The sequence below is a fragment of the Amblyomma americanum genome, chromosome 5 (genome assembly GCF_052857255.1).
Source record: "Amblyomma americanum isolate KBUSLIRL-KWMA chromosome 5, ASM5285725v1, whole genome shotgun sequence".
Taxonomy (NCBI): domain Eukaryota; kingdom Metazoa; phylum Arthropoda; class Arachnida; order Ixodida; family Ixodidae; genus Amblyomma; species Amblyomma americanum.
In genome coordinates, this window is record NC_135501.1 from 119,727,021 (window position 1) to 119,871,199 (window position 144,179).

At 44.5% G+C, this 144,179-nt stretch overlaps 4 protein-coding genes and 2 pseudogenes across 10 annotated transcripts in view; 2 read left to right on the forward strand and 4 right to left on the reverse strand.

Annotated features, from left to right (window-relative positions):
- Positions 1 to 4,895: 4,895 nt before the first annotated feature.
- Positions 4,896 to 11,335, forward strand: LOC144134149 (uncharacterized; annotated as a pseudogene).
- Positions 11,336 to 31,202: 19,867 nt separating this feature from the next.
- Positions 31,203 to 36,181, reverse strand: LOC144134150 (solute carrier family 22 member 7-like). The gene is made up of 3 exons (XM_077667117.1): positions 35,564 to 36,181; positions 33,267 to 34,281; positions 31,203 to 31,684 (listed from the first exon to the last, which is right to left on the reverse strand). The coding sequence occupies exons 1-3, from the start codon at positions 36,179 to 36,181 to the stop codon at positions 31,203 to 31,205; spliced, it is 2,115 nt and encodes a 704-aa protein (XP_077523243.1).
- A 9,315-nt stretch (positions 36,182 to 45,496) lies between these two features.
- LOC144132626 (uncharacterized) lies at positions 45,497 to 109,000 on the reverse strand. Its single transcript, XM_077665157.1, has 10 exons — positions 108,934 to 109,000; positions 104,880 to 104,928; positions 103,701 to 103,771; positions 67,961 to 68,009; positions 66,710 to 66,780; positions 63,838 to 63,886; positions 62,234 to 62,304; positions 55,512 to 55,578; positions 52,698 to 52,757; positions 45,497 to 46,238 (listed from the first exon to the last, which is right to left on the reverse strand). Exons 2-10 carry the CDS (start codon positions 104,914 to 104,916, stop codon positions 46,036 to 46,038), a joined length of 678 nt encoding a protein of 225 aa, XP_077521283.1. The 5' UTR covers positions 104,917 to 104,928; positions 108,934 to 109,000; the 3' UTR covers positions 45,497 to 46,035.
- Positions 86,578 to 93,012, forward strand: LOC144133648 (uncharacterized; annotated as a pseudogene).
- A 2,804-nt stretch (positions 109,001 to 111,804) lies between the features above and the next one.
- Positions 111,805 to 116,781, reverse strand: LOC144134151 (solute carrier family 22 member 7-like). Its single transcript, XM_077667119.1, has 3 exons — positions 116,164 to 116,781; positions 113,873 to 114,803; positions 111,805 to 112,286 (listed from the first exon to the last, which is right to left on the reverse strand). The coding sequence occupies exons 1-3, from the start codon at positions 116,779 to 116,781 to the stop codon at positions 111,805 to 111,807; spliced, it is 2,031 nt and encodes a 676-aa protein (XP_077523245.1).
- Positions 116,782 to 126,600: 9,819 nt separating this feature from the next.
- The window catches only part of LOC144132628 (uncharacterized), a 75,959-nt gene continuing 58,380 nt past the window's right edge, over positions 126,601 to 144,179 (reverse strand). For all 7 annotated transcript variants that reach the window (XM_077665163.1, XM_077665160.1, XM_077665166.1 and 4 more), the window contains 4 exons: positions 143,477 to 143,547; positions 136,760 to 136,826; positions 133,934 to 133,993; positions 126,601 to 127,351 (listed from right to left, as the gene is read on the reverse strand). In XM_077665163.1, the coding sequence (XP_077521289.1) occupies positions 127,149 to 127,351; positions 133,934 to 133,993; positions 136,760 to 136,826; positions 143,477 to 143,547 (401 nt within the window). In that variant the 3' untranslated portion in view covers positions 126,601 to 127,148. The remainder of the gene's footprint in view (positions 127,352 to 133,933; positions 133,994 to 136,759; positions 136,827 to 143,476; positions 143,548 to 144,179) is intronic.

The window sequence follows — 144,179 nt, forward strand, 5'->3', positions numbered from 1 at the left end:
CAAAACTTCTCCAAGCTCGGAGAGCCGCTGACTCGCCTGACAAAATACTCCGAACCCTTTTCTGGGGCCAAGATCAGGAAAAAGCTTTCATAGAGCTTAAGGCCCGCCTCCAATCTACGCCTATCGTTGCCCACTTCGACGAGCAGGCCGACACGGAACTGCACACAAATGCCAGCAATGTGGGCCTCGGTGCGGTGATTGTGCAGTGGCAAGACGGTGTGGAACGCGTGATCGCATACGCAAGTCGCACTTTGTCCCGTTCCGAAGTGAATTATTCCACAACGGAAAAGGAGTGTCTCGCTGTTGTGTGGGCAATCACAAAATTTCGTCCATACCTGTACGGCCGCCCGTTTCGAGTCGTCAGCGATTATCACTCCTTGTGCTGGCTTGCGAACCTCAAAGAACCATCGGGGCGACTTGCACGGTGGAGCCTTCGGTTGCAAGAGTTCGACGTCACCATCGTGTATAAGTCGGGTCGGCAACATAGCGATGCAGACTGTCTCTCCCGAGCTCCTCTTCCGTGCCCACCAGATGAGTCCGACGACGATTCTGCTTTCCTCGGCGCTGTCACCACATCCGACCTTGCCCACCACCAGAGGGCCGACTGCGAACTGCTGCCTCTAATCGAGTACCTCGAAGGAACCGCTCCGTCTCCGCCCAGACTCTTCTCGCGCGGACTTTCGTCGTTTTGCTTAATAGATGGAGTCCTCTACAAGAAAAACTACGGTCCGACCGACACTGCGTATCTCCTCGTTGTCCCAACTGTGCTTCTTAAGGAAGTTCTCGCTGTATGCCACGACGACCTTTCCTCTGGCCACCTCGGTTTTTCCGGAACATTGGGACGCCTCCGCCACAAGTACTACTGGCCACGGCTTGCTGCGGTCGTCCAACGCTACGTTCGAACCTGCCGTGAGTGTCAACGACGGAAGGTACCACCGACAAAACCGGCCGCCCTTCTGAAGCTAATTGATCTACCGCAAATCCCATTCCAACAAGTCGGCATGGACTTACTGGGCCCATTCCCGGTGTCCTCCATGGGAAACCGGTATATTGTTGTTGCCACGGACTACCTAAGCCGCTATTGTGAAACCAAGGCTCTTCCCCGTGGCACCGCGGCTGAAATTGCACAGTTCTTTGTTCACCACATCGTGCTTCGCCACGGCGCCCCCGTGGTTGTATTAACTGACCGGGGAACCGCGTTTACGTCGGCTCTTACACACGAGGTCCTCCGTCTTAGTGGCACCAGTAATAGAAAAACGACTGCTTACCATCCTCAAACGAATGGACTTACTGAGAGGCTGAACAAGACCATCACAGATATGATGTCTATGTATGTCGACGCTGACCATCGCAACTGGGACGAAATACTTCCCTACATCACGTTTGCGTACAACACCGCCCTCCAAGAAACGACGCGCTTCACCCCCTTCCGTTTGGTGTATGGCCGAGATGCCCTGACCATGCTTGACGCCATGCTGCTCCCGTATTGTACCCCCTCGTCTGTCCCAGGCGCTGACCGATTCGTTCGCGATGCAGAAGCCGCTCGCCACCTTGCTCGACAACGCATTCGCCACCAGCAGACAACTGACGCCCGGCGTTACAACCTCCGCCACAGGGAGGTGATTTACCAACCCGGCGAGCACGTCTGGGTATGGAGCCCTATACGTGTGCGCGGTCACTCTGAAAAGCTTCTGCGGCGCTACTTCGGCCCCTACGAGGTGCTACGTCAACTCAGCGATGTGAACTATGAAGTGTACCCGCAAGGAGTTGTCCGGTCTTCTCGCCCGCCCAAGTCTGAAGTCGTCCACATGTCCCGCATGAAACCGTATTACGCCCGTTAGCCCCTCCCGGAGTTCACATTCATTGCTGCCACCACACGCCATCGCACTTTCGGTGTCTCCACACTCTTTATCCCCCTTGCCGGAGGCATCGAGGCGATGCCTCTTGAAAGGAGAGGGGCAATGCCACACTGCTCACATTCTGGAAGCGCCGCCATGCGACTGAGCGGCATTACTGGGCTCGTGTGGGAGCGAAGAGGACGTTCCCGTTTGAAAGCGCGCTGCTGGGTTTCTGGCCTTCGGATTAAAAAAGCCCCTTTTTCGTGCCGCTCTACGTTTGTCGGCGACAATATCACCTTTTCTCGCAGTTCAGAGGAGACATACGACTGTTCATATCGACGTTTAAAACGCCACTTATCATCTTCAACTTTTCATTTCGCTGAAGTTTTCGAAAGCAACATGCCAACTAGGAATTTTCATTGCATAAAGCGTGTGCTCATTCTGTCACAAAGGCTGCAGAAAATGAACAAAAATATGTGGCCAAAATTTACGTAAAAGCAGGCTATCTCTGACTGGCGTTCGGTACATTGACACAAATAAAATAGGTTTGCAAGCATTGCCATAAGGGCTGAGAAACACTGGAAGGACCATCTATTCACAAAATAGGGTGTGTAAAGGCGGTGCCTGGATTTCAACGTTTCCAAGCACGAAGAGGGGCAACAGCCGTAGAAAAAGTACTTGAGGCTTGGAGGGCCACTCCTCGACACAAGCTGTAAGCTTTTGGAGGAACACTTGCATGACACTGCGATTATTGGTACTCGCTGAATCCGCAGAATTCATTGGGTGATGGGAGAGTTTATAGATACCTTTGTTGCGCTTCTACTGGGATATGCACCGTCCGCGCCTTTTATTTGCCCCTCAGTATTTTCGCGTCGTACAAAACAAACGTAAGCGATTCACAGTCAAGAATAAATTGAATGGCAGCAAGTTACTGCTTTTAAATTTCCACAGCAGAGATTTCCACTTTGGTGTGCAAATTTTCCACTTGAACAAGCCATATCGGAGTGCTAAATTAGTTAAGAATTGTAGAGACGCGTGTGTTTAATTTTTTTTGCAAAACTTGAAAATATAGGTGGTACTAAGCTAGCACGAAAGCATTTTTTACTTTTATCATCTCCTTTATATAGGAGCACCACTTTTGCAATGTGCATATCCTGAGCAACAACTGCGCTCAGGAAAGGGTTTTTAAAATTTTGCGACGCGAAATCAGGTAAAGGACATGTTTAACACTGGCAATCTTGGTGTCATCCACGTCTGGTAATAAGGAATCGTTTACTGCTTGTAATCCAGACGACATATGCTTCAAGATTTTGAAAAATACCTTACCGTATACCGTTATATTTGTCCTGGATGCGGGAAGTGGGACTGAACTTGTGGCTGGAAGACTGCTTATGGTGTCAACAATAATAAATTGCACAGTAAGCATACTAGAAAGCTCTTGGCCAGCCACAATGGTATTATCCACATTCAGGCTTAGCAGTGCAGTTTCACTCTAACCTCGCAGAAGATTGTTTAAATGGTTAAAAAATAATGTGTTTTTTGTGTCACTCAAAAGCACAATCAAGTTCTCTTGGTTAGCATGCTTAAGCTTAGCATTATGTGATTCCGGAACGATTTAAACGATTGAAATCTTGACGCATCCTTTGAACCTATGATATTCCAGGGTATCTTATATTGTATCTTTATTTCGAGCGATTTACTGGTTTGTAATTCATGGTTTCCGTGAGTTTTTGTTACTAATGAGCGACATATGTTAAAGAGTTTTCTCTATACTACTATTGTTTGACAAGAAGGCGCCATAAATGGAATCGACATCAGCGAGTGGAGCCTCTAGAAAGCAATTGGCCACTAGAGACGTTTTCGGGAGCCAACAAGTCGAAACACGTGGCCCATACCGACTTACCCATCTCTTGCAACTCCCCAAAGAAAATCAAAGGATATAAATTGCACCGCAGTCGTACACTCTAATCCCGGTAACCCATAAAGCTACCTATATAGGAGTTACACACAATAAATGCGTCTAAAATAAGCGTTACAGCGCGAATGTTTTTGATGTTTTGATTATTCTTGACCGATGCATAGGTTACAACGACTCAAGAGGTGCGTTTTATAAGTTACTGTTGAAGGAGCTGCCTTGTAACCCATAGAAAAAATGCCCATAAGCGGTTTTTCTGGTTTTGTAACCGATAAAACGCACCTCTCAGATTACGGTAACCTATAATCGGCGCGGCGATCCCGTTGAAACGAAAAAAAAACCTTGTTTCTTTTTCGAGGCCACTGCATGCTTTTCCCGCCATGCGACGCATCCCGACAAGACGGAAGGCGGGGAAGCCGGGTCGGCTGTTTTCTCGCTGCCGCCATCTTTTACCACTTGCATTTGCATTGCGGAGCCCGCGAAGCGGGTATTCTTTTGTGCGCACCGCTGCAAAGCAAAAAGCGTGTTAGCATGTGCATCGTATATGCGGAATGAAGTAGAAGCTTATCCTGCGCGTCGTGTTATGGCACGTTTTAAATGATAATTCCAGCGACATAAGCTCGGTGCATGATTTTTAGCAAGGAAGCATAATGTAGTTGTGTTATTGTAAGGTTAAATATCGTCCAATTAGGCCCTTTAACAAGGATTGGAAATGTTGTGATAGGACTTCTTGCATGTCACGTCCATAGAATGCGGAGAGGATTGGATCTCAGTAAAGAAAGGCCCGAGGTAGCGAAAAGATGCCAGCGACACGGATGACATCAATTTCGAGACCATGTGGGCATCTGAGCTGTCAAGCGCGGGGCTATACCGAGCAGGCACGCGCGCACTCAAGAGTCCACGTGACGGCGCAAGAGAGTTCTTTCTCACTTCCCGAGACCGATAGTGTGTACGGAAACTGTGCGTAGCCTCTCCGTGGGAGCTTCGCTACTCTGTCCGCCTTTCGCTTGCGGCAGCACGGTTGGCGCTGGCCGCGTGCGCAGCTCTCAGAGAGAGGAGGAGGAGAAGGAGAATAACTGCGAAGGCGCTCGCCAAAGATGCGCCATCTCGTTTCACGAGTGGACGATGGGATAGAAGTCAAGATGGCTGCCAGCAGCAGGGACGTGTTTGGCGACTTGCGCGGGATGTGCACTGAAGATAACTGTGACTGCCCGCAGTACATGGTTTTGCCGGAATTGAAACTGAAGTGCGAGTACTGCGGACACTGCCCGGCAGCGCAGGGGAAGATAAACGAGATTGGTGAGTACCTTTACGTGGATTTTTACCTCGTGGTTACTTATGTTGCTGTAGCAAGCTTGTTTGCACGTGAACAAAGGGGGGAAATTTAGCGCTTTAGTAGAACTCTGTGTAGCGCATCTCTTGCTTTGCTTGCGTGCATTATTGTGCGCTAAGTGCGACTTCGTGAGTAAACCTTTCGGATGAAACAGGGAGCTCAGCAGCTCGACAGGGAACACATGTGCAGGATTCCTGTTGTTCTGTTTTCACACGTGGCATAGTGACTGCGCCGCCTTTGACTGCGAGTATTGTGTATGTTACGAATGGCGCAATGCTGCCAGCCCAATGTCGACTTAATTGAGCCTCACGTTTCGGAAGCAGCGTGCCTTCTTCTCCAGGTGTCTTTATGATAGGCTGCACTATGGAACACTAATTTGTGTTGGAGGAACAGTCGGTGAAGGGTGGCTGGGTGGCGTTGCACGTGAGCGAAAAATCCTTTTCCTTTGGGCACAAAGTGTCTGCCTCCCTATCAAACCAGAGGTCACCTAAGGACCAAAATCGATGTCCAACCTAACTCGACTATGTGAACACATCTGACCTCGGCCGATTTGGACCAAAGTCGACCTAATTCGACTGCGGCGGACACGGTGTCGACCTCCAAACTTGGCCCAGGCCATTCCCAACTTTGTCTCACCCACCCCTAAAATTTGTTTTCGGCCGATTTGGAACAAAACCGATGTCCTACCTAATTCGAATATGACGAACATGGTGGTGACCTCCAAATTTGGGCCAGGCCACACCGAAATGTGGCCCATCCACCCCCGAAATATGATTTCGGCCCATTTGGACCAAAATCTATGCCCAACCTAATTCAACTACGGAGAACGCGATAGTGACCTCCAAATTTGGCCCAACCACCTCCGAAATTTGACTTCAGCCGATATGGACCAGAATTGATATCCAGCCTATTTCGGCTATGGCGAACACGATGGGGACCTCCAAATTTGGCCTGCCCACCTGCGAAATTTGACCTCGGTTGATTTGAACCAAATTTATGTCCAGCCTAATTCGACTACGGCGAACACAATGGCGACCTCTAAACTTGACATGGGCCGCTCTTAAATTTAGCCACCACAACCCCGAAATTTCGCCTTGGTCGATTAGGACAAAAATTGCTGTCCAGCCCAATTCGACTACGGCGAACACGATGGAGACCTCTAAATATGGCCCGGGCCATCCCAAAAAGGAAGGGTAGGCGCTGTCGCGTCTACTCTTAAAGCGAAGCTTAAGCGTCCTCGTAATTTTTGTAATGTTCAATCTACTATGTGCCTTAAATATATTTAGTTTAACAAAGTACACTGTAGGGCGAGTATATTTAGTAGCTGTATTTATAACAGCATATCGAAATATAGGTAGGGAGCCGGCTGTATAACAGGCTAAGCTTTTTCCGCAATGAATTTCACCCTTGCAGCTGTACTGTTGGCGACGAAAAGGGCAATTTATCTTTCTAGTCCCCAGCGCAGGTTGCAGTGCCATTAGATTGCGGCTAACTCAGTCACAGCAGTTTTGAGAATCCCCGCGATAAGCATTTCTCACGTCATGTCATTTGAGAACTCGTATTTTTGCTTTCATGTGCACTTGCCTGTGAAGCCAGTGTAGTGAATTTGTTAGAACTGCGCGCCGCGTTGTTGGAAACGCATGAAGACATTTTGACTCGGTAAACTGAGCGTCGTCTTTCTCTTTTGTTTGACATCACGAGATTGTGTTGTTTGCCGATTTTTTTTATCTAGTGTACGGTCTAGCTGGCACTGCTTTAATGCAGGTTCAATAGAAGCAACCACCAACGTTGATGTGCCAGACGTCTCCACGCAAGAAACGGTGGGCGAAAATGGTCAGTGTGCCATCTATGCGCGACAAATTTTTGTTTTTTGTGAAGCTAATGTTCAAGGTAGATTAATCACGATAGTTTAGGGGAAAATATTGTGAAAAACGTGAATTCATCAGATGACCTTGTTCTCTAACCTCTCGAAAAGGACCGGCATGTGTCCGAGTACGCCCCCCCCCCCCCCCCGCCTCCGACAAAAAAATAGAATCACCCTCTGAACCACCAAAATGTGAAAATTTTGAACTGGCTTGCGCTAGACCAAAACTGCTGTCGAAGATAATTTGAATACGTTCAATTGTGCGGTGACTTCAAAATTTATCTGGGCCTGCTCCAAAAATTGCCTTTCAGGACCCCCAAGATTTCGCCCTGTCCGAATTTGACCACAATAGGTGTTTACACATTTTGAGTATGGCTAATTCAGTGCTGACTTCCAAATATAGGTGGGCCGCCTCCGAAAGTTGCCTCTCTGGGCCCTAGAAATTTGACCTGTCGAATTTCACCAATATTGGTGTCCAGCCTAATTTCAGTCTGGCCAATTAAGTGGTGGCGTTAAAATTTAGGTGGGCCGCCTCCAAAAGTTGGCCCTCTGGTCTTCAAAAATTTGCCTTCATCCGAATTTGACTGAAATTGGTGTCCTACCTAATTTGACAATGGGCAACTGAGTGGTGACTTCAAAACATAGGTGGGACACCCGCACATTTGGCAGCTTATGCATTCTCTGCGCATGGAAATTATGGAGCCTCATGTAGGAAGAGGCGAAAAGCGTCTTGCAGGAAGCAATCGCTTTGTGCAGTATAAACCACAGCAGAAGACTGCTTGCCCTTGCATAGAAAGCCATGATTATGCTGCCGTTCATGTGCCTATGCGCCAAACCCACTGGGGTCCCTATAAAACAATTTCATCCTTATATCTACTCTTTGAGTATGGGAGAGGCAGTAATTATGTTCCCGACAAGGTCTGCTGTGTTCGGTGTTGCTTGAAAGGCCGAGACTGTTTAGTACGCCTAATGTGCAGCAACGTATTTAGACCGACATCTGCTAGAAAATGCAAAGGCTTTGTCGTGTGTTGACAACACAGTGCAGTCCGTTTTTTTAATTTTGCAGATTTTGTTTTTGTAGGGACCCAACTTCAGCTATAATATCCAATTGGTGGAGAATGCTTGTATATTTATTATTTTCTGAAAGACCTGGAAATTTTGTGTTACTCCTAAGCTAAAGAGATATTACTTTTTTTTGTGATTGCATAGTATGCTGTGGCTTTTCCACGATATTGGGAATTATTTATGAAAATTAGACTGCATGCACAAATTTGGGGGTGTTGCAGCATATCAGCCGTACCAGTTTCTGGTTGTCATGAAATATTTATTTGCATAAACTTTCAGATTGGAGTGATCACGGCACGCAAGGCGATCCACATTTTTCATTTTTGGCGCCGCCTAGCACTTCACAAGGTGCGTCTCATCACCAAACAGGAATGTGGCTTTACCTCATAGCACATGAATAACAGTTTTATTTATGCATATATCGTCTGCTGGACTGAAGGCATTTCCCCTTATGATGGCATAAGGTTCAGACGAACTACACAGTGTCCTGCCCCTTGTTGTGGGCAGCGTATGAAAACAATGATTTGAGTTCTTTATCTAGAAACAACAGCTGGCGGAATGGGCAGGAACGCTTTTTTTAGAATTGCTTTTCCACCTAGGTTGAGCTACAAATTAAAGTAGCTGCAGATAAACATTTACAATCTTTAAGAGTACAGCAATTTTAAATCCTGATCGATCTGATGTGGGACTTTCTGCAGTATACCTGCTTGTGCAATAATTTTGACTTTCATGCAATCAGCACAAATTTTGCAGTATACACTTTTCCTGCACCCTTACCGTACTCTCTCTCCTAGTTTACCACTGATGGAAAATGCACACTTTATGCTGTGCCAGATCTAGCATACAAAATGCATGAAGTCAGATACAGGTATCTCACTTCAGTCATCCTCATGTCTACAGATACAGAAGAGGTGCACCATACCAACTCTGGCATGGAAGACGACAACCGCATCTGCCAGCTCTCAAAACCGCCCACAAAGCCCAAGGTCAGAAGGCACACCTGCACTGCATGCAGGTTCACCACATGATACTTTTATGCATTTTCATGGCACATAAGAGATGTACATATGAATAACGTAAAATTAGTGTGTGTAAAGTGTCACAAATGGTTTCTCCGCATGTCACATTACAAGTTGCACATTGATAATGATTTCTCAAAATCTGATGAAAGTAATGTTTGTGTGTACGTTGATATGAATGACACGCGGATTGGTGGGGCTCAGGCTGGAGGACATGCACCATGTATTACAACTGTTTGGTCTGCGAGTAGCTAAAGTGAGCAGCTGAGCCTTGAAGGTTTTGATACAGAAAGTTGTATAGAGGCTTCCAAAACGTCATCAAATTCACATTTGCTGACTAAGCTGTCATGTCTAGCACGACAACTTGAGGCACAGCACCGTTGCTCGAAAGCAGCTCTAGATGTTGTAGTAAACGGAGTGCAGGATATTCTGATGACCGCTGGTGTAACACTTGATGTTTCTGCTGTTAATAATTCTAAAGCACGCAAGGCAATGTACACTTCTCAAAGAATCTATGTTCCTCCAAAGGAAGTGATATTTCCTTCTGGAGAGAAAGGCTATTTTATTCGTTTAAGAGACCTACTTGAAAATTTGATGCACCACCCAAGCTTTTTGAGCCGCTTTCAATCCAGAGTTGGTTCTTCAGAAAGCCATCTATTGAAAGATTTCACCGATGGCACTAGATTTCAAAACCACCCAGTTGTGCGCTCTCATGAAGAAAACTTGGTTGTAATACTGCTTTATTGTGATGACATTGAATTGGCAAATGTGATTGGTATGAAACGTGGTTTAAGAGGCAAACTGACAGTATTCTATGTCTCATTTGTTAACATCACACCATCTGAGAGGTCTATATTAAGTACCATTTTTCTTCTGGCAGTAGGAAAGTGAAAAGATCTGAAGTCAGCAGAAGCAAAAGGCAGTCTACTTGATGATTTCATTTCTACAGTTAATGATTTAGAAACTGGGTGCAAACTAAAGACATTGCATGGTGAGAACACATTTTTTGGATTTGTGCTTGCTTATGTCGGCGACGCTTTGTCGTGCCATAACATCGGAGGATTCAAAGAAGCATTTAGCAGGAATGTTCGCCTTGCATGCAGATCATGCATGGTGCCAACAACAGAATTTCACCTGTTTCATTATGAGGTAGAGTGCCCACTGCGCACACAGGGCCAGTATGAAAACTGGTTGCTGCAGCTGGATACTGCTGACTCAAAAAAAAAATCGAACTGAACTTTCTGCAAAATGTGGCATCAATTCCAGGTCTGTACTCGAGAAGATCACCCACTTTTCACTCCTGACAGATCTGTTGTATGACCCCATGCATATATTGCTGGAGGGCATTGTTCCCCATGAGTTGTCACTCTTTATCAAGTTTATTGTTAGAGATGCATCATGGGTCACCTTAATCCTTGATCCAGACTGCAGTTTTCCTTATTCAGCTAGTTCTAGCATTGTACTGATGTTGCACTTTCTTTTTATGATAGATAACTTTATGCCAGACTGTGCTGAGGATGAGCTACATTGTGAGTGCTTTCTGTTGCTATGCATCATCTCCCAGTTGTTGCTTTAACCTGTAATATCTTCAGATGCACTTGGGAATGTTGAGGATTTAATTGCACGCCACAGTGAACTTTTTGTGAAACTTTATGGCTCAGATCTATTCGGCCGAAACTGCACATGCTCCTGCATATGACAACACAAATAAGGCACTTTGGTCCTTCTCATCATCACTGGACTATGCGATTCGAAAGCAAAAATAGCCTTCCAAAGTCGAAAAAATTTTGGAATTTTAGAAATATTCTACTATCAGTAGCTGACTATTTTCAGATGAAGATGTCTAGTGACTTGTGGGACGGACCACATCGCCCTAAGGTAGCAAGTGCATACTACAACAGCGGTATACAATTAGGTATGCCTTTCATTTTGACTGCTGCCTTCCTGCGCTGTGGGTTAGAATCAAGTGAAATCGGACAGGCCGCTACATCTGTGCCATTTGCTTTTGTTTCTAATGTGAAATTTTCTGTGTCCAATGTCATAGTATTTTCCAAAGATGGTGAGCAACTATTTGGTGAACTAGAAAGCTTTGTAGTTTGGAAAGACAGCCTTTTCTTGGTTGTGCATATATTGCTTAATGTCGCATACTCAAAGCGTGTGAATGCCTATGTTCTCATGAAAACTACACATTCCTTGGTCATCAATCCTGAATCCCTTTTCTATCCATGGCCACTTTTCACATATGCGAAACGTGGTAAGCTTTACGCCATTACAAGGTGCTTGCACGAGTCCCCACTTTAAGTGATTTTGCAGAAACACTGTTTTTTTTACAATTTGGAGCCTGCAGATGTAGTGTAAATTATTGCAATAAAGTGACTTTCTTCACCCCAGGAATTCTATGATTGGCTTCTTCGAAACGTGCCAGCATTTTCTGAAGGTGTGCAACCAGTCCTGTACGGAAAAATGGTTTCTGAAATCCAGCAGAAAAGGCTCTGCAAGCAGCTCCGTGCAGAAATTGCATTGTTTTTGGAGTAAGTGCAACTTTACTATGTGCAGAATGCAAGTTTATGAATGCTATTGTTTTCATCTATATGCACAGATTTTATTTGCTTATGCTATTGCATGCTTCTGATATTGTCCACATGTCTAGCATGTTTCTTTTCTTTCATCACCTGTAGTGAAAATGATCTTATAATGAGCAACAACACAGCAGAGTGCCGCTGGCTGTACAAGGCTCTTGGAGACGCACTTCTTACAAAGTACCCACTTCTCAAGTGGGATGATCCCCAACCGGGCAGCAATCTTCGTCGAACACGAAACCAGGTTTATGTGAGTCATTTATCTAGGGCGATACTAAATGACCTAAAGGTAGGCATGTTTGGTATCCTGGTAGAAAGGGAGAATAATGCTTGTAATGAAATTAGAAGGCGAGGTTTTAATAGTAACAAACGTTAAATTATTCAACCAGGCATGCTGGCCTATCTGAAGACATGGAATATTCAGCCGTCACGGTGACTTTGTGTTGCAGAGTGTGTTCATAAGCAGGCTGTCAGTTGGAAGAAAAGTTCGGAGGCACAGGGAAAAAAAAGAGATTTTCCATCGTGGCTCAATCCCCCCCCCCCCCCCCCCCAGCCATTACAAAAGAGGATGCTGCTGTGGAGTTGCAGGTTTGCAGTTACACATTTGCTAATTAAAATTTCTCAGCATTTTCACTCCAGCTGTGCATCTGAATTTGTGGTTGTTGTACATTGCTGACATTCATTTCAGGCCTTATCTTCAAGCAGCTTGAATGGTGTTATCTACGACATTGCAAGAATGAGGGTCCTACTTGAGATTACACTTGCAGACCGGCTAAAAACACACATGGACCCCTCCCACAGTACTTCTTGATGGAAGAAATTGTAAGCTCGCAACTGCTCTTGCACTGTGATATGGCACAAGAGTGTGCGATGTAATTCTGTCAGGCTTGAAGTTCCGAAAACAATGTGTAGAGTGACATCTCATGATTGCTTTGCTGAGTGTTGTAACATTATCTGCCAGGGTTGCCTAGAACATCTGGTCGGCCTAAATGATTCAGTAGCTCATAATGTTTTTCGTAGTCTGATGTGTCAAGCCATCAGCATCTCTTTTTCTAATTGCTCTACACCATATATTTGATCCTATAATAGGTTAGCCAAAGGTGTGGAAGAATCACATCTAGTGATTTCTAATATTGCAAAGTAGTCTACAAGAAATGAGTTTGTTTTTGTTAATGAGTTACATATAGTGCCGAATAATGCTCATTTTGATCATTTGGTATTTTTGCAGGTCTGCATTGAAGTGGAACTTCGCTTTCATTCCAGTATTGTGGATCTTGAAAAAAAGCTTGCAACTGCTGCAGAAGTGTTCTCAGAGAAGGAGCAAAGAGAGTCTACCCTATTGGACCTTGTGAAACACTTGCAAGGGAAGGTCACTCACAGTTTGGTAATAGAGGTATGCATATGGAGGCTGTACCGGTATTCGTATCAGTAGCCATCCACTCGATGTTTTGAGAGCCATCCAAATTTTTGTTTCCTCTAATAATGCACATCTTTCAGTAGCAGGTGGATGCATGATGGGAGCACTGCAGTACAGACTTTCCAATATTTTATTTGTTGTGTTGCGTTGCAATAGGAGTTTTGTATGCATTTATAAGGCATTCTGAGGAAGGATCTCGTGTTGACTGGGTCACTGAAGCAATTAACCTTATCATGGCTGGTTGTAGTTTTAAATGACTGCCATAAATATCATTATGGAAATACCTTTTACTGCAGCAAGATGTGCAGTATGGATAACTTGTACCTGAAGGGCTGAAAAGTGCAAAGCATGGTATCATCATAGGCAAGAGTGCAGAAAAGATGTAGCAAAAACCACTACTTGTGTTGCTTCATGGCATGGTGTGGCTAATTTCTTGTGCAGTGTTTTACGCGGTTCAAATCCTTGAATAATTATATTTTATTTAAGGATTGCAAAGCAAGCAATGATATTTGCATGGGAACCTTTTGATAACTTACTAATATTTTTCAAGTTTTCATTTTCATTAAGCAGGGTTTCGTATTTTCTTTACTGACCTCCCCCTGTAATGATGTCAACGACAGCAAGCACGAAACACTGCTACAGCCTATTTCAGAATTACATGATCGAAAAAGAATATATAGTCGCGGTCACAGGTGCGTGCTCTTTCATCTTTATTCAATCTCGCGAAAACAAATGCCTTTCAGCCATCGATACCCTCCCATTCCCTTGAGATGGCGAGGGCCTCTATCACTTTATAATAATGCACTTGAAGCTAGCGGGCTCTTTGTCATAATCCACGAAACACTGCTACAGAATATTTCAGAATTACATGATCGAAAAAAGAATATCCTGTTTTCCACTGCACCTCACGTGCTTCCATTGAAGAGGTTTTCAACATTAATTTGGTGCAGAATAGCACTGCGAACCCGAAGGTAAATCTACGACAAAATCTTCTCAAGAGTAACGGAATTGCTGCATCAGTACCAAATTTTTCTGGGCACTAATTGCGAATTATAAAAATAAAGCGATAGCGCGGGGGCTCCTAAAATACTGATTATGACGAAGAGCCCGCTAGCTTCAAGTGCATTATTATAAAGTGATAGTGGCCGTCGTCATCTCAAGGGAATGGGAGGGTATCGATGGCTGAAAGGCATTTGTTTTCGTGAGATTGAAGAAAGATGAAAGAGCGCGCACCTATGACCGCGACTATATATAGGCAGTCGACCGCTGCCATGTTTAGATATGGGAGAGGGATATGAAAGAGGGAGAGAAAAGGGTACGGTGAAGACGCGAACTTCTGAGCCTGCCCTTCTTTATCTTCCCAGTAATTGGTGAATAGGCCGATCCCGTAGGCAATGTAATGTCGGGCGAACACATGGCGCGAGGCGCTGTTACTATGCCTTACTTGGTCTAGCGCTTTCCATCCATCATGCCGGCCGGCGTACAATGCGTGTTTCCCGTGTCTATTCGCTTGCCGCCGTGATTTCCGTTGCCTCAAGGCGTGAGGGTGCGTCAACAGCCTTGCTAAAGTTTAGATAGCTGAATGAGATTTAAAGATGAATTGTGTAATTGATGGTTTCATTTGATGGGGTTTAACGTCCCAAAGCGACTAAGGCTATGAGAGACGCCGTAGTGGAGGGCTCCGGAAATTTCGACCACCTGGGGTTCTTTAACGTGCACTGACATCGCACAGTACACGGCCCTCTAGAATTTCTCCTCCAAAGAAATTCAACCGCCGCGGCCGGGATCGAACCCGCGTCTTTCGGGTCAGCAGCCGAGTGCCATAACCACTGAGCCACCGCGGCGGCCGAATTGTGTAATTGAGGTGCACCTTGTGCTTCCAATCTCCTTTAAAAATCTGCATAACAGGAGAGATAAAGCAGTGAAACGAGTGTACGATAAATCTTCCTCGCCTGTATGTCGCAACCATGACTCTTAGAGCACTATTAAACTGCTTCGTATGGGAGCAGGTAACTCACTTCTGTGTTAAGTACCTCTTCCTTTTTTTTTTGTAGGCGGCACTGCCGGCAGGCGAAGTACATGTGATGGCGCCTCACATCTACACTTCCACGGACGGAACGTTTGTTTTTGCTGGCAGCCTAAACGAAGTCATCAGAGTGTCCTCAGGTGGCCTGCAGCGTGCAATAATTATTTGTCTTCTCATCTATTATGTCAAGAACTTGGAGTATCCCTCTGCTTTTTCACAAATTCTTTTTCTGGTGCAAAAAATAGTGCTGCCAGGGGAAATTATTCCTAGGGGCCTTGTTTCAGGGCGCCTGAGGAAGTTCCTGACTGTTTTGAATAAGATATTGTAAAGCTGTGGAGCTTGCCGCGAAGGTTTGTTAGTAATCTTTACACAGCCAAAGTCTGGCCCGTTCTCACTATGTATATTATTTTCAAGCAGTGAGGTTCAATAAAACAAATTGTGCCTCATACCATTTGTTCCTTTTTACACGTGCACAACAGCGGCTTAACATTGAAGCGCGCATTTTACTACTGCGCAGTACAGTTATCTTAAACTTGGACGGGTCGAAGACTTATTTGTTTACACATTAACCCGCCATAGTGGTTCGAACCTCCATGGGACCTCGGCTACTGAGCCATATGTCTTATGTTCGAACCGAGCCGAGTTTCGGAGGTGAAACGCAAGGGCGTCAGTATGCATGAATGCATAAATTGAAAGAAGAAAATGAGAGTTAACATGTAACCTGTGAAGTACTAAGATAGGATTAAGGTTGCGACGTAACTTGCAAAATATGCACAGCGGACGGTAAGATTGAGGGTTACCGCTTAACCTTTAAATTTCTCAAAAATGAGAGCAACGCTGAGGGTTACAGCGTAACCTGCATCCAGTTCATGGCAGACACCAAATTCACAGGTACAGTGTAACTGCTAAAACTTATGCGGTACGCTGTAACTCTGAAAATTATCGGTGCACAAATTTGTGAAAGTGTGCACCTATATTAAGGGTTACCGGGATTAGAGTGTAAGGCCCACATTATAGGTTACGTGCCACTTTCAGACATTAAAGACCGCTGAAAATTTAGAAAATAAGCACGTCCTCGTGAAGAAATTACCCACCTCACACTAAGTAAGCATACCCAGCAAATCAGGACAAAAGCTTTTTTGAACTGTAAACCGTTTTCAACGATATTGTTTCGTATAATATAAGATTTCATTGTAACAATCACTTCGTCTGCTGATCACCCTACTGCAAACGTGTATATATTTTTTATTCCTTCTCTTGCTATCGTCAAAAGTGTTCCCTATTGCTTTTCTATGGCAGTCTTAACTGATCGATCAATCGATAGAGACAGTTTAAAAGGAAGATTTTGCTACATATCAGAATATTGGACCATTACGTTGAATATTTCCATAAAAGTGTCGTTCAATTTCCTAATCAAAATTTTTGCACGAGAAAGCTCATATGAGTAGGAAACACTAAGAATTGGCAACGTTCAGTACAGATAAAATATAGATTGTTTGAGTAGGACACCTCTTCCTAAGGAAGTAGGTGCGTCTAGAACGTGATAATTTCAATTTTTTATGGGGTATTTTGGATAGCAGAAATACCTGCGAGGGCGAAATTCAAAAAACGGGCGGTGCCCTCTAGACACATGGTTCCCTAAAACCTGACTGACTTGGCTCTACTAAACGACTTGATTGTAATAGTGTCAGTCTCGTCATAATATTCAGGTAGGTTTCAGCTTTTGGGATCACTAGTAAATTCAAACTTATTTTTGATTTATATTTTGCGAATTGTGTACCCCCAATGCAAATAGCGTGGCACGCTGCATTTAAATCAATGATAGACAAAAGTGGTTCTTTCCTACATTTGTTGTCGGCCCCAGTAGATGGAGCTCTGGCGACCATATTGCTCTGGTTCAGAAGTTTCAGTGAGTTAACAAGAATTTTTAATGAAAAGATAGAATAGATCTACCGGGCTCTCTCACCACTGGGCGTGGGATCGAAAAGTAATTAAAGCCTGATGATGGCATAGTGTTGTGTTCTTCGTGTTTTGTATGTAGTAAATTTAATTGAAAGCATTAATATCTCGCAGTAATATAAGATTACGCGACAGAGTAACAATTCCCTCAAAGTAGTGATGGTAATTAATTGTGTTGTTGTTGGTGTGATCTGTTCAAATGATATTGTAGTGAAACGGGAACAATGCTACAGTCAGACTGAGAGTGACTTTCGAAGTCTGTCTTTTTCGAGTCTTTCGTCTTAAACCATCTTCCAAGCACATGATTCCAAACACGCTAATATAATAGTTCGAAAAATGTTTTTAATGCCATTTGAATTGACATCTTTGCTTTAATTTTCAGAAAAAGCGCCTTGTATTTGAAAGAATGCGAAAACTTCAGGTGTCAAAGATTAAATTTTAACTGCAGGATTCATCTTAACGATGCTCCAGCGATAACAAAAACGTATGAAACCTGAAAGAGGAATCTAAGAAGCTATTTATAATACGCATATTGCTTTTATATGGGCAAATTCCTAATTGAAGAGGGGAGGAGAGGGCACACTTGATTAACCAATCACTCTATACCGAAGGCTCCTCCCAATTTTCTTAATGTCCGTGTGCCGAAGTGGCGCCGAAAACGAAGCCAACGATTACTAGCTGTTCGTGCACGGGACAATCGTTTATTCAGAATGAAATTTGTTCCGCAAACCTTTATGATACGCATAGCTACCTAGATAACAATAAAAGAGGCCTGGCTGATTAACTACGAGGCGTATTGGCGAGGTAATTTCGAAATCGGAGAAGGAAATCGCAGTGCCGAAAACTAGTGGAGATGGGAGGTTAAGGCGACGATGTTTATCATCGTGCCTTCTAAGGTTCCTTTGACTAGACAGTATTGAAGAGCTGTCATTATGTTTATAGCGTCTTTTTAATGAACTTCCTTGAAATGGGCCTTTCTCATAGCGCTAACTTTACGGAGAGAATCAGCGAAAAAGCGAAGCGTGAACTCCTTACCTTCCTCCTGCGGAACGTGACGGATGTTGGCAGACATCAGGATCGATCGCTGTAAGGAATTTTACAGGTAAATTTACATTTGATATCAAGGCCGTAACCTCTCCGGCTTGAAAAGGTGTTAGTGATTCGTGTAAAACATTTGAAAATGCTCTCTGTATTGAAAGCTTTTTATTTATTTAGGAGGTTTAGAAGAGGAATCTTCACCCAGGTCGTTTTGTTCCCACGTGTCCTGTACTGTCTTATTCGCGCAGTCCTGCTTGCTAAGGCAACTGACAAACAAGCCGGTAAGATCGTTCTTCTTTTGGGAAAATTGTCGATGTTTCCCGAGTGACGCCTTCAGTTTGCACACTTCGTGGTCTCGGACCTATCCAGTCAATGCACCGTACTTGTCATGATTGAAGGACATGAATTGGCGTCGGATAATGTACTACCTCGGCACAGACACAGTCTTGCGGCTGATTGAACGTATCACCATTTCTCGCGGCTCAGAGAAGAAATACGACTGTTCCCACTGAGGTCTAAAACGCCGCTTCTCCTCTTCAACTTTTCATTTCGCTGAAGTCTTCGACAGCGTCATTCCAACACGGAACATTCACTGCAAAAAGCGTGTGCTCTTTCTGTCATGAAGGCTGTAGAAAATGTTCAAATAGATGCGGCACAAGTGGAATGCAAAATAAAGGAGGCTATCGCTGAATGGCTTTCGGTACAGTGACACGATTAAAATATGTACTCAAATTTTGCCATAAGGGGTGAGAAAAATAGGAAAGACCTTTCAGCCAGAAAAAAGAGGTTTATAAAGACGGTATGTGGATTTCAACGTTTCCAGGCAACAACAGGTGTATTAGGCATGCAAAAAGTACTTGAGGCTTGGAGGGCCACTCCTCGACGCGAGCTGTAAGCCTTTGCAAGAGAACTTGCAAGGCGCTGCTATTATCGGTACTCGCTGAATCCGTTGAATTCACTGAGTTATGGGAGAGTTTGCAGATACGTTGTTGCATTTGTCCTGGGATATGCACCGTCCGCACCTTTTATTAGCCCCTCATTACTTTCGCCTCGTACAAGAGAAACATAGGTGATTCGCAGTCAAGATTATTCTGAACTGAAAGGCACCAAGTTACTGCTTTTAAAATTCCACCCCAGAGATTTCCACTCTGGTGTGCAAATTGTTTTCTTGAACAAACCATACTGGTGTGCCAACTTGATTAAGAATTGTAAAGGACTTTGCTTTTATTTTTTTGCAAAACTTCTGAAAATATACGTGCTACTAAGTTACGACGAAATTATTTTTTACTTTTATCACCTCGCTAATATAGGAGCACCACTTTTGCAATCTGCATGTTCTGAGCAACAACTGCGCTGCGGAAGTCGTTTTAATAGTTTCGTGAGGCAAAATCAGGTGAAGCACATGTTTAACACTGGCAATTTTCGTGTCATCGACATCTTGTAATTAAGAATTTCTTATTGCCTTCAATGCAGATTTGATATGTTTCGAAGTTTTGATAATTACCATACCGTTTTAATTGCCCTGGATGCGGGAAGTGGAAGGGAAGTTATGGCTGGAAGACTCTTTATGGTGTCAACACCTATAAAATGCTCAGTAAGCATACCAGAAACTCTTGGCCAGCCACAATGGTATTATCCACATTCAGACTTCGCAGTACAGATACACTTTTACCACGCAGAAGGGTGTTTAAACTGGTAAACATATAATGTGTTTATTTGTGTCACTCAAAGGCACCATCAAATTCTGATGCTTAGCATTCTTAAGCTTAGAATTATGCGATTTCCTGAACGAATTATACGCTTGAAATCTTGAATATCCTTTGAACTTGCGCAGTTCCCGTGTATGCTATATTTCATTTCTGTTTTGAGTGATTTGTTGGTTTGTAATTCATGGCTTCCCTGTGTTTTTGTTACAAATGAGCGACATATATGGAATAGGTTTTTGTACACTACTATTGTTTGACAAGAAGGCGCCATACATGGAATCGACATCAGCGAGTGGAGCCTTTAGGAAGCAATTGGCCATTAGAGACGTTCTCGTTAGCCAACAATTCGAAACACGTGGCCCATACTAACCTTTCTCTTGTAACTCGCCAAAGAAAATCAAAAGATCTAACTTGCTCCGTAGTCGTACACTAAGGCCCGCCTTATAGGTTATGTCACATTTTCAACATTAAAGACTGCTAAAATTTTTGAAAATAAGCACCTACTGGTCAAGAAATTACGTACCGCACGTAGGTAAGCATGCCCAATATTTCTGGACAAAAGCATTATTGAGCGCGAAGCCGTTTATAAACGCATTTTTTCGTATAATATAAGATTATATTATAATAATCATTTCGTGTGCAGATCACCCTACGACAGACTTGTATTTTTTTATTCCTTTTTTTGCTATCGTCAAAAGCGTTCCTCATTGCTTTTCTAAGGCAGTCTAAATTTTTAATGAATCGATGGAGACACTATAACAGAAAGATTTTCCTACATATCAGAGTAATGCACCATTACGTTCAATATTTCCTTACAAGTGGATTTCAATATTCTAATTTTCAAAATTTGTGCCCAAGAGAGCTGGACGTGGACAGAAAACACTGAGAAATGCCAACGTTCAGTACAGATGCAATAGCTTCTTTGAGTTGGATAACTGTTCCTATGGAATAACTGCGCTTAGAATGTGATAATTCCCAGTTTCTTTACGGGGTTATCTTGGATAGCAGAAATACCTGCGTGGGCAAAAATCAAAAAGTGGGCTGCGCCCACTAAACACATCGTTCTGAAAACCTTACTGCTTCCGCTCTATTAAACACCTTGATTGTCATAGTATTAATCTCTGAATAATCTTCAGGTAGGTTTCAGCATTCAGGATCGCTAATAAATCCAAACTTATTTTTGATTTTTCTTTTCGAATTCTTTTTTTTTTCAGTCAGCCACTTTTTATTTGCTGTAAAATCACATCATCATGCTGGCGGCAGAGGCTAAAAGCATGGTTGCCTGACGAGGTCTCTGCCCACGTAACAAAACGAGCAACCTACAGCAGTACCGAAGAGAGCTGGTACAAAAGTGAGAAGCATTGTTACAGTTAGTACACGCACACATCCTATACAACATGGCTGCACTTAACCCCTATGGACAGTTTTTTTTTAAACCACATTGAAGATTCGCTCAAATATCACAAAAACACGTAAAAAGAAGTCAACAATTGAAACCAAAATTTACATTTATCATTGTTACTTAACAATCTCAACGGAAAACAAAATTGCCCGCAGTTCACGTTTGAACCTTTTTCTGGGTAGGCAAAAATCTAAAACAGAAGCAGAGTTATTTAACACGTCTATTACCTGGTATTCCAGATCTTGTTTTCCATAATTTGTTTTGACTTTTTCTTTCTGCATTTAGGGTTACGGATATTATATTGAGCCAAAACGTGTCTGAACACTGTGGAGTTTCTTTTTATATATTCGCTGTCCGAGTATCCATAGAAAGAATTTACTTGCTGGTAAAACATCAGATCTGGGAAAAATTGGTAGCGTCGACAACAATCTAATAGGGCCAGTGTGCTTTGGTTTGGTTTGGTTTGGTTTATGTGGTTTAACGTCCCAAAGCGACTCATACTATGAGAGACGCCATAGTGAAGGGCTCCGGAAATTTCGACCGCCTGGGGTTGTTCAACGTGCACTGACATCGCAGAGTACACGGCCCTCTAGAATTTCACCTGGATCGAAATTCGACCGCCGCAGCCGGTTTCGATCCCGCGTCTTCCGAGCCAGCAGACCAGCGCTATAACGACTTAGCCACCGCGGCGGCCAGGGCCGGTGTGGTTAAGAAAAATTCGGAGGACACGTTTTTGCTGCAGTTGTAGCCTGTCATAGTACCCTTTTGTCATAGTACCCCCCATGCAAATTACGTTACGCGCTGCATTTGAATCACTGATAGAAAAAAGTGGTTCTTTCCTACCTTTGTTGTGGTTCCAGGTCGACCCCAGTAGATGGAGCTCTGGCGACCATAATGCTCCGGTTCAGGTGTGTCTGCGAAAGAGGCGCATTTTGAGTTATCTAAGAAGAATTTTTAATGAAAAGATACAATAGATCTACCGCGGTCTCCTACCACTGGGCGTGGGATTGGTAAAATAATTAAAGCCTGATGATGGCCTAGAGTTGTGTTCACGGGTTTGGTATAAGGTAAATTTAAATGAAAGCGTTAATAACTCGCAGTAATATAAGATTGCGCGACAGAGTAACAATTGCTCAATGTAGTGATGGGAATTATGTGTGCTGTTGTTGGTGTGATCTGTTCAAAGGATGATTTGGTCAAACGGGAACAATGCTACAGTCAGACTGAGGGTGACTTTCGTAGCCACAGTCTTTTTCGTGTCTTACGTCCTAAACCATCTCCCAAGCCTATGATTGCAAACCGACGAATATTAATAGTTCGAAAAATGTTTTTAAACCTATATGATTTGACATCAATGCTATTTTTTCAGAAACAGCGCTTTGTGTTTCAAGGATTTCGAAAATTTCAGGTGTCAAGGATGAACTTTATACTGCAGGATTCATCATAACGATGCTCCCGCAAAATAAGAACATCTGAAACCTGGGAGAGGAATCAAAGAAGCTAATTATAATACACATATGACATTAAAATGGGCAAATGCCTATCAGAGAGGGGAGTAGAGGGCGCACTTAATTGGCGAATCACTGTATTCCGAACGCTCCTCTAAATGTTTTTAATATCCGGATGTGTCGAAGTGAAACCTAAAGCGAAGCGAACGACTACTAGATGTTCGTACACGGCACAATAATTTCTTCAGAATGAAATTTGTTCCGCAAACCTATACCATCCGCTTACCTAACTGAAAATGAATAAAAGATGCCTGGCTGATTAATTACGAGGAGTATGGGCGAGGTAATTTCGAAATCGAAAAAAAAATCGCAGCACCGAAAACTTGCGGAGATGGGACGTAAAGGCGACGATTTTCATCATCGCACCTTCTAAGGTTCCCTTGACTGGACTGTTTTGAGGAGCAGTCAGTATGTTTATAGCGACATTTTTATAAACGCCCTAGAAATAGGCCTTTCTCAAAGCGCTAACTTTACGGACAGGATCAGCGAAAAAGCGAAGCGGGAACAGCTTACCTTCCTCCTGCGGAACGTGACGGACGTTGGCAGACATCAGGTTCGATCACTGCACAGAATTTTACTGGTAGAATTACATTTGATATCAAAGCCGTAACATTTCCGGTTTGAAAAGGTGTCCGCGATTCGTGTAAAACTTTTGAAAATGCTCTTTGTATTGATAACTTTCTATTTGTTTAGGAGATTTAGGATAGGCAACGACACCAAGGTCTATTTGTTCCTATGTATACTTTACTGTATTATTTGCGAAGTGCCGATTTCTAAGGCAATTGACAAACCAGCCAGTTAGATCGTTCAACTTTCGGGAAAATTGTCGATCTTTTCCGAGTGACGCCTTGAATTTGCCCACTTCGTCGTCCCGGACATTTCCAGTCAATGCACCGTACTTGTCATGATGGCACGAGATGAACCGGCGTCGCATAATGTACTACGTCGGCACAGACACAGTCTTGTGGCTGATTGAACATATCACCTTCTCTGGCAGCTCACTGAAGATGTACGACGGTTCCCATCAAGGTTTCAAACGCCGCTTCTCATCTTCAACTTTGCATTTCGCTGAAGTTTTCGGCAGCGACATTCGAACACGGAACTTTCATTGCAAAGAGCATATGCTCTTTCTGTCACAAAGGATGTAGAAGTTGTTTAAATAGATGTGGCAGAAGTGAAATACAAGTTAAACCAGGCTACCGCTGAGAGACGTTTGGTACAGTGACACAAATAAAATAGTAGTAGTAGTAGTAAAAACATTTATTTTCACAGAAGGAAGAGTAAGGGAGTAGGGTGTTGGGGATAGATAGAAGTGGAGCTGCAGTGGTCGGTATTCCCTAGTCCAGGATCCCGTTGGCCTCCGCCGCTGCCTTGGCCCTCGTCACCAGCATAAGCTGTGTGCTCGGGTCGGAGTCAGCCAGGAGGGCCTCCCACTGCTCTAGACTAGGGCTATTTATCTTTGGTAGTAAAGGGCTTTTTTCACAGCCCCAGGTGGCGTGGTACGTTGTGGTGTAGCCCCCACACCACACGCACTCTTTCGCATATCTGTTCGGCCACATTTTATGATACATGGCTCTGCTTGGGTAGGTGTCTGTTTGTAGTCTTCTGAGCGTGGTCTTCTGAGTGTAGTCTTCTGAGCTCACTGAATATATACACTCTTCCCATTGCGATTTAAAACGCCGCTCCCATCTTCAACTTTTCATTTCGCTGAAGTCTTCAACAGCGACGTTCCAACAAGGAAATTTCATTGCAAAAAGCATGTGCTCTTTCTGTCAAAAAGGCTGTAGAAAATGTTTAAATAGATGTGGCAGAAGTGAAATACTAGTTAAACCAGGCTACCGCTGAGAGGCGTTTGGTACAGTGACACAAATAAAATAGGTTCCCATATATTGCCATAAGGGGGAGGAAAACAGGAAAGACCCTCCATCCACAAAAGAAGGTGTATAAAGGCGGTATGTTCACCTCAACGTTTCCAAGCAACAAGAGGAGTAGGACGTATGCAAGAAGTACTTGAGGCATGGAGGGCCACTCCTCGACGCAATCTGTAAGCCTTTGCAGAAGAACTTGCATGGCACTGCTATTATCGATATAGGCTGAATCCGCTGAATTCACTGGGTATTGGGAGAGTTTATCGATACCTTTGGCGCGTTTCTACTGGGATATGCACTGTCCGCGCCTTTATTTAACAATCAGTATTTTCCTCGTGTAAAAAGTTTACGTAAGCGATTCGCAGTCAAGAATAAATTGAAAGGCAAGAAGTTATTGCTTTTAAATTTCCCCTCTAGAGATTTCCACTCTTGTGTGGAAATTGTCCGCTTGAACAGATCGTATTGGTGTGCTAACTTGGTGAAGAATAGGAAAGGCGCGTGTGTTTAATTTTCTGCTAAGCTTTAGAAAATATAGGTCGTACTAAGATAGCACGAAAGTGCTTTTTATTTTTATCACCTCCTTTATCTAGGAGCAACACATTTGCAATCTGCATATTCTGAGCAGCAACAGAGCTAAGGAAGTAGGTTTTACTCTCTTGTCAGGCGAAATCAGGTCAAGGACACGTTTCACACTCGCAGTGCTCGTGTGATCCTCATCTCGTAATTAATAATTGTATATTGCCTGTAATGCTGATTTGATATGCTTCGCAGTTTTGAAAAATACCTTACTGTATATCGTTATAGTTGTCCCGGATGCGGGAAGTGGGAAGAAAGGTATGGCCGCAGACTGCTTATGGTGTCAACACCAATAAAATGCTCAGTAAGCATACCAGAAAGCTCTTGGCCAGCCACAATGGTAATATCCACACTCAGGCTTCGCAGTACAGTTTCACTTATACATCGCAGAAGAGTGTTTGAACGGTTAAAAATATAATGTGTTTATTCGTGTCAATCAAATTCACCATCAAGTTATGCCGCTTGTTATTCTTAAGCTTAGCATTATGTGACTCCTGAACGAATTAAACGCATCCTTTCCACTTAGGGGATTCTACTCTATGTATATCTGATTCTAAGCGATTTGTTGGTTTGTAATTCATGGCTTCCCTCAGTTTTTGTTAATAATGAGCGACCTGCGCGAAAGGTGTTTTTTGCATAGTGAAATTATCTGACAAGAAGGCGCCATACATGTAATCGACATCAGGGAGCCGAGCATTTAGAATTCAATCTGTTCACTAGGGACGTTTTCGGGGGCCAACAAGTCGAAATACGTGGCCCATACAGACTTACCCATCACTTGCAGCATACCGAAAATAAAAAAAAATCTAAATTGCTTCATAGGCGTACACCACGGAGCACCTCGTAGGTTTTGTGCCACATTCAAACATTAAAGAATGCCGAGAATTTTGAAAATAAGCACCTACTATTCAAGAAATTACGTACCGCACACTAGGTAGGCATACCCAACAATTCTGGACAAAAGCATCCTTGAGCTGGAAACGGTTTATAAACGCATTTCTTTTTCGTATAAGATAAGATTCCATTGCAACAATAATTTCGTCAGCAGATCACCCTGCGGTAGACTTGTATTTTTTTATTCCTGTTCTTACTGCCGTCACAAGCGTTGTCCATTGATTTTCTACGGCAGTCTTAACTGTTTTATCGATCGATAGAGATACTTTGAAAGAAACATTTTGCAACATATCAAAATAATCGATCTTTACGTTTAATATTTTCAAAAAAGTGTCTTGAAATCGTCTAATATTCAAAATTTGGGCCCGAGAAAGCTGGGCATGTATAGCAAACACTAAGAAATGCCAACGTTCAGTACAGATGTCATATAGATTCTTTGCGTTGGATAACAGTTCCTAAGGAATTAGCGGTGCTTAGAAGGAGATAATTCCCATTTTCTTTAGGGGGTTATTCTGGATAGAAGAATTACCTGCGTGATCAAAATTCAAAAAGCGGGCCGTGGCCACTAGACACATGGCTCTGTACACCTTACTGCTTTGGCTCTACTAAACGACTAAATTAGCATAGTATCAGTCTTTGAATAAACTTCAGGAATCAATCAATCAATCAATCAATCAATCAATCAATCAATGCATTTATTTCAACTCGAGGTTGAAGGCCACCAGGAGTAAAAGCTGTTCTACGACAGCTTGAAAGGTGCCTGGGGGCCCATACAAGGCAGCAGTGGTTACAAACTAAATTACAGTGTAAGTACATATCTTCAAACAATCATTCGAACAACTATACAGTACAATTATTAACAAAACAATCGTTGTTAATGAGAATTTCAGGTGATCGGCGTTCGGCCTCAATTCTTCCTGAACATCAGAAAACATAGCGGAATTGACATTGTGGGGACCTGCCCTGCAGCCCCCTGAGTTTGCTTTCCCGCGAGGCACCGTGCAGCAGCAGTCACCCCGAGGATGAGCGCGTTCCCTTGTCAGTTACATTAACTGGCAAGAGAGGGCGCCAGCGTCGCTGCGCGGGAGACTGCTGAAGCCTGCCCGCGGGAGATGGGGTCTCTTGGGCCGGGATAATCGCCGCGAGCGGACGCGTCGCTCGGGTCTCCGCTCTTCGCCGACGGGGCGAAGAAGCGACGGGGAGACATGCTCCCGTACTCGTCCCGTCCGGCCTGCGGAGTTTATATCCCTTGCCCTAGCACGGGCGAACATTCGCTCGGAACCTTGCTGGTGAGTCGGACGTCCTTGATTCATTAGCGTACCTTGTTGCTAGCTGGCGTTATTGTTTCTGTAGCAATAAATGCCTGTTTGTGTCAGCCATTGTGTCGTTCCTTTGTTCCCTCAGAGCAAGGCCCGCCGTGGTCGGCGAGCGCTCGGTAGCGTACGCGATCACGGGGTGGGGTCCGGGCGGCTTTGAACCGTGTCAGCCGCGATTGAGTGGGGAGAAAGTACCTATCTCCCCAATTCAACCCCACAACATACAATACAAAGTTAGCATGATTATTGTAGACAGGTTGTTTAGTGGGTTACAAAATACTGTCGCAGTTAATTTTTACTGTAGGTCTCGAAATATACATCCCTCTTTTCATAATCGTTCAGAAGAAATGGAAGTAGGTACTGTAGGGACTGACAGAGATAATCGGTACGGCGGTGTGGTACAAACCATCTGTCACAACTGCGAGTACGACCATCGCTTTTTTGGGTACGTAAACTTGCGGTGTTCTTTAAAAACGTTTGAAGGGCATTATTTGCGTAAAAGAAAGTGTGCAGTAAACGAAATTCTAGATATTGTTTTGCTTTTATTATTTTATACCTCACAAACAATTCTTCTGTCGGATGGTAGTACGATACATTAGCAATAATACGAAGAGTTTTTTTCTGTAGAAGAAAAATTGCGTTAATGTTACTAATCGTTGTTGTTCCCCAAACAAGCGAGCAATAGTTTAAATGTGACGTGAATAATGCGTGGTAGATGTGAACCTTTATTTTTTCCGGGAGATAATGTCGGCATCTGGCAAGTGCTCCGCAGCCGATGATAGTGATTTGCGCAAGAAATCGATGTGGTGTGTCCATTTCATATCAGACGGGAATGTCCCTCCTAAAATCCTATGTTGGTTGACAACTTCAATAGTAGCAGTACCGAGTGTTAAAAGATGGTGCATTATAGCCTGTTTGCCACTCGGTTTAAAAATTATGGCTTTTGATTTTTCTGCGTTAATCTTAAGACCATTGGCAGTGGACCAGTTGATTATCTTTGTCATCTCAGGAAGCTAGGTTTCAGCATTCGGGATCACTTTTAAATCTAAACTTATTTTTGATTTATGTTTTGCGAACACTGTACCCCTAATGCCAATAGCGTGACGCGCTGCATTTGAATCACTGATAGAAAAAGGTGGTTCGTTCCTACCTTTGTTGTGGTTCCAGGTCGACCCAGTAGATGGAGCTCTGGCGACCATAATGCTCCGGTTCAGATGTTTCTGCGATAGCGGCTGAGTTTCAGGGAGTCAACAAGAATCGTTAATTCAAAGATAGAATGAAATCTTCGACGTTCTCGTACCACTGATCGTGGGATCGGAAAACTAATAACTGGCAGTAATATAATATTGAGCGACAGATTAATAATTCCCTGAAAGTAGTGATGCAAATTAAGTGTGCTGTTGTTGGCGTAATCTGTTCAAAGGATGATTTCGTCACCGGGAACTATCCTGCAGTCAGACTGAGGGTAATTTTTGAAGGCACAGTGTTTTTAGAGTCCTTCGTCCTAACCCATCTTCCAAGCCCATAATTCTTAACCCACGAGTAACAAAAATAGCCATAATGTTTTGTTGCGTAAGCAACACTGGCCAATGTTGAGCAGTTTCGCCGGCTGCGCATGCGCGAGGAACAGTGACGTCGCACAGAGCAGAGCTGGCGCGCCGGAGCCAGCTTGTCTATAGCTTTAAATGGATATACTAGTCTATAGCCATCTAAACAGAATCAGATGGCTACCAGTCTTTAGCCTCATATACATACATTACTCTACAGCTATCCAAAGAGGTTTTGACGGCAGCTAGTATATAGCTTTAAGTGAACATAGTAGTCTATAGCCATCTAAAGAGAACAAGACGGCTACCAGTCTTTAGCCTCATAGACGTACATTAGTATACAGCTAGTTAAAGAGGATTTTATGGCAGCTCGTCTATAGCTTTAAATGGATATACTAGTCTATAGCCATCTAAACAGAATCAGATGGCTACCAGTCTTTAGCCTCATAGACGTACATTAGTCTACAGCTAGATAAAGAGGATTTGATGGCAGCTTGTCTATAGCTTTAAATAGATATACTACTCTATAGCCATCTAAACAGAATTAGATGGCTACCAGTCTTTAGCCTCATAGACGTACATTAGACTACAGTTAGCTAAAGAGGATTTGATGGCAGCTTGGCTATAGCTTTAAATGAATATACTAGTCTATAGCCATCTAAACAGAATCAGATGGCTACCAGTCTTTAGCCTCATAGGCGTACATTAGTCTACAGCTAGCCAAAGAGGATTTGATGGCAGCTTGTCTATAGCTTTAAATGGATATGCTAGACTATAGCCATCTAAAGAGAATACGACGGTTCCTAATCTGTAGGCTTGTGCACATACTTTTTTTTGTAGCCGGCTGTATGGAATTCATTAGTATCATGTCTTTAGCTGCGCTGGCATTAGGATCGTCAATAGCCGGCTACAGGTACTCCTGTCGTCCTTTATAGCCGATAATAAACGGCCATAAAAGGTGATAGCTCACCATAGGCTTTTCTATAGACGGCCATAAGCTACTTTTGTATGGGACTAGGGTGCGTTTGATTACATCAAAATGGGTTGTACAGTCATAGACAAGTTTGCAGTTTGCTGAGTCATGGAATTTTTTTCTGCGCTGTCTTCTCAATCAGGAAGCTAGCATTTGTTCCAGAGGATGGAGTATGCTTGCAACATAATGCTGTTATGCATTTCATTCACCTGCTTTGTGCGTCAGCACACGAGTAACTTTTTTGTTCACGACTACATAGACACATTTCAAGCAGCACTCAAAGGACAAGTCTCAAAATCCAAGCTTTTTAACAAGCATTAACATGCATTTTTAACAAGAATTTCTTTACAAGCAATGATGAGAAGCCCATGTAAACCCTTTCCTACGAAGGTTATGGCTATTCTGTTCCGTGTTTCCATATGTCATTCTCCAAATTTTCTACTGTACCCGCGGAACTATGCATAAAAGTCTGTGACGGTCGTCTTATGACGCCACCTGGTGTGAAGCCGCTGCTGAGAACTTCCCGCACTTTAATGGGAACCGATTTTCCAAAGAGACGTTCGCAAAAAGTTCAGCCGGTGTCGTTGCTTACGTGCTTCCCGGAAGTATTCGGTACAAAGATTTCACATCATGATTTCTCCCGAAGTTTGCAAAATGCTACAGCAAAAATTCACAACGAAGCAGTCTTTTCCAGCGCTGTCGTTAGAGCTCTGCGCATTGAATTGCCCAAAACGACCTTTCGAAAGTGCCCACCACAATCCTTGAAGCCAGTTCAGTGCATACACAGCGCAACGGAAAGTCCCAAACATAGCAAAACATTACAAGCACGTATTCGCTGTGCAATGAGTTTCCCCATACCTTAAGCCGAATTCTGTGGACAGGAGATGTCGTGATTTCTACATAGTGCGCAAAGGGTCACCATCCAGCTACAGTTACTCTCAACCATCTCGTCGTTAGGTAATCTCAAATTTACAGCCACACAATAGCCACTGCAGGATAAAAAAACTTGTACATACTTGTAAAAATACAAATAAATCTCGAATTGCCAAATGTGCGATAGCATGAAGGGCATAAGCACACGAGACACAATATATCACTGGACATAGGATTCGGTGTCTGATTAAATCAAGAATATTATCGTAACGGAGCCTTCAATCCGGACGCAGATTAACGACATCACTTAGATTTTCAGAGTGAATAAATAAGCAACTATGGCATTTTGGCTGCATGTTATACGAAATTAAAAAAATCGGAGTTGAGAAGGCTCTATAGAAAAAAAATAAATAGAAAATAAAAACGCGCGCACTGTGCGGTGGCACTTATTGTCACAGCTTGCGCTCCTCTAACGGCACCAGCGCGTCACTGGCTGGCTCTGGAAAGCCTCGAACACCTCGACAACCTCGATTCCGAGCAGCTCGAGCTCCGGCGACGCTCATGTATAGACCTGGCGCGGCTATGTCGGCGAGCTATCTTGAGCGGAGTCTTGAGCATCCACTTGTCCGCATCTTCATCGACCCGGTCGCGAAAGGTGTTCATTGCGTGGACCTTGGTTGTCTCCGGCAGCACAACCCACGCCAGCGCACCAAAGGCCACCAACAAGAGGGACGCCACGGCGAGCACGGTGCCTCGGACGCTGCTCGACTCGATGGTTTCGACGAACGGAGCCATGGTGGCTCCGAGCCGGCCGCACATGTAGCCTAAGGATATGCCGCAGCCTCTGAGAACGGTCGGGTACATCTCGACTGTGATGACATAGAGGCTTATGACGGCCAAGTCCACGGCTAGCAGCTCTGCGACGAGAACCGCCGTCATCAGGCGAGAGCTCAAGATGTCGCCGCTTCCTGCGGGATACGTGTTGTCGAACAATTGCTCCCAAGGTGGTAGCATAGTAAAAAAAAAAAAAACGTTCCTTGTGTCTCGAATTCTCAGAGTTGGCATACCAGTAGTCAACAATTTCGTTTCCTCTAAAGCCACAATAACTGTTTTGGAAAGAGACAGCCTTCGCTGGCGATAAACGAAACAACGTTAAAGTCTCGAAGAGCTCATGGGCCCAAACTCGGAGGGCTTCCTGGCGTTCTTCTAATTACCCGCCGTGGTGCCTCAGTGGTTAGGTCACTTGGCTACTGACCAGGAGTATCCGGGTTCGAACCCGACCGTGGCGGCTGCGTTTCGATGGAGGCGAAACGCTAAGGCCGCACGAATGTCAGTGCTGTGCTGCTGTGCGATGTCAGTGCACGTTTAAGATCTCCAGGTGGTCAAAATTATCCTGGAGAACTCCACTACAGCACCTCTTTCTTCCTTTCTTGTATAAGTACCTCCTTTATCCCTTTCCTTAGGGCGCGGTTCAGGTGTCAGCCGTATGTGAGACAGATACTGCGCCTTTTCCTTTCCTCAAAAACCAATTTTCAATTTTTCATTCTTGTAATTAGTGTTCTGAATCTTCGTCAGGCATAAAATTCTAGCAAACATTACGGCTTTAAATGTCCTAGGTTTATGGAATTCAGTATGTTGCGGAAACAGCAGGACGTAGAAGCGATACATACAAAGATAAGAACCGGCTCAGAGCTGATTTCAAAAGGCCTTGAATTTTATTCCAGCGTCGCCATTTTCAAGCATTCCTAATAATTTTGGACAAATTAACTTTTACACGGGAAACCGTTTACGAGCGGAATTTTTTGATATAATGTAAGATTTCACTATAACAACCAACGTATCAGTAGCTCATCTGACGATAGTCTTGTTTTTTTTTTTTGCTGTTCACGTTTTTGTTATCATCAAAAGGGCTCCCCATTGGTTTTTTATGGCAGTCAGTTAACTGTTCGATGCGATCACTGGAAACACTTTAAAAGAAAAATTTTGCTATATTTGACATTACCGTCGATATTCCCATAACCGTATCTTACAATTTTGAATTTTTCAAAATTATTGCTCGAAAAAGCTGTACTTGTGCGCACGCAAGTGAAAACGTCTCATGCTCAGAATATCAGGTGAGTACAACGGCATTAGAAACTATGTCGTCATGTTCACTTTCGTGTCATGCTTTCGATAAAGGTAAGAGAAGCTTCTTCACTTAAACATTGCTTCGACCTTAAGTTGAGGGCGTTCGGACACTCGCTGCTACATTGTTCATTTTGGGCGCCCTTACAGACACCAATTAGGAAGGCAGGAAAGGAGTTCTGTTTTCTGCCTGTGTGCGCAATCGTGCGCACAAAAGATGAAACTGAGCGCTGTACTCCATCAACCACGTAAAACAAAACAGATCTTCCTTTCCAGAACTTTTCCGGAGTAAACGCGATGCTGAGGACAGAACTTTAGTTGTTTAAAGCACCTGCTGATAAGTGTGTCGTGTAAGCCTAATACTAAGCCTGTGCCTAAGGGGCGAAACGTTCCTTTTTTTTCCAACTAAAAAATTAAGCCCCTTACCAGGCACGAAGAAGGAAACTCCCGCCAAGCTGGCCATCACGCTGCCAAGAAGGACCAAGCTGAGCGCAGTTGACAGGCGCCGCCCCTTGGTGCTAAGCAGGAAGACATTGGCTGCCACAGTTGGGATCGCGAGAGCGACGAGTGCGCGGTAGACGACGCGGTCCTCGCGGCTTGCCCTGAGCCGGTAGGAGAAGCTGTTCGCCAGGAACCAGCAGCCGTATATCACCAACGTCTCGTTGCGCAGCGCCCGGTTCGTGAACAGCTCTGCCGGTGACGCCTCCAGCATTCCCTCACCCGTGGTCATGGTGGCTTCGGCTCTCGCCTTTCTGGCTTCCTGCCTGATGACTTCCAGCCGTTTGCCGACAAGCAGCATGTCGGCGCCGTTCATCCGGGCAGCCGACATCACCACCTCCGCGGCTCTCTTGATCCGGAACGTCGCCAGGAGCCAGCAAGGCGACTCCTCCACAAAGTACACGGCTCCAATTAGCAGCCCAGTGGGGACCATGCAGAAGAGCTGGATCAGAGACCAGTCATAGACCCAGTCGTAGACCAGTTCGCCGTAGACGTGGGCCGCTGAGAAGCCTCCGGTGACGGCAATGCTGCAGTAGAGCACGCGTCGGGAAGAGTCGGTGACTTCGAAGAGCAGGACGATGGAAATGACGACCAGGCAACCGGCGGACGCGGAGATAAAGAACCTCAGTGACGCAAACATGAACAGCGTGCTGGAGAAGGCGAGCAGGATGCCGGACACGATGAGGATAGATAGCGAAAAGCCGAGGACTGGACGCCGGCCAAGACGGTCGGCAGCTGTGCCGACGAAGGGCATGATGAGCAGGGACCCGGCCATGTAGCAGGCAGTCAGCACTGACATCAGCCAGCGTCGGTCGCAGACCAGGTTCCACTCGCCCACGATCGAGACGCGGGTCGACGCCTGTGTACAACGCGACGCAGGAGGCTTACCAGAAGACGCAGCTTGGTACTTTTCCAAGAGTGCACTGATCTCGTGAATTTCACGCTGGTAAAAAAGTTTTGGACTTCAGCCGCAGCCATTTTACCTGCTGATGTCACCGGCTTTAGTGGGCGGAAGGGCCGTGAGAAGTATACCCAATGAATTTTCAAGAACTCTGCCAGGTTCCTGCCATTTTGAGAAGCATAACTTCACTCTTTTAGCAGTTAAGAGACAACTGTTGTTAGGAGCACCGAAGTTATCACGCTTTGACTTGGTTCGTCCTTCGGAGGCATGGTGCTGCGAATGCTGATCTACTATGCTCTGGTAGGATGATGTAGGATTCCTGCGAAGACTAACACGAAATGACGACAGGACACATTTCTGGCAGGACATGTTGGCTCCATGATTACGTGTTACGTCATAAGTCACTGTGGTTAGACCTTGGGTACTGGCTCCCCGACAAGGAACTTGTACCGGCAACGTATTCGGGCTCGAGAAAAGTGGCTCATGAGGTGATGCTGCTCCTTACAGCAGACACCTTAAGTTTTTCAGCTCAGCCACCAAGTCTCTTCGGTTTCGAATTGGAAGTTGAAATTCAGAGAAAAAAAAGTGAACTAGTAGAATGACGTTGAAGGAGTGAACAATCATTTTTTACCAAGCAGTGATTTTTACTGCGTCAGCTTTCTTTGGTGGGTGGCAAATGACGTCAGTCCAGAACGTACATTATCCCATGCAAAACTTCTTGTTGAGTCTCAAGGCATAATACTGCGATAAGCAGTATTCGGGTTCAGTTGAATGCTGCTTCGTGCAGTATTGACTCGAAGCGCGGTGTTCCGTAAAACGTTGCGAGCTGACACAATAGCCAAAAATAGAGCATGTAGGCTTCAAAACAGAGGCTTCAGCTGAGCTAATTTGTTGTATACAACGTCTTGATAAATTATACATTGAACAAAACGAGGGAATTCACCACAGCGAGGTAGGTATTCCACTATAAATATGCTCCTTTTAAATATACGTGTCTACCCGCTAAAAGGACCTTCGAGACCTGCAACCGAGAATTCAAGGAACGAGGCTGACTGAATTGAAACGAGGCGACACTGCTTAGAATTTGAAGTGTGCGCAAGTGTTTTTTTGAGGTCGTGATTGCTTGAAAGGGGGTAGCTGTTGTGTCCATGTTTGATGTGCAGCATACAGCCCTTTTTCCTGCATGTTGCGAAGTTGAAGGCTTTGTAGTGATGACAAACACTCCAATTTAGACTCCTCGCATTAGCTAGATTTTATAAAAACGAACACAACCGAAACTCAAGCGCTCTTTTGCCGTTGAGCTAGTGAATATGCATATGCTTACAGCATAGTCCCAGCCGGCGTCGCAGGGCACAGTTTCCCGGCTGTCGCGGGAGGAGTTCGTGCTTTGAGGCACGAACGGAGGCTCGTAGCGAAAGCACCCGCTGTACGATCCGTCCAACTCGACCGGTATGCTGGCGTTTTTCCATGTCTCCGGCGGCAGGTTAGCGTACGCGGCAGGGGGTCTGCACCAGTGGTCCACGGGTCGCGCCAGGTTCGAAGATGCCTCGGCGTGCAGGATGGTGCAGAACACTGACAGCAGGGTGCAGAGCAGGATGAGCCTCTGGAACACGCCGTGGCCGAAAATGAGGATGTGGTCCATTGGCGACACGGTGGCATCGAAGGCGACGGAACCCGTGGCTACCGCGGTAGCCGTCTGCGGCGCGACGGGATTTGAGCCCGGCCTGCCCTCCGGGGACAGCGGGGAAGTGAGGGAGAACACGTCCGGCTTGACCTCCGGGGACAGGGGCGAAGTGACGGACGACGCGCCTACCGCGGTCGTCGCTGACTCAACGGGACCGGTGGGCGGCTCGACGGCCGTTACGTTGCCGCTCTCCGTTAGCGCCGTGATTTGCCGGTCCGGCTTGGCTGCAGAAGACCTCTTGCGGTTCTTCTTAGCCATATTCCTAGGCTTTGAAAGACCAGGACGCGGTGAAGCCTATTCTGGTTCGAGCCACGTACGAGCGTGCATGCGAGCTCGGCAAGGGGTTCCTTCTTCTTTGCCGGTGGAAGACAACGCGTGGGCACGAGCTCTCAATGCTTCCTCTTCATCTGAAGTTGCCGGTATGAAAAATGAACTGGAGCTTCGAGTTATTTTCTAAACTTTCGGGAAATTTCTCACAGACTCACAGATATATAGGATGAGATAAATTTTATGACGAAAAGATGGCATAAATAAACACATATGAGGTCCTGAAACTAAGTAATTATTAATGGTCGTTCGGACATAGGATCTGATGAGGTAGGTCATAGTAACGGAAGTGAATTTAAAGGGCAGGTAAAGGTAGAATGGGGTAAAAGTCAGGTGGGCATTAGGAATTAGCTGTTGCGGGCAAAGGATGGCGGCACAGCGAGCGCAGTCCTAATTTAGTGACGAATGCGAGCCCAATTTCTCCTTCAGTTGACGTAGCAGGGCAGGAAGAAAGAATACAGTTACAAAGTTTTAACAGAACGCATGATGAGCATGCATTTGTCTATTTGGAGTATTTCGTACTGTCGGGTTCCTTCCGCCAGGCATATAAATGTTATTGATCGGTCTAAATATACACAATGCGTGTAGTATTGCTTATGGACAACTTCAGAAATCCTGTACATCAGATCTCGGCTGCTGTTCATGAAGCATTTATCCTAAACTTTTCTGTATCGTATAATCTATCGCTACCTACAGCACCCTGCTACGACTACCACGATAAATTCTCAATTATAATTAAGCCATGCGGTGTTGAAATTATGATCAAATTATTGAGACTCTTATCAGCTCCGTGTTTACTCTCACACAGGCTCAGGAGGCTTATCACAGGAGGAAAGCCAAAGAACAACTGCAGGAACACTTGGGAGAACTCGCATTGTCAAGCTCATAAAAAGCTAATTAAAGAACAGCAAATCAAAAGAGAGCAGGCTACCGCACATATCTCGCATTTAGCTTAACAAGGTAAATCGGGACAATTTTTGTGGAAAATTTCTATCATTTTCTGAGCGGCTAGCTTCGAAGTCAGATTCCAATATACTGTGGTATCTGCTTGCCTTATAGAACAAAAAAAAAACATGCAATTAGTGCCGCTTTTGACTTCTTCGCTGTGGTGCTCCAATCGCACTAACAAACTATGGTTGTCAGCTGGGTTCAGTCCTAGAGCTCACAGACAAGAAAAATTGAGCGGGCTTACGCTATGTTACATAAAGCACGAAACTCGGCGAGAGCAAATAGATGCGTTCAAAAGTTTATAATCGCTTGGCGAAGTCTTGCTAAAAGCGTTTCCCCAAATGATTGTAAAACCACAAAAACCGACCGTTCTTGAGGTTGAGAAACTATGAGGCGACAGCCAATGATACAGTTCGGCATTTGTAACATAATACCCATCGCGGGAGCTCAGTGGTTACGGCGCTAGGCTACTGATACGGAGTCCCCGAGTTCGAACCCGACCGCGGCGGCCGCGTTTCAATGGAGGCGGAACGCAAAGGCGCCCGTGCGCTGCGCGATGTCAGTGCACGTTAAAGATCCCCAGGTGGTCGAAATTATTCCGGAGACCTCCACTACGCACCTCTTTCTTCCTTTCTCCTCTCAGTCCCTCCTCCATTCCTTGCTTACGGCGCGGTTCAGGTGTCCAACAATATATGAGACAGATACTGCGCCATTTCCTTTCCCCAAAAACCAATTTTCATTTGTAACATAACACTCTTCATAAGGAGAAGATTGAGATAATAAATCTTTTTAAAACATAATAATCACTGGTAAAACAGATGAGTCATAAGCAGTTATAAGTGAGGAATAAGTGTTTTGCGGCGCAAAACTGAGGGAGGGAAAATTAGTTTCTAGGAAAAAAAAGAGATCAGTAACCATCGAACTACTCTGTGGAAACCCGAACAGCTCCTTGAAGGAACGGATGATTTAGATATTATTGAAAGAATATATAAACACATGCTGTTTTGGAATGCTCTTGGTTAATTTCCGCCGCACCTTGGCATTTATAACATATACGGACATCACACACGGGCTCCTTTCGACTTTCGCCTCTATCAAAACGCGGTCGGGATTACACCAGCTTTCCCAGACTCAGCAGCCGACTATATACAATTGTAACTTCCTGCATGAAGAAATAAAAGCAAAGCGCACGTGCATGTCGACTGGCACCAAGCGGACCAAGCAGCCATATACGCGTAATGGCCGATTCACACGACGGACTGTTCGCCCGCGGCCCGCGCATCACGTGTTCGTGCGTCACCAAATCGAGAGGGGTGCTGTCGGCCCGCGGGCTGGACAACCAAGGAAGTTGAAGTGCCTCTCCCCTCGCGGGAATTAGCGGCGGCCCGCGAAGATGCGCGCGCCAACTCTGGCAACCACAACTTTTGCCAGTATTTCGGCTGCCGCATTTCGCAAGAGTGGCGTTGAGCTGGCGCGCTGTTTTGACAAGCTGCACTGCATTCGAAAGGTACCGTGACAAAGCGATCGACTCCGCTAGCAAGATGACCCAGGCCATTGAGGAATCGGACAAAGGGTCGCACCTGCACCATTCAATCGCAGTCATGGGTCGGGAGGAAAAACCAGTTTGACCAGCCTTGCCAAACGCTTTTAAATAATCTGGCAACAGTGGTAAACCCAGCGCGTCGTCTACTCTTTTGGTCCGTCGCATCCGCTTGACGTCATCGGATAGCAGGCCAGTTTTTAGTGGCGCATGAACACGTGATGCGCGGGCCGCGGGCGAGAGAAATAAAAAAAACTTTATTGGCGCCAAAAAGTGGTCAATTCAGCGGGACCCGGATGTCTTCATGTTGAAGTTCCTAGTCTTCCAGGGGTTTTGCCCTTATTCCAGGGCCCCACTGAGCCTTGCTACCTCATGCGCATGCTGGACCAGTCCTTTTTGGACCGCCAGCACGCTGCTGGTGAGCAGGTTCTCCCACTGTTCCGCATTGGGCTCCTTTAGTTTATGGAATGTATAATTGTTTATACACTCCCATGTAATATGGTATAAAGTGGGGGTGGCTCCACAGCACTTGCATGTGTCCGCGTACTGGTTTGGAAACATTTTGTGAAGTATGTGTAAGTTATGAAAGCTTCCTGTTTGCAGTCTACACCAACCGACTGCCTCATATTGCGTTAATAGCTGGTGTGGTGGAGTATACGCTATCCTCTGTCCTCTGTAGTGATTTAGGATTTCCCTCTACGATGGTTCCACCGTTGTGGTGGGTTCAGGGTGACTTGATGTGTTTGCTCGGTTGGCAAGCTCGCGAGCTAGATCGTCGGCCCTCTGATTCCCAGTCACCCCGGTGTTCCCCGGCACCCAGAAAATTTTGTGCTGAATTTCTTTGTTCGGGGGTCCCGCCTGGAGGATGATGCGAAGCGCTCTCTTGCTGAACCTGCCATTAGTGTAGTTCCTGCATGCTACTTTAGAGTCAGTGATTATTGTGAGCGATTTATTTCTGCGGTATCCTTCAGCTACTGCTAGCCCAACAGCAGCTTCTTCCCCCTCGGATACTCTGCAGCCGCTCATTGATATACTGGTGACTAGGTCCCCTTGATGGTTCACCACCACCGATACTACTCTGTGTTCCTTCGTGTTTCTGTTCCATCGATGCAAAGCCACATCAGTGTATACTACATTTGTTTTTTCAGCTAAGTGCTCTTCTACATACTCCGCTCTCGCAGCCTTTCTCCTTGCATGCAGATTAGGGTCCATGTTGCGAGGGATTGGGCACACCCTGAGTGTTTGGCGAATGTTATCAGGTATGCCCGCAACCCTATCTTCCACTTCTTCACTTAAGTAGCCCAGTCTTCGGAGGAGCGCTCGGCCGGTGGTTGACTGCTGGAGCCTGTACATTTGGGCCCCTATTTTAGCTTCCTTTAGCTCGTCAAACGTACTGTGGACTCCCAAATTGAGAAGCTTCTCGTCTGACGTATTTCTTGGTAGATTTAGGGCCGTCTTGAAAGCCTTCCTGATTAAAGTGTCTGCTTGTTCTTTTTCGTGCTGTGTCATCTTGTGGTAAGGGAGTGAGTATGTTATGCGGCCGACCGCCAGGCTCTTGACTAACTTGATCGTGTCACTCTCCTTCATGCCAAATCTTCTCTGTGATACTCTGGCGATCATTATGCTCACCTGTTGCATTGATTGTTGGAGAAGGCTTAGGGTGTGGCTGCACTTTCCGCTGCTTTGGATCCACATTCCTAACCCTCTGATAATGTTGCGTTCCGGGAGGACCTGCTCTTCGATTTTTATGCTGTATATTTCTTTGGATGGTCTCTTGCCCACTCGTAGAATTATTGACTTCTCGTTGGAGCATGCCAGTCCTCTCTCTCTGACGTAGTTCTCCACGCATGTGGCTGCCTGCTGCAGGAGATCTTGTTTTTGCCCTGGGGAGCCCTGGCTGATCCAGATCGTTATATCACCGGCGTACATAGCGTGCTGTATTCCCTCTAGCGAACAGTCCGTCGTGTGAATCGGCCATATCCGCTGACGTCAAGCGGATGCGACGGGCCAAAAGAGCAGACGACGCGCTGGGTGTAGCACAGTTGCCAGATTATTTAAAAGTGTTTGGCAACGCTGGTCCTCCCGACCCATGACTCCGATTGAATGGTGGAGGTGCGACCCTTTGTCCGATTCCTCAATGGCCTGGGTTGTCTTGCTAGCCGAGTCGATCTCTGTCACGGTACCTTGCGAACGCAGTGCAGCTTGTCAAAAGAGCGCGCCAGCTCAACGCCACTCGTGCGAAATGCGGCAGCCGAAATACTGGCAAGAGTGGTGGTTGCCAGAGCTGGCGCGCGCATCTTCGCGGGCGGCCGCTAATTCACACGAGGGGAGAGGCACTTGAACTTCCTGGGTTGTCCATTCATCGGGCCCACAGCACGCCTCTCGATTTGGTGACGCACGAATACGTGATGCGCGGGCCGCGGGCAAACAGTCCGTCGTGTGAATCGGCCAATAGCAGGCCAGTTTTTAGTGGCGCATGAACACGTGATGCGCGGGCCGCGGGCGAACAGACCGTCGTGTGAATCGACTCTTACAGTGGTGCAACCAGCGCGTCGTCTGCTCTTTTGGTCCGTCGCATCCGCTTGACGTCATCGGATCGCAGGCCAGTTTTTACTGACGCGTGAACACGTGATGCGCGGGCCGCGGGCGAACGGACCGTCGTGTGAATCGGCCATAAACGAATGTACCGACGCGGGAAAAGCGGATACGCCTGTCTAATGTTGCTCGAACTGAATCGTTAGTAGTAAGACTGCTATATAAGTAGTGTGTTTGAAATGATGGACCAGATTCTCAGTTTAAATCGAGGTTTATTATGGGTTTCTTGAGCGCACGAAGTTAGTGCTAGATATTTATTACACAAAATCTAGAACTGATTGTGAATAGATTCTAAATCATAATTTGCGCGTTTCTTTTTTTTTTTTGGGGGGGGGGGGCAGCCAACTTGCAGGATAATGGCACATTCCTATATGTTTAAGGAACTGAAACGAAAGCCTAATTCTCTGAAAAAGTAAAATTGCCAACATCTCTTTGTAACAGCCTGAAATGGTTGGACCTCTGAACGTTTCAAACACCTTATTTTTTTTTGCTTTGTACGGGACATTCTGCTAATGCACCTTTTTGAAGACAGTGCATGACGGACGCCAACAGTCAAATAAATTGAGGAGCATATGGGATTTTTCTTTCAATTCGTGCCGTTAACCAATTCGAAATTGTCATTTTAAGGCTTAAATATAACTGATACTACAGCAGGAAAAAAACAAACATGCCGCTGGTGGGATCCGAATCGATGGCCTCCGAATTTCGTGTCTGGTGCTTTTCTCTTTCGGGTGTATTTATGTGTAGAGGAACCGAACCTTGATAGTGTTCACCAGCGCCACCTTCGTCCATAGCGGTGGACGTAGTACATCCTGTATTATCGCAAGTGCCACGTAGGAACGTGATCGAATAGTGACAACGGTATGCCAGGACCCTCTTATGCTACCTATGGCGCCAAGGCTCCCAGATTCGAGGTCCTCGTTCAGCTTTTGATCAGACAAGAATAGGCAAAAGAGGTCCTCATTATGACTTACATGACGGAAGCCAACAGTCTCCGAAACCAAGGAACATAAGATTTTTTCCCCCAATTTTCGGTGTTAAACAAAGCGTTGTTATTTTATGACTTAATTGTGATTGATAAGAAAGCAGAAACAAACAACCGAATGCCATCGATGGTATGTTTCGTCTTCAGCAATTATGCTGTCGACGAATGCAGCATCCTTCTCTGCTTCGGAGAGAAAATCAGCGCTCAATGATGCCCGCGTGTTCTTCTGTTCCTGTGTGAGGGAGTGCGACACAAGTCTGGCATTCAGCTTTCGTTTCCCCAAGTTCTCACGCAAAATTTGGTCGCATGTTGTCTTACTAATGTCGAGCGCATCTTATAGCATGCAGACAGCAATGGTACGGCCTTGCTGTACGATTTCCCTGATCCGAGCCACGTTGTTTTCATTCCGAGAGGTTGAAGGGCGCCTCTGCTTTCTGTCGACTTCCACCGACGTTCTCCCCGAAACGAATCTCTTGTGCCACTCGAAAGCTCGCGCCCGCGATAATGTCTTGTTGCCGTAAGCGTCACGAAGGACCTCATAAGTCTGTGTGGCTGTCTTGCCTAGCTTTGCTAAGAATTTTATGTTTACACGCTGTTCAAGGTGGACGTCCATCTCTCCACATTTACTCATAGTACAATGCGCAGACGACTAGTGACAACGTATTTTTCTACATGTAGTGCCATCTAGCGGCTGCCACAGCAAATAACACAAATAGCTTATGCTAGCGCCAAGAGATGGCGCTACACATATGCACGAACAATTGCTTTGGGGAATTATTTCTAGAGAAGAAAATAAATAAGTCTCGAAACTTCAAAGACGAAAGTTTTATTTATACACCCGTTAGCGCGACGCCGTAAAAAAATGGCTCTCGATTTGCGTAGTTAGGTCAAATCCGAATTATGCGCGACAGCACTGTGTGCGCATTGTTTAGCAATGCTTATCTTGGTTTTTGCATTGTTTAGTGTGGATATACTTTCTTATTCCTGTTATTGCCATGTGATTCAATCGGCATATCAAGTTTGTTCTGTGTGTTGTGTGTATTTGAATGGCATGTTTGAATAGCATGGTGAAGTATAGTAGATACATGACACAATGTTTATTACAGTCGTTTTATGGAACCATTTCAGACATGGCTCTGATTATTCCGAATATCCGGCGTTCTCGTCGTTATTGTCTTGGGCGGCGGCTTTGTGAGAGGAAAAGGTGGCCCAACTGCCACATAGATCCCGGGACCTTGTTATATTTTCACAAACTGCCCAGCGTTCCAAGTGCAATTCTCGGCTTTAACCAGATGCAAATTACGCATGGCGACCTATACGATATATATGAGAGAAGCCAACAGTCAGATAAACCAAGGAGCATAGGCTTTTTTTCAATGTATGGTGTTGACCAGTGAGATAATAAAACTGTGATTAATCTGTCATTTAAAGCCATTAAGAAACCAGAAGAAAACAACATGTTGCCGGTGAAATCCGAACCCACGACCTCCGAATTTCGCGTCCGGTGCTCAACCAGTAGTAGAGCACACTGTCCACATATAACTGTCATTAGTTGAAGATTTTGTTAGAAGCATCCTACCTGTTTGGCGTTCATAGGATCTCTTGATAACGCGCCATAAGAGATCGTTGCTGTTGAAAGTTTGAAAAATATGAGATTGTTTATCACACTAGCTGTCTAATATGGACTGATATCGACAATTGAACCACCTCGCGGACGCGTGAAGTACAAGAGCAAGGCCTTGTGCCGTTTAAGTAGAAGTGTCCAGTTACCTTCCGTTTATTGTTGCAGCAGATTCTGTGGGGACTTTCTAAGGGAAAACATCAGCGTCGCGGTTCTGTGCAGTAAGTGGAAATTCTACACCACTTATTGTGGAACCACCCACTAGGTGCACATGTTTATTTTGTTCTGCGCTGCGACACTACACTGGCTCAAAAGCGCAGGTGATTGAATGCGCGGCGACATGCTGCCCGGCTTCCCTTTTACGTGACCTTGGCTGAAAGTTTCCCTGCATAGCGTGATGGATTGTAGTGAAAATGTGAGTAGTAAAAAAACGTATGCAACAAATGCTTGCGATTGTTAAGACAGCGTTTGAAAGCGTGAAAGGGCTGTTGTGTTTGATTCAGAGCTACGGGGAATTGTCCCACGCGCGTGACCCATGCCCCCGACCCGTTGAGACGCGAACAAGTCGAAGAAGATGCAGCCAAAACATTGGTTCGTTGTAGGCTAAAAGGAACCTTACACGATTCCCTTTAGTATACAGCGAAGCTAAGTTATGCCCATATGGCAAGTGTGCTAAAAAAAAAGATGCAGCTAGGTGAGAAGCGTTCGGGCTCTTCAAGCCACTTGCGATTAAACCCGACCGCTCTGGAGTCCCACATTACGCGTGTGACTGTACTTCTTCTGGTTAGTGACGATATATATGCAACTAACGCCATCAGGGATGTCAGTGGTGGTATTAGCTTCTTTTTGGAACAAGACAGCAGGCCCAGTTTACATCACTCTCATTTGGGCTTGTTCACTTAGCTGGCATTTGCAGAATACAGAGCGAGGTTTCATTTCCTTACAGATATGAATTTATACAGGCGGAAATTGGCCCATCATCTATGTAGGTCTGGCAGCTCGTGCTGCTCACTATGTGCAAGATGTGATAATCGGCACAATATCCGCTACATAATAGCATTTCTAAGCAAAAACATTTTTCTGCGAGACATCATTTGTGAACGCAATTTTTTCATATAATGTAAGATTTCACTACAAGAATCAATATATCCGCACATCACACTACGGCAGTCTTGCAGTTTTTCTTATTAACGTTTTAGCTATCATCAAAAGCGTTCCCCATTGTTTTTTTGGCAGTCTTAACTGTTTGATATATTTGATGGGAACACATTAAAAGAAAGATTTTCTCACATATCAGAAGAATGGACCATTACCTTGAATATTCCCATAACAGTATGCTATAATTTTCAAAAATTTTCTCCGAGAATGTTTGACATGTGGATTTCCTACGGCCCAGGCAGCGTCATCCTCTAGAATATGCTTTTTGCTGTAGTATGGTGAGACATGTGCACCACTATGGACATTGGAGGCATGGTGTTTTCATCGAACCACTTTAAGCATGGCCTACTTTCATTGAAACCAAATGACACGCGTGGTTTGAAAGGACAGCTCTTTATTTAAGCGCAAGTCTCGCTTCAGTAAAATGCTTGCTCCATTACGCAGAGGGCACGCGCGCTTGTGCTGCTGATCAAAGTGAATTGGGAAATGCGACAATGAGATTTACGACATGCGTGCGTGAGAATATAAAATTTGTGTTTTGAATGTGCGCAAAATTTCTTTCAGTACTCGGTATATGTTTGTTCTTCCCATGATGCCGACCCCACCTTAAACTACAGGGGTGTGTCCAATCTTTTAGCGCGCTCATCAAAGTCAGTTTCATGTTTACTTCTAGAAATGAATTGCAAACTTCAATTTCAAATTCTGTTGCTGATGGCGCTCAATAACGTATGTGTTCAATTTATAAGAAGGCTTCCAGCTTTTAGACCTGTCACCTTCATTTCGAGATTAGTAACACATTCTCGATGAGATTAGTGTCGCAGCGTCACCTTTCTCGCTCTCATTTAAAATTTTGAAAAGTACAATATTTTGTGGTTTTTTTCTTCCAGAAGCCCGGAGCTTGCAGAACCCGCGGCTGCCCTTAATGAGTCTCATTTTACTTATGCCCTGGGCAGCACCACTTGGTGCGGTTCACAGGTTTCCTGGCATTCTTGCTCGGTTCGGAAGTTGTTGCCGTTCCCGCGACAGCCTCCGTAGACGAAGTGCTCGCAGGCCTGGCTGGTGGCGTTGTAGAAGAACCGGGACATGGCGGCCTCACATGGTCCGACGACCTTCGGCTCACTGCAGACTGCAGGCTGTGACACTGCGATGAAAGCGTTGTCATAGTTATTTGATTTGCAAATACAAATCTCATGTGATCAGTGTTTAAACCGATTTAACTGAATCAGCGTGAGTTTTTTTGTCTCTTCGCACAGTGGTAATCGATATGCTGTTAGGTTTAGGAAGTTGGGCTGGACAAGTGGCGAGGCTGGTCGGAACGCGCTGCTTGTGAACGAGCAGTTGGACTCACTTGACCTACGCGGAAAACCTGATGTGACCGTGCCTTTTAGTTGGAGTAACGGGTGTTGAAGTACGATGTGGGAGGTGTCCTTTAACTCGGGCTCTAACTCCAGCACAACTTTGTGTGCACGAGCGCGACGCACATTCAGCACATTCCAACTTTCCCTAATCGGCGCAAGGTGTCGAGTAAAACGGAAATCGCTTATCCTTTAGTGTAGGGTTTGTTCAAACCAGAAAGATGAAAAGTTGGGATTGACATGAATTGCAGAGAGATTTATTTTGTACATAAATGATGTCGCCCATATTAGCCCCGGTCTTAAACTAGTCATATACGCGTATGATATGAGTATTTTTGTCTCATCACCTTGTAAAGCTGACTTAATAAAGGAAGCAAATAGTGTGCCAGAAAAACTTGTACCCTGGACTTGTGCCAACCATTTAAATATAAACACTAAAAAAACAAAGGCGGTAATTTTTCATTCCAAGGGCAGACGCACTACTAATCGTAATGCTATCACAAAAATATTCAAAAATATATTGTTCCATTTGTTAAAGTGCTCGGTGCATATTTTTCGCAGAACCTGCAATGTGACGATCATGTGAATGACAGAAGTTAGGCCGTCACCAGAATGCTTAATCACCAACGTTACTAACTTCCACAATCAGTCCAACTAATGATTTATAGTGCTTTATTTGTGCACTCCATTAATGCTATTTATTCTGGGGCACCACTACAGCGAAAAATTTAAACAGGCTGTTAAATATATAAAAAATTGTTTACATGTCAATGCAAATGTGAAATACACAGAACCGTCTGGCCCTCTTTTTAAACAACCTAACGTAACCAAATCACAGGATTTATACCACTACATATTGTCTCGCCGGTACTATATGAGTGCAAAACACTCGCTGTTTTCTTTCAAACATAGCTGGCTTATCACAAAATAATCTGGAGTATCCCACAAGAAGCACACAACACTTTACAATTTTACCGTGAAAATGAGAAAGTTCCAAAATGTCGTACTAACTGCAGTAGACAAATGCTACAAAATACGTTACTAAGGCTACTAAATGAATACAATCGGTTAGGCATTGATATTCTGAAATTAACTCTATCTGAGTTTAAGCAGCTATTCAGAACCAGATTTTACTTCCTGGACGATTTTTATTTCTGTGCATATGGTTGTGTTTAGAGCCTTCTATGTTTTGTGTTACATTTGTGAATGATTACGCACTAATAATTTGATCTTCTTTGTTATCACTAGGTTGTGATAATTGTTTTTCACTATCTATTTGTGTCTTCTGCGGTCACTGTATTGTTGGGGCCCGGGGGCTTCTCAAGCCGTCGTAGAACGGTTTTTTCCTTGGCCTCCTGTACAATCTGGTGCATGAATAAAAAGCGTGAATAAATGAATTATGTTTCGCTGTCTGATGCAACGTTCTCCTGCGCAGTTTAATAAATCTCCTTTAGAGATCAAATGGTACAAAAAAAACATTGTGGCAACTTCAGTGCTAACGTGGAAAATAACTTCCCTGCTCAGGATCCCACCTACTAAACCGCTGGCATGCTTTTATGAAGTCATCCTTATCAATTCCACCCACTGATTTTTTTGCCCACTCTTTCTTCTTTCCGCGCTGCTTGAATCTCACATGCGCTAAAGAAATCGTTATTTTTTTTACCGCTGTCTCGAAATTGGAGACCCTGTGTATTAGGATAACTATTATAGTTGAACTCTGAAGGTTGCATTCTGGGTTATGAGGGCCTACATCATTATTATCATGATCAGCGTGACTACATGCACTGCAGGGCAAAGGCCTCTCCCATGTCTCTCCAATTAACCCTGTGCTTTGCCAGCTGCGCCCACCCTATGCTTCCGAACTTCCTAGTCTCATCCACCCACCTAACCTTCTGCCGCCCCCTGCTACGCTTGCCTTCTCTTGGAATGCTCTCCGTTACCCTTAAGGACCAGCGGTTATCTTGCCTTCGCATCACATGCCCTGTCCAAGCCCATTTAGGTGAGTACCGTAGGTGAGCTCCGTAGGTGAGTACCGGCAAGATAAAGCTGTTGTATATTTTTCTCTTGAGGGACAAAAAGTATGGTGGGGCAGCAAGAAAAAGAACGTAAACGAATAGGCCCCTGCCTGTGGCACTACGTATAACAGGCTTTCTCTTGAGGGACAGTGGTAAACTTCCATTCATGATCTCAGAGAAGCTGTCGTATTCGGTGCACACCATTCTTATTCATCTAGTTATTTCCCTTTAGTGACCAAGATCAGAGATCACTTCCTGCCCCTAAGTATACGTATCCCCTTACCACTTCCATCACCTCGCTATCAATTGTCAACTGCTGTTCCCTTGCTGGACTGTTGAATATTGCTTTCATTTTCTGCACATTAATTTTCATACCCACCGTTCTGCTATGCCTGTCTAACTCATTGATCATTCTTTGCAGTTCATATCCTGAGTGACTCAGCAAGGCAATGTCATCAGCGAATCGCAGATTATTGAGGCATTCTCCATTAACTCTTATTTCCAACTCTTCTCAATTCTGGCCTCGTAATACCTCCTGTAAACAGACGGTGAACAGCACTGACGAGATCGTGTCTCCTTGCCTGACGCCCCCTATTATTGGAATTTGTTGTTGCTTACTTTATGGAGGGCTATGGTAGCTGTGGAGTTGCCATAGATATCTTGCAACATTTTTACAGGCTTTTCTACACTCTTATTCTGCAATGCCTGCATGCCTGCTGAGGTTTAAATTGAGTGAAATGCTTTCTCGCAATCTATAAAGGCTTTATGGAGGCGTTGGTTATATTCTGCGCATTTCTCTATCACCTGTTTACTAGTGTGAATATGATCTATTGCGGAATATTATTTACGAAAGTCTGCGTCATCCTTTGATTGATTCATGTCTAAGGTTGGCCTGGTTCTATTAGCGATTACTATAGTAAATAACTTGTAGGAAACGCACAGTAAGGCAGCGCACAGTAGGCAACGTGGAGTAAGCGCACTCCGCAATGATAGCGCGAGATTATAGTTCATTGCTTGAACATTAAGGTCGTCTTCCCTGATACCTTATTTACTGAAAATTCATCGCTTGTTAACAGAGCTGGGGTGGTCGAAGATAACCCGAATCGCTATCCTAAGGCAGATATGACGGAATTGAAAATTTAGAAACGACTAATGCGATTAATGTGACACGGTATGCCTGAGCATGCGGCACATCATGCATACGCGAACTCCACATTCCTTGTATTCTTTGCAGAACCCAGGCACCTGGTGCTGGGGACGCTGTCCTCCTCCTCCCTTGACCGCTCTCTCCACTGTCCTACTTTTCTAACCACCTCCTCCCGGACTATTCCTCGCCTGCGTTTGCTTACTCCTCTTGACTCCACCGTTACAACTGCTCTGATTGGCTGCCGCGTTTCCTCGTCCTGTCTCCACTTCTGTGTTTGGTAGCCGCGTTTCCTCCTCTCTGCTATCTTGTCTCCTCTCCACATTTCCCTCAGCAGTGTCACTGAGCTCCGGACGGAGAGATTCAGCGAATTGGGGGGTAGTAATTGTACGCATTGAAAATATGTTTTACGCCTACAGAACACCCGTAGTTTCTGTAACGAAGAAAAAATTATTCGGAGAAAGTAGGCTACTGCTTATACCTCTGCTACACGGGTATGTTGAAATGACATTCGAGTTGAACGGCATTCGAAACTTCGAATGGCATTCTGACTGGACGGATCCGCACGGTGCTACACGACTATTACAAAAGCATTCGAAAGCTTCAGTATATTTCCGCCAAGCTACAGGGGCGCTGCCACCGTCAAATTTTGTTTTAAACAAATATAACAGCAACAATTAATTTGTATAGTTACAGTCCGCTATAAAATTGCTACTTTTCCAAGTAATATGCCAATTCTAATAAATTTTAATATTTATTCATTACTAAACGCCACTGTTCTAACAGGCGCAAGCCCATAGCCCTGTCATTTTTTGTGTGCGGTCTGTTGGCTACATTGGGCTCTATCGCTTGCGTGTGTCGCAAAAAACTAAAAAGTGCAATACACTTCACTGAATAAAAAAAGCTCACTTAAAATGCACACACAGACGCACAGACGCACAGACGCACACGCGCACATAATAAAGACAAAACACAGCAAAATAAACAACAATAAGTGAAAAAACTGGCACCGGGCCAAAATGGCAGCCTTTCTTTCCTACGATGGGTTCCATAGTATGCGGTAAATATTTGTTTGCTAACAAAACTTCTGGAAACGATCCATGTAGTTTATATAAATAGTATTTAGAATTTCAACGTTTAACAAACGTATTTGCTCTGCAAAACTTATGCTGCCACCTATGGCGCGAAGACGCTGCGGTAGAGAGTAGTCGCGCTTGCGCCTCTAAGGCATCCCAAAATCTCGAATGTCTCCACGGAGCTCCGTCGACTCGAATGTCATGTGAACCGAATGCCGTTCGAAAACGTCGTGTAGCAGCGCAGGTTTGGCAGTCGAGTCGAATGACATTCGTTTGGAAGGCATTCGAAACGCCCGTGTAGCACAGGTATTAGTCAGAACATTCAGCGAAAGCCGTCATTGGTCGCAAATCTAAAGTGGAGGCGGCGGCAGCTTAGCGCTCATGCTTCCTATATAGTCTGCATGATCATCTGTCTAAGTGATCACGTTGGAGGATGTGCCGCTAGCTGCTTCTGCTGAGAAAAATTACCGCGTTCGTTGCATCCAATAAGAAAGCACTGCAGATGCGATATGAAAATTCTCAAATTCGTCACATGAAAAGAAATCAGTGCAAGCTGTGGCACACTCCTCCCCCCCTCCCCCCCCCCCCCCCCCCCCCCCATAAAGAAAGGTCCGAGGTATACCGCGCCTATAATACCAAGTTCCCTATTCACTGTAATATTCTTAGCACTTTCCGGGGGTTTGATTTATTGAAAAGTGATTTGAATATTAGGTATCGCCCTCTCATGATTACCAAACGGTAGCAAGAGCCAGCCACAAATTATTCTTATCAGCAACATACGTTAAACATTGTTTCTCAGATGTGCCGCCGGAAACTGTCGCTTTAACTTCGCCACAGAATACCGGTATATAAAGGGTTTACCCTTCCAAAACCGTACACTGGCCATGAAGGACGTTGTAGTGGAGGGCTATGGAATAATTGTGACCACATGAGGTCGTTTAACGTTCACAGACATCACATAGAACAAGGACCGCTTTCTTACATAGTTAATCCTTTCTGTGACACCAGACCGTCCCTCCGAAAGGAACAAAACATTATAAATAAGGCTAAGATGAATTAAAAAAGGAGCCGCCATGTCCTGCTGGGGAATATGGAATATAAGAATTTAAAATTCTTATTATGCAAAGAAGTCAGTATTCACGCAAGACATAACAATGAAAGTGCTTAGAGAGGTGCTGTTGCTTTTACTGCTGTTTTTTAATGAACGAAGACCATTAATTAGCGCTAACTCGAAAAGTGCAATTGTATTTTCGAGCATGAGGTGATGAATGAAATTAGAAGTATGTAAGGTAAGCGTCGCATCTTTGACTACCTGCGTTGCTCTTTGAAGAGGCGCTGCATTCACACTACTTTTTGCTTCTGTTCCCTCCAAATTCGTGTTTGAGTTGACTGTGTGGGGGTGACACAGAATTAGCTTTGTCACCCGCGTTGTGATATATAATGTTATGTCTGCATAAACGTTTCACTTCAGCAAAAATTACATATTTACGCTTCCACCATGGCAGGAGAAAGACGTTGTAGTGATGCCTAGTCCTCGGATAGGATCATCATCATCAGCCTGACTACACTCACTACAGGGCAGAGGCCTCTCTTATGTCTCTCCAATTAACCCTGTCCTTTGCCCGCGACACCCACCATATATGCCTGCAAACTTCCTAGCCTCATCCGCCCACCTAACCTTGTGTCGTGCACCCCGTGCTACGCTTGCCTTCGCTTAGAATCCACTGGGTTACCCCTAAAGACCAGCGGTTATATTGCTTTCGCATAACATGCCCTGCCCAAGCCCATTTCTACCTCCTGATTTCAACTAGGATGTCATTAACCCGCGCCTGTTCTTTGACCCACTCTGCCTGCTTCCGGTCTCTTAATGTTACACATATTTTTTCTTTCCATGGATCGCTGCGTTGCCCTTAACTTAAGCTGTACCCTTTTCATTAGCCTCCACTTTTCTACCCAGTGAGTAAAATGTGATGTATGCATAAACATTTCACTGCTGCAAAAAGTACTTACGCTTCCACCATGGGAGAAGAGTGACGCTGTAGTAAGGCCTAGTCCCCGGGTAGGGTTCGCCTGCGTAAAATGTACGCGAAAATTTTAAGTTAGCGTTGGAAGTGGAACGTATGAGGTGTTGCTAACGTAGATACTAGAAGAGAAGTTGCTTTTAGTGCAGTAGTTCTTATGACTTTGACGCGTACTTATACAGTAGGTTTGTGAATTTTAATTGAAAAAAATACCGCAGCATTGAACAAGATTTCAGCCAAATCCGGCATGCTCATTTCTTTAACCTCGTTGCGAGATGAAAAAGGTCCGAAATGTGAGTGTCGAACAGAACGTCGTACTACTTGAATTTCCCAGGGTTAGTGGGAAATTCTCGCTTAGAGTGTAGAAATATAAGAATTCACAGTAAGACACAGACTAGAGCGCGGTTCGTATGGAAGCTACAGCCGCCGGTATTTGTACACCCAAAAAACCGCGTTCTCCGATCACACACTACGCAGGACCATCGAATTGTCACGTGACAGATTGAACAGGTCCTCCTGGCAGAGAATTAGGATTCTGGAGGTATAAGGTCGGTCTCTGCGACTTATCTACTCACTGATACAGCATCCCATTGTAACTACGCTGGCACGCACAAGAGCCGCACGTCTCCTGCTCATAGCAACGTGGAATTTTGGAGAACCCGGCAGAAAACCTTAAACAACTCGATGAAGACTGCCGAAACGCATGAACTGGTGCTGCTCACAGATTGGGCTGCACAGTGGGACTGTCAATGTAGAGCCGACTTCCGCGTTTGAGGAAGAAGCTTTAGGGCGTTGGCGTTGTGCTGGTGGTTTGCTTTCGAAAACATCCCCACAAGATGGGTATTGCAACGCATACTAATTATAGTTATTCTCATTAGGGTGAATAAAACGGCTAGACGATCCTCGGTGGACAGCTTGATGGCACTAGAAGCCAACTGTTCGTGATAACCGAGGTTGACGCATTAAAGTTTATTATATCGAATGTGTCACACACTTATGTTCGTTATGTACGCATCCAACACGCTAAGTTCGTTAAATGTGAGGTCAACACATAATAATTTGTTATATCCTAGGCTATTAAACGAAAGTTTGTTATAAGCGAACTAGCATCTTATGTTGCATTCTAAGGTTTGTTGTATTCGAGGCAGTACACAAATTTCGTTTCATCCGAGGTGCACACTCATCTACGCCTTATGGCGTTCGCTATTTCCGCTTGAACTAGTCCTTTTAATGCTAAGGCATTTTTTTTAAGGTGTGTCGACCACTGACATAAACTTGATCTTTTGTCACCTTCCACTGAGCTGGAGAATCAAAAGTCAGATACCTGCAGCGACCCCTGTCCACAGTATGAACGCGCATCCCATGCAAAGCAGCCCGGCAATGTGGCAACTGGAGCCCGAAAGCACACAACATACTTTGCCGGGAGCTCCCGCTCATCACTTCATTGTAAGGTTTGCGCAGCCAATGCGACGGTAAAGAGAACGATATACTAGCCTTGGGTATACGTAGTTCTTGAAAACTACCTCTTTATAAACAGCTATCGCCTTAATGGGCGGTGAGAATTTAGATGTAGTTATAAAATATTCTTTAGAAATGATTTAATCGACGCTATGTTTATGAAACTTAGCATATATGACGTACAGCAGCTGTAGTTGCAACAGCGGTTAAAACTTGACGAATTGTGAAATTTATTTAAATTTACTAAAATGAAATTTTTACATTGATTTTTAAATTGAAAAATCAACAAAGAATAGTTTGTTATTTATATGCTGATAATTCTGGAAACACTTCTCTTGTACATATGTGCTTTATTGCACTTATAATTTCCGTGATGTGCTCAAGACCACATCTGAGAAAAAGGTTGAAGTGTGCAAAATAAAAGCGTAAAAGTTGGGAAATTTTTAACCTGTTTTGTACTTACAGTACACACCTGTTCATCAGTTGTGCTAAATTTCGTTGGCACAGCCTTTGAGTATAGCACTGCTTTGGAATATTTTCTAATCACAGTTTGTAAAGTATAATCCTAACTTAAGATGTCTCAGAGCAAGAAAAAATCCCCATCATTTAAAGGGGAGCCATTGCGCTTAATTTGGGTTGATGAAAAAAAATAGACGAGCGCTTCGTCTTGCTCTTGACGAAAACGTTTCCGCGCTACATGCAGAGTGCGGCCCGTAAAGAAACCCCACAGAGTTTGTCTTTTTCACCCAGGCCGTGTATTTCTACTCTATGTTACTGCACCATAAAGCTTGCAGCTCGGTGCCCGCACTGTTCGAAATGAGTTGTGCCTGCATTGCGTTCTTTTTTTTTCTTCGAAGCTACGTGACGGTATTTTACGTTTATTCATAGGGTGTCTATCACGTAGCCAACATATCTTAATTGTGCCTTCTGAATTCTGAATTCTTACAAAGTTATTAACTAAATTAAATGGTTCGAGTGTACTCAAAAGCTACCCAGCGCACCGAGTGCTGACGAGGGGCCTGGGCTTATTTTGTATGTGCTTTCGTTCGACGATTACTACTCAAATAGAAACTTTTTGTCGAGTTCTTGGCAGTGAATCAATAAATAGAGCTCCGAAGACGGTGACGTTAGAGCGAATCCCAGTTTTCTGTGCAACACCCATTGCAGACCTGGGCTTATGGTGCAGACTGAGAGCACAAAGAAAGAAACGTGCCGGACACTGGTTTTTTGCAAGACATGAAAGTTTGTATTTCATGGTGCCTTGGTTTGTTTTTTTTTACTCCCTGATAATTTACAGGATCTGAATGAACGTATTTTGCACGGCACTGAAGTGCAGGCTGCTTACCTTCCTTCCGTGGTATGCCACCTGGATAGACAGCCGGGGAACTGTTTGCTGCCAAAGAATCCGTCAGCTGGAGGTGGTGCATAAAGTTTTGGAGTGAAATCAATAGTTAGCAGCGAATTAAAAATAGTTTTCGCACACAATGACATCGGCTACTGGATCTACTACCCAAGCAGCACAGTGCTCTAAAGGACCAGAGTAAAGCCATCTATTTCCAATGATAGGCAGATTATCTGCTATGCTTATGTTACAGAACACTGCATGTAGAGCTTTAATGAAGTGCCTCTGTACTCTTTCTTCAAGAGAACGTTTAACGGGGGACAGACACTACTTTCTGTGCGCCCCCCCCCCCCCCCCCCCACACCTTTTTTGCTTTCAAAGAGGCTTACGGGCCTAGTAATAAAAATGAACTGGAAACACCAGTGCGCTCCGTCAGTAACAACTGGCAAACAATTTTGTACAGACAGTTTTGGATGGCGGTGAAGGACACCTTGACGTCATGGTCAACCGGGTAATCTGGTCGACCATTTTTCACAATATCGGCGCCGCCGGAAAGCACGGGTTTATAGGTTGGTTGGGGAACGTCACAATGATTGGGGCAAGTGCACCTTGACGTCACTGCATGCGGATGGATATGCCCAGCGGCTCATGGGGCAATAATCACAACTATTATAAATTATGCTTCACTCAACGCCTGCGACTGAAACTTGCTAAAAAGCGTCTCTGTATTCTCTTGAAACAAGTCGTATCATTTGCTTGCGCTTCGCATTGTGTGCTTGTACCCCTTTAGGAACGTTGACCAGTAGGTACTGGGATAAAAAAGAGAACGCGTGATGGGCCCATAATCCCGAGCAAAAAAAAATATACAAAAATTATGGACGATCTAACATCTGATGAAACAGTTCCGTGAGACATTTCAATTTATCCTCGATGATTAGTTTGATGCTTTTAATCTAAGCCACGACTTCACACACGTGGCATAATTTTTCTGAAAGGTAAAGGTGTTCAGAGGTGGGTCGAGGACGGCCGGCTCCTTAGAGGGGTCGGGTTGGGTGGTGAGGTGAGGTGGCTGGTAGTTCTATCAATTTCATTCGCACAGCTCGCTGCCCGCCCCTTAATTTCAGTTCAACCCTTTTAATTAAACTCGATGCTTCAGCCGTGTAGTTCTGTACTGGCGAGATACAAGTTTTGTATACCTTATTCTTTACGAACATTGTTAATGTGCTATTGGCTCGAGAGTGGCTGGCAAATGCACTCCACCCCGTTTCTATGCGTCTAGGTTTTCACTCACGTTAGCTTGCAAGGGGTCACTGACGCCCCTAAATCATTGTATTTCTTGATAATATTAAGCTCTTCACTTCCTATCGTAAATTGTTCTTTCCGTCCGAGGATATTTAGCATTACCCTACATTTACTCGTATTAATTTTTAGGTCCCCCGTTATGCTTTGGCTGCCTAGTTGCTGGGTCGCAGTTTGAAATCCTTACCCTGAGTGACTTATCAAGTCCATATCATCAGGGAATCGCATATTTAAAAGGTATATTCTCCGGTGAATAGTTCGGAAGGGCTGGCGGTAAGAAACACTACCACAAAGGATGTAGAATATATTCAAACAGCTGCCGCAGAAGCGAAACACAAGTTAAAGCAGGCTATCGCTCAGTGGAGATCGGTACGGTGGCTCACCAAAAATAGCTTCCTAAATAATGCCATAAAGGGCGACAAGAACAGAAAAAAAACTCTACCCAAAACAGAGGGTGTGCAATGGCGGTATGTGGATTTGACGCTTTTTTCCTCGGAGGTGATCTTAATATTGACTTGCTAATGCTATCTACATTGCAGCATAACTTTGAAACACTCCTTTACTCGCGTGGATTTGACAACCTAATTGAAACAGCTACACGCGTGACACCAAACAACAACACATTGATAGATCTAATTATAACCAATAAAGTTATAAAATATACTACCTTCGGTGTTCTTGCCTCACACATCAGTGACCACATGCCAATTTACTTATTTTGTCTAACGACACCTAAAGGCAGGCGGAAGAAGCCAGGCGTTAGCTCAAAAATGCCGAACATAAATAATAGCACATTAACAAAAATTTAGCACTATTCTCCTAGGAACAAACTGGGATGTCGTATACAGCTCATAAACCTCTGATGAAGTGTATAGTAATTTTTGTCTATTTTTAATTGCGTATCTCGTATCATTTATTTGAGTTCCTAAGCAAAAACTAACAAGATCTCCGAAACCTTGGATGTCGAAAGAATGTCTTAAAATGATACGAAAGAAAGGTAAATTGTTCAAAAAGTTCATAACCACACGAGACACAAATGACAGGGACATATTTAAACGCCACAGAAACAAAACCAATGCTCTTGGAGCATCGCACACAAAAAGTTGTAATAGGCGAAAATCTTTCTTCTTCTAAGCGTGTTACTACAGGCGTGTGTCAAGGAAGCATCCTAGGGCCCCTATTGTTTAACTTTATGTCAGTGACATTGTAAACATCAGTACAAAGCCAGAATATATAATATACGCTGATGACACAACCCTTTTATTTCGAAACAATGATCACAGTCTGCTTGTATATAACATAAATCAATCATTAGATAATTTAAGCACTTGGAGCAGACCTAATTCACTGCAGATAAACGCAACTAAAACAAAAGCCGTGCTTTTTTCCACAAGGCTGTCTCCGATGCCTATCATGCCCTCAAATAATAATTTATTTTTTGACCATGCTTCTATTGAAGTTGTTGGTGAAATGAAAACACCTGTGTTTTTTTTTCTCAACAAAAAATATGTAATGAGATAGGCACATAAATGAAATAATTTCACGCCTGTCAAAAAGAGTAGGTATTTTAGCAAAACTCCATTTCTGCCTACCACCGAAAATTATGCTACATATCTGTAACTCTTTATTCTTGCCTCATCTAATCTACTGTCTCCTTTTATGTGGTACAACTACACAAAAAAATTAAATTGAATATATGCACTACAAAAAAAAGGCTATTCGCCATATAGCTTGAAAAGACTACTACACTCATACTGTGCCGCTTTTTCAGAATTTTAAAGTAATGTCAATACACTATCTCTACACGTGTAACTTAGCAGTTCGCTACAAACAACACATAATTACTTCTGCGACTGTAATGCTTTCGATCGCCAATCTAACAACACTTACACGAACATATCGTTCGCGTTCTGCTCCTAACTGGACAGTACCTTTCGTACGAACGTTTGGCCAGCAAATGCTTGCACATACTCTGCCCACTCTGTTAAACTATTTTCGCCAACATAAAGTTATTATTTAAAATGTAAATAAGAAAACAATACAGTCATTATTTCTCTCGCAAATGCAATTTTTCGGATTTCGTGTAATGTATTTCTCCTATGTCTTTAGGGCATTTTGCGGGTTTGTTGCTATGTACAACTGCAGTTATTCCGTGATGATGTTTGTCATTCATACTGTGCCTTTACCTTTCACAACAAAAAAGACTGCACTATGCGTAGTAACAGCTACAATTTCTGTAAATGTTCTGGGATGTGCTGCCTAAATTGTAAGTGCACCAAATGTCATTACCGACACCTCGTTGTTTCGCCATGTAATGGGGCTCGAGCACCGTCCAGTAAATTAACGTTCACTTTTTGTCTCGGGTCCCTCATTTCTCACTGAAATGAAAATAAACTGCAAACGTCTCCAAACATTAAGTGGGGTAGGGGACATGCAAAAAGTACTTCAGGCTGAGGGGGCCACTCGTCAACCCAAACAGTATGCCTGTGTAGGAGAGCTTGCATGACACTGCTGTTATTGGTGCTCGCTGAATCCGTGTAAATGAACAAGCAAACGTGGTGGTCAATTTATTTTGTGCTCATTCTGCGACGCTGAACACTCCTCTGGAATTCCTAGATCTAAAAATTTTAAAAGTGGTACATCATAATCTGCACGCGGTAAATGTGCAGCCAATCATATCTGTAGCCTTTGTCACCTTTGTTGTCCTGGTCCTTCGAGCCGCAATTTTGCCGCTAAACTACTTAAAACGGGAAAATGTACCTGAAGGTAAAAAGGGGCGATAAAAAATGAGGGAGGAAAAAGCTTTTGCCGGGTTGTTGGCAGTCAGGAAGTACGTGGCTTTAGCGGGAAGAAATAAATGGTAGGTGGACATCCTTTGTCCTTTCAGCAAGGAGTTGAGAACTTTAGTAGGGCTGCAGATACATAGGCAAGCTTTGTGTGCAATCCTAGTCCTTCAGCGTATGAACAACTTTCATTAGTTGCCTGTAGTTGCCCGTATCCTCTTCAGAATGCAATTTCACAAAATGAACAAACAACATTGCTGCAGGAGTGCTCCTGGGGACGGGCGATCGGAGAGTTTACAGATTACCTGTGTTCCCTGCCTTCTAGGATATGCATCGTCCGTGCCTTTTATTAGCACGTCAGTACATTCACATCGCATAAGACGATTGTAGGTGACTCACTGTCAGCAATAAAATTAAAGACAGGAAGGTACTACCTTTCAATTTCTACACCTGAGATTTCCACTCTGGTGTGGCAATGGCCCATTTGAGGAAACCATATTGGTGTGGCGAGATGTGTGCTAATTTTTTCAAGGAAGTGTAAAGGAACGTGTACCTTATTCTTTCCAACCTTTTATAAAAAGAGATGGCATTGAGATCTGAGGAAATTTACGTCTTAGCTTTATCACCTCCTTTATATCGGGATACCACTTTTGCAATCGGCCTGTTCTGGGAAAACAATTGCACACTAGAACTAGATTGTATGCTTTAGACATGCGCAATCAGGTCAACGCCATATTTAACTCGAGAAATCTTCATGTAGTCCACACCCCGTGGTTTAAAATTATCGTCTCTCATGCCGATCTGATATAACTCCAACTTTTGGGAAAAAATACCATACTGTTACTAATTGTCCTTGATTCGGGAAGGGGGACAGAACTTATGGCTGGCTGGATGCTGGTGGAGTCAACACGAATAAAATGGTCATTAAGCATATCAGAAAGCTTTTTTCCATACAAAATGGTATTATCCACATTCAAGCTTCGGAGTAATAATAATAATAATAATAATAATAATTGGTTTTGGGGGAACGGAAATGGCGCAGTATCTTCCTCATATATCGTTGGAAACCTGAACCGCGCCGTAAAGAAAGGGATAAAGGAAGAAAGAGGTGCCGTATTGGAGGGCTCCGGATTAATTTCGACCACCTCGGGATCTTCAACGTGCACTGACATCGCACAGCACACGTGCGCCTTAGCGTTTTTCCAACATAAAAACGCAGCCGCCGCGGTCGGGTTCGAACCCGGGAACTCCGGATCAGTAGTCGAGCGCCCTAGCCACTGAGCGACTGTGGCGGGTCACGCTTCAAAGTGCAGATGCACTTTTACTTCGCACAGGACTGTTTAAACGCTTCCATGAAAATGAACGTGTTTATTTGCGTCATTGAAATGCGCCATCACGTACGGATGCTTTGCCTTCCTAAGATTAGCATTATGTGATTCCTAAACTACTTAAACGCTTGAAATCGACGCATCCTTTCAACTTGCGAAATTCCAGTGTATGTATATTTTACTTTGAGCGATTTACTGGTTTATATGTAATTCATGGTTTCCGTGAATTTTTGCTACTAATGAGCGACATGTGCGAAAGGTGTTTATTGCATAGTGCTATTGTCTGACAAGTAGGCGCCATACATGGAATTGACATCAGGGAGTGGAGCCTTAAGATGCCAATCTATATACAAGGGACGTTGTCGGGGGCCAGCAAGTCGAAATACGTGGCCCATAACGACTAACCCATCTCTAGTAACTCCCTAAAAAAATCAAAAGTACTAAATTGCTCCATTGTCGTACACTACGGCGCACCTTATAGGTTATGTGCCACTTTCAGACATTAAAAACTTCTGAAAGATTTAAAAGTAAGCACCTACTAGTGAAGAAAAAAATGTACCGCACACTAGGTAAGCATACCCAACAATTCTGCACAAAAGCATTCTTGAGCGAGAAACGGTTTGTAAACGCAATTTTTTCGTATAATATAAGATTTCGTTCTAATAATCATTTCTTCTGCAGATCACCCTACGGCAGACCTGTATTTTTTTTTTTATTCCTGTTGTTGCTATCATCAAAAGCGTTCACCATTGCTTTCCTATGGCAGTCTTACGTTCGATCGATCGATAGAAACTTTGAAAGAAAGGTTTTGCTACTTATCAGAATATTGGACAATTACGTTGAATATCTCCATAAAAGTGTCTTTCAATTGCCTAATTTTCAGAATTTTAGCCCGAGAATTCTGGACATGAATAGCAAACACTAAGAAGTACCAACGTTCAGTACAGATGCCATATAGACTCTTTGAGTTGGATAACTCTTTCTAGGAGATTACAAGTACTTAGAAGCCGATAATTCCCATTTTCTTTAAGGGGTTATTCTGGATAGAAGAAATACCTGCGTGGGCAAATTTCAAAAAGTGGGCCGTGCCCACTAGGCACGTAGTTCTGAAAACCTTACTGCTTTGGCTCTACTCAACGACTTGATTATCATAGTATCAGTCTTTGAATAATCTTCAGGTAGGTTTCAGCATTTGGGATCGCTATTAGATCCAAACTTATTTTTGATTTATGTTTTGCGAATTCTGTACCCTCAATGCAAATAACGTGACGCGCTGCATTTGAATCCCAAATAGACAGAAGTGGCTTTCTCCTACCTCTGTTTTGGTTCCAGGTCGACCCCAGTAGATGGAGCTCTGGCGACCATAATGCTCCGGTTCAGATGTTTCTGCGAGAGAGGCGCAGTTTCAGTGAGTTAACAAGAATTGTTAAAGAAAAGTTAGAATTAAATCTACCATGCTCTCTACCACTGGGCTTGGGATCGGAAAAATTATAACTCGCAATAATAAAAGATTGAGCGACCGAGTAATTATTCTCTCAAAGTAGTGATGGGAATTAAGTGTGCTGTTGTTGGTGTGATCTGTTCAGAGGATGATTTCATCGAACGGGAACAATGCTACAGTCAAACTGAGGGTGACTCTCGAAGGCACAGTGTTTTTAGAGTCCTTCGTCCTAACCCATCTTCCAAGCCAATAATTCGAAACCATCGAGTAACAAAAGTTGTAATAATGTTTTGTAGTGTAAGCTACACTGGCCAAAGTTGAGCAGTTTTGCGTGCTGCGCATGAGCATGGAGCAGTGACGTCACACGGAACACAGCTGGCGCGCCGGAGCCGCCGCACGCTCCGCCGCCACCGCGCCGGACTGCGCATCCTCTGAATGCACCACGTGACCAACCGCGTGACGAAGCACGTGACTAGCCTCTGAGCACCACGTGACCGACCACGTGGTCATCTGCCCCCCCCCCCCCCCCCGCACACTCACTGAAAAATGAAAACCCTGAGTCGAGACTGGGAATCGAACCAGGGCCTCTGGGCGATTGAGGCGGAGACGCTGACAATCCACCCCGACGGCTCATGGATTTGCAGTAACTAAAGGCGCATGTAGTGAATTCGAGACTTTCATACATTAACTCTTCCTAACCGGAAGTCTCCGCGCTTACGCTACGTATATCCAGGCCTAACAGGTCTTGGTCATCATCAATTTTTTTTAATGCTATTCCATTTCCATCATTGCTTTATTTACAGAAAAAGAGCCTTCTTTTTCAAGAAATTCGGAAATTTCAGGCTGCAGGGATGAAAGTTTAGATGCACGATTCATCTTAACGATGCTCCCGCGATAATAAGAATGTCTGAAACGTGAGGCGGCATGCGAAAATCTGGAAGAGGAATCTAAGAAACTAATTATAATAGGCTTATGGGTTTTATATGGGCAAATTCCTAATTGAAGAGATGAGGAGAGGGTACACTTGATTAGCCAATCACTCCATTCCGAATGCTCCTCCAAATGTTCTTCTTGTCCGGGTGTGTCTAAGTGAGGCCTAAAGCGAAGCGAACGACTACTAGCTGTTCGCGCACGGGACAATCATTTATTCACAACGAAATATCTTCTGCAAACCTAAAGGATCGACATACCTACCTAGATAACAATAAAAGAGGCCTGGCTGTATAATTACGAAGAGTATTGGCGAGGTAATTTCAAAATCGGAGGAAGAAATCGCAGCGCCGAAAACTATTTGAGATGGGAGATAAAGGAGACAATGGTTTGTGACCACGGCTTCCAATGCCTCTTGACTGGACTGTTTTGAAGAGCTGTCAATATGTTTATAGCGACTTTTTTTTAAACGTCTTTGAAATATGCGTTTCTCAAACCGCAAGTTTTACGCACAGAATAAGCGAAAAAGCGAAGTGTGAACAGCTTACCTTCCTCCTGCGGAACGTGACGGACGTTGGCAGACATCAGGTTGGACCGCTGCACATAATTTTACAGCTAAAATTACACTTCATATCAAGGGCGTAACCTTTCCTTCTTGAAAAAGTGTTGGTGATTCGTGTAGAAGCTTAGATAATGCTCCTTGTATTGGTAGTTTTATATTTATTTAGGAGGTTTAGAATAGGGAACGATAGCGAGGTCGTTTTGTTCCGAGTGACGCCTTCACTTGGCCCACTTCGTCGTCTCGGACCTTTCCAGTTGATGCACCGTACTTTTCATGATGGCAGGAGATGAACTGGCGCCGCATAATGTACTACCTCGGCACAAACACTCTCTTGCGGCTGATTGAACATATCACCTTTTCTCGCAGCTCACTGAAGATATACGACTGTTCCCATTGAGGTTTAAAACGGCACTTCTGATCTTGAATTTTTTTACTTCGCTGAAGTCTCCGACAGCAACATTCCAAGTCGGAATTTTCATTGCAAAAACCGTGTGCTCTTTCTGTCACAAAGGCTGTAGAAAATGTTCAAATAGATGTAGAAAAAATTCAAGTTAAAGCAGGCTATCGCATAGTGGCGTTCGACACAGTGACACAAATAAAATTGGTTCCCTAATATTTCCATAAGTGGTGAAAATAACAGGAGATACCCTCTATCCACGAAAGAGGGTGTGTATAGGTGGTATGTGGATTTCAACGTTTCCAAGCACAAAGAGCGGCAGGAGGCACTCAAAAAGTACTTGAGTCTTGGAGGGCCATTCCTCGACGCAAGCTGTAAGCCGTTGCGGGAGCACTAGCACGGCACTGCGGTTATTGGTACTAACTGAATCCGACGTATGGGCTAGGTGATAGGAAAGTTTAAAGATACCTTTGTTGCGTATCTACCGGTATATGCACCGTCCGCGCCTTTTATTAGCTCCTCAGTATTGTCGCGTCTTCCAAGACAAACTTAAGTGATTCACAGTCAAGAATAAACTGAACGGCAGCAAGTTACTGCTTTTAAATTTCAGCACCAGAGATTTTCACTCTGCTGTACAAATTGCCAATTTGAACAAATTATGTTGGAGTGCTAAGTTGGTAAGGAATTGTAAAGGCGCGTGTGTTTATTTTTTTCAAAGCTTGAAAGTATGGGTGGTACAAAGATAGCACGAAAGTATTTTTTACCTTTAACACCTCCTTTATATAGGACGACCACTTTTGCAATCTGCATGTTCTGAGCAACTGCGCTCAGGAACTAGGTTTTACATTATTGTCAGGCGAAAAATGTAAAGGACATGTTTAACACTGGCAATCTTTGTGTCATCCACGTCTGGTAATTAAGAATTGTTTATTGCCTGTAATGCAGATTTGATATGTTTCGCAGTTTTGAAAAATACCATTCCGTTTACCGTTTTATTTGTCCTGGATGCGGGAAGTGGGACGGAACTTATGGAAGGTAAACTGCTTATGGTGTCAACACCAATAAATTGCACGGTAAGCATACCAGAAAGCTCTTGTCCAGCCACAATGGTATTATCCAACTTCAGGCTTCGCAGTACTCTTTTACTCTTACCTCGCAGAAGAATGTTTAAACAGTTCAGAAATCAATGTGTTTATTTGCGTCAATCAAATGCACCATCAAATTTTGCGCTTAGCACTCAAGCTTAGCATTATGCGATTCCTGTACAAATTAAACGCTTCAAATCTTGACTTATCTTTTGAACTTGCGCAATTCCATTATATCTTACATTTTATTTTTGTTTTGAGTGATTTCTTGGTTTCTAATTCATGGCTTCCCTGAGTTTTGTTACTAATCAGCGATATATGTGAAAGAATTTGTTTTGTGTACTACTATTGCTTGATGAGAAGGCGCCATATATAGAATCGACATCAGCGAGTGGAGCCTTTAGAAAGCAATTGGACACTAAGGACGTTTTCGGGAGCCAACAATTCGAAATACGTGGCCCATACCGAACTACCATTCTGGTAACTCCGCAAAGAAAATCAAATGATCTAACTTGCACCTAGTCGTAGACTACGGCGCAGCTTATAGATTATGTGGGACTTTCAGAGGTTAAACACTGCCGAAAATTTTGAAAATAAGCACCTACTAGTGAAGAAATTATGTACCTGACGGTAGGTAAGCATACCCAGCAATTCTGAACAAAAGCATATTTGAGCGGGAAACGGTTTATAAACGGAATTTTTTCATATATTATAAGATTTCATTGCAATAATCATTTCTTCTGCTGATCAAGCGAGGGCAGACTTGTATTTTTTTATTCCTGTTCTTGCTATCGTCAAGAGTGGTTTCCATTGCTTTTCTAAGGCAGTCTTAATTGATGAATCGATGGAAACACTTTAAAAGAAAGATTTTTCTACATATCAAAATATTAGACCATTACATTGAATATCTCCATAAAAGTGTTTTTCAATTGTCTAATTTTCAAACTTTTTGCCAGAGAATTCTGGACATAAATAGCAAACACTAACAAGTGCCAACGTTCAATACAGATGCCATATAGACGCTTTGAGTTTGATAACCCTTCCAGAGAAATTAGCCGCACTTAGAAGGTGATAATTCCCATTTTCATACAGGGGTGATTTTGGATAGAAGAAATACCTTCGTGGGCAAAATTCAAAAAGTGGGCCGTGCCCACTAGACACATGGCTCTGAACACCTTACTGCTTTGGCTCTACTAAACGACTTGATTATCATAGTATCAGTCTTTGAATAATCTTCAGGTAGATTTCAGCATTCGGGATCGCTATTAAATCCAAACCTCTTTTTTATTTATGTTTTGAGAATTCGGTACCCCCAATGCAAATAACGTGACGCGCTGCATTTGAATCACTGATAGAAAAAAGTGGTTCTTTCCTACCTTTGTTGTGGTTTTAGGTCGACCCCAGTAGATGGAGCTCTGTCGACCATATTGCTCTGGTTCAGATGTTTCTGCGAGAGAGGCGCAGTTTCAGTCAGTTAACAAGAATTTGTAATGAAAAGATAGAATAGATCTACCGCGCTCTCTTACCACTGAGCGTGGGATAGGAAAAGTAATTAAAGTCTGATGATGGTCTATTGTATATGATAAATTTAATTGAAATCGTAATAACTCGCCGTAATATAAGATTGCGTGACAGAGTAACAATTCCCTCAAAGTAGTGATGGGAATCAAGTGTGTTGTTATTGGTGCGATCTGTTGAAAGGATGATTTAGTCAAACGGGAACTATGCTACAAAAAGTATGGTGGGGCAGCCAGAAAAAACGAATGTAAACCAATATGCCCCTGCATGTGCCACTAAGTATAACAGGCTTAATGCTACAGTCAAACTGAGGGTGACTTTCGTAGACACAGTCTTTTTCGAGTCTTTCATCCTAAACCATCTTCCAAGCCCATGATTCTAAACCCGCGGGTATTAATATTTCGGAAAATGTTTTTAATGCTATTTGATTTGGCATCACTGCTTTATATTCCAGAACAAGCGCCTTGTACTTGAATGAATGCGAAAACTTCAGGTGTCAAGAATGAAATTTTAACCACAGGATTCATCATAACGATGTTGCCGCGATAAGAAGTACGTATGAAACCTGGAAGAGGAATCTAAGAAGGTGATTACAATACGCATTAGGCTTTTATATGGCCAAATTCCTAATCATAGAGGGGAGGAGAGGGCACACTTGATTAAGCAATCACTCTATTCTGAACGTTCCTCCCACTTTTCTTAATGTCCGGGTTTGTCGAAGTGAGTCCTAAAACGAAGCGAACGACTACTAGCTGTTCATGCACGGGACAATCATTTATTCAGAATGAAATTTGTTCCGCAAACCTGTATTATCCACATAGCTACCAAGAAAACAACAAAAGAGGCCTGGCTGACTAATCACGAGGAGTATTGGCGAGGTAATTCCAAAATCAGAGAAAAAAATCGCAGTGCCGAAAACTAGTGGAAATGGGAGTTAAAGGCGACGATGTTTATCACGCGTGCCTTTTAAGATTCTCTTGACTGGACTGTTTTGAAGAGTTGTCAGTATGTTTAGAGCGACTTTTTTTATAAACTTCCTTGAAATGGGCCTTTCTCTTAGCGCAGATTTTACGGACATAATAGCAAAAAACGAAGCGTGAAAAGCTTACCTTCCTCCTGCGGAACGTGACGGACGTTGGCAGACATCAGGTTCGATCGCTGCACAGAATTTTACAGGTAGAATTACATTTCATGTCAAGGGCGTAACCTTTCCGGCTTGAAAATGTGTTAGTGATTCGTGTAAAACTTTAGATAATGATCTTTGTATTGATATCTTGTTATTTATATAGGAGGAATAGAATAGGGAACGATAGCGAGGTCGTTTAGTTCTTACGTATCCTGTACTGTCTTATTCGCGCCGTCCTGCTCTCTAAGGCAAGTGACAAACCAACCAGTAAGAGAGTTCTGCTTTTGGGAAAATTTTCGATGTTTTCCGAGTGACGTCTTCAGTTTGCCCACTTCGTCGTCTCGGACATTTCGGGATGCACCGTACTTGTCATGATGGCAGTACATGAACTGGCGTCGCATAATGTACTACCTCGGCACAGACACAGTCTTGCGGCTGTTTGAACATATCACCATTTCTCGCAGCTCAGAGAAGAAATACGACTGCTCCCATCGAGGTTAAAAGCGCCGCACCTCATCTTCAACTTTTCATTTTGCTCAAGTCTTCGACAGCGACATTCCAACCCGGAACTTTCATTGCAAAAAGCATGTGCTCTTTCTGTCGCAAAGGCTGTAGAAAGTGTTTGAATGGATGTGGCAAAAATTCAAGTTAAAGCAGGCTATCGCTGAGTGGCGTCCGTTACAATGACACAAATAGTATAGCTTCACAAATATTGCCTTTAGGGGTGAGAAAAACAGGAGAGACCCTCTATCCACAAAAGAGGGTGTATAAAGGCGGTATGCGGATTTCAACGTTTATAAGCACGAAGAGTGGCAGGAGGCCTGAAAAAAGTACTTGAGACATGGAGGGCTACTCCTCGACGCAAGCTGTAAGTCTTTGCAGGAGCACTTGCATGACACAGCGATTATTGGTACTTGCTGAATCCTCCGAATTCACTGGGTGATGGGAGAGCTTATAGATACCTTTGTTGCGTTTCTACCGGGATATGCACCATCCGCGCCTTTTACTAGCCCCTCAGTATTTTCGCGCCGTACAAGTGATTCACAGTTAAGAATAAACTGAAAGGAAGGAATTTACTGCTTTTAAATTTCCACACCGGAGATTTCCACTGTGGTGTGGGAAATGTCCCTTTGAACAAATCATATTGGAGTGCTAAATTGGTTAGAGTTGTAAAGGCGCGCGTGTTAAATTTTTTGCAAAACTTTTGAATATATAGGTGTTACTGAGATAGCACGAAATTATTCTTTATTTCTATCACCTCATTTGTAGAGGAGCGCCACTTTTGCAATCTCTGTGTTCTGAGCAACAACTGCGCTGACGAAGTGGGTTCTATATTTTTTTGAGGCGAAATCTGGTAAAGGACATGTTTGACACTGGCAATCATTGTGTCATCCACATCTCGTAATTAAGAATTGTTTATTGCCTGTAATGCAGACTTGATACGCTTCGCAGTTTTGAAAAATACCTGACCGCATACCGTCATAATTGTTGGATGCGGGAAGTGGGACGGATCTTATGGCTGGAAGAATGCTTATGGTGTCAACCCCAATAAAATGCTCAATAAGCATACCATAAAGCTCTTGGCCAAGCACAATGGTATTATTCACATTCAGGCTTCGCAGTACAGTTTCACTTTTACCTCGCAGAAGTGTGTTTAAACGGTTAAAAAATCAATGTGGTTTTTTTCACTCAAATGCACCGTCAACTTCTGACGCTTAGCATTCTTAAGCTTAGCATTATGCGATTCCTGTGCAAATTAAACGCTTGAAATCTTGACGCATCCTTTGAACGTATGATATTCCAGTATATCTTATATTTTATCTTTGTTTTGAGCGATTTACTGGTTTGTAATTCATGGTTTCCATGAGTTTTTGTTACTAATGAGCGACATATGTGAAAGAATTTTCTCTATAGTACTATTGTTTGGCAAGAAGGCGCCATACATTGAATCGATATCAGCGATAGGAGCCTTTAGAAAACAATTGGCCACTAGGAACGTTGTCGGGAGCCAACAATTCGAAATACGTGGCCCATACCGAATTACCATTCTGGTAACTACGCAAAGAAAATCAAAAGATTTAACTTGCTCCTAGTCGTAGACTACGGCGCAGCTTATAGATTATGTGGGACTTTCAGACATTAAACACTGCTGAAAATTTTGAAAATAAGCGCCTACTAGTGAAGAAATTATGTAGCTCCCGGTAGGTAAGCATACCCAGCAAATCTGAACAAAAACAGTTTTGAGCGGGAAACGGATTATAAACGCAATTTTTTCATATATTATAAGATTTCATTGTAATAATAATTTCTTCTGCAGATCGCGATAGGGCAGACTTGTATTTTTTTATTCCTGTTCTTGCTATTGTCAAAAGCGTTCCACATTGTTTTTCTATGGCAGTCTTAACTGTTCGATCAATCGATGGAGACACTTTAAACAAAATATTTTGCTTGATATCAAAATAATGCAATATTGCTTCAATATCTTCATAAATGTGTCTAAAAATTGCCTAATTTTCAAAATTTGTGCCCGAGAATGATGGACATGAATAGCAAACACTAAGAAGTGGCAATGTTCATTACAGATGCGATATACATTATTTGAATTGGATAACTGTTCCTAGGAAATTAGCCGCGCTTAGAAGGTGATAATTCCCATTTTTGAGGGGGTATTCTTGATAGAAGAAATACCTGCGTGGGCAAAATTTAAAAAATGCGCCGTGCCCACTAGACACAAGGCTCTGCAAACCTTACTGTTTGTTCTACTAAACGACTTCCTTATAATAGTGTCAGTCTCGTAATAATCTTCAGGTTGATTTCATCATTGGGGATCACTATTAAACCCAAACCTATTTTTTATTTCTCTGGCGAATTCTGCACCGCCAATGCAAATAACGTGATGCGCTGCATTTGAATCACTGATAGACAAAAGTGGTTCTTTCCAACCTTTGTTGTTCCAGGCCGACCGCAGTAGATGGAGCTCTGGCGACCATAATGCTCCGGTTGAGATGTTTCTGCGAGAGAGGCACAGTTTCAGTGAGTTCAGAAGAATTTTTAATGAAAAGATGGATTTAAATCTACCACGCTCTCTTACCACTTGGCGTGGGATCAGAAAAGTAATATTTGGCAGTAATAAAAGATTGAGCGACAGAGTAATAATTTCCTCAAAGCAGTGATGGAAATAAAGTGTGCAGTTGTTGGTGTGATCTGTTCAAATCGTGATTTTGTCAAGGAGGAACAATGCTACAGTAAGACTGAGGATGACTTTCGAAGGCACAGTGCTTTTAGAACCTTTCGTCTTAACCCATCTTCCAAGCCTATGATTCTAAATCCACGATTAACAAATGTTCTAATAATGGTTTGTAGCATAAGCTACACTGGCCGAGGTTGAGCAATTTCGCGTGGCTCTTGGAGAGCCGTGCTGCGCATGAGCGAGCAGCAGTGACGTCACACGGCGCACAGCTGGCGCGCCGGAGCCGCTGCGCTAGTCTGCGCATCCTCTGGAAACCGCACCACGTGACCAGACACGTGACTGACCGCGTCACCAACCGCTGAATGAAGCACGTGACCAGCCACGCATCCGCGCCGCCGGTACGGTGGCTAGAAGGGGAGGTGAGAGCATCGGCCGGCGCGGAGTGTAGCAAGGTATCATGCTTGCAGCGGCGGCGCTGCTGTCGACACTTAGATCGCGCCGGCCGCTCGCTACCGCTGCTCGCGCGCTTCTTGAGCGAGGTAGTGTTGCGTTGTTTCATAGTCGAGGAGCATGTGTTGACTATGTGACGCTTGTCCACCACAGGAACATAAAATGTTATTCGGCCGACGTGGCCAGTCATTCTAAACAGGAAGTTAACAAGCCTAGCATTACATGCAAACGTACTAGACGCGCGAGTAAAGCCGACGGGTACGAGGCTCTCGCCAAAAATTTTCTTTAGATATTTTTAGCTATTTTTGCCCGTGAAAGAACGCAACAAGTTGTTGCCGAAAAAAGCACTAGATTTCTCTCGGCTGTGAGCCAGTGTTTATCTCAAGCCATAAAAAGCAACAGGGCCCTTGCAGTACACCACAAAATTTTATTGCAGGGATGAACAAGTATTTGGGCAAAGCCAGCCAGTAAGGGCAAACAAGTGATGCAGCCTAAAACAGAACACAAAAAATTAACGCACCATGCCCGGGACAACACACCCTCAGGTAACATGCCTCAGCTTAAGGTGCCGCATTCTTTGTCTCTTTCCCTCTCTAGCCTTGTTCTGTGCTTCTACTAGAAAATCTAGCCTTGTTAGTGCAAAAAACTTCACATGATTTGTTATTTCTGTGCTGTGTTTGTAGCAGCCAACTGTACTTAGCCACTTCCTTGCCAAAGAGGAAATCAAATCCATCACACTGTTGGCATTTAGCCTATTGACACTGAAACAATGTGTGAACGAATCCTCTAGCTTTACAAGCAATTTCTGAAGCTCCTGAGATGGATATAGCAAGCCTCCATTATCAACCTCTTGTGTCAGGCAAGCTTCCTTTGGAAGTTGAGAGCCAGCTGTAAGGAGCAGTGCTCTAGAGCAGTCATGGCACTTTGTTTTGCTGAGCATTTTTCGAGCAAAATGACCTGCGACATAGTAGGAAATCCGCGAGTCACTCCTTATTGCAACAGTGGCATCAGGATCAGCAAGTAGATCGCAAGATGCAAGCACCTCATGAACTTCGTTCAGGCACCCAATATCCATCAGCTGATCAAGCTTTCCTTGAATGCTTCCTGGCATTTCACTGGTTGCCGAGAGCAGGCTCTTCATCAATGAGGGCGACACATTTCCATTTGGCGGGGCCTTTGCTAAGCTACAAAATGACAAGCAATTCACTGATATCAAAAACTGCGACGCTGTAGGGTGATCATTATTGCCTGACATTTGCCTAAGGATACAGAATAAATTTTCTAAGCGATCCTGACTCAAACGAGAGGTCATTAGGTACTTGTAGTCAAGCTCTTCTGTGAGGTAATCAAGAAGGGACATTGTGCTTGTCAGCGTAACACGAAGCCCTTCAGCTGTGCCTTGCGTAAGAAAGCCTACTTTCCCTATTTGTGCTTCCCAGGCGTCTATGTAGGCTAAGAAATCCTTCACCTCGGTGCGACTTTTTGACCCAATGCGCATAGCGCCACGACTGCACCTGGTTGTCATAGCTGCTATCAGCTTAGACATCCGCCTTACAAATGATGCTGTTGCTGCACTCGAGCCAGCACCGCACACCCGTTGAATGTCATCTTGGTACGCATAGAGCCCTCTCAGTACCTCGTCGATAAATAGTGAAAAAGCAAAGTTGACCTTCATTTTCTCGAATCCATTCGGCTCAATGACTGCCCTAGTTACATGCGGCATTGCTTTTAGCCTTACAACATCCCTGTTGTCACATTTCCAGGCTTCTCTTACCACATCCATTCTAACGTATCCTTCAGGTGTGTGAAAGCCTTTAGACACAATAGAATTACGTACACATTTAACCAGATGAGGAAAGTCCGACAAAAAGTGCAGACTTCTTTTGTCGTCTGCAGGGTGCTTGACCTTGCAGACTATCTTCTTGGCGGTCCCTTCGATGCCGAAAGCACGCCACATGCTCCTGTTCCATGATGCAGCGTCTGTTGTAACAAAATCCACGTAAAGGCCGGACTTTTCTGCTGCTAATGTGATGTCAACCACAATCTTTGAAAGAACATCTGCTTTCACATTACTATGTGAACCAAATGTGGCAAGGATCTGCTGGAATTTTCCAGAAAATGGCTGAAATAATACCACTAGACCACGGTCACAGGTCTCTTTGCTTTGGTCTGGAGAAGTGTAAGCACCCAGATCAACGAAGCCCTCAATAAAGCCACTGTTTGTCACTTTCAGGCTTTCTGAAAGCTTCATTTCGTCGATCAGAATGCCTCCATGCCTCTCAAACTGATTCATGCCCTTGGTTTTTTCGGCGATTGCGGCAAACATATTCTCATTGAGGCCAAAATAGCTCTTATAGCCCTTCATGTACTTGTGCAGGCAACTCTTGCTAGGGAGTACCATCACATTTTGCTTACGTATGTACTCGTATAGCTTGGGGCTCCTTATTTTCATTAGGATGCACTCCAATACCCATTCTTGGCTATACGTCATTCCCTGCGTGCCTTTTCTTCTAGATGCTTGAAAGCATGCTTGAACTTGCTGCCGCTGCTTTTCAGGCAGTCCAGAGAGGCTCTTCTCCAGCTTCACCTCTGAAATAGCGGCATTTTCTTCTTTCACTGCTGTCATCATTGTTTTAAGCTTAGCAACCTTCTCCTTTTCGCGACGCAGCTGTAGGTTGCACTTCGCAAGTTTCTTTGATGCGTTGGAAACAGGAGCCGCCCTGGCCTTCCTCTTCTTATAGCAAGCTTGATTTACTAAAAGCTTCCGCAGGTACTTGCACTGAATGCATGGCTTCTCACCTTGGGAGACTCCTCGGCAGCCTTTGCTGTGCAGCTTATTTCCGTGCAGTCTGTAATTTACTCGGCTGCGGCTTTGATGCAGTTCACTCGGCGCCAAGCTCTGCTCAAATCCAGGACACACACTCATTTGATCAACCAACTGAAGCAGGTTTTCCACACCTTGGGGGTTAAACACGTCGACTTGTTTCAACGCCGCGCCTTGGACGAACAAGGCACACTGATAGTGTGTATTTTCCGCCGAGCACAACACTTCCTTTTTAAAACACACCCTGTCACCTGCCTAAGAAAAAACACTGAATGCAAGTGACTTGGGCGCTTCTGCGACAACGTTCCTCGACCAGAATTCACTTGGAAGATTTTCACCCGTTAACTTTTCCAATTTTTCCCGGCTGCAGGCGTAATGAATCGCTGTGCCATCCGCTGCTGCGTCGTCGTCAGTTGCCACGGAGTGCCGGGTGCTGTCAGCCACGACTGAAGCAACCTCGCATTGCGAGCCGTCGATCCCTTTTCTTCGTTTCGCGAGCACCTCGCCTCTCGATGTTCTTGACTTCCTCTTCACAGGCAGCCTCTTCGAAAGATACGCTGGAGTGTTAGGAAACAGCGTGGGAACGGCGTCCTCAGACAGGCATGGCCGGCCGCGGGGAATCCTTACGGTCTCCCCATTCACAACGTGGATGTAGTCTCGCACGATGAACCTTTGCTCGAAGTGCAATTCACAGAGAACAGATGTTTTCTCCAGGGGCCGGCCTGCACGTGGCACCGCCCGTTGCCACACATTTATCCTTTCTTCATTGCTCGGGGCAGCAAAAGTGGAGACTTTCTTGCCCTTGTTTCTGGCGGAGACGTATCCTGACGTGCACCCGGGCGCAAAGAAATGCGTTTGACGGTTGACACGTCTCTCCATTCTTACCTGTGTGCTAACGACACGCTAAGGTTACAATGGGTAAGCGTAATCAGAAAAAAAAAACTTATTGCTAGCAACGCAGAGAGAAAACGCACAGCAGCACAGAGGCGCATGCACCTGACAAATGTTCGCCAGCCGGAGAGAGGCCGAAAGGCATCTAAGACGCGACGCGGGCGCCATCTGTCAATAATAGCATGAATGACTACGACACATGCTTCCATGCAGGGCCCGCTGCGAAACTCTCACCTCCCCCTCTAGCCACCGTACCGCCGGCAGCTGCTCCGGGACACGTGACCGACCACGTGGTCATCTCTCCCTCCCCTCGGCACACTCATTGAATGAAAAAAACCCAGTGTCGAGGCTGGGAATTGAACCAGGTCCTTTGCCGTTTGAGGTGGAGACGCTAGCACTCCACAACGACAGCTTTTTTTTGCCTTATTGCATGGAAATAGTGCCGAAAAGAAAAGTCTAAGCACGCTTAGGCCACAAAACATTCGGCCATCTTACCCCTGCATGTCCCGTCCTTCTAAAACATCAAAAGTCTGGGAGGCGCGCACATCCATCCAGAAAGGGGAGCCAGCTAGGCGGCTCTTGCAGGGCAGCATATACACCCCGCACCAAAGCGCATTGTTCACGAAACAGATTTCGACGACCGTGGTGATTTGGCGTGGCGGTCCATCATGCGGCTCCTCCAGAGACAAAGTAGTCCTAGCAGCGTAAATAGATCACATGGCACAACACTGTTTTTCTTCAGAGGCAAAAAACGAATACTGTAGGGTGTGATGTCAATGTCCTTCTTAATTGTGCGTTGTAAAATGTCCCAGAAAAAGATAGCATCAATGCCCAGATTTTAAAAAATGGTCAGTTGTGTCTGGTATATTGGACAGGCGAGAATTCACCGTCCATGGCACAAGCACCTCCTTAGCATGAAGTCATGCCTTCACAGGCAGCGTTGAGTGTGCACCTTGAAAAAGAATGTTTTCGCGGCAGCAGAAATGCACATTCGCCTAACACGTTTTTAAACACTGGCATCAAGGAACTCCAGAAAAGGTTACCGATACAATGGTACAGGGAGCAAATACACTGTAAGTTCATAAGTCATCTTCCGTCTGGAGAGGCTATACGTCTAGTCTAAAGAAAAGCGGACAGTAAGAAAATTGAAGGTGTCAGCAACTTCCTTAAGGAATCCCCATAAAGGCCCCTCCAGAGTGTGTCCCGTCGGTACGAATAGGAAAGGAGAATGAGCACTGAGACGCCTAATAACCACGGCTACTGAAAAACGGTGGTTTGACGATTTGGAAAAGAAAAAACGCGAAACAAGTTGTTGCACGAATAAGTGAACAAGGCAGATTCCATCAGATTCTAGATAAAGGTTATCGTGCACATGGGTTCCAATTGGGAACGCCATACGAATGTAGAAAATATTCTGTGCATCACCTGCACTTCCTTTCGCGCATAGTGGAGAACCTTCATCACATAGGCGAATTTTGCAAATAAAAAAATGTTGCAGACTTAAGCCCGAGCAAACACTTATAGTTCGCTACCCATCTAAGCCTGGGATTGTCGCCTCATGATGACTATCTGTCAATCCCATTAGGCGCCACTGTTGCGAATTTGGTGAAGAGGAACCCCTAGGTAGAGAAGGCGCCCGCAGTCCCATCTTATTCCACCATATTGGCCACTAAAAGGGCTCAAGTTTTAACAGTGAATAAAGGCGCACGTAGTGAATGCGCGCCTTTCACATCTTAACTCTTCCGAACCAGATGTCTCCGCGCTTACGCTACGTATATCCTGGCCTTACATGGCTAGGCCATCATCAATTTTTTTAATGCTGTTTAATTTCACATCATTGCTTTTATTTACGGAAAAGGCGCCTTGTATTTCACGGAATTCGGAAATTTCATGCTTCAAGGAAGAAATTTAAGCAGCAGGATTCATCATAACGATGCTTCCGCGATAATAAGAACGTTTGAAACGTGAGCCGGCATGCGAAAACCTGGAGGAAGAATCTAAGAAACTAATTATAGCACGCATATGGCTTTTATATGGGCAAATTTCTAATCAGAAAAGGGAGAAGAGGGTGCACTTCATTAACCAATCACAGTATTCTGGACGCTTCTAACAAATTTCTTAATGTCCGGGTGTGTCGAAGTGGGGCCTAAAACGAAGCGAACGACTACTAGCTTTTCCTGCATGGGACTATCATTTATTCAGAATGACATTTGTTTCGCAAACCTTTATTATCTACATAGCTACCAAGATAACAATAAAATAGGCCTGGCTGTTAAATTACGAGGAGTATTGGCGAGGTAATTTCAAAATCGGAGAAAGAAATCGCACTGCCGAAAACTAGTGGAAATGGGAGGTAAAGACGACGATGTTTATCATCGTGCCTTTTAAGATTCCCTTGACTGGACTGTTTTCAAGGGCTGTCAATATGCTTACAGCGACTTTTTTATAAACTTCCTTGAAATGGGCTTTTCTCAAAGCGCAAATTTTACTGACAGAATCAGCGAAAAAGCGAAGCGTGAACAGCTTACCTTCCTCCTGAGGAACGTGATGGACGTTGGCAGACATCAGGATCGATCGCTGCACAGAATTTTACAGGTAAATTTGGATTTCATATCAAGGGCGAAACCTTTTTGGCTTGAAAAGGTGTTTGTGATTCGTGTAGAACTTTTGAAAATGCTCTTTGTATTGAAAGCTTTTTATTTACTTAGGAGGTTTGGAAAAGGGAGCGACACCAAGGTCGGTTTCTTCCTACGTATTCTGTACTGCCTTATTCGCGCAGTCCTGCTTTCTAAGGCAACTGACAAACCAGCCGGTAAGATCGTTCTACTTTTGTGGAGTTTGTCGATCTGTTCCGAGTGACGCGTTCACTTGGCCCACTTCGTCGTCTCGGACCTTTCCAGTCAATGCACCGTTCTTGTCATGACTGAAGGAGATGAACTGGCGTCGGATAATGTACTACCTCAGCACGGACACAGTTTTGCGGCTGATTGAACATATTGCCACACTGCTCACATTCCTGCGAGCGCCACCATGCGGCCGAGCGGCATTAGTGGGCTCGTGTGGGAGCGAAGAAGAGGACGTTCCCGTTCGAACGCGCGCTGCTGGGTTTCTGGCCTTCGGATTAAAAAAGCCCCTTTTTCGCGCCGCCCTACGTTTGTCGGCGACATTTTGGTGGAGCCGCTGGGTATCGTTCCATGAACGCTCACCCCGAGGGCAACTCTGACGCTGATCAGCGACGCTTGGACACAACACCCGTCCACAAAGCGAGCCGCGGCCTGCGAGGCCTGCAACCTGAGTGTCAGCCACTGACGAGGCCGGTGCGTACCATGACGTCTACTACAGGCAGTCAGACAGGCCAGCCTTCCGGCACTGTCCCACCCGTTGTAGTTCTCACCCCTCGCTCACCACCATCCTTCCACGGCGATCGGTTTGAGGACGTCGAGGACTGGTTGTCCAGTTTTGACCGTGTGGCCACTTTTGACCAGTGGGACGACGACCGAAAACTACGAAACATCTATTTCTCGTCCCAAGACTCTGCGAAGACATGGTTCGAGAACCATGAGGCATCCTTTACGAACTGGGAAGCGTTCCGCCGTCAGTTGCTGGCTACCTTCAGCACAAACGCACGCAAGGAAAAGGCCGAACTCGCCCTTCGCACCAGGTCACAGCAGGCGAACGAAAGCTTCGCTATGTTTATTGAAGACATGGCACGTCTTTTCAATCGGGCTGACCCTGCCATGCCAGAGGCTACCAAGGTGCGCCACCTCATGCGTGGTGTGAAGGAGCAGCTCTTCGCTGGCCTCATACGCGACCCACCAAGAACCGTCGCTGACTTCGCTAAAGAAGCCACAGGCATGGAACGTTCCTTACAGGAACGCAGTGCGCAGTACGGTCGTCGGGAAGTGTTGCGGCCAGCAACTATTGTGCGTCCCTGCCAGTCACCGGGGACGAGGCTCTTCGGGAGCTTGTGCGGAGTGTAGTTCGCGAAGAACTGCGGAACCTCCGCTTAGATGCTCCACCTGCCAGCGTTGCAGCTGTAGCCGATGCCGTCCGCGAGGAAATTCGGCGAGCAGTCCAGCCACCACCGGCACCACAGCCGGAGCCGTACGCCAGCAGCTACAACGAAGCCCTACGGACACCGCAGCCGGAGCCGTACATCATGAGCTACAGTGAAGCTCGGCGGAGACCTGCGCCAGTTCCACATGCGTTCCGCCCTGCTGCCGAAGAAACGCAGGGGTACTTTCCCCCCGCCGAGCTTCGTGACCCGCGCCCTGTTCGAAAAGCTGACGTGTGGCGCACACCCAACTACCGGCCACTATGCTACCAGTGCGGGGAGCCCGGTCATATCCTCCGCAACTGCCCCTACCGGCGGATGGGATTAAGAGGATTTCCACCGAGCGCACCTCGACCGTGCTATGGTGAGAGACCGCGAAACATTGAGCAGTGCCTGGCCGATAATGTGCTGCCCTCAACGCCTCCACGACGCCAGTCTAGGTCGCCGTCTCCAAGACGAGTTCCTCCACCCAGTCATGCACCATCATCTGGCCAATTCAGAGGCACGTCTCCCCGCCGGAAAACTGAAGACGGCGTCCTCTGGGGGTAGGACCGCCGCTGCCGCAGACAGTGAACAGCCTCCATCCGACGATTTTATGCGACGACCCCACCCGCCGACCTTAAAGACGATCCCACCGCCGACCTCACCGACGACCTCAGCGACGACCCTATCGACGACGTCACCAAAAACCTTGCCGACAAATTGTCAAACAATTGTTTCCGCCGCCGAAATTCTTGTTGCCGACGATGGCTATGACGTATCTGCACTCGTCGATACCGGAGCCGACTTTTCTGTCATGAGTAGTAACCTAGCCGCAACCCTCAGAAAGGTTCTAACACCTTGGCATGGGCCGCAGATACGCACAGCTGGTTGCCATGTGGTAACACCGGTTGGCGTCTGCACCAGCCGTATAAAGATCCGCGGTGCAACTTTCACTGGCTCCTTCGCCGTGCTACGAGAGTGCTCTAAAGAACTGATTCTCGGCATGGACTTCCTTAAAGAGTATGAGGCGGTCATCAACCTGCACGAGCAATTGGTATCGTTTTCGACACAGCGAGCCGTTGATACCGACCCCGAGCCGCACAGAGCACCATTACGGATCTCTGATGACCACACAAAGATACCGCCGAGAGCAAGTAAGTTTGTCACAGTCCAGTGTGATACCAGCTCCGGTACTCGGGGCATTGCCGAAGCGTATATGTCGCTGCTACTGTCTCGGCAAGTTTGCGTTGCCCGCGGCCTTGTTGACCTTGTTCACGCGCGTACCACGCTCTTAGTGACCAACTTTAGTTGTGAACCCCAACATTTGACGGAAAACACGGTGATTGCCCATTTTGAAGAATTTGGCGAACATGCCGGCCAATGTGCCTTATCAACAACGGCCCCCGAAATAGCTGAACAGGACACTGCAACAGCCATTAGGACCGACGTGAACCGTGACCTTCTGACCAATCAGAAACGCCGCGTGGAAAGCCTTATTGACTCTTTCCGCGACTGTTTTGCATCAACATCCAAGGTTCGCCAGACGCCAATAACTAAGCACCGTATTATCGTCGACAGTGGCCAGAGAGCGCTATGTCAGCGTCCTTATAGTGTTTCGTCGAAGGAGCGCGATGCTATCCGCCGCCAAGTTGCCGAAATGCTCCACGACGACGTCATACAACCATCGACGAGCCCCTGGGAGTCACCTGTTGTTCTCGTCGCAAAGAAGGACGGCAGCCAACGGTTCTGTGTAGATTATAGACGTCTCAATAACGTTACCAAAAAAGATGTCTATCCACTGCCGCGCATTGATGACTCATTAGACCGCCTCCGCCATGCTACCTACTTTTCGTCACTCGACCTTCGTAGCGGTTATTGGCAAATCGAGGTCGACGAACGTGACCGAGAAAAGACCGCCTTCGTTACTCCTGACGGACTTTACGAATTTAAGGTGCTTCCTTTCGTCTTGTGTTCAGCCCCTGCGACGTTCCAACGTATGATGGACACCGTACTAACTGACCTGAAGTGGCAGTCCTGCCTTGTCTATCTCGACGACGTCATGATTTTCTCCGACACGTTCGAGGAGCACCTGAAACGTTTGCGTGCCGTCTTCGAAGGAATTCGTTCTGCGGGTCTGTCTCTCAAGCCTGAAAAGTGCCACTTAGCATTTTGGGAGCTCAAGTTTCCTGGCCACATTGTGAGCGCTCAGGGCGTTAGCCCCGACCCAGAAAAGGCCGCCGCCGTTGCTGCATTTCCCCAGCCAGCAGATAAACGAAGCTTGCGGCGTTTCCTGGGGCTTTGCGCGTATTATCGGAGGTTCGTTCAAAACTTCTCCAAGCTCGCAGAGCCGCTGACTCGCCTAACAAAAGACTCCGAACCCTTTTTCTGGGGCCAAGATCAGGAAAAAGCTTTCATAGAGCTTAAGGCCCGCCTCCAATCTACGCCTATCGTTGCCCACTTCGACGAGCAGGCCGACACGGAACTGCACACAGATTCCAGCAATGTGGGCCTCGGTGCGGTGATTGTGCAGTGGCAAGACGGTGTGGAACGCGTGATCGCATACGCAAGTCGCACTTTGTCCCGTTCCGAAGTGAATTATTCCACAACGGAAAAGGAGTGTCTCGCTGTTGTGTGGGCAATCACAAAATTTCGTCCATATCTGTACGGCCGCCCGTTTCGAGTCGTCAGCGATCATCACTCCTTGTGCTGGCTTGCGAACCTCAAAGATCCATCGGGGCGACTTGCACGGTGGAGCCTTCGGTTGCAAGAGTTCGACGTCACCATCGTGTATAAGTCGGGTCGGCAACATAGCGATGCAGACTGTCTCTCCCGAGCTCCTCTTCCGTGCCCACCAGATGAGTCCGACGACGATTCTGCTTTCCTCGGCGCTGTCACCACATCCGACTTTGCCCACCACCAGAGGGCCGCTGCGAACTGCTGCCTCTAATCGACTACCTCGAAGGAACCGCTCCGTCTCCGCCCAGACTCTTCTCGCGCGGACTTTCGTCGTTTTCCTTAATAGATGGAGTCCTCTACAAGAAAAACTACGGTCCGACCGACACTGCGTATCTCCTCGTTGTCCCAACTGTGCTTCTTAAGGAAGTTCTCGCTGTATGCCACGACGACCTTTCCTCTGGCCACCTCGGTTTTTCCGGAACATTGGGACGCCTCCGCCACAAGTACTACTGGCCACGGCTTGCTGCGGTCGTCCAACGCTACGTTCGAACCTGCCGTGAGTGTGAACGACGGAAGGTACCACCGACAAAACCGGCCGGCCTTCTGAAGCCAATTGATCCACCGCAAATCCCATTCCAACAAGTCGGCATGGACTTACTGGGCCCATTCCCGGTGTCCTCCATGGGAAACCGGTATATTGTTGTTGCCACGGACTACCTAAGCCGCTATTGTGAAACCAAGGCTCTTCCCCGTGGCACCGCGGCTGAAATTGCACAGTTCTTTGTTCACCACATCGTGCTTCGCCACGGCGCCCCCGTGGTTGTATTAATTGACCGGGGAACCGCGTTTACGTCGGCTCTTACACACGAGGTCCTCTGTCTTAGCGGCACCAGTAATAGAAAAACGACTGCTTACCATCCTCAAACGAATGGACTTACTGAGAGGCTGAACAAGACTATCACAGATATGATGTCTATGTATGTCGACGCTGACCATCGCAACTGGGACGAAATACTTCCCTACATCACGTTTGCGTACAACACCGCCCTCCAAGAAACGACGCGCTTCACCCCCTTCCGTTTGGTGTATGGCCGAGATGCCCTGACCATGCTTGACGCCATGCTGCTCCCGTATTGTACCCCCTCGTCTGTCCCAGGCGCTGACCGATTCGTTCGCGATGCAGAAGCCGCTCGCCACCTTGCTCGACAACGCATTCGCCACCAGCAGACAACTGACGCCCGGCGTTACAACCTCCGCCACAGGGAGGTGATTTACCAACCCGGCGAGCACGTCTGGGTATGGAGCCCTATACGTGTGCGCGGTCACTCTGAAAAGCTTCTGCGGCGCTACTTCGGCCCCTACGAGGTGCTACGTCAACTCAGCGATGTGAACTATGAAGTGTACCCGCAAGGAGTTGTCCGGTCTTCTCGCCCGCCCAAGTCTGAAGTCGTCCACGTGTCCCGCATGAAACCGTATTACGCCCGTTAGCCCCTCCCGGAGTTCACATTCAGTGCTGCCACCACACGCCATCGCACTTTCGGTGTCTCCACACTCTTTATCCCCCTTGCCGGAGGCATCGAGGCGATGCCTCTTGAAAGGAGGGGGGCAATGCCACACTGCTCACATTCTGCGAGCGCCGCCATGCGACTGAGCGGCATTACTGGGCTCGTGTGGGAGCGAAGAGGACGTTCCCGTTTGAACGCGCGCTGCTGGGTTTCTGGCCTTCGGATTAAAAAAGCCCCTTTTTCGTGCCGCTCTACGTTTGTCGGCGACAATATCACCTTTTCTCGCAGTTCAGAGAAGACATACGACTGTTCATATCGACGTTTAAAACGCCGCTTATCATCTTCAACTTTTCATTTCGCTGAAGTTTTCGAAAGCAACATTCCAACTAGGAATTTTCATTGCAAAAAGCGTGTGCTCTTTCTGTCACAAAGGCTGCAGAAAATGAACAAAAATATGTGGCCAAAATTCACGTAAAAGCAGGCTATCTCTGACTGGCATTCGGTACATTGACACAAATAAAATAGGTTTGCAAGCATTGCCATAAGGGCTGAGAAACACTGGAAAGACCATCTATTCACAAAACAGGGTGTGTAAAGGCGGTGCCTGGATTTCAACGTTTCCAAGCACGAAGAGGGGCAACAGCCGTAGAAAAAGTACTTGAGGCTTGGAGGGCCACTCCTCGACGCAAGCTGTAAGCTTTTGGAGGAACACTTGCATGACACTGCGATTATTGGTACTCGCTGAATCCGCAGAATTCATTGGGTGATGGGAGAGTTTATAGATACCTTTGTTGCGCTTCTACTGGGATATGCACCGTCCGCGCCTTTTATTTGCCCCTCAGTATTTTCGCGTCGTACAAGACAAACGTAAGTGATTCACAGTCAAGAATAAATTGAATGGCAGCAAGTTACTGCTTTTAAATTTCCACAGCAGAGATTTCCACTCTGGTATGCAAATTTTCCACTTGAACAAGCCATATCGGAGTGCTAAATTGGTTAAGAATTGTAGAGACGCGTGTGTTTAATTTTTTTTGCAAAACTTGAAAATATAGGTGGTACTAATGCTAACACGAAAGCATTTTTTACTTTTATCATCTCCTTTATATAGGAGCACCACTTATGCAATGTGCATGTCCTGAGCAACAACTGCGCTCAGGAAAGGGTTTTTAAAATTTTGCGAAGCGGAATCAGGTAAAGGACATGTTTAACACTGGCAATCTTGGTTTCATCCACGTCTGGTAATAAGGAATCGTTTACTGCTTGTAATCCAGACGACATATGCTTCAAGATTTTGAAAAATACCTTACCGTATACCGTTATAATCGTCCTGGATGCGGGAAGTGGGACGGAACTTGTGGCTGGAAGACTGCTTATGGTGTCAATAATAATAAATTGCACAGTAAGCATACTAGAAAGCTCTTGGCCAGCCACAATGGTATTATCCACATTCAGGCTTAGCAGTGCAGTTTCACTCTAACCTCGCAGAAGATTGTCTAAATGGTTAAAAAATAATGTGTTTTTTGTGTCACTCAAAAGCACAATCAAGTTCTCTTGGTTAGCATGCTTAAGCTTAGAATTATGTCATTCCGGAACGATTTAAACGATTGAAATCTTGACGCATCCTTTGAGCCTATGATATTCCAGGGTATCTTATATTGTATCTTTATTTCGAGCGATTTACTGGTTTGTAATTCATGGTTTCCGTGAGTTTTTGTTACTAATGAGCGACATATGTTAAAGAATTTTCTCTATACTACTATTGTTTGATAAGAAGGCGCCATAAATGGAATCGACATCAGCGAGTGGAGCCTCTAGAAAGCAATTGGCCACTAGAGACGTTTTCGGGAGCCAACAAGTCGAAACACGTGGCCCATACCGACTTACCCATCTCTTGCAACTCCCCAAAGAAAATCAAAAGATATAAATTGCACCGCAGTCGTACACTCTAATCCCGGTAACCCATAAAGCTACCTATATAGGAGTTACACACAATAAATGCGTCTAAAATAAGCGTTACAGCGCGAGTGTTTTTGATGTTTTGATTATTCTTGACCGATGCATAGGTTACAACGACTCAAGAGGTGCGTTTTATAAGTTACTGTTGAAGGAGCTGCCTTGTAACCCATAGAAAAAATGCCCAAAACCGTTTTTTTTGGTTTTGTAACCGATAAAACGCACCTCTCAGATTACGGTAACCTATAATCGGCGCGGCGATCCCGTTGAAACGAAAAAAAAAACCTTGTTTCTTTTTCAAGGCCGCTGCATGCTTTTCCCGCCATGCGACGCATCCCGACAAGACGGAAGGCGGGGAAGGCGGGTCGCTGTTTTCTCGCTGCCGCCATCTTTTACCACTTGCATTTGCATTGCGGAGCCCGCGAAGCGGGTATTCTTTTGTGCGCACCGCTGCAAAGCAAAAAGCGTGTTAGCATGTGCATCGTATATGCGGAATGAAGTAGAAGCTTATCCTGCGCGTCGTGTTATGGCACGTTTTAAATGATAATTCCAGCGACATAAGCTCGGTGCATGATTTTTAGCAAGGAAGCATAATGTAGTTGTGTTATTGTAATGTTAAATATCGTCCAATTAGGCCCTTTAACAAGGATTGGAAATGTTGTGATAGGACTTCTTGCATGTTACGTCCATAGAATGCGGAGAGGATTGGATCTCAGTAAAGAAAGGCCCGAGGTAGCGAAAAGATGCCAGCGACACGGATGACATCAATTTCGAGACCATGTGGGCATCTGAGCTGTCAAGCGCTGGGCTATACCGAGCAGGCTCAAGAGTCCACGTGACGGCGCAAGAGAGTTCTTTCTCACTTCCCGAGACCGATAGTGTGTACGGAAACTGTGCGTAGCCTCTCCGTGGGAGCTTCGCTACTCTGTCCGCCTTTCGCTTGCGGCAGCACGGTTGGCGCTGGCCGCGTGCGCAGCTCTCAGAGAGAGGAGGAGGAGAAGGAGAATAACTGCGAAGGCGCTCGCCAAAGATGCGCCATCTCGTTTCACGAGTGCACGATGGGATAGAAGTCAAGATGGCTGCCAGCAGCAGGGACGTGTTTGGCGTCTTGCGCGGGAGGTGCACTGAAGATAACTGTGACTGCCCGCAGTACATGGTTTTGCCGGAATTGAAACTGAAGTGCGAGTACTGCGGACACTGCCCGGCAGCGCACGGGAAGATAAACGAGATCGGTGAGTACCTTTACGTGGATTTTTACCTCGTGGTTACTTATGTTGCTGTAGCAAGCTTGTTTGCACGTGAACAAAGGGGGGAAATTTAGCGCCTTAGTAGAACTCTGTGTAGCGCATCTCTTGCTTTGCTTGCGTGCATTATTGTGCGCTAAGTGCGACTTCGTGAGTAAACCTTTCGGATGAAACAGGGAGCTCAGCAGCTCGACAGGGAACACATGTGCGGGATTCCTGTTGTTCTGTTTTCACACGTGGCATAGTGACTGCGCCGCCTTTGACTGCGAGTATTGTGTATGTTACGAATGGCGCAATGCTGCCAGCCCAATGTCGACTTAATTGAGCCTCACGTTTCGGAAGCAGCGTGCCTTCTTCTCCAGGTGTCTTTATGATAGGCTGCACTGTGGAGCACTAATTTGTGTTGGAGGAACAGTCGGTGAAGGGTGGCTGGGTGGCGTTGCACGTGAGCGAAAAATCCTTTTCCTTTGGGCACAAAGTGTCTGCCTCCCTATCAAACCAGAGGTCACCTAAGGACCAAAATCGATGTCCAACCTAATTCGACTATGTGAACACATCTGACCTCGGCCGATTTGAACCAAAGTCGACCTAATTCGACTGCGGCGGACACGGTGTCGACCTCCAAACTTGGCCCAGGCCACTCCCAACTTTGTCTCACCCACCCCTAAAATTTGTTTTCGGCCGATTTGGAACAAAACCGATGTCCAACCTAATTCGAATATGACGAACACGGTGGTGACCTCCAAATTTGGGCCAGGCCACACCGAAATGTGGCCCATCCACCCCCGAAATATGATTTCGGCCCATTTGGACCAAAATCTATGCCCAACGTAATTCAACTACGGAGAACGCGATAGTGACCTCCAAATTTGGCCCAACCACCTCCGAAATTTGACTTCAGCCGATATGGACCAGAATTGATATCCAGCCTATTTCGGCTATGGCGAACACGATGGGGACCTCCAAATTTGGCCTGCCCACCTGCGAAATTTGACCTCGGTTGATTTGAACCAAATTTATGTCCAGCCTAATTCGACTACGGCGAACACAATGGCGACCTCTAAACTTGACCTGGGCCGCTCTTAAATTTAGCCACCACAACCCCGAAATTTCGCCTTGGTCGATTAGGACAAAAATTGCTGTCCAGCCTAATTCGACTACGGCGAACACGATGGAGACCTCCAAATATGGCCCGGGCCATCCCAAAAAGGAAGGGTAGGCGCTGTCGCGTCTACTCTTAAAGCGAAGCTTAAGCGTCCTCGTAATTTTTGTAATGTTCAATCTACTATGTGCCTTAAATATATTTAGTTTAACAAAGTACACTGTAGGGCGAGTATATTTAGTAGCTATATTTATAACAGCATATCGAAATATAGGTAGGGAGCCGGCTGTATAACGGGCTAAGCTTTTTCCGCAATGAATTTCCCCCTTGCAGCTGTACTGTTGGCGACGAAAAGGGCAATTTATCTTTCTAGTCCCGAGCGCAGGTTGCAGTGCCATTAGATTGCGGCTAACTCAGTCACAGCAGTTTTGAGAATCCCCGCGATAAGCATTTCTCACGTCATGCCATTTGAGAACTCGTATTTTTGCTTTCATGTGCACTTGCCTGTGAAGCCAGTGTAGTGAATTTGTTGGAACTGCGCGCCGCGTTGTTGGAAACGCATGAAGACATTTTGACTCGGTAAACTGAGCGTCGCCTTTCTCTTTTGTTTGACATCACGAGATTGTGTTGTTTGCCGATTTTTTTTATCTAGTGTACGGTCTAGCTGGCACTCTGCTTTAATGCAGGTTCAATAGACAACCACCAACGTTGATGTGCCAGACGTCTCCACGCAAGAAACGGTGGGCGAAAATGGTCAGTGTGCCATCTATGCGCGACAAATTTTTGTTTTTTGTGAAGCTAATGTTCAAGGTAGATTAATCACGATGGTTTAGGGGAAAATATTGTGAAAAACGTGAATTCATCAGATGACCTTGTTCTCTAACCCCTCGCACAGGACCGGCATGTGTCCGAGTACGCCACCCCCCCCCCCCCCCCCACCTCCGACAAAAAAATAGAATCACCCTCTGAACCACCAAAATGTGAAAATTTTGAACTGGCTTGCGCTAGACCAAAACTGCTGCCGAAGATAATTTGAATACGTTCAATTGTGCGGTGACTTCAAAATTTATCTGGGCCTGCTCCAAAAATTGCCTTTCAGGACCCCCAAGATTTCGCCCTGTCCGAATTTGACCACAATAGGTGTTTAAACATTTTGAGTATGGCTAATTCAGTGCTGACTTCCAAATATAGGTGGGCCGCCTCCGAAAGTTGCCTCTCTGGGCCCTAGAAATTTGACCTGTCGAATTTCACCAATATTGGTGTCCAGCCTAATTTCAGTCTGGTCAATTAAGTGGTGGCGTTAAAATTTAGGTGGGCCGCCTCCAAAAGTTGGCCCTCTGGTCTTCAAAAATTTGCCTTCATCCGAATTTGACTGAAATTGGTGTCCTACCTAATTTGACAATGGGAACTGAGTGGTGACTTCAAAACATAGGTGGGACACCCGCACATTTGGCAGCTTATGCATTCTCTGCGCATGGAAATTATGGAGCCTCATGTAGGAAGAGGCGAAAAGCGTCTTGCAGGAAGCAATCGCTTTGTGAGGTATAAACCACAGCAGAAGACTGCTTGCCCTTGCATAGAAAGCCATGATTATGCTGCCGCTCATGTGCCTATGCGCCAAGTCCACTGGGGTCCCTATAAAACAATTTCATGCTTATATCTACTCTCGAGTATGGGAGAGGCAGTAATTATGTTCCCGACAAGGTCTGCTGTGTTCGGTGTTGCTTGAAAGGCCGAGACTGTTTAGTACGCCTAATGTGCAGCAACGTATTTAGACCGACATCTGCTAGAAAATGCAAAGGCTTTGTCGTGTGTTGACAACACAGTGCAGTCCGTTTTTTTAATTTTGCAGGTTTTGTTTTTGTAGGGACCCAACTTCAGCTATAATATCCAATTGGTGGAGAATGCTTGTATATTTAATATTTTCTGAAAGACCTGGAAATTTTGTGTTACTCCTAAGCTAAAGAGATATTACTTTTTTTGTGATTGCATAGTATGCTGTGGCTTTTCCACGATATTGGGAATTATTTATGAAAATTAGACTGCATGCACAAATTTGGGGGTGTTGCAGCATATCAGCCGTACCAGTTTCTGGTTGTCATGAAATATTTATTTGCATAAACTTTCAGATTGGAGTGATCACGGCACGCAAGGCGATCCACATTTTTCATTTTTGGCGCCGCCTAGCACTTCACAAGGTGCGTCTCATCACCAAACAGGAATGTGGCTTTACCTCATAGCACATGAATAACAGTTTTATTTATGCATATATCGTCAGCTGGACTGAAGGCATTTCCCCTTATGATGGCATAAGGTTCAGACAAACTACACAGTGTCCTGCCCCTTGTTATGGGCAGCGTATGAAAACAATGATTTGAGTTCTTTATCTAGAAACAACAGCTGGCGGAATGGGCAGGAACGCTTTTTTTAGAATTGCTTTTCCACCTAGGTTGAGCTACAAATAAAGTAGCTGCAGATAAACATTTACAATCTTTAAGAGTACAGCAATTTGAAATCCTGATCGATCTGATGTGGGACTTTCTGCAGTATACCTGCTTGTGCAATAATTTTCACTTTCATGCAATCAGCACAAATTTTGCAGTATACACTTTTCCTGCACCCTTACCGTACTCTCTCTCCTAGTTTAGCACTGATGGAAAATGCACATTTTATGCTGTGCCAGATCTAGCATACAAAATGCATGAAGTCAGATACAGGTATCTCACTTCAGTCATCCTCATGTCTACAGATACAGAAGAGATGCACCATACCAACTCTGGCATGGAAGACGACAGCCGCATCTGCCAGCTCTCAAAACCGCCCACAAAGCCCAAGGTCAGAAGGCACACCTGCACTGCATGCAGGTTCACCACAAGATACTTTTATGCATTTTCATGCCACATAAGAGATGTACATAAGAATAACGTAAAATTAGTGTGTGTAAAGTGTCACAAATGGTTTCTCCACATGTCACATTACAAGTTGCACATTAATAATGATTTCTCAAAAGCTGATGAAAGTAATGTTTGTGTGTACGTTGATATGAATGACACGCGGATTGGTGGGGCGCAGGCTGGAGGACATGCACCATGTATTACAACTGTTTGGTCTGCGAGTAGCTCCAGTGAGCAGCTGAGCCTTGAAGGTTTTGATACAGAGAGTTGTATAGAGGCTTCCAAAACGTCATCAAATTCACATTTGCTGACTAAGCTGTCATGTCTAGCACGACAACTTGAGGCACAGCACCGTTGCTCGAAAGCAGCTCTAGATGTTGTAGTAAACGGAGTGCAGGATATTCTGATGACCGCTGGTGTAACACTTGATGTTTCTGCTGTTAATAATTCTAAAGCACGCAAAGCAATGTACACTTCTCAAAGAATCTGTTCCTCCAAAGGAAGTGCTATTTCCTTCTGGAGAGAAAGGCTATTTTATTCATTTAAGAGACCTACTTGAAAATTTGATGCACCACCCAAGCTTTTTGAGCCGCTTTCAATCCAGAGTTGGTTCTTCAGAAAGCCATCTATTGAAAGATTTCACCGATGGCACTAGATCTCAAAACCACCCAGTTGTGCGCTCTCATGAAGAAAACTTGGTTGTAATACTGCTTTATTGTGATGACATTGAATTGGCAAATGTGATTGGTATGAAACGTGGTTTAAGAGGCAAACTGACAGTATTCTATGTCTCATTTGTTAACATCACACCATCTGAGAGGTCTAAATTAAATAACATTTTTCTTCTGGCAGTAGGAAAGTCAAAAGATCTGAAGTCAGCAGAAGCAAAAGGCAGTCTACTTGATGATTTCATTTCTACAGTTAATGATTTAGAAACTGGGTGCAAACTAAAGACATTGCATGGTGAGAACACATTTTTTGGATTCGTGCTTGCTTATGTCGGCGACTCTTTGTCGTGCCATAACATCGGAGGATTCAAAGAAGCATTTAGCAGGAATGTTCGCCTTGCATGCAGATCATGCATGGTGCCAACAACAGAATTTCACATGTTTCATTATGAGGTAGAGTGCCCACTGCGCACACAGGGCCAGTATGGAAACTGGTTGCTGCAGCTGGATACTGCTGATTCAAAAAAAAAAATCGAACTGAACTTTCTGCAAAATGTGGCATAATTCCAGGTCTGTAATCGAGATCACCCACTTTTCACTCCTGACAGATCTGTTGTATGGCCCCATGCATATATTGCTGGAGGGCATTGTTCCCCATGAGTTGTCACTCTTTATCAAGTTTATTGTTAGAGATGCATCATGGGTCACCTTAATCCTTGATCCAGACTGCAGTTTTCCTTATTCAGCTAGTTCTAGCATTGTACTGATGTTGCACTTTCTTTTTATGATAGATAACTTTATGCCAGACTGTGCTGAGGATGAGCTACATTGTGAGTGCTTTCTGTTGCTATGCATCATCTCCCAGTTGTTGCTTTCACCCGTAATATCTTCAGATGCACTTGGGAATGTTGAGGATTTAATTGCACGCCACAGTGAACTTTTTGTGAAACTTTATGGCTCAGATCTATTCGGCCGAAACTGCACATGCTCCTGCATATGACAACACAAATAAGGCACTTTGGTCCTTCTCATCATCACTGGACTATGCGATTCGAAAGCAAAAATAGCCTTCCAAAGTCGAAAAAATTTTGGAATTTTAGAAATATTCCACTATCAGTAGCTGACTATTTTCAGATGAAGATGTCTAGTGACTTGTGGGAAGGACCACATCGCCCTAAGGTAGCAAGTGCATACTACAACAGCGGTATACAATTAGGTATGCCTTTCATTTTGACTGCTGCCTTCCTGCGCTGTGGGTTAGAATCAAGTGAAATCGGACAGGCCGCTACATCTGTGCCATTTGCGTTTGTTTCTAATGTGAAATTTTCTGTGTCCAATGTCATAGTATTTTCCAAAGATGGTGAGCAACTATTTGGTGAACTAGAAAGCTTTGTAGTTTGGAAAGGCAGCCTTTTCTTGGTCGTGCATATATTGCTTAATGCCGCATACTCAAAGCGTGTGAATGCCTATGTTCTCATGAAAACTACACATTCCTTGGTCATCAATCCTGAATCCCTTTTCTATCCATGGCCACTTTTCACATATGCGAAACATGGTAAGCTTTACGCCATTACAAGGTGCTTGCACGAGTCCCCACTTTAAGTGATTTTGCAGAAACACTGTTTTTTTTTTACAATTTGGAGCCTGCAGATGTAGTGTAAATTATTGCAATAAAGTGACTTTCTTCACCCCAGGAATTCTATGATTGGCTTCTTCGAAACATGCCAGCATTTTCTGAAGGTGTGCAACCAGTCCTGTACGAAAAAATGGTTTCTGAAATCCAGCAAAAAAGGCTCTGCAAGCAGCTCCGTGCAGAAATTGCATTGTTTTTGGAGTAAGTGCAACTTTAATATGTGCAGAATGCAAGTTTATGAATGCTATTGTTTTCATCTATATGCACAGATTTTATTTGCTTTATATCTCAGCAAAATGCTATTGCATGCTTCTGATATTGTCCACATGTCTAGCATGTTTCTTTTCTTTCATCACCTGTAGTGAAAATGATCTTATAATGAGCAACAACACAGCAGAGTGCCGCTGGCTGTACAAGGCTCTTGGAGACGCACTTCTTACAAAGTACCCACTTCTCAAGTGGGATGATCCCCAACCGGGCAGCAATCTTCGTCGAACACGAAACCAGGTTTATGTGAGTCATTTATCTAGGGCGATACTAAATGACCTAAAGGTAGGCATGTTTGGTATCCTGGTAGAAAGGGAGAATAATGCTTGTAATGAAATTAGAAGGCGAGGTTTTAATAGTAACAAACGTTAAATTATTCAACCAGGCATGCTGGCCTATCTGAAGACTTGGAATATTCAGCCGTCACGGTGATTTTGTGTTGCAGAGTGTGTTCATAAGCAGGCTGTCAATTGGAAGAAAAGTTCGGAGGCACAGAAAAAAAAAAAGAGATTTTCCACCGTGGCTCAATCCCCCCCCCCCCCCCCCCAGCCATTACAAAAAAGGATGCTGCTGCGGAGTTGCAGGTTTGCAGTTACACATTTGCTAATTAAAATGTCTCAGCATTTTCACTCCAGCTGTGCATCTGAATTTGTGGTTGTTGTACATTGCTCACATTCATTTCAGGCCGTATCTTCAAGCAGCTTGAATGGTGTTATCTACGACATTGCAAGAATGAGGGTCCTACTTGAGATTACACTTGCAGACCGGCTAAAAACACACATGGACCCCCTCCCACAGTAATTCTTGATGGAAGAAATTGTAAGCTCGCAACTGCTCTTGCACTGTGATATGGCACAAGAGTGTGAGATGTAAGTCTGTCAGGCTTGAAGTTCCGAAAACAATGTGTAGAGTGATATCTCATGATTGCTTTGCTGAGTGTTGTAACATTATCTGCCAGGGTTGCCTAGAAGATCTGGTCGGCCTAAATGATTCAGGAGCTCATAATGTTTTTCGTAGTCTGATGTGTCAAGCCATCAGCATCTCTTTTTCTAATTGCTCTACATCATATATTTGATCCTATAATAGGTTAGCCAAAGGTGTGGAAGAATCACATCTAGTGATTTCTAATATTGCAAAGTAGTCTACAAGAAATGAGTTTGTTTTTGTTAATGAGTTACATATAGTGCCGAATAATGCTCATTTTGATCATTTGGTATTTTTGCAGGTCTGCATTGAAGTGAAACTTCGCTTTCATTCCAGTATTGTGGATCTTGAAAAAAAGCTTGCAACTGCTGCAGAAGTGTTCTCAGAGAAGGAGCAAAGAGAGTCCACCCTATTGGACCTTGTGAAACACTTGCAAGGGAAGGTCACTCACAGTTTGGTAATAGAGGTATGCATATGGAGGCTGTACTGGTATTCGTATCAGTAGCCATCCACTCGATGTTTTGAGAGCCATCCAAATTTTTGTTTCCTCTAATAATGTACATCTTTCAGTAGCAGGTGGATGCATGATGGGAGCACTGCAGTACAGACTTTCCAATATTTTATCTGTTGTGTTGCGTTGCAATAGGAGTTTTGTATGCATTTATAAGGCATTCTGAGGAAGGATCTCGTGTTGACTGGGTCACTGAAGCAATTAACCTTATCATGGCTGGTTGTAGTTTTAAATGACTGCCATAAATATCATTAGGGAAATACCTTTTACTGCAGCAAGATGTGGAGTATGGATAACTTGTACCTGAAGGGCTGAAAAGTGCAAAGCATGGTATCATCATAAGCAAGAGTGCAGAAATGATGTAGCAAAAACCACTGCTTGTGTTGCTTCATGGCCTGGTGTGGCTAATTTCTTGTGCAGTGTTTTACGCGGTTCAAATCCTTGAATAAGTATATTTTAGTTATGGATTGCAAAGCAAGCAATGATATTTGCATGGGAACCTTTTGATAACTTACTAGTATTTTTCAAGTTTTTATTTTCCATTAAGCAGGGTTTCGTATTTTCTTTACTGACCTCCCCCTGTAATGATGTCAACGACAGCAAGCACGAAGCACTGCTACAGCCTATTTCAGAATTACATGATCGAAAAAGAATATATAGTCGCGGTCATAGGTGTGTGCTCTTTCATCTTTATTCAATCTCGCGAAAACAAATGCCTTTCAGCCATCGATACCCTCCCATTCCCTTCAGATGGCGAGGGCCACTATCACTTTATAATAATGCACTTGAAGCTAGCGGGCTCTTTGTCATAATCCACGAAACACTGCTACAGCCTATTTCAGAATTACATGATCGAAAAAAGAATATCCTGTTTTCCACTGCACCTCACGTGCTTCCATTGAAGAGGTTTTCAACATTAATTTGGTGCAGAATAGCACTGCGAACCCGAAGGTAAATCTACGACAAAATCTTCTCAAGAGTAACGGAGTTGCTGCATCAGTACCAAATTTTTCTGGGCACTAATTGCGAATTATAAAAATAAAGCGATAGCGCGGGGGCTCCGAAAATACTGATTATGACGAAGAGCCCGCTAGCTTCAAGTGCATTATTATAAAGTGATAGTGGCCGTCGTCATCTCAAGGGAATGGGAGGGTGTCGATGGCTGAAAGGCATTTGCTTTCGTGAGATTGAAGAAAGATGAAAGAGCGCGCACCTATGACCGCGACTATATATAGGCAGTCGGCCGCTGCCATGTTTAGATATGGGAGAGGGATATGAAAGAGGGAGAGAAAAGGGTACGGTGAAGGCGCGAACTTCTAAGCCTGCCCTTCTTTATCTTCCCAGTAATTGGTGAATAGGCCGATCCCGTAGGCAATGTAATGTCGGGCGAACACACGGCGCGAGGCGCTGTTACTATGCATTACTTGGTCTAGCGCTTTCCATCCATCATGCCGGCCGGCGTACAATGCGTGTTTCCCGTGTCTATTCGCTTGCCGCCGTGATTTTCATTGCCTCAAGGCGTGAGGGTGCGTCAACAGCCTTGCTAAAGTTTAGATAGCTGAATGAGATTTAAAGATGAATTGTGTAATTGATGGTTTCGTTTGATGGGGTTTAACGTCCCAAAGCGACTAAGGCTATGAGAGACGCCGTAGTGGAGGGCTCCGGAAATTTCGACCACCTGGGGTTCTTTAACGTGCACTGACATCGCACAGTACACGGGTCTCTAGAATTTCTCCTTTAAAGAAATTCAACCGCCGCGGCCGGGATCGAACCCGCGTCTTTCGGGTCAGCAGCCGAGTGCCATAACCACTGAGCCACCGCGGCGGCCGAATTGTGTAATTGAGGTGCACCTTGTGCTTCCAATCTCCTTTAAAAATCTGCATAACAGGAGAGATAAAGCAGTGAAACGAGTGTACGATAAATCTTTCTCGCCTGTATGTCGCAAACATGACTCTTAGAGCACTATTAAACTGCTTCGTATGGGAGCAGGTAACTCACTTCTGTGTTAAGTACCTCTTCCTGTTTTTTTGTAGGCGGCACTGCCGGCAGGCGAAGTACAAGTGATGGCGCCCCACATCTACACTTCCACGGACGGAACGTTTGTTTTTGCTGGCATTCTAAACGAAGTCATCAGAGTGTCCTCAGGTGGCCTGCAGCGTGCATTAATTATTTGTCTTCTCTTCTATTATGTCAAGAACTTGGAGTATCCCTCTGCTTTTTCACAAATTCTTTTTCTGGTGCAAAAAATAGTGCTGCCGGGGGAAATTATTCCTAGGGGCCTTGTTTCAGCGCGCCTGAGGAAGTTCCTGACTGTTTTGAATAAGATATTGTAAAGCTGTGGAGCTTGCCGCGAAGGTTTGTTAGTAATCTTTACACAGCCAAAGTCTGGCCCGTTCTCACTATGTATATTAGTTTCAAGCAGTGAGGTTCAATAAAACAAATTGTGCCTCATACCATTTGTTCCTTTTTACACGTGCACAACAGCGGCTTAACATTGAAGCGCGCATTTTACTACTGCGCAGTACAGTTATCTTCAACTTGGACGGGTCGGAGACTTATTTGTTGACACATTAACCCGCCATAGTGGTTCGAACCTCCATGGGACCTCGGCTACTGAGCCAGAGGTCTTATGTTCGAACCGAGCCGCGTTTCGGAGGTGAAACGCAAGGGCGTCAGTATGCATGAATGCATAAATTGAAAGAAGAAAATGAGAGTTAACATGTAACCTGTGAAGTACTAAGATAGGATTAAGGTTGAGACGTAACTTGCAAAATATTCACAGCTGACGGTAAGATTGAGGGTTACCGCTTAACCTTTACATTTCTCAAAAATGAGAGCAACGCTGAGGGTTACAGCGTAACCTGCATCCAGTTCATGGCAGACACCAAATTCACAGGTACAGTGTAACTGCTAAAACGTATGCGGTACGCTGTAACTCTGAAAATTATCGGTGCACAAATTTGTGAAAGTGTGCACCTATATTAAGGGTTACCGGGATTAGAGTGTAAGGCCCACATTATAGGTTACGTGCCACTTTCAGACATTAAAGACCGCTGAAAATTTAGAAAATAAGCACGTCCTCGTGAAGAAATTACCCACCTCACACTAAGTAAGCATACCCAGCAAATCAGGACAAAAGCTTTTTTGAACTGTAAACCGTTTTCAACGATATTTTTTCGTATAATATAAGATTTCATTGTAACAATCACTTCGTCTGCTGATCACCCTACTGCAAACGTGTATATATTTTTTATTCCTTCTCTTGCTATCGTCAAAAGTGTTCCCTATTGCTTTTCTATGGCAGTCTTAACTGATCGATCAATTGATAGAGACAGTTTAAAAGGAAGATTTTGCTACATATCAGAATATTGGACCATTACGTTGAATATTTCCATAAAAGTGTCGTTCAATTTCCTAATCAAAATTTTTGCACGAGAAAGCTCATATGAGTAGGAAACACTAAGAATTGGCAACGTTCAGTACAGATACCATATAGATTGTTTGAGTAGGACACCTGTTCCTACGGAAGTAGGTGCGTCTAGAACGTGATAATTTCGATTTTTTAGGGGGTATTTTGGATAGCAGAAATACCTGCGAGGGCGAAATTTAAAAAACGGGCGGTGCCCTCTAGACACATGGTTCTGAAAACCTTACTGACTTGGCTCTACTAAACGATTTGATTGTAATAGTGTCAGTCTCGTCATAATATTCAGGTAGGTTTCAGCTTTTGGGATCACTAGTAAATCCAAACTTATTTTTGATTTATATTTTGCGAATTGTGTACCCCCAATGCAAATAGCGTGGCACGCTGCATTTAAATCAATGATAGACAAAAGTGGTTCTTTCCTACCTTTGTTGTCGGCCCCAGTAGATGGAGCTCTGGCGACCATATTGCTCTGGTTCAGAAGTTTCAGTGAGTTAACAAGAATTTTTAATGAAAAGATAGAATAGATCTACCGGGCTCTCTCACCACTGGGCGTGGGATCGAAAAGTAATTAAAGCCTGATGATGGCATAGTGTTGTGTTCTTCGTGTTTTGTATGTAGTAAATTTAATTGAAAGCATTTATATCTCGCAGTAATATAAGATTACGCGACAGAGTAACAATTCCCTCAAAGTAGTGATGGTAATTAATTGTGTTGTTGTTGGTGTGATCTGTTCAAATGATATTGTAGTGAAACGGGAACATGCTACAGTCAGACTGAGAGTGACTTTCGAAGTCTGTCTTTTTCGAGTCTTTCGTCTTAAACCATCTTCCAAGCACATGATTCCAAACACGCTAATATAATAGTTCGAAAAATGTTTTTAATGCCATTTGATTTGACATCTTTGCTTTAATTTTCAGAAAAAGCGCCTTGTATTTGAAAGAATGCGAAAACTTCAGGTGTGCAAGATTAAATTTTAACTGCAGGATTCATCATAACGATGCTCCAGCGATAACAAAAACGTATGAAACCTGAAAGAGGAATCTAAGAAGCTATTTATAATACGCATATTGCTTTTATATGGGCAAATTCCTAATTGAAGAGGGGAGGAGAGGGCACACTTGATTAACCGATCACTCTATACCGAAGGCTCCTCCCAATATTCTTAATGTCCGTGTGCCGAAGTGGCGCCGAAAACGAAGCCAAAGACTACTAGCTGTTCTTGCACAAGACAATCGTTTATTCAGAATGAAATTTGTTCCGCAAACCTTTATGATACGCATAGCTACCTAGATAACAATAAAAGAGGCCGGGCTGATTAACTCCGAGGGGTATTGGCGAGGTAATTTCGAAATCGGAGAAAGAAATCGCAGTGCCGAAAACTAGTGGAAATGGGAGGTAAAGGCGACGATGTTTATCATCGTGCCTTCTAAGGTTCCTTTGACTAGACAGTATTGAAGAGCTGTCATTATGTTTATAGCGTTTTTTTTAATGAACTTCCTTGAAATGGGCCTTTCTCATAGCGCTAACTTTACGGAGAGAATCAGCGAAAAAGCGAAGCGTGAACTCCTTACCTTCCTCCTGCGGAACGTGACGGATGTTGGCAGACATCAGGATCGATCGCTGTAAGGAATTTTACAGGTAAATTTACATTCGATATCAAGGCCGTAACCTCTCCGGCTTGAAAAGGTGTTAGTGATTCGTGTAAAACATTTGAAAATGCTCTCTGTATTGAAAGCTTTTTATTTATTTAGGAGGTTTAGAAGAGGAATCGACACCCAGGTCGTTTTGTTCCCACGTGTCCTGTACTGTCTTATTCGCGCAGTCCTGCTTGCTAAGGCAACTGACAAACAAGCCGGTAAGATCGTTCTTCTTTTGGGAAAATTGTCGATGTTTCCCGAGTGACGCCTTCAGTTTGCACACTTCGTGGTCTCGGACCTATCCAGTCAATGCACCGTACTTGTCATGATTGAAGGACATGAATTGGCGTCGGATAATGTACTACCTCGGCACAGACACAGTCTTGCGGCTGATTGAACGTATTACCATTTCTCGCGGCTCAGAGAAGAAATACGACTGTTCCCACTGAGGTCTAAAACGCCGCTTCTCCTCTTCAACTTTTCATTTCGCTGAAGTCTTCGACAGCGTCATTCCAACACGGAACATTCACTGCAAAAAGCGTGTGCTCTTTCTGTCATAAAGGCTGTAGAAAATGTTCAAATAGATGCGGCACAAGTGGAATGCAAAATAAAGGAGGCTATCGCTGAATGGCTTTCGGTACAGTGACACGAATAAAATATGTACTCAAATTTTGCCATAAGGGGTGAGAAAAATAGGAAAGACCTTTCAGCCAGAAAAAAGGGGTTTATAAAGGCGGTATGTGGATTTCAACGTTTCCAGGCAACAACAGGTGTATTAGGCATGCAAAAAGTACTTGAGGCTTGGAGGGCCACTCCTCGACGCGAGCTGTAAGCCTTTGCAAGAGAACTTGCAAGGCGCTGCTATTATCGGTACTCGCTGAATCCGTTGAATTCACTGAGTTATGGGAAAGTTTGCAGATACGTTGTTGCATTTGTCCTGGGATATGCACCGTCCGCACCTTTTATTAGCCCCTCATTACTTTCGCCTCGTACAAGAGAAACATAAGTGATTCGCAGTCAAGAATATTCTGAACTGAAAGGCACCAAGTTACTGCTTTTAAAATTCCACCCCAGAGATTTCCACTCTGGTGTGCAAATTGTTTTCTTGAACAAACCATATTGGTGTGCTAACTTGATTAAGAATTGTAAAGGACTTTGTTTTTATTTTTTTGCAAAACTTCTGAAAATATACGTGCTACTAAGTTACGACGAAATTATTTTTTACTTTTATCACCTCTCTAATATAGGAGCACCACTTTTGCAATCTGCATGTTCTGAGCAACAACTGCGCTGCGGAAGTCGTTTTAATAGTTTCGTGAGGCGAAATCAGGTGAAGGACATGTTTAACACTGGCAATTTTCGTGTCATTGACATCTTGTAATTAAGAATTTCTTATTGCCTTCAATGCAGATTTGATATGTTTCGAAGTTTTGATAATTACCATACCGTTTTAATTGCCCTGGATGCGGGAAGTGGAAGGAAAGTTATGGCTGGAAGACTCTTTATGGTGTCAACACCTATAACATGCTCAGTAAGCATACCAGAAACTCTTGGCCAGCCACAATGGTATTATCCACATTCAGACTTCGCAGTACAGATTCACTTTTACCACGCAGAAGGGTGTTTAAACTGTTAAACATATAATGTGTTTATTTGTGTCACTCAAAGGCACCATCAAATTCTGACGCTTAGCATTCTTAAGCTTAGAATTATGCGATTTCCTGAACGAATTATACGCTTGAAATCTTGAATATCATTTGAACTTGCGCAATTCCCGTGTATGCTATATTTTATTTCTGTTTTGAGTGATTTGTTGGTTTGTAATTCATGGCTTCCCTGTGTTTTTGTTACAAATGAGCGACATATATGGAATAGTTTTTTTGTACACTACTATTGTTTGACAAGAAGGCGCCATACATGGAATCGACATCAGCGAGTGGAGCCTTTAGGAAGCAATTGGCCATTAGAGACGTTCTCGGGAGCCAACAATTCGAAACACGTGGCCCATACCTACTTACCTTTCCCTTGTAACTCGCCAAAGAAAATCAAAAGATCTAACTTGCTCCGTAGTCGTACACTAAGGCCCGCCTTATAGGTTATGTCACATTTTCAACATTAAAGACTGCTAAAATTTTTGAAAATAAGCACCTACTGGTCAAGAAATTACGTACCGCACGTAGGTAAGCATGCCCAATAATTCTGGACACAAGCATTCTTGAGCGCGAAGCCGTTTATAAACGCATTTTTTCGTATAATATAAGATTATATTATAACAATCATTTCGTGTGCAGATCACCCTACGACAGACTTGTATTTTTTTATTACTTTTTTTGCTATCGTCAAAAGCGTTCCTCATTGCTTTTCTTAGGCAGTCTAAATTTTTAATGAATCGATGGAGACACTATAACAGAAAGATTTTGCTACATATCAGAGTAATGCACCATTACGTTCAATATTTCCTTACAAGTGGATTTCAGTATTCTAATTTTCAAAATTTGTGCCCGAGAGAGCTCGACATGAACAGAAAACACTGAGAAGTGCCAACGTTCAGTACAGATGCTATATAGCTTCTTTGAGTTGGATAACTGTTCCTATGGAATAACTGCGCTTAGAATGTGATAATTCCCAGTTTCTTTACGGGATTATCTTGGATAGCAGAAATACCTGCGTGGGCAAAAATCAAAAAGTGGGCTGCGCCCACTAAACACATCGTTCTGCAAACCTTACTGCTTCCGCTCTATTAAACAACTTGATTGTCATAGCATTAATCTCTGAATATTCTTCAGGTAGGTTTCAGCATTCAGGATCGCTAATAAATCCAAACTTATTTTTGATTTTTCTTTTCGAATTCTTTTTTTTCCAGTCAGCCACTTTTTATTTGCTGTAAAATCACATCATCCTGCTGGCGGCAGAGGCTAAAAGCGTGGTTGCCTGACGAGGTCTCTGCCAACGTAACAAAACGAGCAACCTACAGCAGTACCGAAGAGAGCTGGTACAAAAGTGAGAAGCATCGTTAAAGATAGTACACGCACACATCCTATACAACATGGCTGCACTTAACCACTATGGACAGTTTTTTTTTTAAACCACATTGAAGATTCGCTCAAATATCACAAAAACACGTAAAAAGAAGTCAACAATTGAAACCAAAATTTACATTTATCATTGTTACTTAGCAATCTCAACGGAAAACAAAATTGCCCGCAGTTCACGTTTGAACCTTTTTCTGGGTAGGCAGAAATCTAAAACAGAAGCAGAGTTATTTAACATGTCTATTACCTGGTATTCCAGATCTTGTTTTCCATAATTTGTTCTGACTAATTTCTTTCTGCGTTTGGGGTTACGGATATTATATTGAGCCAAAACGTGTCTGAACACTGTGGAGTTTCTTTTTATATATTCGCTCTCCGAGTATCCATAGATAGAATTTACTTGCTGGTAAAACATCAGATCTGGGAAAAATTGGTAGCGTCGACAACAATCTAATAGGGCCAGTGTGCTTTGGTTTGGTTTGGTTTATGTGGTTTAACGTCCCAAAGCGACTCATACTATGAGAGACGCCGTAGTGAAGGGCTCCGGAAATTTCGACCGCCTGGGGTTGTTCAACGTGCACTGACATCGCACAGTACACGGGCCTCTAGAATTTCACCTGCATCGAAATTCGACCGCCACAACCGGTTTCGAACCCGCGTCTTCCGAGCCAGCAGACCAGCGCTATAACGACTTAGCCACCGCGGTGGCCAGGGCCGGTGTGGTTCAGAAAAATTCGGAGGACACGTTTTTGCAGCAGTTGTAGCCTGTCATAATTCCCTTTCGTCGTTGTACCCCCCATGCAAATAACTTGACGCACTGCGTTTGAATCACTGATAGAAAATAGTGGTTCTTTCCTACCTTTGTTGTGGTTCCAAGTCGACCCCAGTAGATGGAGCTCTGGCGACCATAATGCTCCGGTTCAGATGTTTCTGCGAAAGAGGCGCATTTTGAGTGATCTAAGAAGAATTTTTAATGAAAAGATACAATAGATCTACCGTGGTCTCCTACCACTGGGCGTGGGATCGGTAAAATAATTAAGGCCTGATGATGGCCTAGAGTTGTGTTCACGTGTTTGGTATAAGGTAAATTAAATTGAAAGCGTTAATAACTCGCAGTAATATAAGATTGCGCGACAGAATAACAATTGCTCAATGTAGTGATAGGAATTAAGTGTGCTGTTGTTGGTGTGATCTGTTCAAAGGATGATTTGGTCAAACGGGAACAATGCTACAGTCAGAATGAGGGTGACTTTCGTAGCCACAGTCTTTTTCGTGTCTTACGTCCTAAACCATCTCCCAAGCCTATGATTGCAAACCGACGAATATTAATAGTTCGAAAAATGTTTTTAAACCTATATGATTTGACATCAATGCTATTTTTTCAGAAACAGCGCTTTGTGTTTCAAGGATTTCGAAAATTTCAGGTGTCAAGGATGAACTTTATACTGCAGGATTCATCATAACGATGCTCCCGCGATAATAAGAACATCTGAAACCTGGGAGAGGAATCAAAGAAGCTAATTATAATACACATATGACATTAAAATGGGCAAATGCCTATCAGAGAGGGGAGTAGAGGGCGCACTTAATTAGCGAATCACTCTATTCCGAACGCTCCTCTAAATGTTCTTAATATCCGGATGTGTCGAAGTGGAACCTAAAGCGAAGCGAACGACTACTAGATGTTCGTACACGGCACAATCATTTCTTCAGAATGAAATTTGTTCCGCAAACCTATACCATCCGCTTACCTAACTGAATATGAATAAAAGATGCCTGGCTGATTAATTACGAGTAGTATGGCCTAGGTAATTTCGAAATCGGAAAAAAAATCGCAGCACCGAAAACTTGCGGAGATGGGACGTAAAGGCGACGATTTTCATCATCGCACCTTCTAAGGTTCCCTTGACTGGACTGTTTTGAGGAGCAGTCAGTATGTTTATAGCGACATTTTTATAAACGCCGTAGAAATAGGCCTTTCTCAAAGCGCTAACTTTACGGACAGGATCAGCGAAAAAGCGAAGCGGGAACAGCTTACCTGCCTCCTGCGGAACGTGACGGACGTTGGCAGACATCAGGTTCGATCGCTGCACAGAATTTTTCTGGTAGAATTACATTTGATATCAAAGCCGTAACATTTCCGGTTTGAAAAGGTGTCCGCGGTTAGTGTAAAACTTTCAAAAATGCTCTTTGTATTGATAACTTTCTGTTTGTTTAGGAGATTTAGGACAGGCAACGACACCAAGGTCTATTTGTTCCTATGTATTCTTTACTGTATTATTTGCGAAGTGCCGATATCTAAGGCAATTGACAAACCAGCCAGTTAGATCGTTCAACTTTCGGGAAAATTGTCGATCTTTTCCGAGTGACGCCTTGAATTTGCCCACTTCGTCGTCCCGGACATTTCCAGTCAATGCACCGTACTTGTCATGATGGCAGGAGATGAACCGGCGTCGCATAATGTACTACGTCGGCACAGACACAGTCTTGTGGCTGATTGAACATATCACCTTCTCTGGCAGCTCACCGAAGATGTACGATGGTTCCCATCAAGGTTTCAAACGCCGCTTCTCATCTTCAACTTTGCATTTCGCTGAAGTTTTTGGCAGCGACATTCGAACACGGAAATTTCATTGCAAAGAGCATATGCTCTTTCTGTCACAAAGGATGTAGAAGTTGTTTAAATAGATGTGGCAGAAGTGAAATACAAGTTAAACCAGGCTACCGGTGAGAGACGTTTGGTACAGTGACACAAATAAAATAGGTTCCCATATATTGCCATAAGGGGTGAGGAAAACAGGAAAGACCCTCCATCCACAAAAGAAGGTGTACAAAGGCGGTATGTTCACCTCAACGTTTCCAAGCAACAAGAGGAGTAGGACGCATGCAAGAAGTACTTGAGGCTTGGAGGGCCACTCGTCGACGCAAACTGTAAGCCTTTGCACCAGATCTTGCATGGCACTGCTATTATCGGTATAGGCTGAATCCGCTGAATTCACTGGGTATTGGGAGAGTTTATAGATACCTTTGGCACGTTTCTACTGGGATATGCACTGTCCGCGCCTTTATTTAACAATCAGTATTTTCCTCGTGTAAAAAGTTTACGTAAGTGATTCGCAGTCAAGAATAAATTGAAAGGCAAGAAGTTATTGCTTTTAAATTTCCACTCTAGAGATTTCCACTCTAGTGTGGAAATTGTCCGCTTGAACAGATCGTATTGGTGTGCTAACTTGGTGAAGAATAGGAAAGGCGCGTGTGTTTAATTTTCTGCTAAGCTTTAGAAAATATAGGTCGTACTAAGATAGCACGAAAGTGCTTTTTATTTTTATCACCTCCTTTATCTAGGAGGAACACATTTGCAATCTGCATATTCTGAGCAACAACAGAGCTAAGGAAGTGGGTTTTACTCTCTTGTCAGGCGAAATCAGGTCAAGGACATGTTTGACACTCGCAGTGCTCGTGTGATCCTCATCTCGTAATTAATAATTGTATATTGCCTGTAATGCTGATTTGATATGCTTCGCAGTTTTGAAAAATACCTTACTGTATATCGTTATAGTTGTCCCGGATGCGGGAAGTGGGAAGAAAGGTATGGCCGCAGACTGCTTATGGTGTCAACACCAATAAAATGCTCAGTAAGCATACCAGAAAGCTCTTGGCCAGCCACAATGGTAATATCCACACTCAGGCTTCGCAGTACAGTTTCACTTATACATCGCAGAAGAGTGTTTGAACGGTTAAAAATATAATGTGTTTATTTTTGTCAATCAAATTCACCATCAAGTTACGCCGCTTATTATTCTTAAGCTTAGCATTATGTGGCTCCTGAACGACTTAAACGCATCCTTTCCACTTAGGGGATTCTACTCTATGTATATCTTATTCTAAGCGATTTGTTGGTTTGTAATTCATGGCTTCCCTCAGTTTTTGTTAATAATGAGCGACCTGCGCGAAAGGTGCTTTTTGCATAGTGAAATTATCTGACAAGAAGGCGCCATACATGTAATCGACATCAGGGAGCGGAGCATTTAGAATCCAATCTGCTCACTAGGGACGTTTTCGGGGGCCAACAAGTCGAAATACGTGGCCCATACAGACTTACCCATCACTTGCAGCTAACCGAAAGTAAAAAAAAATCTAAATTGCTTCATAGGCGTACACCACGGAGCACCTCATATGTTTTGTGCCACATTCCGACATTAAAGAATGCCGAGAATTTTGAAAATAAGCACCTACTATTCAAGAAATTACGTACCGCACACTAGGTAGGCATACCCAACAATTCTGGACAAAAGCATCCTTGAGCGGGAAACGGTTTATAAACGCATTTCTTTTTCGCATAAGATAAGATTTCATTGCAACAATAATTTCGTCACCAGATCACCCTGCGGTAGACTTGTATTTTTTTTATTCCTGTTCTTACTGCCGTCACAAGCGTTGTCCATTGATTTTCTACGGCAGTCTTAACTGTTCGATCGATCGATAGAGATACTTTGAAAGAAACATTTTGCAACATATCAGAATAATGGATCTTTACGTTTAATATTTTCAAAAAAGTGTCTTGAAATCGTCTAATATTCAAAAATTTGGGCCCGAGAAAGCTGTGCATGTATAGCAAACACTAAGAAATGCCAACGTTCAGTACAGATGTCATATAGATTCTTTGCGTTGGATAACTGTTCCTAAGGAATTAGCGGTGCTTAGAAGGTGATAATTCCCATTTTCTTTAGGGGGTTATTCTGTATAGAAGAATTACCTGCGTGATCAAAATTCAAAAAGTGGGCCGTGGCCACTAGACACATGGCTCTGTACACCTTACTGCTTTGGCTCTACTAAACGACTAAATTAGCATAGTATCAGTCTTTGAATAATCTTCAGGAATCAATCAATCAATCAATCAATCAATCAATCAATCAATCAATGCATTTATTTCAACTCGAGGTTGACGGCCCCCAGGCGTAAAAGCTGTTCTACGACAGCTTGAAAGGTGCCTGGGGGCCCATACAAGGCAGCAGTGGTTACAAACTAAATTACAGTGTAAGTACATATCTTCAAACAATCATTCGAACAACTATACAGTACAATTAATAACAAAACAATCGTTGTTAATGAGAATTTCGGGTGATCGGCGTTCGGCCTCAATTCTTCCTGAACATCAGAAAACATAGCGGAATTGACATACAATACAAAGTTAGCATGATTATTTTAGACAGGTTGTTTGGTGGGTTACAAAATACTGTCGCAGTTGTTTTTTACTGTAGGTCTCGAAATATACATCCCTCTTTTCATAATCGTTCAGAAGAAATGGAAGTAGGTACTGTAGGGACTGTTAGAGATAATCGGTACGGCGGTGTGGTACAAACCATCTGTCACAACTGCGAGTACGACCATCGCTTTTTTGTTTACGTAAACTTGCGGTGTTCTTTAAAAACGTTTGAAGGGCATTATTTGCGTAAAAGAAAGTGTGCAGTAAACGAAATTCTAGATATTGTTTTGCTTTTATTATTTTATGCCTCACAAACAATTCTTCTGTCGGATAGCAATAATACGAAGAGTTTTTTTCTGTAGAAGGAAAATTGCGTTAATGTTACTCTTCGTTGTTGTTCCCCAAACAAGCGAGCAATAGTTTAAATGTGACGTGAATAATGCGTGGTAGATGTGAACCTTTATTTTTTCCGGGAGATAATGTCGGCATCTGGCAAGTGCTCCCGCAGCCGATGATAGTGATTTGCGCAAGAAATCGATGTGGTGTGTCCATTTCATATCAGACGAGAATGTCACTCCTAAAATCCTATGTTGGTTGACAACTTCAATAGTAGCAGTACCGAGTGTTAAAAGATGGTGCATTATAGCCTGTTTGCCACTCGGTTTAAAAATTATGGCTTTCGATTTTTCTGCGTTAATCTTAAGACCATTGGCAGTGGACCAGTTGATTATCTTTGTCATCTCAGGAAGCTAGGTTTCAGCATTCGGGATCACTTTTAAATCTAAACTTATTTTTGATTTATGTTTTGCGAACACTGTACCCCTAATGCCAATAGCGTGACGCGCTGCATTTGAATCACTGATAGAAAAAAGTGGTTCGTTCCTACCTTTGTTGTGGTTCCAGGTCGACCCCAGTAGATGGAGCTCTGGCGACCATAATGCTCCGGTTCAGATGTTTCTGCGATAGCGGCTGAGTTTCAGGGAGTCAACAAGAATCGTTAATTCAAAGATGCAATCAAATCTTCGACGTTATCCTACCACTGATCGTGGGATCGGAAAACTAATAACTGGCAGTAATATAATATTGAGCGACAGATTAATAATTCCCTGAAAGTAGTGATGGAAATTAAGTGTGCTGTTGTTGGCGTAATCTGTTCAAAGGATGATTTTGTCACCGGGAACAATCCTGCAGTCAGACTGAGGGTAACTTTCGAAGGCACAGTGTTTTTAGAGTCCTTCGTCCTAACCCATCTTCCAAGCCCATAATTCTTAACCCACGAGTAACAAAAATAGCCATAATGTTTTGTTGCGTAAGCAACACTGGTCAATGTTGAGCAGTTCCGCCGGCTGCGCATGCGCGAGGAACAGTGACGTCGCACAGAGCACAGCTGGCGCGCCGGAGCCAGCTTGTCTATAGCTTTAAATGGATATACTAGTCTATAGCCATCTAAACAGAATCAGATGGCTACCAGTCTTTAGCCTCATATACATACATTACTCTACAGCTATCCAAAGAGGTTTTGACGGCAGCTAGTCTATAGCTTTAAGTGAATATAGTAGTCTATAGCCATCTAAACAGAACAAGATGGCTACCAGTCTTTAGCCTCATAGACGTACATTAGTATACAGCTAGTTAAAGAGGATTTTATGGCAGCTCGTCTATAGCTTTAAATGGATATACTTGTCTATAGCCATCTAAACAGAATCAGATGGCTACCAGTCTTTAGCCTCATCGACGTACATTAGTCTACAGCTAGCTAAAGAGGATTTGATGGCAGCCTGTCTATAGCTTTAAATGGATATACAAGTCTATAGCCATCTAAACAGAATTAGATGGCTACCAGTCTTTAGCCTCATAAACATACATTAGTCTACAGCTAGCTAAAGAGGATTTGATGGCGGCTTGTCTATAGCTTTAAATAGATATACTACTCTATAGCCATCTAAACAGAATTAGATGGCTACCAGTCTTTAGCCTCATAGACGTACATTAGTCTACAGCTAGCTAAAGAGGATTTGATGGCAGCTTGTCTATAGCTTTAAATGAATATACTAGTCTATAGCCATCTAAACAGAATCAGATGGCTGCCAGTCTTTAGCCTCATAGACGTACATTAGTCTACAGCTAGCCAAAGAGGATTTGATGGCAGCTTGTCTATAGCTTTAAATGGATATACTAGTCTATAGGCATCTAAAGAGAATACGACGGTTCCTAATCTGTAGGCTTGTGCACATACTTTTTTTTGTAGCCGGCTGTATGGAATTCATTGGTATCATGTCTTTAGCTGCGCTGGCATTAGGATCGTCAATAGCCGGCTACAGGTACTCCTGTCGTCCTTTATAGCCGATAATAAACGGCCATAAAAGGTGATAGCTCACCATAGGCTTTTCTATAGACGGCCATAAGCTACTTTTGTATGGGACTAGGGTGCGTTTGATTACATCAAAATGGGTTGTACAGTCATAGACAAGTTTGCAGTTTGCTGAGTCATGGAATTTTTTTCTGCGCTGTCTTCTCAGTCAGGCAGCTAGAATTTGTTCCAGAGGATGGAGTATGCTTGCAACATAATGCTGTTATGCATTTCATTCACCTGCTTTGTGCGTAAACACACGACTAACTTTTTTGTTCACGACTACATAGACACATTTCAAGCGGCACTCAAAGGACAAGTCTCAAAATCCAAGCTTTTTAACAAGCATTACCATGCATTTTTAACAAGAATTTCTTTACAAGCAATGATGAGAAGCCCATGTAAACCCTTTCCTACGAAGGTTATGGCTATTCTGTTCCGTGTTTCGATATGTCATTCTCTAAATTTTCTACTGTACCCGCGGAACTATGCATAAAAGTCTGTGACGGTCGTCTTATGACGCCACCTGGTGTGGAGCCGCTGCTGAGAACTTCCCGCACTTTAATGGGAACCGATTTTCCAAAGAGACGTTCGCAAAAAGTTCAGCCGGTGTCGTTGCTTACGTGCTTCCCGGAAGTATTCGGTACCAAGATTTCACACCGTGGTTTCTCCCGAAGTTTGCAAAATGCTACAGCAAAAATTCACAACGAAGCAGTCTTTTCCAGCGCTGTCGTTAGAGCTCTGCGCATTGAATTGCCCAAAACGACCTTTCGAAAGTGCGCACCACAATCCTTGAAGCCAGTTCAGTGCAGACACAGCCCAACGGAAAGTCCCAAACATAGCAAAACATTACAAGCACGTATTCGCTGTGCAATGAGTTTCCCCATAACTTAAGCCGAATTCTGTGGACAGGAGATGTCGCAATTTCTACATAGTGCGCAAAGGGTCACCATCCAGCTACAGTTACTCTCAACCATCTCGTCGTTAGGTAATCTCAAATTTACAGCCACACAATAGCCACTGCAGGATAAAAAAACTTGTACATACTTGTAAAAATACAAATAAATCTCGAATTGCCAAATGTGCGATAGCATGAAGGGCATAAGCACACGAGCCACAATATATCACTGGACATAGGATTCGGTGTCTGATTAAATCAAGAATATTATCGTAACGGAGCCTTCAAATATCTCCGAACTTCAATCCGGACGCAAATTAACGACATCACTTAGATTTTCAGAGTGAAGAAATAAGCAACTATGGCATTTTGGCTGCATGTTATACGAAATAAAAAAAAATCGGAGTTGAGATGATTCTATAGAAAAAAATAAATAGAAAATAAAAACGCGCGCACTTTGCGGTGGCACTTATTGTCACAGCTTGCGCTCCTCTAACGGCACCAGCGCGTCACTGGCTGGCTCTGGAAAGCCTCGAACACCTCGACAACCTCGATTCCGAGCAGCTCGAGCTCCGGCGACGCTCATGTATAGACCTGGCGCGGCTATGTCGGCGAGCTATCTTGAGCGGAGTCTTGAGCATCCACTTGTCCGCATCTTCATCGACCCGGTCGCGAAAGGTGTTCATTGCGTGGACCTTGGTTGTCTCCGGCAGCACAACCCACGCCAGCGCACCAAAGGCCACCAACAAGAGGGACGCCACGGCGAGCACGGTGCCTCGGACGCTGCTCGACTCGATGGTTTCGACGAACGGAGCCAAGGTGGCTCCGAGCCGGCCGCACATGTAGCCTAAGGATATGCCGCAGCCTCTGAGAACGGTCGGGTACATCTCGACTGTGATGACATAGAGGCTTATGACGGCCAAGTCCACGGCTAGCAGCTCTGCGACGAGAACCGCCGTCATCAGGCGAGAGCTCAAGATGTCGCCGCTTCCTGCGGGATACGTGTTGTCGAACAATTGCTCCCAAGGTGGTAGCATAGTAAAAAAAAAAATAACGTTCCTTGTGTCTCGAATTCTCACAGTTGGCATACCAGTAGTCAACAATTTAGTTTCCTCTAAAGCCACAATAACTGTTTTGGAAAGAGACAGCCTTCGCTGGCGATAAACGAAACAACGTTAAAGTCTCGAAGAGCTCATGGGCCCGAACTCGGAGGGCTTCCTGGCGTTCTTCTAATTACCCGCCGTGGTGCCTCAGTGGTTAGGTCACTTGGCTACTGACCAGGAGTATCCGGGTTCGAACCCGACCGTGGCGGCTGCGTTTCGATGGAGGCGAAACGCTAAGGCCGCACGAATGTCAGTGCTGTGCTGCTGTGCGATGTCAGTGCACGTTAAAGATCTCCAGGTGGTCAAAATTATTCTGGAGAACTCCACTACAGCACCTCTTCCTTCCTTTCCTGTATAAGTACCTCCTTTATCCCTTTCCTTAGGGCGCGGTTCAGGTGTCAGCCGATATGTGAGACAGATACTGCGCCTTTTCCTTTCCTCAAAAACCAATTTTCAATTTTTCATTCTTGTAATTAGTGTTCCGAATCTTCGTCAGGCATAAAATTCTAGCAAACATTACGGCTTTAAATGTCCTAGGTTTATGGAATTCAGTATGTTGCGGAAACAGCAGGACGTAGAAGCTATACATACAAAGATAAGAACCGGCTCAGAGCTGATTTCAAAAGGCATTGAATTTTATTCCAGCGTCGCCATTTTCAAGCATTCCTAATAATTTTGGACAAATTAACTTTTAAACGGGAAACCGTTTACGAACGCAATTCTTTGATATAATGTAAGATTTCACTATAACAACCAATGTATCAGTAGCTCATCTGACGATAGTCTTGTTTTTTTTTTTTGCTGTTCACGTTTTTGTTATCATCAAAAGGGCTCCCCATTGGTTTTTTATGGCAGTCAGTTAACTGTTCGATGCGGTCACAGGAAACACTTTAAAAGAAAAATTTTGCTATATTTGACATTACCGTCGATATTCCCATAACCGTATCTTACAATTTTGAATTTTTCAAAATTATTGCCCGAAAAAGCTGTACTTGTGCGCACGCAAATGAAAACGTCTCATGCTCAGAATATCAGGTGAGTACAACGGCATTAGAAATTATGTCGTCATGTTCACTTTCATGTCATGCTTTCGAGAAAGGTAAGAGAAGCTTCTTCACTTAAACATTGCTTCGACCTTAAGTTGAGGGCGTTCGGACACTCGCTGCTATATTGTTCATTTTGGGCGCCCTTACAGACACCATCAATTGGGAAGGCAGGAAAAGAGTTCTGTATTTTGCCTGTGTGCGCAATCGTGCGCACAAGAGATGAAACTGAGCGCTGTACTCCATCAACCACGTAAAACAAAACAGATCTTCCTTTCCAGAACTTTTCCGGAGTAAACGCGATGCTGAGGACAAAACTTTAGTTGTTTAAAGCACTTGCTGATAAGTGTGTCGTGTAAGCCTAATACTAAGCCTATGCCTAAGGGGCGAAACGTTCCTTTTTTTTCCAACTAAAAAATTAAGCCCCTTACCAGGCACGAAGAAGGAAACTCCCGCCAAGCTGGCCATCACGCTGCCAAGAAGGACCAAGCTGAGCGCAGTTGACAGGCGCCGCCCCTTGGTGCTAAGCAGGAAGACATTGGCTGCCACAGTTGGGATCGCGAGAGCGACGAGTGCGCGGTAGACGACGCGGTCCTCGCGGCTTGCCCTGAGCCGGTAGGAGAAGCTGTTCGCCAGGAACCAGCAGCCGTATATCACCAACGTCTCGTTGCGCAGCGCCCGGTTCGTGAACAGCTCTGCCGGTGTCGCCTCCAGCATTCCCTCACCCGTGGTCATGGTGGCTTCGGCTCTCGCCTTTCTGGCTTCCTGCCTGATGACTTCCAGCCGTTTGCCGACAAGCAGCATGTCGGCGCCGTTCATCCGGGCAGCCGACATCACCACCTCCGCGGCTCTCTTGATCCGGAACGTCGCCAGGAGCCAGCAAGGCGACTCCTCCACGAAGTACACGGCTCCAATTAGCAGCCCAGTGGGGACCATGCAGAAGAGCTGGATCAGGGACCAGTCATAGACCCAGTCGTAGACCAGTTCGCCGTAGACGTGGGCCGCTGAGAAGCCTCCGGTGACGGCAATGCTGCAGTAGAGCACGCGTCGGGAAGAGTCGGTGACTTCGAAGAGCAGGACGATGGAAATGACGACCAGGCTACCGGCGGACGCGGAGATAAAGAACCTCAGTGACGCAAACATGAACAGCGTGCTGGAGAAGGCGAGCAGGATGCCGGACACGATGAGGATAGATAGCGAAAAGCCGAGGACTGGACGCCGGCCAAGACGGTCGGCAGCTGTGCCGACGAAGGGCATGATGAGCAGGGACCCGGCCATGTAGCAGGCAGTCAGCACTGACATCAGCCAGCGTCGGTCGCAGACCAGGTTCCACTCGCCCACGATCGAGACGCGGGTCGACGCCTGTGTACAACGCGACGCAGCAGGCTTACCAGAAGACGCAGCTTGGTACTTTTCCAAGAGTGCACTGATCTCGTGAATTTCACGCTGGTAAAAAAGTTTTGGACTTCAGCCGCAGCCATTTTACCTGCTGATGTCACCGGCTCTAGTGGGCGGAAGGGCCGTGAGAAGTATACCCAATAAATTTTCAAGAACTCTGCCAGGTTCCTGCCATTTTGAGAAGAATAACTTCACTCTTTTAGCAGTTAAGAGACAACTGTTGTTAGGAGCACCGAAGTTATCACGCTTTGACTTGGTTCGTCCTTCGGAGGCATGGTGCTGCGAATGCTGATCTACTATGCTCTGGTAGGATGATGTAGGATTCCTGCGAAGACTAACACGAAATGACGACAGGACACATTTCTGGCAGGACATGTTGGCTCCATGATTACGTGTTACGTCATAAGTCACTGTTGTTAGACCTTGGGTACTGGCCCCCTGACAAGGAACTTGTACCGGCAACGTATTCGGGCTCGAGAAAAGTGGCTCATGAGGTGATGCTGCTCCTTACAGCAGACACCATAAGTTTTTCAGCTCAGCCACCAAGTCTCTTCGGTTTCGAATTGGAAGTTGAAATTCAGAGAAAAAAAAGTGAACTAGTAGAATGACGTTGAAGGAGTGAACAATCATTTCTTACCAAGCAGTGATTTTTACTGCGTCAGCTTTCTTTGGTGGGTGGAAAATGACGTCAGTCCAGAACGTACATTATCCGATGCAAAACTTCCTGTTGAGTCTCAAGGCATAATACTGCAATAAGCAGTATTCGGGTTCAGTTGAATGCTGCTTCGTGCAGTATTGACTCGAAGCGCGGTGTTCCGTAAAACGTTGCGAGCTGACACAATAGTTAAAAATAGAGCATGTAGGCTTCAAAACAGAGGCTTCAGCTGAGCTAATCTGTTGTATACAACGTCTTGATAAATTATACATTGAACAAAACGAGGGAATTCACCACAGCGAGGTAGGCATTCCACTATAAATATGCTCCTTTTAAATATAGGTGTCTACCCGCTAAAAGGCCCTTCGAGACCTGAAACCGAGAATTCAACGAACGAGGCTGACTGACATGAAACGAGGTGACACTGCTTAGAATTTGAAGTGTGCGCAAGTGTTTTTTTGAGGTCGTGATTGCTTGAAAGGGGGTAGTTGTTGTGTCCATGTTTGATGTGCAGCATACAGCCCTTTTTCCTGCATGTTGCGAAGTTGAAGGCTTTGTAGTGATGACAAACACTCCAATTTAGACTCCTCGCATTAGCTAGATTTTATAAAAACGAACACAACCGAAAATCAAGCGCTCTTTTGCCGTTGAGCTAGTGAATATGCTTACAGCATAGTCCCAGCCGGCGTCGCAGGGCACAGTTTCCCGGCTGTCGCGGGAGGAGTTCGTGCTTTGAGGCACGAACGGAGGCTCGTAGCGAAAGCACCCGCTGTACGATCCGTCCAACTCGACCGGTATGCTGGCGTTTTTCCATGTCTCCGGCGGCAGGTTAGCGTACGCGGCAGGGGGTCTGCACCAGTGGTCCACGGGTCGCGCCAGGTTCGAAGATGCCTCGGCGTGCAGGATGGTGCAGAACACTGACAGCAGGGTGCAGAGCAGGATGAGCCTCTGGAACACGCCGTGGCCGAAAATGAGGATGTGGTCCATTGGCGACACGGTGGCATCGAAGGCGACGGAACCCGTGGCTACCGCGGTAGCCGTCTGCGGCGCGACGGGATTTGAGCCCGGCCTGCCCTCCGGGGACAGCGGGGAAGTGAGGGAGAACATGTCCGGCTTGACCTCCGGGGACAGCGGCGAAGTGACGGACGACGCGCCTACCGCGGTCGTCGCTGACTCAACGGGACCGGTGGGCGGCTCGACGGCCGTTACGTTGCCGCTCTCCGTTAGCGCCGTGATTTGCCGGTCCGGCTTGGCTGCAGAAGACCTCTTGCGGTTCTTCTTAGCCATATTCCTAGGCTTTGAAAGACCAGGACGCGGTGAAGCCTATTCTGGTTCGAGCCACGTACGAGCGTGCATGCGAGCTCGGCAAGGGGTTCCTTCTTCTTTGTCGGTGGAAGACAACGCGTGGGCACGAGCTCTCAATGCTTCCTCTTCATCTGAAGTTGCCGGTATGAAAAAGGAACTGGAGCTTCGATTTATTTTCTAAACTTTCGTGAAATTTCTCACAGACTCACAGATATATAGGATTAGATAAATTTTATGACGAAAAGATGGCATAAATAAACACATATGAGGTCTTGAAACAAAGTAATTATTAATGGTCGTTCGGACATAGGATCTGATGAGGTGCGTCATAGTAACGGAAGTGAATTTAAAGGGCAGGTAAAGGTAGAATGGGGTAAAAGTCAGGTGGGCATTAGGAATTAGCTGTTGCGGGCAAAGGATGGCGGCACAGCGAGCGCAGTCCTAATTTAGTGACGAATGCGAGTGCAATTTCTCCTTCAGTTGATGTAGCTGGGCAGGAAGAAAGAATACAGTTACAAAGTTTTAACAGAACGCATGAGGAGCTTGCATTTGTCTATTTGGAGCATTTCGTACTGTCGGGTTCCTTCCGCCAGGCATATAAATGTTATTGATTGGTCTAAATATACACAATGCGTGTAGTATTGCTTATGGACAACTTCAGAAATCCTGTACATCAGATCTCGGCCGCTGTTCATGAAGCATTTATCCTAAACTTTTCTGTATCGTCTAATCTATCGCTACCTACAGCACCCTGCTACGACTACCACGATAAATTCTCAATTATAATTAAGCCATGCGGTGTTGAAATTATGATCAAATTATTGAGACTCTTATCAGCTCCGTGTTTACTCTCACACAGGCTCAGAAGGCTTATCACAGGAGGAAAGCCAAAGAACAACTGCAGGAACACTTGGCAGAACTCGCATTGTCAAGCTCATAAAAAGCTAATTAAAGAACAGCAAATCAAAGGAGAGCAGGCTACCGCACATATCTCGCATTTAGCTTAACAAGGTAAATCGGGACAATTTTTGTGGAGAATTTCTATCATTTGCTGAGCGGATAGCTTCGAACTCAGATTCTAATATACTGTGGTATCAGCTTGCCTTCTAGAAAAAAAAAACATGCAATTAGTGCCGCTTTTGACGTCTTCGCTGTGGTGCTCCAATCGCACTAACAAACTATGGTTGTCAGCTGGGTTCAGTCCTAGAGCTCACAGACAAGAAAAAATTGAGCGGGCTTACGCTATGTTACGTAAAGCACGAAACTCGGCGAGAGCAAATAGATGCGTTCAAAAGTTTATAATCGCTTGGCAAAGTCTTGCTAAAAGCGTTTCCCCAAATGATTGTAAAACCACAAAAACCGACCGTTCTTGAGGTTGAGAAACTATGAGGCGACAGCCAATGATACAGTTCGGCATTTGTAACATAATACCCATCGCGGGAGCTCAGTGGTTACGGCGCTAGGCTACTGATACGGAGTCCCCGAGTTCGAACCCGACCGCGGCGGCCGCGTTTCAATGGAGGCGGAACGCAAAGGCGCCCGTGCGCTGCGCGATGTCAGTGCACGTTAAAGATCCCCAGATGGTCGAAATTATTCTGGAGACCTCCACTACGCACCTTTTTCTTCCTTTCTCCTCTCAGTCCCTCCTTCATTCCTTGCTTACGGCGCGGTTCAGGTGTCCGACGATATATGAGACAGATACTGCGCCATTTCCTTTCCCCAAAAACAAATTTTCATTTGTAACATAACACTCTTCATAAAGAGAAGATTGAGATAATAAATCTTTTTAAAACATAATAATCACTGGTAAAACAGATGAGTCATAAGCAGTTATAAGTGAGGAATAAGTGTTTTGCGGCGCAAAACTGAGGGAGGGAAAATTAGTTTCTAGGAAAAAAAAAGAGATCAGTAACCATCGAACTACTCTTTGGAAACCCGAACAGCTCCTTGAAGGAACGGATGATTTAGATATTATTGAAAGAATATATAAACACATGCTGTTTTGGAATGCTCTTGGTTAATTTCCGCCGCACCTTGGCATTTATAACGTATACGGACATCACACACGGGCTCCTTTCGACTTTCGCCTCTATCAAAACGCGGTCGGGATTACACCAGCTTTCCCAGACTCAGCAGCCGACTATATAGAATTGTAACTTCCTGCATGAAGAAATAAAAGCAAAGCGCACGTGCATGTCGACTGGCACCAAGCGGACCAAGCAGCCATATACGCGTAATGGCCGATTCTCACGACGGACTGTTCGCCCGCGGCCCGCGCATCACGTGTTCGTGCGTCACCAAATCGAGAGGCGTGCTGTTGGCCCGCGGACTGGACAGCCAAGGAAGTTCAAGTGCCTCTCTCCTCGCGGGATTTATAGGCGGCCCGCGAAGATGCGCGCGCGAGCTCTGGCAGCCACCGCTCTTGCCAGTATTTCGACTGTCGCATTTCGCTGAGTGGCGTTGAGCTCGCGCAATTTTGACAAGCTGCACTGCGTTCGCTACCGTGACAAAGTGATCGACTGAACTAGCAAGACGGCCCAGGCCATTGAGGAATCAGACAAAAGGCCGCACTTGCACCATTCAATCGCAGTCATGGGTCGGGATGAAATGCCAGTTTGACCAGCGTTGCGAAACCTTTTAAAATAATCTGGTAATTATGGCCGATTCACACGACGGACTGTTCGCCGGCGGCCCGCGCATCACGTATTCGTGCGTCACCAAATCGAGAGGGGTGCTGTCGGCCCGCGGGCTGGACAACCAAGGAAGTTGAAGTGCCTCTCCCCTCGCGGGAATTAGCGGCGGCCCGCGAAGATGCGCGCGCCAACTCTGGCAACCACAACTTTTGCCAGTATTTCGGCTGCCGCATTTCGCAAGAGTGGCGTTGAGCTGGCGCGCTGTTTTGACAAGCTGCACTGCATTCGCAAGGTACCGTGACAAAGCGATCGACTCCGCTAGCAAGATGACCCAGGCCATTGAGGAATCGGACAAAGGGTCGCACCTGCACCATTCAATCGCAGTCATGGGTCGGGAGGAAAAACCAGTTTGACCAGCCTTGCCAAACGCTTTTAAATAATCTGGAAACAGTGGTAAGCCGTGCGCGTCGTCTACTCTTTTGGTCCGTCGCATCCGCTTGACGTCATCGGATAGCAGGCCAGTTTTTAGTGGCGCATGAACACGTGATGCGCGGGCCGCGGGCGAGAGAAATAAAAAAAACTTTATTGGCGCCAAAAAGTGGTCAATTCAGCGGGACCCGGATGTCTTCATGTTGAAGTTCTTAGTCTTCCAGGGGTTTTGCCCTTATTCCAGGGCCCCACTGAGTCTTGCTACCTCATGCGCATACTGGACCAGTCCTTTTTGGACCGCCAGCACGCTGCTGGTGAGCAGGCTTTCCCACTGTTCCGCATTGGGCTCCTTTGGTTTATGGAATGTATAATTGTTTATACACTCCCATGTAATATGGTATAAAGTGGGGGTGGCTCCACAGCACTTGCATGTGTCCGCGTACTGGTTTGGAAACATTTTGTGAAGTATGTGTAAGTTATGAAAGCTTCCTGTTTGCAGTCTACACCAACCGACTGCCTCATATTGCGTTAATAGCTGGTGTGGTGGAGTATACGCTATCCTCTGTCCTCTGTAGTGATTTAGGATTTCCCTCTACGATGGTTCCACCGTTGTGGTGGGTTCAGGGTGACTTGATGTGTTTGCTCGGTTGGTAAGCTCGCGAGCTAGATCGTCGGCCCTCTGATTCCCAGTCACCCCGGTGTTCCCCGGCACCCAGAAAATTTTGTGCTGAATTTCTTTGTTCGGGGGTCCCGCCTGGAGGATGATGCGTAGCGCTCTCTTGCTGAACCTGCCATTAGTGTAGTTCCTGCATGCTTCTTTAGAGTCAGTGATTATTGTGAGCGATTTATTTCTGCGGTATCCTTCAGCTACTGCTAGCCCAACAGCAGCTTCTTCCCCCTGGGATACTCTGCAGCCGCTCATTGATATACTGGTGACTAGGTCCCCTTGATGGTTCACCACCACCGATACTACTCTGTGTTCCTTCGTGTTTCTGTTCCATCGATGCAAAGCCACATCAGTGTATACTACATTTGTTTTTTCAGCTAAGTGCTCTTCTACATACTCCGCTCTCGCAGCCTTTCTCCTTGCATGCAGATTAGGGTCCATGTTGCGAGGGATTGGGCACACCCTGAGTGTTTGGCGAATGTTATCAGGTATGCCCGCAACCCTATCTTCCACTTCTTCACTTAAGTAGCCCAGTCTTCGGAGGAGCACTTGGCCCGAGGTTGACTGCTGGAGCCTGTACATTTGGGCCCCTATTTTAGCTTCCTTTAGCTCGTCAAACGTACTGTGGACTCCCAAATTGAGGAGCTTCTCGTCTGACGTATTTCTTGGTAGATTTAGGGCCGTCTTGAAAGCCTTCCTGATTAAAGTGTCTGCTTGTTCTTTTTCGTGCTGTGTCATCTTGTGGTAAGGGAGTGAGTATGTTATGCGGCCGACCGCCAGGCTCTTGACTAACTTGATCGTGTCACTCTCCTTTATGCCAAATCTTCTCTGTGATACTCTGGCGATCATTATGCTCACCTGTTGCATTGATTGTTGGAGAATGCTTAGGGTGTGGCTGCACTTTCCGCTGCTTTGGATCCACATTCCTAACCCTCTGATAATGTTGCGTTCCGGGAGGACCTGCTCTTCGATTTTTATGCTGTATATTTCTTTGGATGGTCTCTTGCCCACTCGTAGAATTATTGACTTCTCGTTGGAGCATGCCAGGCCTCTCTCTCTGACGTAGTTCTCCACGCATGTGGCTGCCTGCTGCAGGAGATCTTGTCTTTGCCCTGGGGAGCCCTGGCTGATCCAGATCGTTATATCACCGGCGTACATAGCGTGCTGTATTCCCTCTAGCGAACAGTCCGTCGTGTGAATCGGCCATATCCGATGACGTCAAGCGGATGCGACGGGCCAAAAGAGCAGACGACGCGCTGGGTGTAGCACAGTTGCCAGATTATTTAAAAGTGTTTGGCAACGCTGGTCCTCCCGACCCATGACTCCGATTGAATGGTGGAGGTGCGACCCTTTGTCCGATTCCTCAATGGCCTGGGTTGTCTTGCTAGCCGAGTCGATCTCTGTCACGGTACCTTGCGAACGCAGTGCAGCTTGTCAAAAGAGCGCGCCAGCTCAACGCCACTCGTGCGAAATGCGGCAGCCGAAATACTGGCAAGAGTGGTGGTTGCCAGAGCTGGCGCGCGCATCTTCGCGGGCCGCCGCTAATTCACACGAGGGGAGAGGCACTTGAACTTCCTGGGTTGTCCAGTCCGCGGGCCTGCATCACGCCTCTCAGTTTGGTGACGCACGAATACGTGATGCGCGGGCCGCGGGCGAACAGTCCGTCGTGTGAATCGGCCAATAGCAGGCCATATTTAGTGGCGCATGAACACGTGATGCGCGGGCCGCGGGCGAACAGACCGTCGTGTGAATCGGCCATTACAGTGGTGCAACCAGCGCGTCGTCTGCTCTTTTGGTCTTTTGCATCCGCTTGACGTCATCGGATCGCAGGCCAGTTTTTACTGACGCGTGAACACGTGATGCGCGGGCCGCGGGCGAACGGGCCGTCGTGTGAATCGGCCATAAACGAATGTACCGACGCGGGAAAAGCGGATACGCCTGTCTAATGTTGCTCGAACTGAATCGTTAGTAGTAAGACTGCTATATAAGTAGTGTGTTTGAAATGATGGACCAGATTCTCGGTTTAAATCGAGGTTTATTATGGGTTTCTTGAGCGCACGAAGTTAGTGCTAGATATTTATTACACAAAATCTAGAACTGATTGTGAATAGACTCTAAATCATAATTTGCGCGTTTTTTTTTTTTGGGGGGGGGGGGGGACAGCCAGCTTGCAGGATAATGGCACATCCCTATATGTTTAAGGAACTGAAACGAAAGCTTAATTCTCTGACAAAGTAAAATTGCCAACATCTCTTTGTAACAGCCTGAAATGGTTGAACCTCTGAACGTTTCAAACACCTGATTTTTTTTTCCTTGTACGGGACATCCTGCTAATGCACCTTTTTGAAGACAGTGCATGACGGACGCCAACAGTCAAATAAATTGAGGAGCCTATGGGATTTTTCTTTCAATTCGTGCCGTTAACCAATTCGAAATTGTCATTTTAAGGCTTGAATATAACTGATACGAAAGCAGGAAAAAAACACAAACATGCCGCTGGTGGGATCCGAATCGATGGCCTCCGAATTTCGTGTCTGGTGCTTTTCTCTTTCGGGTGTATTTATGTGTAGAGGAACCGAACCTTGATAGTGTTCACCAGCGCCACCTTCGTCCATAGCGGCGGACGTAGTACATCCTGTATTATCGCAAGTGCCACGTAGGAACGTGATCGAATAGTGACAACGGTATGCCAGGACCCTCTTATGCTACCTATGGCGCCAAGGCTCCCAGATTCGAGGTCCTCGTTCAGCTTTTGATCAGACAAGAATAGGCAAAAGAGGTCCTCATTATGACTTACATGACGGAAGCCAACAGTCTCCGAAACCAAGGAACATAGGATTTTTTCCCCCAATTTTTGGTGTTAAACTAAGCGTTGTTATTTTATGACTTAAATGTGATTGATAAGAAAGCAGAAAAAACAACCGAATGCCATCGATGGGATGTTTCGTCCTCAGCAATGATGCTGTCGAGGAATGCAGCATCCTTCTCTGCTTCGGAGAGAAAATCAGCGCTCAATGATGCCCGCGTGTTCTTCTGGTCCTGTGTGAGAGAGTGCGACACAAGTCTGGCATTCAGCTTTCGTTTCCCCAAGTTATCACGCAAAATTTGGTCGCACGTTGTCTTACTAATGTCGAGCGCATCTTATAGCATGCGGACTGCAATGGTACGGCCTTGCTGTACGATTTCCCTGATCCGAGCCACGTTGTTTTCATTCCGTGAGGTTGAAGGGCGCCCCTGCTTTCTGTCGTCTTCCACGGACGTTCTCCCCGAAACGAATCTCTTGTGCCACTCGAAAGCTCGCGCCCGCGATAATGTCTCGTTGCTGTGGTGGTGGTGGTGGTAAAAACATTTATTAATTATAGAGAGAGGTGTTGGGGTCCGTGACCTGAAGGGTCACGCCCTTACAACCACTAGGTGGGGATGCAAGCGTCACGAAGGACCTCATAAGTCTGTGTGGCTGTCTTGCCTAGCTTTGCTAAGAATTTTATGTTTACACGCTGTTCAAGGTGGACGTCCATCTCTCCACATTTACTCATAGTAGAATGCGCAGACGACTAGTGACAACGTATTTTTCTACATGTAGTGCCATCTATCGGCTGCCACAGCAATTAACACAAATAGCTTATGCTAGCGCCAAGAGATGGCGCTACACATATGCAGGAACAATTGCTTTGGGGAATTATTTCTAGAGAAGAAAATAACTAAGTCTCGATACTTCAAGGACGAAAGTTTTATTTATACACCCGTTAGCGCGACGCCGTAAAAAAATGGCTCTCAATTTGCGTAGTTAGGTCAAATCCGAATTATGTGCGACAGCACTGTGTGCGCATTGTTTAGCAATGCTTATCTTGGTTTTTGCATTGTTTAGTGTGGATATACTTTCTTATTCCTGTTATTGCCATGTGATTCAATCGGCATATCAAGTTTGTCCTGTGTGTTGTGTGTATTTGAATGGCATGTTTGAATAGCATGGTGAAGTATAGTAGATACATGACACAATGTTTATTACAGTCGTTTTATGGAACCATTTCAGACATGGCTCTGATTATGCCGAATATCCGGCGTTCTCGTAGTTATTGTCTTGGGCGGCGGCTTTGTGAGAGGAAAAGGTGGCCCAACTGCCACATAGATCCCGGGACCTTGTTATATTTTAACAAACTGCCCAGCGTTCCAGGTGAAATTCTCGGCTTTAACCAGATGCAAATTACGCATGGCGACCTATACGATATATATGAGAGAAGCCAACAGTCAGATAAACCAAGGAGCATAGGATTTTTTTCAATGTATGGTGTTGACCAGTGAGATAATAAAACTGTGATTAATCTGTCATTTAAAGCCATTTAGAAACCAGAAGAAAACAACATGTTGCCAGTGGATCCCGAACCCACGACCTCCGAATTTCGCGTCCGGTGCTCAACCAGTAGTAGAGCACACTGTCCACATATAACTGGCATTAGTTGAAGATTTTGTTAGGAGCACCCTGCCTGTTGGTCGTTCATAGCATCTCTTGATAACGCGCCATAAGAGATCGTTGCTGTTGAAAGTTTGAAAAATATGAGATTGTTTATCACACTAGCTGTCCAATATGGACTGATATCGACAATTGAACCACCTCGCGGACGCGTGAAGTACAAGAGCAAGGCCTTGTGCCGTTTAAGTAGAAGTGTCCAGTTACCTTCCGTTTATTGTTGCAGCAGATTCTGTGGGGGCTTTCTAAGGGAAAACATCAGCGTCGCGGTTCTGTGCAGTAAGTGGAAATTCTACACCACATATTGTGGAACCACCCACTAGGTGCACATGTTTATTTTGTTCTGCGCTGCGACACTACACTGGCTCAAAAGCGCAGGTGATTGAATGGGCGGCGACAGGCTGCCCGGCTTTCCTTTTACGTGACCTTGGCTGAAAGTTTCCCTGCATAGCGTGATGGATTGTAGTGAAAAAGTGAGTAGTAAAAAAACGTATGCAACAAATGCTTGCGATTGTTAAGACAGCGTTTGAAAGCGTGAAAGGGCTGTTGTGTTTGATTCAGAGCTACGGGGAATTGTCCCACGCGCGTGACCCATGCCCCCGACCCGTTGAGACGCGAACAAGTCGAAGAAGATGCAGCCAAAACATTGGTTCGTTGTAGGCTAAAGGGAACCTTACACGATTCCCTTTAGTATACAGCGAAGCTAAGTTATGCCCATATGGCAAGTGTGCTAAAAAAAAAGATGCAGCTAGGTGAGAAGCGGTCGGGCTGTTCAAGCCACTTGCGATTAAACCCGACCGCTCTGGAGTCCCACATTACGCGTGTGACTGTACTTCTTCTGGTTAGTGACGATATATATGCAACTAACGCCATCAGGGATGTCAGTGGTGGTATTAGCTTCTTTTTGGAACAAGACAGCAGGCCCAGTTTACATCACTCTCATTTGGGCTTGTTCACTTAGCTGGCATTTGCAGAATACAGAGCGAGGTTTCATTTCCTTACAGATATGAATTTATACAGGCGGAAATTGGCCCATCATCTATGTAGGTCTGGCAGCTCGTGCTGCTCACTATGTGCAAGATGTGATAATCGGCACAATATCCGCTACATACTAGCATTTCTAAGCAAAAACATTTTTCTGCGAGACATCATTTGTGAACGCAATTTTCTCATATAATGTAAGATTTCACTACAAGAATCAATATATCCGCACATCACACTACGGCAGTCTTGCAGTTTTTCCTATTAACGTTTTAGCTATCATCAAAAGCGTTCCCCATTGTTTTTTTCTGGCAGTCTTAACTGTTTGATATAATCGATGGAAACACATTAAAAGAAAGATTTTCTCACATATCAGAAGAATGGACCATTACCTTGAATATTCCCATAACAGTATGCTATAATTTTCAAAAATTTTCTCCGAGAATGTTTGACATGTGGACTTCCTACGGCCCAGGCAGCGTCATCCTCTAGAATGTGCTTTTTGCTGTAGTATGGTGAGACATGTGCACCACTATGGACATTGGAGGCATGGTGTTTTCATCCAACCACTTTAAGCATGGCCTACTTTCATTGAAACCAAATGACACGCGTGGTTTGAAGGACAGCTCTTTATTTAAGCGCAAATCTCGCTTCAGTGAAATGCTTGCTCCATTACGCAGAGGGCACGCGCGCTTGTGCTGCTGATCAAAGTGAATTGGGAAATGCGACAATGAAATTTACGACATGCGTGCGTGAGAATATAAAATTTGTGTTTTGAATGTGCGCAAAATTTCTTTCAGTACTCGGTATATGTTTGTTCTTCCCATGATGCCGACACCACCTTAAACTACAGGGGTGTGTCCAATCTTTTAGCGCGCTCATCAAAGTCAGTTTCATGTTTACTTCTAGAAATGAATTGCAAACTTCAATTTCAAATTCTGTTGCTGATGGCGCTCAATAACGTATGTGTTCAATTTATAAAAAGGCTTCCAGCTTTTAGACCTGTCACCTTCATTTCGAGATTAGCAACGTTCTCGTTGAGATTAGTGTCACAGCGTCACCTTTCTCGCTCTTATTTAAAATTTCGAAAAGTACAATATTTTGTGGTTTTTTCTTCCAGAAGCCCGGAGCTTGCAGAACCCGCGGCTGCCCTTAATAAGTCTCATTTTCCTTATGCCCTGGGCAGCACCACTTGGTGCGGTTCGCAGGTTTCCTGGCATTCTTGCTCGGTTCGGAAGTTGTTGCCGTTCCCGCGACAGCCTCCGTAGACGAAGTGCTCGCAGGCCTGGCTGGTGGCGTTGTAGAAGAACCGGGACATGACAGCCTCACATGGTCCGACGACCTTCGGCTCACTGCAGACTGCAGGCTGTGACACTGCGATGAAAGCGTTGTCATAGTTATTTGATTTGCAAATACAAATCTCATGTGATCAGTGTTTAAACCGATCTAACTGAATCAGCGTGAGTTTTTTTGTCTCTTCGCACAGTGGTTATCGATATGCTGTTAGGTTTAGGAAGTTGGGTTAGACAAGTGGCGAGGCTGGTCGGAACGCGCTGCTTGTGAACGAGCAGTTTTACTCATTTCACCTACGCGGAAAACCTGATGCGACCGTGCCGTTTAGTTGGAGTAACGGATGTTAAGGTACGATGTGGGAGGTGTCCTTTAACTAGGGCTCTAACTCCAGCACAACTTTGTGCGCACGAGCGCGACGCACATTCAGCACATTCCAACTTTCCCTGATCGAAGCAAGGTGTCGAGTAAAACGGAAATCGCTTATCCTTTAGTGTAGGGTTTGTTCAAACCAGAAAGGTGAAAAGTTGGGATTGACATGAATTGCAGAGAGATTTATTTTGTACATAAATGATGTCGCCCATATTAGCCCCGGTCTTAAACTAGCCATATACGCGTATGATATGAGTATTTTTGTCTCATCACCTTGTAAAGCTGACTTAATAAAGGAAGCAAATAGTGTGCCAGAAAAACTTGTAACCTGGACTTGTGCCAACCATTTAAATATAAAGATTAAAAAAACAAAGGCGGTAATTTTTCATTCCAAGGGCAGACGCACTACTAATCGTAATGCTATCACAAAAATATTCAACAGTATATTGTTCCATTTATTTAAGTGCTCGGTGCATATATTTCGCAGAACCTGCAATGTGACGATTATGTGAATAACTTATTGCAGAAGTTAAGCCGTCACCAGAATGCTTAATCACCAACGTTACTCACTTCCACAATCAGTCCAACTAATGATTTATAGTGCTTAATTTGTGCACTCCATTAATGCTATTTATTCTGGGGCACCACTACAGCGAAACATTTAAACAGGCTGTTAAATATATAAAAAATTGTTTACATGTCAATGCAATTGTCAAATACACAGGACCGTCTGGCCCTCTTTTTAAACAACCTAACGTAACCAAATCACAGGATTTATACCACTACATATTGTCTCGCCAGTACTATATGAGTGCAAAACACTCGCAGTTTTCTTTCAAACATAGCTGGCTTATCACAAAATAATCTGGAGTATCCCACAAGAAGCACAGAACACTTTACAATTTTACCGTTAAAATGAGAAAGTTCCAAAATGTCGTACTAACTGCGGTAGACAAATGCTACAAAATACGTTACTAAGTCTACTAAATGAATACAATCGGGTAGGCATTGATATTCTGAAATTAACTCTATCTGAGTTTAAGCAGCTATTCAGAACCAGATTTTACTTCCTGGACGATTTTTATTTCTGTGCATATGCTTGTGTTTAGAGCCTTCTATGTTTTGTGTTACATTTGTGAATGATTACGCGCTAATAATTTGATCTTCGTTGTTATCACTAGGTTGTGATAATTGTTCTTTCACTATCTATTTGTGTCTTCTGCGGTCACTGTATTGTTGGGGCCCGGGGGCTTCTCAAGCCGTCGTAGAACGGCTTTTTCCTTGGCCTCCTGTACAATTTGGTGCATGAATAAAAAGCGTGAATAACTGAATTATGTTTCGCTGTCTGATGCAACGTTCTCCTGCGCAGTTTAATAAATCTCCTTTAGAGATCAAATGGTACAAAAAAAAAAAACATTGTGGCAACTTCAGTGCTAACGTGGAAAATAACTTCCCTGCTCAGGATCCCACCTACTAAACCGCTGGCATGCTTTTATGAAGTCATCCTTATCAATTCCACGCACTGATTTTTTTGCCCACTCTTCTTTCCGCGCAGCTTGATTCTCACATTCGCGAAAGAAATCGTTATTTTTTTTACCGCAGTCTCGAAATTGGAGACCCTGTGTATTAGGATAACAATTATAGTTGAACTCTGAAGGTCCCATTCTGGGCTATGAGGGCCTACATCATTATCATCATGATCAGCGTGACTACACGCACTGCAGGGCAAAGGCCTCTCCCATGTCTCTCCAATTAACCCTGTGCTTTGCCAGCTGCGCCCACCCTATGCTTCCGAACTTCCTAGTCTCATCCGCCCACCTAACCTTCTGCCGCCCCCTGCTACGCTTGCCTTCTCTTGGAATGCTCTCCGTTACCCTTAAGGACCAGCGGTTATCTTGCCTTCGCATCACATGCCCTGTCCAAGCCCATTTATTTCTCCTGATTTCGACTAGGATGTAATTAAACCGCGTTTGTTCCCTCACCCATTCTGCCCGCTTCCGGTCTCTTAACGTTACACCTATCATTTTCTTTTCCATGGCTCGCTTCGTTGTCCTTAAACTAAGCTGAACCCTTTTCTTTAGCCTCCCCGTTTCAGCTCCGTAGGTGAATACCGGCAAGATAAAGCTGTTGTATATTTTTCTCTTGAGGGACAAAAAGTATGGTGGGACAGCCAGAAAAAGAACGTAAACCAATAGGCCCCTGCCTGTGGCACTACGTATAACAGGCTTTCTCTTGAGGGACAGTGGTAAACTTCCATTCATGATCTCAGAGAAGCTGTCGTATTCGGTGCACACCATTCTTATTCATCTAGTTATTTCCCTTTAGTGACCAAGATCAGAGATCACTTCCTGCCCCTAAGTATACGTATCCCCTTACCACTTCCATCACCTCGCTATCAATTGTCAACTGCTGTTCCCTTGCTGGACTGTTGAATATTGCTTTCATTTTCTGCACATTAATTTTCATACCCACCGTTCTGCTGTGCCTGTCTAACTCATTGATCATTCTTTGCAGTTCATATCCTGAGTGACTCAGCAAGGCAATGTCATCAGCGAATCGCAGATTATTTAGGCATTCTCCATTAACTCTTATTTCCAACTCTTCTCAATTCAGGCCTCGTAATACCCCCTGTAAACAGACGGTGAACAGCACTGACGAGATCGTGTCTCCCTGCCTTACGCCCTCTCTTATTGGAATTTTTTGTTGCTTACTTTATGGAGGGCTATGATAGCTGTGGAGTTGCCATAGATATCTTGCAACATTTTTACAGGCTTTTCTACACTCTGATTCTGCAATGCCTGCATGCCTGCTGAGGTTTAAATTGAGTGAAATGCTTTCTCGCAATCTATAAAGGCTATATGGAGGCGTTGGTTATATTCTGCGCATTTCTCTATCACCTGTTTACTAGTGTGAATATGGTCTATTGCGGAATATTATTTACGAAAGTCTGTGTCATCCTTTGATTGATTCAAGTATAAGGTCCTGGTTCTATTAGCGATTACTATAGTAAATAACTTGTAGGAAACGCACAGTAAGGCAGCGCACAGTAGGCAACGTGGAGTAAGCGCACTCCGCAATGATAGCGTGAGATTATAGTTCATTGCTTGAACATTAAGGTCGTCTTCCCTGATACCTTATTTACTGAAAATTCGTCGCTTGTTAACAGAGCTGGGGTGGTCGAAGATAACCCGAATCGCTATCCTAAGGCAGATATGACGGAATAGAAAATTTAGAAACGACTAATGCGATTAATGTGACACGGTATGCCTGAGCATGCGGCACATCATGCATACGCGAACTCCACATTCCTTGTATTCTTTGCAGAACCCAGGCACCTGGTGCTGGGGACGCTGTCCTCCTCCTCCCTTGACCTCTCTCTCCACTGTCCTACTTTTCTAACCACCTCCTCCCGCACTATTCCTCGCCTGCGTTTGCTTACTCCTCTTGACTCCACCGTTACAGCTGTTCTGATTGGCTGCCGCGTTTCCTCCTCCTGTCTCCACTTCTGTGTTTGGTAGCCGCGTTTCCTCCTCTCGGCTATCTTGTCTCCTCTCCACATTTCCCTCAGCAGTGTCGCTGAGCTCCGGACGGACAGATTCAGCGAATTGGGGGGTAGTAATTGTACGCATTGAAAACATGTTTTACGCCTACAGAACACCCGTAGTTTCTGTAACGAAGAAAAAATTATTCGGAGAAAGTAGGCTACTGCCTATACCTCTGCTACACGGGTATGTTGAAATAACATTCGAGTCGAGCGGCATTCGAAACTTCGAATGGCATTCTGACTGCACGGATCCGCACGGTGCTACACGACTATTCCAAAAGCAATCGAAAGCTTCAGTATATTTCCGCCAAGCTACAGGGGCGCTGCCGCCGTCAAATTTTGTTTTAAACAAATATAACAGCAACAATTAATTTGTATAGTTACAGTCCGCTATAAAATTGCTACTTTTCCAAGTAATATGCCATTTCTAATAAATTTTACTATTTATTCATTAATAAACGCCACTGTTCTAACAGAGGCGCTAGCCCATAGCCCTGCCATTTTTTGTGTGCGGTCTGTTGGCTACATTGGGCTCTATCGCCTGCGTGTGTCGCAAAAAACGAAAAAGTGCAATACACTTCACTGAATAAAAAAAGCTCACTTAAAATGAACACACAGACGCACAGACGCACACGCGCACATAATAAAGACAAAACACAGCCAAATCAACAACACTAAGTGAAAAAACTGGCACCGGGCCAAAATGGCAGCCTTTCTTTCCTACGATGGGTTCCATAGTATGCGGTAAATATTTGTTTGCTAACAAAACTTCTGGAAACGATCCATGTAGTTTATATAAATAGTATTTAGAATTTCATCGTTTAACGAACGTATTTGCTCTTCAAAACTTATGCTGCCACCTATGGCGCGAAGACGCTGCGGTAGAGAGTAGTCGCGCTTGCGCCTCTAAGGCATCCCAAAATCTCGAATGTCTCCACGGAGCTCCGTCGACTCGAATGTCATGTGAACCGAATGTCGTTCGAAAACGTCGTGTAGCAGCGCAGGTTTGGCAGTCGAGTCGAATGACATTCGTTTGGAAGGCATTCGAAACGCCCGTGTAGCACAGGTCAGAACATTCAGCGAAAGCCGTCATTGGTCGCAAATCTAAAGTGGAGGCGGCGGCAGCTTAGCGCTCATGCTTCCTATACAGTCTGCATGATCATCTGTCTACGTGATCGCGTTGGAGGATGTGCCGCTAGCTGCTTCTGCTGAGAAAAATTACCGCGCTCGTTGCCTCCAATGAGAAAGCACTTCAGATGCGATATGAAAATTCTCAAATTCGTCTCATGGAAAGAAATCAGTGCAAGCTGTGGCACACTCCTCCCCCCCCCCCCCCCTAAAGAAAAGTCCGAGGTATACCGCGCCTATAATTCCAAGTTCCCTATTCACTGTAATGTTCTTAGCTCTTTCCTGGGGTTTGATTTATTGAAAAGTGATTTGAATATTAAGTATCGCCCTCTTATGATTACCAAACGGTAGCAAGAGCCAGCCACAAATTATTCTTATCAGCAACATACGTTAAACATTGTTTCTGAGATGTGCCGCCGGAAACTGTCACTTTAACTTCGCCACAGAGGACCGGTATATAAAGGGTTTACCCTTCCAAAACCTTACACTGGCCATGAGAGACGTTGTAGTGGAGTGCTGTGGAATAATTGTGACCATATGAGTTCGTTTAACGTTCACGGACATCACATAGAACAAGGACCGCTTTCTTACATAGTTAATCGTTTCTGTGACACCAGACCGTCCCTCCGAAAGGAACAAAACTTTATAAATAAGGCCTAGATGAATTAAAAAAGGAGCCGCCATGTCCTGCTGGGGAATATGGAATATAAGAATTTAAAATTCTTATTATGCAAAGAAGTCAGTATTCACGCAAGACATAACAATGAAAGTGCTTAGAGAGGTGCTGTTGCTTTTACTGCTGTTTTTTAATGAACGAAGACCATTATTAGCGCTAACTCGAAAACTGCAATTGTATTTTCCAGCATGAGGTGATGAATGAAATTAGGAGTAGGTAAGGTAAGCGTCGCATCTTTTACTTGCTGCGTTGCTCTTTGAAGAGGCGCTGCATTCACACTACTTTTTGCTTCTGTTCCCTCCAATTTCGTGTTTGAGTTGACTGTATGAGGGTGACGCAGAATTAGCTTTGTCACCAACGTTGTGATATATAATGTTATGTCTGCATAAACGTTTCACTTCAGCAAAAAGTACATATTTACGCTTCCACCATGGCAGGAGAAAGACGTTGTAGTGATGCCTAGTCCTCGGATAGGATCATCATCATTAGCCTGACTACACCCACTACAGGGCAAAGGCCTCTCTTATGTCTCTCCAGTTAACCCTGTCCTTTGCCCGCGACACCCACCATATATGCCTGCAAACTTCCTAGCCTCATCCGCCCACCTAACCTTGTGTCGTGCACCCCGTGCTACGCTTGCCTTCGCTTAGAATCCACTGGGTTACCCCTAAAGGCCAGCGGTTATCTTGCTTTCGCATAACATGCCCTGCCCAAGCCCATTTCTACCTCCTGATTTCAACTAGGATGTCATTAATCCGCGCCCGTTCTTTGACCCACTCTGCCTGCTTCCGGTCTCTTAATGTTAGACATAATTTTTCTTTCCATGGATCGCTGCGTTGTCCTTAACTTAAGCTGAACCCTTATCATTAGCCTCCACGTTTCTACCCAGTAGGTGAGTAAAATGTGATGTATGCATAAACATTTCACGGCTGCAAAAAGTACTTACGCTTCCACCATGGGAGAAGAGTGACGCTGTAGTAAGACCTAGTCCCCGGGTAGGGTTTGCCTGCGTAAAATGTACGCGAAAATTTAAAGTTAGCGTTGGAAGTGGAACGTATGAGGTGTTACTAACATAGATACTAGAAGAGAAGTTGCTTTTAGTGCAGTAGCTCTTATGACTTTGACGCGTACTTATTAAGTAGGTTTGTGAAGTTTTATTGAAAAAAAAATGCCGCACCATTAAACAAGATATCAACCAAATCCGGCATGCTCATTTCTTTATCCTCGTTTCCAGATGAAAAAGGTCCGAAATGTGAGGGTCGAACAGAACGTCGTACTACTTGAATTTCCTAGGGTTAGTGAAAAATTCTCGCTTAGAGTGTAGAAATATTAGAATTCACAGTAAGACACAGACTAGAGCGTGGTTCTTATGGAAGCTACAGCCGCCGGTATTTGTACACCCAAAAAAAAAACGCGTTCTCCGATCACACACTTCGCAGGACTATCGAATTGTCAGGTGACAGATTGCACAGGTCCTCCTGGCAGAGAATTAGGATTCTGGAGGTATAAGGTCGGTCTCTGCGACTTATCTACTCACTGACACAGCATCCCATTGTAACTACGCTGGCGCGCACAAGAGCCGCACGTCTCCTGCTCATAGCAACGTGGAATTTTGAAGAACCCGGCAGAAAACCTTGAACTACTCGATGAAGTCTGCCGAAACGCATGAACCTGTGCTGCTTACAGATTGGGCTGCTCAGTGGGACTGTCACTGTAGATCCGACTTCCGCGTTTGAGGAAGAAGCTTTAGGGCGTTGGTGTTGTGCTGGTGGTTTGCTTTCGAAAACAACCCCACAAGATGGATATTGCAACGCATACTAATTATATTTATTCTCATTAGGGTGAATAAAACGGCTAGACGATACTCGGTGGACAGCTTGAATGCACTAGAAGCCAACTGTTCGTGATAATCGAGGTTGACGAACTAGAGTTTATTATATCGAATGTGTTACACACTTATGTTCGTTATGTACGCATCCAACATGCTAAGTTCGTTAAATGTGAGGTCAACACATAATAGTTCGGTATATCCTAGGCTCTTCAACGAAAGTTTGTTATAAGCGAACTAGCATGTTAGGTTGCATTCTATGGTTTGATGTATTCGAGGCAGTACACAAATTTCGTTTTATACGAGGTGGACACACGTCTACGCCTGATGGCGGTCGCCATTTCCGCCTGAACTAGTCCTTTTAATGCTAAGACATTAAATTTTTAAGGTGTGTGGACTCCAAACATAAACTGGATCTTTTGTCACCTTCCACTGAGCTGGAGAATCAAAAGTCAGATACTTGCCGCGACCCCCTGTCCACAGTTTGAACGCACATCGCATGCAAAGCAACCCGGCAATGTGGCAACTCGAGCCCGAAAGCACACAACGTACTCTGCCGGGAGCTCCCTCTCATCACTTCATCGTAAGCTTTGTGCGGTCAATGCGACGGTAAAGAGAACGAAATACTAGCCTTGGGTATACGTAGTTCTTGAAAAATACCTCTTTATAAACAGCTATCGCCTTAATGGGCGGTGAGAATTTAGATGTAGTTATAAAATATTCTTTAGAAATGATTTAATCGACGCTATGTTTATGAAACTTAGCATATATGACGTACAGCAGCTGTAGTTGCAACAGCGGTTAAAACTTGACGAATTGTGAAATTTATTTAAATTTAGTTAAATTATGATTTTAAATTGACTTTTTAAATTGAAAAATAAACAAAGAATAGTTTGTTTCTTATAATAAAGGCTGATTATTCTGGAAACAGTTCTCTGGCACATACGTGCTTTATTGCACTTATAATTTCCGTGATGTGCTCAAGACCACATCTGAGAAAAAGGTTGAAGTGTGCAAAATAAAAACGTAAAATTTGAGAAATTTTTAACCTGTTTGGTACTTACACTACACACCTGTTCATCAGTTGTGCTAAATGTCGTTGGCACAGCCTTTGAGTATAGCACTGCTTTGGAATATTTTCTAATTACAGTTTGTAAAGTATAATCCTAACTTAAGATGTCTCAGAGCAAGAAAAAATCCCCATTATTTTAAGGGGAGCCATTGGCGCTTAATTTAGGTTCATTAAAAAAATAGACGAGCGCTTCGTCTTGCTCTTGACGAAAACGTTTCCGCGCTACTTGCAGAGTGCGGCACGTAAAGAAACGCCACAGAGTTTGTCTTTTTCACTGTGCTATGCATTTCTACTCCATGTTACGGCACCACAAAGCTTGCTGCTCGGTGCCCGCGCTGTTCGAAATGAGTTGTGCCTGCATGGCGTTCTTTTTTTTCTTCGAAGCTACATGACGGTATTTTACGTTTATTCATAGGGTGTCTATCACGTAGCCAACATATCTTAATTGTGCCTTCTGAATTCTGAATTCTTACAAAGTTATTAACTAAATTAAATGGTTCGAGTGTACTCAAAAGCTACCCAGCGCACCGAAAGCTGACGAAGGGCTTGGGCTTATTTTGTAAGTGCTTTCGTTCGATGATTACTACTCAAATACAAACTTTTTGTCGAGTTGTTGGCAGTGAAGCAATAAATAGAGCTCCGAAGACGCTGACGTTAGAGCGAATCCCAGTTTTCTGTGCACACACCCATTGCAGACCTGGGCTCATGGTGCAGACTGAGAGCACAAAGAAAGAAACATTCCGGACGCTGGTTTTTTGCAAGGCATGAAAGTTTGTATTTCATGATGCCTTGGTTTGTTTTTTTTACTCCCTGATAATTTACAGGATCTGAATGAACGTATTTTGCACGGCATTGAAGTGCAGGCTGCTTACCTTCCTTCCGTGGTATGCCACCTGGATAGACGGCCGGGGAACTGTTTGCTGCCAAAGAATCCGTCAGCTGCAGGTGGTGCATAAAGTTTTGGAGTGAAATCAATAGTTAGCAGCGAATTAAAAATAGTTTTCGCACAAAATGACATCGGCTACTGGATCTACTACCCAAGCAGCACAGTCCTAGAAAGGACCAGGGTCAAGCCATCTATTTCCAATATTAGGCAGATAATCTGCTATGCTTAGGTTACAGAACACTGCATGTAGTGCTTTAATGAAGTGCCTCTGTACTCTTTCTTTAAGAGAACATTTAACGGGGGACAGACACAAAAATTCTGTGGGCCCTTCCCCCCCCCCCCCCCCTTCTTTGATTTCAAAGAGGCTTACGGGCCTAGTAATAAAAATGAACTGGAAGCACCAGTGCGCTCCGTCAGTAACAACTGGCAAACAATTTTGTACAGACAGTTTTGGATGGCGGTGTACGGCACCTTGACGTCATGGTCAACCGGGTAATCTGGTCGACCATTCTTCACGATATCGGCGCCGCTGGAGAGCACGGGTTTATAGGTTGGTTGGGGAACGTCACAATGATTGGGGCAAGTGCACCTTGACGTCACTGCATGCGGATGGATATGCCCAGCGGCTCATGGGACAATAATCACAACTATTATAAATTATGCTTCACTCAACGCCTGCGACTGAAACTTGCTAAAAACCGTCTCTGTATTCTCTTGAAACAAGTCGTATCATTTGCTTGCGCTTCGCATTGTGTGCTTGTACCCCTTTAGGAATGTTGACCAGTAGGTACTGGGATAAAAAAGAGAACGCGTGATGGGCCCATAATCCCGAGCAAAAAAAATATACAAAAATTATGGACGATCTAACATCTGATGAAACAGTTCCGTGAGACATTTCAATTTATCCTCGATGATTAGTTTGATGCTTTTAATCTAAGCCACGACTTCACACACGTGGCATAATTTTTCTGAAAGGTAAAGGTGTTCAGAGGTGGGTCGAGGACGGCCGGCTCCTTAGAGGGGTCGGGTTGGGTGGTGAGGTGAGGTGGCTGGTAGTTCTATCAATTTCATTCGCACAGCTCGCTGCCCGCCCCTTAATTTCAGTTCAACCCTTTTAATTAAACTCGATGCTTCAGCCGTGTAGTTCTGTACTGGCGAGATACAAGTTTTGTATACCTTATTCTTTACGAACATTGTTAATGTGCTATTGGCTCGAGAGTGGCTGGCAAATGCACTCCACCCCGTTTCTATGCGTCTAGGTTTTCACTCACGTTAGCTTGCAAGGGGTCACTGACGCCCCTAAATCATTGTATTTCTTGATAATATTAAGCTCTTCACTTCCTATCGTAAATTGTTCTTTCCGTCCGAGGATATTTAGCATTACCCTACATTTACTCGTATTAATTTTTAGGTCCCCCGTTATGCTTTGGCTGCCTAGTTGCTGGGTCGCAGTTTGAAATCCTTACCCTGAGTGACTTATCAAGTCCATATCATCAGGGAATCGCATATTTAAAAGGTATATTCTCCGGTGAATAGTTCGGAAGGGCTGGCGGTAAGAAACACTACCACAAAGGATGTAGAATATATTCAAACAGCTGCCGCAGAAGCGAAACACAAGTTAAAGCAGGCTATCGCTCAGTGGAGATCGGTACGGTGGCTCACCAAAAATAGCTTCCTAAATAATGCCATAAAGGGCGACAAGAACAGAAAAAAAACTCTACCCAAAACAGAGGGTGTGCAATGGCGGTATGTGGATTTGACGCTTTTTTCCTCGGAGGTGATCTTAATATTGACTTGCTAATGCTATCTACATTGCAGCATAACTTTGAAACACTCCTTTACTCGCGTGGATTTGACAACCTAATTGAAACAGCTACACGCGTGACACCAAACAACAACACATTGATAGATCTAATTATAACCAATAAAGTTATAAAATATACTACCTTCGGTGTTCTTGCCTCACACATCAGTGACCACATGCCAATTTACTTATTTTGTCTAACGACACCTAAAGGCAGGCGGAAGAAGCCAGGCGTTAGCTCAAAAATGCCGAACATAAATAATAGCACATTAACAAAAATTTAGCACTATTCTCCTAGGAACAAACTGGGATGTCGTATACAGCTCATAAACCTCTGATGAAGTGTATAGTAATTTTTGTCTATTTTTAATTGCGTATCTCGTATCATTTATTTGAGTTCCTAAGCAAAAACTAACAAGATCTCCGAAACCTTGGATGTCGAAAGAATGTCTTAAAATGATACGAAAGAAAGGTAAATTGTTCAAAAAGTTCATAACCACACGAGACACAAATGACAGGGACATATTTAAACGCCACAGAAACAAAACCAATGCTCTTGGAGCATCGCACACAAAAAGTTGTAATAGGCGAAAATCTTTCTTCTTCTAAGCGTGTTACTACAGGCGTGTGTCAAGGAAGCATCCTAGGGCCCCTATTGTTTAACTTTATGTCAGTGACATTGTAAACATCAGTACAAAGCCAGAATATATAATATACGCTGATGACACAACCCTTTTATTTCGAAACAATGATCACAGTCTGCTTGTATATAACATAAATCAATCATTAGATAATTTAAGCACTTGGAGCAGACTTAATTCACTGCAGATAAACGCAACTAAAACAAAAGCCGTGCTTTTTTCCACAAGGCTGTCTCCGATGCCTATCATGCCCTCAAATAATAATTTATTTTTTGACCATGCTTCTATTGAAGTTGTTGGTGAAATGAAAACACCTGTGTTTTTTTTCTCAACAAAAAATATGTAATGAGATAGGCACATAAATGAAATAATTTCACGCCTGTCAAAAAGAGTAGGTATTTTAGCAAAACTCCATTTCTGCCTACCACCGAAAATTATGCTACATATCTGTAACTCTTTATTCTTGCCTCATCTAATCTACTGTCTCCTTTTATGTGGTACAACTACACAAAAAAATTAAATTGAATATATGCACTACAAAAAAAAGGCTATTCGCCATATAGCTTGAAAAGACTACTACACTCATACTGTGCCGCTTTTTCAGAATTTTAAAGTAATGTCAATACACTATCTCTACACGTGTAACTTAGCAGTTCGCTACAAACAACACATAATTACTTCTGCGACTGTAATGCTTTCGATCGCCAATCTAACAACACTTACACGAACATATCGTTCGCGTTCTGCTCCTAACTGGACGGTACCTTTCGTACGAACGTTTGGCCAGCAAATGCTTGCACATACTCTGCCCACTCTGTTAAACTATTTTCGCCAACATAAAGTTATTATTTAAAATGTAAATAAGAAAACAATACAGTCATTATTTCTCTCGCAAATGCAATTTTTCGGATTTCGTGTAATGTATTTCTCCTATGTCTTTAGGGCATTTTGCGGGTTTGTTGCTATGTACAACTGCAGTTATTCCGTGATGATGTTTGTCATTCATACTGTGCCTTTACCTTTCACAACAAAAAAGACTGCACTATGCGTAGTAACAGCTACAATTTCTGTAAATGTTCTGGGATGTGCTGCCTAAATTGTAAGTGCACCAAATGTCATTACCGACACCTCGTTGTTTCGCCATGTAATGGGGCTCGAGCACCGTCCAGTAAATTAACGTTCACTTTTTGTCTCGGGTCCCTCATTTCTCACTGAAATGAAAATAAACTGCAAACGTCTCCAAACATTAAGTGGGGTAGGGGACATGCAAAAAGTACTTCAGGCTGAGGGGGCCACTCGTCAACCCAAACAGTATGCCTGTGTAGGAGAGCTTGCATGACACTGCTGTTATTGGTGCTCGCTGAATCCGTGTAAATGAACAAGCAAACGTGGTGGTCAATTTATTTTGTGCTCATTCTGCGACGCTGAACACTCCTCTGGAATTCCTAGATCTAAAAATTTTAAAAGTGGTACATCATAATCTGCACGCGGTAAATGTGCAGCCAATCATATCTGTAGCCTTTGTCACCTTTGTTGTCCTGGTCCTTCGAGCCGCAATTTTGCCGCTAAACTACTTAAAACGGGAAAATGTACCTGAAGGTAAAAAGGGGCGATAAAAAATGAGGGAGGAAAAAGCTTTTGCCGGGTTGTTGGCAGTCAGGAAGTACGTGGCTTTAGCGGGAAGAAATAAATGGTAGGTGGACATCCTTTGTCCTTTCAGCAAGGAGTTGAGAACTTTAGTAGGGCTGCAGATACATAGGCAAGCTTTGTGTGCAATCCTAGTCCTTCAGCGTATGAACAACTTTCATTAGTTGCCTGTAGTTGCCCGTATCCTCTTCAGAATGCAATTTCACAAAATGAACAAACAACATTGCTGCAGGAGTGCTCCTGGGGACGGGCGATCGGAGAGTTTACAGATTACCTGTGTTCCCTGCCTTCTAGGATATGCATCGTCCGTGCCTTTTATTAGCACGTCAGTACATTCACATCGCATAAGACGATTGTAGGTGACTCACTGTCAGCAATAAAATTAAAGACAGGAAGGTACTACCTTTCAATTTCTACACCTGAGATTTCCACTCTGGTGTGGCAATGGCCCATTTGAGGAAACCATATTGGTGTGGCGAGATGTGTGCTAATTTTTTCAAGGAAGTGTAAAGGAACGTGTACCTTATTCTTTCCAACCTTTTATAAAAAGAGATGGCATTGAGATCTGAGGAAATTTACGTCTTAGCTTTATCACCTCCTTTATATCGGGATACCACTTTTGCAATCGGCCTGTTCTGGGAAAACAATTGCACACTAGAACTAGATTGTATGCTTTAGACATGCGCAATCAGGTCAACGCCATATTTAACTCGAGAAATCTTCATGTAGTCCACACCCCGTGGTTTAAAATTATCGTCTCTCATGCCGATCTGATATAACTCCAACTTTTGGGAAAAAATACCATACTGTTACTAATTGTCCTTGATTCGGGAAGGGGGACAGAACTTATGGCTGGCTGGATGCTGGTGGAGTCAACACGAATAAAATGGTCATTAAGCATATCAGAAAGCTTTTTTCCATACAAAATGGTATTATCCACATTCAAGCTTCGGAGTAATAATAATAATAATAATAATAATAATTGGTTTTGGGGGAACGGAAATGGCGCAGTATCTTCCTCATATATCGTTGGAAACCTGAACCGCGCCGTAAAGAAAGGGATAAAGGAAGAAAGAGGTGCCGTATTGGAGGGCTCCGGATTAATTTCGACCACCTCGGGATCTTCAACGTGCACTGACATCGCACAGCACACGTGCGCCTTAGCGTTTTTCCAACATAAAAACGCAGCCGCCGCGGTCGGGTTCGAACCCGGGAACTCCGGATCAGTAGTCGAGCGCCCTAGCCACTGAGCGACTGTGGCGGGTCACGCTTCAAAGTGCAGATGCACTTTTACTTCGCACAGGACTGTTTAAACGCTTCCATGAAAATGAACGTGTTTATTTGCGTCATTGAAATGCGCCATCACGTACGGATGCTTTGCCTTCCTAAGATTAGCATTATGTGATTCCTAAACTACTTAAACGCTTGAAATCGACGCATCCTTTCAACTTGCGAAATTCCAGTGTATGTATATTTTACTTTGAGCGATTTACTGGTTTATATGTAATTCATGGTTTCCGTGAATTTTTGCTACTAATGAGCGACATGTGCGAAAGGTGTTTATTGCATAGTGCTATTGTCTGACAAGTAGGCGCCATACATGGAATTGACATCAGGGAGTGGAGCCTTAAGATGCCAATCTATATACAAGGGACGTTGTCGGGGGCCAGCAAGTCGAAATACGTGGCCCATAACGACTAACCCATCTCTAGTAACTCCCTAAAAAAATCAAAAGTACTAAATTGCTCCATTGTCGTACACTACGGCGCACCTTATAGGTTATGTGCCACTTTCAGACATTAAAAACTTCTGAAAGATTTAAAAGTAAGCACCTACTAGTGAAGAAAAAAATGTACCGCACACTAGGTAAGCATACCCAACAATTCTGCACAAAAGCATTCTTGAGCGAGAAACGGTTTGTAAACGCAATTTTTTCGTATAATATAAGATTTCGTTCTAATAATCATTTCTTCTGCAGATCACCCTACGGCAGACCTGTATTTTTTTTTTATTCCTGTTGTTGCTATCATCAAAAGCGTTCACCATTGCTTTCCTATGGCAGTCTTACGTTCGATCGATCGATAGAAACTTTGAAAGAAAGGTTTTGCTACTTATCAGAATATTGGACAATTACGTTGAATATCTCCATAAAAGTGTCTTTCAATTGCCTAATTTTCAGAATTTAAGCCCGAGAATTCTGGACATGAATAGCAAACACTAAGAAGTACCAACGTTCAGTACAGATGCCATATAGACTCTTTGAGTTGGATAACTCTTTCTAGGAGATTACAAGTACTTAGAAGCCGATAATTCCCATTTTCTTTAAGGGGTTATTCTGGATAGAAGAAATACCTGCGTGGGCAAATTTCAAAAAGTGGGCCGTGCCCACTAGGCACGTAGTTCTGAAAACCTTACTGCTTTGGCTCTACTCAACGACTTGATTATCATAGTATCAGTCTTTGAATAATCTTCAGGTAGGTTTCAGCATTTGGGATCGCTATTAGATCCAAACTTATTTTTGATTTATGTTTTGCGAATTCTGTACCCTCAATGCAAATAACGTGACGCGCTGCATTTGAATCCCAAATAGACAGAAGTGGCTTTCTCCTACCTCTGTTTTGGTTCCAGGTCGACCCCAGTAGATGGAGCTCTGGCGACCATAATGCTCCGGTTCAGATGTTTCTGCGAGAGAGGCGCAGTTTCAGTGAGTTAACAAGAATTGTTAAAGAAAAGTTAGAATTAAATCTACCATGCTCTCTACCACTGGGCTTGGGATCGGAAAAATTATAACTCGCAATAATAAAAGATTGAGCGACCGAGTAATTATTCTCTCAAAGTAGTGATGGGAATTAAGTGTGCTGTTGTTGGTGTGATCTGTTCAGAGGATGATTTCATCGAACGGGAACAATGCTACAGTCAAACTGAGGGTGACTCTCGAAGGCACAGTGTTTTTAGAGTCCTTCGTCCTAACCCATCTTCCAAGCCAATAATTCGAAACCATCGAGTAACAAAAGTTGTAATAATGTTTTGTAGTGTAAGCTACACTGGCCAAAGTTGAGCAGTTTTGCGTGCTGCGCATGAGCATGGAGCAGTGACGTCACACGGAACACAGCTGGCGCGCCGGAGCCGCCGCACGCTCCGCCGCCACCGCGCCGGACTGCGCATCCTCTGAATGCACCACGTGACCAACCGCGTGACGAAGCACGTGACTAGCCTCTGAGCACCACGTGACCGACCACGTGGTCATCTGCCCCCCCCCCCCCCCCCCCCCCGCACACTCACTGAAAAATGAAAACCCTGAGTCGAGACTGGGA

Excerpts from the sequence above, each read along its gene's own strand:
- LOC144134150 (XM_077667117.1), bottom strand. The coding sequence starts at position 36,181 with ATGGCTAAGAAGAACCGCAAGAGGTCTTCTGCAGCCAAGCCGGACCGG. Across the intron at positions 34,282-35,563 it reads ACGCCGGCTGGGACTATGCT|CGTGAAATTCACGAGATCAG; the intron begins GTAAGCATATGC and ends CTTTTTTACCAG. Across the intron at positions 31,685-33,266 it reads AGTTTCCTTCTTCGTGCCTG|GAAGCGGCGACATCTTGAGC; the intron begins GTAAGGGGCTTA and ends CGTATCCCGCAG.
- LOC144134151 (XM_077667119.1), bottom strand. The coding sequence starts at position 116,781 with ATGGCTAAGAAGAACCGCAAGAGGTCTTCTGCAGCCAAGCCGGACCGG. Across the intron at positions 114,804-116,163 it reads ACGCCGGCTGGGACTATGCT|GCGTCGACCCGCGTCTCGAT; the intron begins GTAAGCATATTC and ends CGTTGTACACAG. Across the intron at positions 112,287-113,872 it reads AGTTTCCTTCTTCGTGCCTG|GAAGCGGCGACATCTTGAGC; the intron begins GTAAGGGGCTTA and ends CGTATCCCGCAG.
- LOC144132626 (XM_077665157.1), bottom strand. The coding sequence starts at position 104,916 with ATGTCTGCCAACGTCCGTCACGTTCCGCAGGAGGCAG. Across the intron at positions 62,305-63,837 it reads TCACGTTCCGCAGGAGGAAG|AAACATCTGAACCGGAGCAT; the intron begins GTAAGCTGTTCA and ends CCTCTCTCGCAG. Across the intron at positions 52,758-55,511 it reads TGGCATACCACGGAAGGAAG|GCGAACCCTACCCGGGGACT; the intron begins GTAAGCAGCCTG and ends CATTTTACGCAG.